The sequence below is a fragment of the Hirundo rustica genome, chromosome 6 (assembly GCF_015227805.2).
Source record: "Hirundo rustica isolate bHirRus1 chromosome 6, bHirRus1.pri.v3, whole genome shotgun sequence".
Taxonomy (NCBI): Eukaryota; Metazoa; Chordata; class Aves; order Passeriformes; family Hirundinidae; genus Hirundo; species Hirundo rustica.
The window spans coordinates 4,376,181-4,515,175 of NC_053455.1; the positions used below are offsets into that span (position 1 = coordinate 4,376,181).

The following is a 138,995-nucleotide window of genomic DNA, read 5'->3' on the forward strand; positions in this document are numbered from 1 at the left end:
AAAAGAGAAAAGTCTGTTTGCCAATCAGGTGCCTTCAAAAGAAGACAGTCTTGAGGGGTAAATTCCAGGACTGCTGTAAACCAGCAAAAATCACACAGCAACAGGCTTAGGGAAGGGACTGGGAGGTTGGTTAGTTTGATTTGGCTTTTGAAAACTCGTCCACAGTAGAATTTAAGAAAAATATTCATTTGTGCAAACACTCTAGAAAAGAGGAAATGGCATTTCCCAGGGACAGTAGCAATCCAGGGTATTCCATCCCTCCAGAGAGTTCCGTAGCTCAGCAGGAAGAGCAACTTTTCTTGGAGAAAATGAGGTAAACAAAGCTATTTATTCTGTTTAGTCGTCACGTTTAAAACAAATTGAAAGAAACCTAGAAATCAGAGAACAAAGTCTCTCACAAACGCTCTGGAAAGGAGATAGGATCAAAAACAGTGCAATTGAAAAAAAATGAGAAAATGTGGAAATGGAGTGATTACAAACAAATGGACTGAGATTAAATGAGGGCCAGTAAAAAGGACCAAAACTTGCCAGAATGACTCCAATTCAAATCCTGAAATCAGGGCAGAAATGGAAAGGAAAAGACAGGAAAAGTATTTGGAGAAATGAATTCTTAAAAAATCAGAAGGGAATAATTCCGAAAACACATGAAATCTGTAAAAGTGAATGGGATGACAAGAAATGCAGGGAAATGGACTCAAGCTTGTCCAATTAATCCTCATTGAAATCTGGAAATCAGAGAACAAAGTCTAACAAAGGCTCCAGAAAGGCGACAGGATCAAAAACAGTGCAATTGAAAAAAAAAAAAGATAAAATTTGGAAATGGAGTGATTACAAACAAATGGACTAAGATGAAATGAGGGGCAGTGAAAAGGACCAAAACTTGCCCGAATTACTCCAATTTAAATCCTGAAATCAGAGAAGAAATGGAAAGAAAAAGACAGGAAAAGTTCTTGTGTAAATGAAACTTATAATAAAAGAAAGGAAAGATACCAAAACCAAGTGAAATCTGTAAAAGTGAATTGTATGACAAGAAATGCAGGGAAATGGACCGAAGCTTGTCCAATTAATCCTCATTGAAATCGCAAGATTTCATTCCCCTTTTCTGAAAGGAATTTCATCCAAATTCCTGCACCTCTTCTAGAAATGTGGTGTTGGAAGGAGGCACAGCTCAGTGTGGTTTGGGAGGAGAGGCCTCATGCTCTCCACATCATGGAATATATATAATATAATATATATTTTTTATATATATATACTCTGATAATAATTGGGAACATCAATGCGAACATCAATGCCTTTCAGAAATTAATTCTCCAAAATGCCAGGAGAGGTTTGAAATGCTCTTCCCAACATTTGGAAATGCCGCCTCACTGAATGGGCACTTCATTTGAAGTAAATCAAGATGTTAAATTTTGAGATTTTGCTGGAAATGTCCAAGATTTGCCTCCTCCAAAAAGGCTCTACTTCTGCCAGTAAAGAGAGAGAAATAATGCAAACTTGATCCACACTTTGAACTCACCAGCTCAGAAAGACGCAAGCCTAAACCTTAGTTTATTACAAAAGATTTTATTGTAGTTATTTACACCCGTTCCTTGTTAAGTGTATAAATGTAAACATTTATTATAGATGTATTTCTCTTATCTTGCAGTTCATCCCCTGCTCAGGTTAGATGACGTTTTTTGAAGCATACAGGTGGTGAGGAAAGTTAAGCTATATTCACAGAATATACATCTGCGTGCAGGGAGAGTCCTCCAGCCCTACGCCAGCGGGATGGACACTGTCCCGTTGGCTCTGCTCCTGCTCCTCGTGTGGACGCTGGATTCCGTGATGTCCTCGGAGTGATCCTCGCTCTTCTTCTCCTTCAGGCTGTTGATGAACCTCAGGGTGATCTCGTCCCACTCCTCGGGCAGCAGCATGAGCAGGAAGCCGACGCAGATGATGATGGTGGCCCCCAGGCGCACCACGCTGAAGATCATCTTGTGCTTCAACAGGTCCACGGCTGGGAGGAGAGGGAACAACAACGGCATCACAACAGCGGCAGGGATGGATGGAGGCACCGAGAGCAGCCTGGCACAACCCTGTGACCCTCTGTGCTGCGCTCTGGGCGTGGCACTGGCCGTGGGGCTCTCAAATCTCCCTGAGCTTGGATCTGACAATGCAGTACTGGAGGTGCCACGGCTCCTCTGTCCCTCACTGCCCTGTGCAGGATCTGGGGCTCAGTCTTGGATTAAACCTCAAGATGTCCACGGTGAAGGGTCTGTGAGGGAGCTGGAGTGGCTGAGCCTGGAGAAATGCAATTTTAGGGGAGACTTTCTTGCTCTCTGCAAGAAGAGGGTGCAGCCAGGTGGGGCTCAGGCTCTGCTCCCAGGGAACAAGGGACAGGACAAAGGGAAAAGACCTCAAGCTGGGACAGATTGGATATTAGAAAAAAATTCTTCGCTGAAAGACTGGTAAGACACAGGCACAAGCTGCCCAGGGTGGAGTCACCATCCCTCAAAGTGTCCAAAAAATGAGTGGACATGGCACTTCACTTCATGGTTCAGTGAGCATGGGGATATTTGGTTGAAGGTTGGAGTCGATCACCTTGGAAGTCTCTTCCAACCTTACTGAACCTGTGATTCTGTGACTCCTGAGATGCAAGGCGCTTTATGGTAACTCTTTATCCACAAGAGGCTGCACCAGCAGTGTTCCCTCAGGCTGTAGGAACCAGGGATGGGGAGAGAGCAGCACGTGGGCCAGAGAGCTCCAGGTGCCTCCAGGCCCAGCCTCCCAGCTCCACCAGCAGCACCCACAGCACACCTGAGCCCTCAGGCATTGCTTCACAGCTGCAATCCCCTGAAACCAGGCATTTTCTGGTGCTCAAACCCCCAAGAGTGATGAGACTGAGGTGCAGAGACAGAGGCTGTTCAAGACAGGACTCTGGAGTAAATTTCCACCCAACAAATTATTTAAGCAATAAAACTGCTTTCTGAGCTCCCATGGGCTCATTTTGCCAGCAGCAGCTGTGGCACTGGTACCTGCATTTCCAGGGACACTGAGCACGGTGCCGATGGAGATCAGGATGGGGTAGGTCAGCACCACGCCAACGTTAACCAGGATATTGAAAGCTGGGGAAAAACAGAGAAAATAATACATGAAAATGGGGGAGAACACCAGAGTGAGACATTTCTCCCCCACCTTGACCCTCCAGGTACAAAACGTGATATTAACATGTGATATTAAGTATCCACAATGAGGGAGTTGTCACAAAGTGATTGATTTTTGGTTTTTATCGATATGAGCGTGAAATTAGGGGAAATTTTTCACAGGGGAAAGGGGAGGGGCTGGGTGGCCTTTCACAAACTATAATACTGAGGTTATCACATTCATGGCTTTGCACAGGCTTCCATCAGGTACAAAAGAATCTCATATTTTGTTGGTTTTGGGTTTTTTTTGTTACATGACAGCATTCCCAGAGAGCTCCAATTTCCTTGAAATATTTAAAAAACCCTTGAGGTTTGCTTAAGTTTCTTTAACCTTTCCTTGAAAGATTTAAAGCGAACTTAAGTTTTTGATCACCCAGCACCCAGTCCTGCTGCCGAGTCCCCTGCACAAGGTTGGGTTTATACACTTGGGTGACAAATTACCCCTAATTTTGGTCCCCTAGGAGCTCACAGGGCAGCTGCAGTTGTGGTTAGAGCAGCTCAAGGTGCTCACAGCAGCTCAGCTGCCAGCCTGGCCACATCTCAGGACGGGATGGGCAATGACATTCTCTCTGCTTTCATTTAATAAACATGTAGTGAGACAAAAACCTCTTCAATTATGGAATAAAAGAGACTTTACCAAAGGAAAGGATGTTGCTACACGTGGAAATTAAAATGCCTCTGGGCAGAATCCAACAGATATTTTTCTGGCAATTCTGGCTCAGAAAGAGGGAGCCTTATGTGAGCTCTGCCCAGAGCCTGCAGCACCACCAGAAATGTTCCCCAGCCCCAGGGCTGCCCTGTCAGCACACAAACATCCCCCAGGAGCTCTGACCGGGAACATGCAGCCCTTTGAAATGGGATTGACAGCAGTCAAGCTGTGCCAGATACAGGGGCATTGGTGTGGAACTACAGCAGGGATGAAAAAACGGGCAATTAGTAGAGCTGCTTCATGTTTACTCCCCGCTATTACCGTTAATTATTAATTAATGTTAATTATAATGATGCTTACATATCAATTATTAATTGTATATCAATTAATAGTAATGCTTCATGAAGTGTAATGAAAAATATGAATCATTTCTAAGGAGCACCAGGACCAGAATTAATCCGTGAGAGAGCTCTGCTGCTTAAGGAGACAGGGGGAAATTGTTTGTGCCCGAGGCTAATTTTATACAGAGTTGGAGGGCTAAAGACCTGGAAAAATAAACAAATTATTTCACACTTACCTAACCAGAGGCCAGCCACTCCACACAGGTAACCCCACGGCACAGCAGAGAAGGGGTACCAGTACTCCACTTTGGTGAAGTAGAGGATGATGGGGGTGATAGAGATGAAGATGAAGTTGAAGAAGCCCAGGGTGGACACGAAATGAGCCGCTTCCCCGAAGTTTGCACTCCCAAGAAACATTTTGAACAAAACCTGGAGAGGAGAGGAGAGGAGAGAGGAGGGGTTTAGACTCCATGCCTGTAATGGAAGCACTCCATTCCCTTGGGGAGAGCAGAGCAAAGGACAACATGCCACAGCCCAGCCTTTTTCCTACACAGGAGTCTTGCAAGGGGATCTTTGGTGGGATTTCTGCCATTTCCTGTGTTTTAGCACCATGTCTTTACCATGGGGATGGCTGAGTCTGTTTAACAAAGCTTTCCACAAAATGCCATGTGGAGCAAGTGTAGAAGAACCCAGGAAAAACCCAAAACACACCAAGAACCCAAGAACACACCATTCCTGTAATGAATGTAGAGGATTTGGGCTGAGTGTGGCAACGCTGGGATTTGGGAGGAGACTCCAGTGACTTCCACAGCATGGCCCTGCTGTGAGAGGAAAACCAGCCTGGAAGGGCTCACTCTGTGAGAACTTGTCTTCTGTGAGCCTAAATTCATGAAGTCCGAGTGACTTGTGAAGGGCCACAACACATTTATGAGTGAGACGAGCAAAGTGTAAAGCTGCAAGGGCAGCTTCTGACCCCGCCACAACTCGCTCCAAACTTCACACACGCAGCTGAAAACAAACCCAGCCACGTTCAGCCCAACCTGCTCCTGAGACACGGAATCCCTGCCTTTCCCATCCCTCACCTTCCATGGCAGCCATTTCCTCCAAGCAGAAGTGTCTCTACTGAATTGCCCATGCCAGGCTCCCACCAGGGCTCTGAGCCCAGCAGGTGCCAGGGAACTGCAGCACAGACCTGGGATGAGCTGGCCACCTTGGCTCTCCTCCCTGCTGCACATGGAAAGCCCCTTTGAAAAGTGCCGATAAGCTCTGTTGTCGTGATTAAAAAAATGATCTTAGACTCCTCGTGGCGTGGCAGTGGAGGTTTCGTTAAAGGCTCATCAAGAAAGGCCGATCTGGGTAATTGGCAGATGACAGCTAATTACCCTCACGGTAGACTTCCTGACATTGTCACAATACGAGTGACGCAGGAGTGATGAGCAGAAGAAAACATTTATTTTACAGCGACTCTCTTTGTATTTGTGTCTCTTCGACAGCCAGTGCTGATGAATTTAGGAGTGCCAACAAGCAGTTGTGACCTACCTTATACAGTGCAGATGTGGAGGCTGATCCCACGGCGTAGGCCACCCCGATAATTGAATCACCCTGGAAACCATCTGCATATGCCATCATTACAATTCCTGTGATTGCCATTATTGCTGCCACTATCTGCACAGACAAAGCAAAGCAGTGTAAAGCTGAGATCATCGCTGGGAGGGGCCTCTCACGAGCGTCATTACCCACTTGCTCTGACCCAGAGCTTTCTTGTTTTCCCTTAAATAGGAAAGATCGTGGGAGAGATGTAAAGAATAATGGAAGTGTGTGCACTGGCAGGGATGTGGATCTACAGCACTGCAAATTCTGCTGGGGCCCAGTGACAGAACATCCACCATTACATATTTTGTCAGCTAAACGTCCACTTTGGAGAGGCGACTGCAAGATCAAGGAATTTTAAGGCACCACGCTCTACTGTACAGCAAGAGAAATATTTAGCAATGCCACCAATTTGACTTGAAATGCAAACATTAGATGGCCAAACATCCTGGAAATTTAGTCCAGGGGAATAAGCCCTGTATTTTGGAATACCAGGGTACCACAGGCAGCTCTTCCAGCTGTTTTGGCTGTGCCCTAACACCTTTTTTTGGACAGACATGACCAAATTCCTTCATGAAGCCTTTACCTTTGTGCTTAGGTTTTTGGCCTCATTTGAAAATCCCAGAGAGAGCATCTAAGGAGCTACAAAGATAAAGAACAGGAATCAATAACTACACCATATCTGAAATCCTGGGTCTTGACTCCAAGAACCTTAAGGAAATGGTAGGGACCCCAAAGTGTTTTATCCTTTAAAAAACTCCCTCTCTCCACCTAATTGTCCTCAGCAGGTAAATGTGGAGTGGGAGTTTCAAAGACACTGAATACCCGACTTCCATGAAGCGTTTCCCAAGCCAGTGCACAATTCCTGAGCCAACACCAACATGACATGGGCACTTTGCCTCTTGAAAACATCGCTGAACTTCATTTAAGAAATATTTAGTTCTGGATTAACATAGGCTTCAGCCCACAGACTTCAAAGACTTCATCTTGACCCAAACATGTGCCCTCCTGTAAGACAGCCTTTCAGAAATCACAGTTTTACCAGGAGTCCCAGAAAACCACTGACACTCATCCCAAGCAGATATGAGCCAGACTGAGGCAATGAGCACAAAAAATCCCACAAAAATAATTTCAGCAGAGCCAGTCAGTAGAGCAAAACGTGGGACACACAGGACAGGGACACATGACTGACTCGGGTGAAGGTGTTCCCTCCCACACAGGGGACAATGGGGAATCCAGAATCACCTCCCAGGGCAGGGCCAATCTGTGAGACTCCAGGTAAAAATGTCAGTGCTCCTAAATCCCATGGGCATCCAGGCCAACATCTTCCCAGGAAAACTCATCTCCTGGGTGCAGCTTTCAGTCCTTGCCCTATTTCACCAGTCCTTGAGGCCCACAGGTGTCCCCTCACAAGGCAGTGGCTGTGCCAGAGCCACAAATCCCACTGCAAGTCATCATCCCGCCTCACTCACACGTAAAACACCCCAACTCCAAGGTACAAGGGCTGAAGGTATCACTGACACCTCCAAATTCACCAGGAAACGGCAGCTGAAACCCAGGATCCAAAGCCGTGCGCTGGAGTCCCCTGTGGAACCGCAGTCTCTCAGTGGTGTGATAAGATCTGGGAGGGTTTTAGCAAGAGAGGGACAGGAGGTTTCCCCCTTTTTCCTTCCCAGGATAACACATTCCAGCAGCTGGGCGATACTGGGAGACACCGCAGAAGTCCCAGCCTGGAAGCAATGCCAATTGACAGCCAGGACCCCTCAGATATCCACGGCCTCTCCTCTGAGTGCCCAGAACCTCCCCTGCCCTGCCACACTGGGTTCACCTCAGGGTGCACTTCACATCCTGCCCTGTACAGAAATTCAGGATTTCAGCTGTCTGCTGGAATATTTCCAGCAATGTGTCTGTCTCAGAAGGCAAAACAGAAGAGCCCAGTGTAGTAATGCCCTCCTTCCAAGGGCAAGGATGGAGATTTAACTCTTGGTGCCCTCACTGCTCAGTCTTTCCCTGTGTCAGTGAAAATGAGTACATCCATCATCCTCTTTCTTCTTGTCGTGAAAAACTCACTCCTAGTCTGTCTAAACCAAATTTAGAGAGGCAGATTCCTAATTTAATCAAATATTTACAAGGCCAAGCACTTTCTTCCCCCCCTGAAACAACTAAAATGATGGACACGTGTGGAGCATCAACACCTCCTGAGATGTAAATAAGACCTGAGACTGAAAACAGCAAAAACATGTTTAAATTTCATGCTCAAAGCTCCTCCTGCATGCTACAGACCAGGGCACCAGCACAGCTGACCTGTGCCTGCCTCAGATGTTGGCTTTAGAAACCTGAGCTCACATCTGCAGGCTGCTCTGCAAGGTCACAGGGAAGCAAACGTGGCTGTCAGCTCATTAAATGAGGCTTTTAATTAGTGGAAGAGCGTAGTAACTTTGGAGCCTCCTAGGTATTGAATGAAATTAGCTTCTCTTTTTTTTTCTTTTTTCTTTGTTCTCTGAAAGAGAGCAAGGCCAACCTACAGTTTATCAGAAACATTTTTTTTTTCCTATATGGAGCACGGCAGAAAAATGAGATGTAAAGAATGGTTTGGGTTGGAAGGGAACTTCAAGCCCATCCAGTTCCACCCCCCTGCCATGGGCAGGGACACCTTCCACTATCCCAGGGTGCTCCAAGCTTCTTCCAGCCTGGCACTGAACACCTTCAAGGACTGAGAAGAAACTCTCTCCAGGCTAAAGTCAACATTTTCAGGGGAGAAAAATGTCCCCAAACTACTCTGTACCTACCTAAAAAACATTGATTAAACTACACACATGAAGCCCAACCAAGGGCTTAAATATGCACACATTAAAGCAGCATGTCTAAATCTAAGGAGCACAAGGCAGCAGAACTACTCAAATATGTAAAATCTTTTAAATATCTGTGTTTCCTTTGAGCCAAACCTGTCTGGACTTCCCAAAGTGTAACACAGAGATGTTATTAATGTGAGAGAGATGTTCAGAAGTGCCCAAGCAAAGGTTGGGGTGCAGGCAGGGGTGATTCTGTGTGTCCTTGCCCAGGGCAGGAGGTACTTCAAGGTGCCTGAGCTCCACCTGCACTACTTTTACAGGTAAATAGAACCAGAGAACTGTTAGGGTTGGAGAAGAACTCAGTGAGTCCAACCCTTCACCCTCCACCACTAAACTGTGTCCCCAAGCACCACATCTAACAGTTTTCTGAACACTTCCAGGAATGGTGACTCCACCATTTCCCTGGGCAGCCTGTTCCAGTACCCTACCACCCTTTCTGCAAAGAAATCTTTCCTAATATCCAACCTCCTATAAACCTCCTCTGGTGTTTTTCTCTCTCAGGTGGGTGCTGCAGCCTCACCACCGATGCCACGTGGCTCTCCCTGCAGAGCACACACTCTGGGTGCCTCAAACACAGCCACAGCAGCTGAAACTTTGTGTGCAGCCCTTCTGCAGTCATTCAGTGCTCCCAGGGGTGGGATTGTGCCATTCCACAGGGCGGCCAGCCAGCCAGGCTTGCCTTTAGACGTGCTGTGTAAAAATGCAGCCCTGCAGCCTGGCTGGCAGCTGCTTTCAGGTGTGCAGGAAGGGTGCCAGCGCATCAGAGGGATGTCACGCAGCTCCCACATGCCCATGGGCATCCATGGGCAGTTTGGGGACTGCTGCAGTCACACTGGGCAGACAGGGAGCTGGGAATGTGCTGCAGAGACACTGCTGTCCCAGGCACTGGAGTGTCCCCACCTTGATGTAACTCGGATGTGCCCGATGGCCCCGGAGCTCTGGAAGAGCTGCTGGGAACTGAGCTCCTTGGAAAAGCTGTCTGAGTTCCTGGCTGCAGAGTTTTTCCACAAAAGCATGGCTCAGGGTATAGGATTAAACCTTTATTTCTTTTCATGTCCTCGCTGCCCAAATAACCCAATTCCTGCTGCTCTCCGAGGGGCTGTGGGAGAGGGCAGCTGAGGCTTTGAGAGCACAAAAAGCTGGGTCTGTGCTGCTCTGTCGTATTTTAGCTCTCAAACACTCTCCTGCGTGGTTATTAACATCATTAAGTGTTATTCTTGTCAGGAGAGCAGCTGGAAAACGCTGTGAATTACCTCTCCAGCAATGGGCAGCCAGGCTCTGCCAGTGAGCAGCGAAATCCAGGTTATATGCAGGGTTTGCTGCTCACTTTTCTCTCCAGCTTTCTCCTGTGTGAGCCTCATGGTGTTTACAGCATTCCTACTAATGCATATTTATAGCAACCTCTTTTTTAGTCAGTGAAAAATAAATAATAACTGTAAATAGCTTTTATTTCTAGGTTTCTTTAACAGAGCAGGCTAGGAGAACACAAGAGCTATGCTTGCTCTTCCAGATAGATGTTGCTTTGAGATGAAAATTAGCTTAAAGGGTACAAAATGTTCAATTTCTTCAGATGATCAAGGGCCAGAGGGGGGTAGTTACTGCTCCTGTTATTTCTGGAGAGAACTCAGGGTTTTCCACCTGAAATATTAACTATATTATTAACATTATTATTAATAATAGAATATAATAGCAAAATTGTTATTATTGTTGTTATTATTATTATTATTATTATTATTATTAAAAAAGCTGCTGTGCCCATTTTCAAAAAACAAACTGACTTGGATGAGTGTCCTGATCCATCACACTTTCCATGGAACTTAAGTCCAGCTGCTGCTGGTCCCTCCTGGTCACAGCCACCACACCTGGCCCCAACCAGAACCTAATGAAGTTCAAGGTTTTCAATAAGTCAGTCAGGATTGTGCCCAACATGACCTTGAGCCATTTCAGAGGGGAATCTGCATCAATGAATTAGCAGAAATCCTCACTGCTCCTCATCCAAGGCGTGAAGCCAACAATTTAAATTGCATGTTTAAATTTAAATTACTGCATGTTGGGAGATGTGTGTATGGAAAATTGCATTAAAATTTGCTTTCCCCATATCCAGGGGCACATCGGTTTGTTCGAGTTCTATTTCAAATTTTTGCAGGGTCCATTTTATAGCCAGTGAGTCCTGTAATACTTCAGTGCAAAATGAGAGAGCTGTGTTAATTTTAAAGCAATTTTGGCACATGCACATGTAAATGTGTGTGTGAGAAGTGATATGGCAGCGCAAGAAAAATACATCACACATCCGAAAACATCTGTCTATCCAAACAAGGAATAAATCTGCTTTGGTTAGAACCTAAGCATTCATCACTAAGTTTAAAATAAAATTAACTGAACTGCAGCACAAGAAGCCAAGACAGAATAGGTTTACATGAAACTGCAAGTTCTCCTATTGTAATTCATCAAGTTACACTTGGCTGTAATAGCTCCTTGAAATTCCCACACTGAAGTTCTGAGGTCTCTAACTGATCCTGAGGCAGGCTGCGTCATAAAACTAAATGAGAAAGGTTTCCATGGTGTGTCCACGCCCCAGTGCAGCAGCGCTGTGGCAGCACCATGGCTGATGGCTTTGAGTGCAATTATGAAAACATGAGAGAGTGGAAAAGGAGGCACGTTCATTACCCTTGCTCCCATGAACCTGTCTTTGAGCACAATCCAAGAAAGCAAGAAGACAAAAGCTTTGTTACAACAGAACAGGGCAGAGACGTCTGTGGCTGTGAGCTTCTTTAAAGCCAGTAAATACAGGTAGTTAGTCAAAGTCCACAGAATAGAAAAGGGAGCAGTCCTTTTAAGAAAGAGTTTCAGCGTCAGACCGTCTTCACCAAAAATCCGACTGCATTCCCTACGGAAAGAAAAGAGTTTCAGTCTCAGCCAGGGTTTTCCTTAGCATTCACTCCAGCACAACAAACATTCATTAGGCTTTTAGTGTGCTTTTCCTAACTACTCCACACGCCCAAGAGAATCCATTTTTTAATTCACACAGGGAAAACAACCCACAATCTTCTTATAACAGCAATTTCGCAAGAAGAAAAGACGTAACTTACCTGAAATAATCACACTCTGTGCAACAATAATCCCAGGGACCCACACACAGGAATGAAGGTTATCTGTAATGTTCCGACAGCTCCCAGACTCTGCCTTCAAGGCCATGAGCACAGGGAATTAGAATCACCATTTTTTCTCTGCATCTTGCCAATTTTCTTTTTTTTTTTTTTTGCATTGCTCCAAGCCTCCTTTTCATTCTTACTGAAATATAATATATTTTTATGTGTGGCCAAGGAAGCTTTAAGATATGCCTAAAGATGCTCACAAAGATTGCCAGACACATCAGCGTGGTGGGGATGAGAGCCACCAGGCAGCGGGAGTGAGCCGGGCAAACAGGAGTGTGAGAGAAGGAAGGGAAAGGGAGGAAAAGGTATTTAACAGTTTCATTTTATGGTACAGTGAAAACCTGTGTTTTCTAGGAGACGTTTCCTCGAGGATCAAATGGCAAACAAACCCCCCCAGCTTCCCAAACACTGCGTCACACACAACTCAAGTGAGCTGTTCGCTTCTGAGGATTTCAGGAATCTCTGCCTTTCCCAGACTGGGAAGGATGTTTTTTAGTAATTCCACTGTCTGCACTCTTGGTTGAAGGTATTCATGAAGATGTTCCCTGTGTGCTTCACTCCTCGGCATGGCAGGCACCCTGACACTGCTTAAAAAAGGGGAGGTCCCACAGGTGACCCCAAAAAGCAGGGGAGTGAACCAAAGCACACCCAACCTGCAGCACATCCATACTTTTCCTAAGGAAAGGGACATGGAGGGAATAATCCAAATGCCCTGAGGCTCTGGGGCTCCACAGTGCTCACAGCCAACCATGGCTGTGTTTGGAAGATTGCTGAAACACTCATTATGTGGAACTAATTAGCAACTTCAAAGATCACACTGCAATGTGATGTCAAAAATGTTTGTTATTTGGGGGTGGTGGGGGTGGTCTGATAATTATCCTGATTTGGAAGACGAAATTGTGTACAAGGCCCCTTAACCATTTTTTACCAATTCCTGGGAATTCTGCTGTTAAAGACATTGCAGGTTTTTTTTTACTCTTAAGATTCGAAACCATCACTCTCATTTTGAGGAAAGTAGAAAAACAACATCTATCTAGTAACTGAGATCAACTACATCTTAACCTGACTGGTTTTATGGTTCTGCTTAATAACCACTCGTTTCCTGAGGCCACTAAGACAATCTGTACAAACCAGCCATTTCTGGTAATAATAATTCCATTCCCAAACACTGTGTAACAAGTTAACACTCGGGCTGCTAATTATCTCCTTCACTCTAGTTGACCTCAATGCTCTAAGGAGTCCTGTTCACCAAAGATCAGGATAAAAAGGCTTAAAATATAAAAAAGAATGGCCACTGGTGTGCGTTATTTAGCTGAGATGCAAAGCAAACACTTGGTGAAGTGAATAAATTAATGCCAAACTTTGATTGCAGGCTTTTGTAACTCTGATTTCAACAGGAGTTAGAGGTGAGAAGGGACTCACTGGCAGCACTTCAGTGCTCCTTGACATGCAGATATAAAAGAATGCCTCCCCTTGAGAGTCAGGTGGGTGCAGAGGGTGATTCTGGGCTCAAACTCCGTCTCACCTCAAGACAGGTGGGTGCAGTGTGGCTGTGTCACCATTCCATGACACCACAGCCAGGGCGCTCCATGTCCTGGCAGGAACAGACCTGCACTGTGAACTCCACACCGGTGTGCTGGGAATTCTGCCATCACTGCTGGGGCACGACTGGATCTCTGTAAATTCAGCCAGCCTCAGGAGCTGTTGGGATCTTAGAGGAAAGGAGCCTGTGCTGTGTTAAAACCAGGCAGAAAGGTGCCTGGGCTGCCTCCAGAAATGCAGGGCACAGCTGGACTCAGATGCCGGAACGGGACAGGTTTTGTTGTCCTGCAGATCTCCGGGATGTCTGCACACAGACAAACCCAGAGCACAGTCAGGAGGATGGATCCAAGTGCCCTGACAGGGTGAATCCTCAGAGGAGGAAGGCTCAGTGGTTATTACATTATTCTGGGTCTGTGAGTTGGGAGAGGCAGTTGTGGCTGCCCCAGCAATGTCACTTATCTCTGAGTTCCCAGGAGCAGTGGGAGGGATGAGCAGAGATGCACAGCCAGGAAAAGAATCTGGAAATGCTTCACAGGCCCCAGGCAATGTGCTGCTTGAGCAGGTGGGAGGGTCTCCACCACACACAGCAGTGGCCAGACAAAACAGGGGCTGGTGGCTCCTCAACTCTCAGTGAAGAAAAAACAGCAAAGTCTCTGACAGGGTCGTGCTGAGTGAGGCAGAGACTTGATGAATTCAGCCCTGTGCTTAGGAGAGCTCCATGAATAATGCTCAGTCAATGAGGAAATAGGGAGAGTACTTTATTTTCCCAGTCAGATTGCCTGAGGCTTAGTGAGGGCTGGTGGCTCAGTGGTTAACTCAGCCTCTTTGACATGCAACTAAAATTAAACTTCCAGGAGTCATCAGACATGACAGTGATTAAAACCTCGGGCTCAGGAGAGAGGGCTCCCTGGAACCCTCCCCACACAAATAAAGCTGCAGGCTGCTGACTTAGAGGCACAGACACATCTAAGGGCAGCTGACCCTGAAACCACCATGACACAAACTGTTTCCAAATGCACAAGAGGTCTATTTAAAACCTGCCCTCTAACACAAATACCTCTTTTTACTTGCAGGTAGCCCTCAACCATCAGCTCTGGGCAGCGTGCCAGGCTCTCAGGAATTACAGCACCTCAGGCAGCTGTGCAGCTTTGCCTTTGACACCCACTAAATAGCTCGTGTGCCCTCTCAGTTATTCTGATGCCAGGCCCTGCACAGGAATGGGTTTGTTCCCTCCTGACACACAGCTGTCTCCGGAGTGAAATCCAGCAGCTGGTTTTAAGCAGCTCACAGCAAACAGGCAGAGACCTGGGGTACAGGAACAGAGAGAATGCAGTGACATCACCTGGATTAGAACTTGGCAAGGCCACAGTGACATTCGGGCAGCAAATAACACAGCAGCACCTCCTGTGGGCAGAGATTCAGGGCTTCTGCCTAAATGATGGCAGCTGCAGCAATAAAATACCTCCCAGCTCCTCCTGCTGAGTTGTGTTCCCAGCACTGGCTGAATCCAAACTGGCAGAAAGGGCCTGACCAGCTCTCCTTGTCTGGTGGAGAGCTGCAGCAAAAGGAAAGGGAATTCTGCATGAAGCTCTCACGTGAGCAGTGCCTGGCTCGGGGGGCAGCACCAAGGAATGCTGTGTCCAGCAGGAATGGTCCATGGGGAGCCCAGCTTTGTGCTGATGGTGTTCCTCATGCTTCCCATGAAAAGCCCTCTGCAGAGCAGGGCTGGATTTGCAGTGCCATTCCACAGGGGGCTGAGGGAGCTGGACTCAGCTGCTGCTGCTGCAGGGAGAGGTTTGTGGGTGAGAAACCTGCAGTGACAGGTTTCATACACAAATACCAGCTACTTATGGCTCAGCCTGCGCTTCAAGCGATGCTCACTTCTCGTGATCTAAGAAATCCAACTCTTCCCAGTGTGTTTTGTTTCATTAAACCTGCACCTACCAATGCTTTCCCTGGCCAGTGCCCCAAGGCTGGGAAGAGCCTGCAGCACCAATCTCAGCTCTTACACCTGGCAGGAAGCTGCTCAGTGCCACAGTGTTTGTCCTTGAGAAGCCAAGGCTCCAGATGGGGAGGCAAAATGTACTGACATTGGAAATTTCACCTGCCTATTCCACTCCACAACTGCATCAGGCTACTAAGTCAAGTCTGTGCAGTGTCTTCTGCTGTGGTAAACGCTCGGCAGGGTTAGATTTCCTATTTCTGAGCTTCCTGGAGTTCAGCTCATGTCATCCAGTACTAATGGAAGGAGTTTCAAGCTCTTTATGAGGGACACAGCTTTTATTTACAATACTGAGGGGATACCGAGGGCTGTCTTCTGCCTCAAGACAACTGAGACACTTCACCTAAATGCAGCAGTGAGTCCACAACTATGAGTTATTTTCTCAGACCACAAGATTGGATCTCTAAGGTGAAGTGTGAAAGGTAAGAAACACAAAATTTATAATTTCAAATATGATAACAATAGAATGCTAGAGTGGTTTGAGTTGGAAGAGACCTTAAAGCCCATCCAATTTCAACCCCCTGCCATGGGTAGGGACATCTTCCACTATCCCAAGTTGCTCCAAGCCTTGTCCAGCCTGGCCTTGGACACTTGCAGGGATGCAGGGGCAACAACAGCTTCTCTGGGCAACCTGTGCCAGGGCCTCAACCCCCTCACAGTCAGGAATTTATTTTCAATATTTAATCTAAACCTGCCCTATCTCAGTCTGAAGCCATTCCCCTTCCATGTCCTTGTCGAGAATCCGTCTCTCTAGCAGCTCCTTTAGCTACTGAGCAGCCTAAACTTTCCAGAAAGCCAATCTGAAGTTGGGGATTGAGACTCCTGTCCTTCCAAGTGGGATTCATTAACGGAGCAGTGGCTCTCTGCAGCTTTGCCAGCCTGGGGCAGCACTCTGCAAGTCACTCCCAGGATCACTGATCTCTGCCAAGATGTGACAGACATTGTTTGTTCAGATCCACTGGGAATTTCTGCTGGACAAAATGTCTGATGTCTTTAAAGCTCCTGGAGAGTAACTACATCCTCCAGAAACATAAAGATAAATCACCTCTGGTCTCTGAGGAAAGCCTGGAACTGCTGCCAATGGGTTTACTGACAAGAATTAGCTACCGCACAAGAATAAAACAGGCAAATGAAGCAGCAAGAAGTCTTACAAAATGCAATAAAAAGCCTTGTAACAGGAACAATATTAAGAATGCACATCAAGAAATTACACAAACAATCAGCGCAGGTTTGAAAACATCCCTGCTCTGGGAAGGAGGCTGGGTGAAATGACCTCCAAGATCCTGCCCAAATGAAACCTGTCTACAAGCTGAAACTACAAATTTTCAATCCCTCAAGTCACCAAAAAATTGAGAGCACATCCTGAGGAGATGCCCATCCCATATCCAAACTGTAAGAGTTTGGATAGTCAAGTTGTAGCACAGACCAAATATCTGCTCCCCCTGATGAAATCATTATTTACCAGCAGTTACTTCCTCCTTGGGATGTGAGTTCCTGACATATCTGGAATAAGAAATACTCTGGGAAGATTCCCATCAGCTCTAACATTGGGTCTACACATTCACTGCCCCACTGCAGAAATTCCTGTGGCATTTGAGACAGTGTCCTCAACTTCAAAAGCTGAATTCTTAACAGCTGGGGAAATATATCAACTATTTAAGCACAGGCATCTTTTTTATGCATTGCCCCAAAATTTTGCTCTGACAGAGATATAATCAATGAACCAACCGCAGGGGATTTATCTGCAGGGATATTTCTTCTCACCTGCTTCCTGATCTGCTGTGCAATTGTTATTACTTCGCCCCACGAGCAGAAGCCAAGCTGACACTGTGAACGTTCTCACAAACACTCCAGCAGAAATCTGAATGAAGCGTCATTAACAAAGCACCAGGGTTTGCAGAGAAGCACTTAATTAAGTGCAACTGCTCAATTTCAGTCACGCTGATTTGACAGCAATGATAATTTAGGGCCAAATTACATCCCAGATCCTGGCAAAAAGCAGCTGAGGGAAGAGTTTGGCCCTGCTGCATCCCAGCCTGACAATCACAAATGGGATTCCCTGGGTAATTCCTGGTGGAACAGACAATTCTGCTGGAGTCAGGCACGTTGTTTTCCAAACAAGCCTGCACTGGAACAACAGAATTGTGCCCCGGCTCAAAAGGACCCTGTGAATCTCCTCTCTCCCTGGGCAAGGTGGGGTATCTCCTGGCGAGCTGAGTTTTGTCCTGTCCTTTAAAGCAGCTCCCAGGTCACTGTCAGATCAGAGGAATAATAAAGGTGGAGGAGGAACTGTGAAATCAGTTGTCACAGAATGTGAGGTACTTCCAAGCCCTGGAGACAGATTAGATGTGCTTTTCTTCAGAACTGGCTAAGGTGAAGCTAAGCTGCAGCACCGGTGGTTGGACTGGATGATTTTTTTGGGCTTCCCCTTGACCTTGTATTTCTCTGATTTCTCAGGGGCTGCTGAAAAGGGATTTATAAAAAATTCCAGCAGGAGGAAAGGGCAGTTTGCATCCTGCTGTACTTGCAAAGCACAGACAGCAAGCCATGGTCTTCCACGTGGAAACCACCTCCTCAGCTCTGAGTATCTTTCCTCTCAGCAAGGACTTGGTTTGGTTGTACCCAACGCTGCTATTCGATCATAAAAGGACCAGGACAGGTTAATCAATGGCCTGATCCAGGCAAGAACACAAAATATAGAGATATTAGACAGCCTAACAGCAAGATTATGAGCAGATTATTGGCCTTTTCAACTCATTAAAAAAGCCCTTTAACAATCAAGTATCCATTTATGCAGCAGACATCACTCATCTGTCAGCCTCCTGCGAGCTATTTATGAATGAGGTTTTCTGCAGCGTGACCTTTACTCTGCCTCCTGACACCACTGGTGGAACTGAGCACAGCAGTGATCTCAGCCCTCAGGAATTAGATTTTTTTAAAGGGATACTGCCACAGTAAAGCCTACCTGAATTTTTTGATTGGAGATTGCTTTTCCTGCGCAGTTGCAAGGTGCCCGGAATAATAAATGGGAAAAATCATAATGTTCCAGTTTGTTGAGAACCAAGTCATGAAAAAGGGACAGTCAAAGGTCTCAAAAGTGATTTTGACAAACTGTGTGGTCCCAACCCAGGAGGAAGAGACTGACAAAATGATCAGGAATCTCCAGATTAGCTTGAGAAATGTGGATGTGCAAGACTGGCATCGTGTCTGTCCTTCAGCTTCTTGGCTGCTGCTCTCTGTGTGCGTTTGTGTTCCTTCTTCTCCTGAAAAAGAAAAAAATAAAGGAAGAACAGATAAAGAGTTGTACATGTAATGAATGCATACAAAATAATTCTTGGCAAAACCTCCCCTTCTGCTCCAAGTCACAAATCATCTTCTCCCTATAACTCCTCTATGTTCCATAAACACTGAAATCCTGCACAGAAGTGTTTTAATAATACCATCTCGGTCACTTCAAGGAGGCAGAACCAAACACAAACATGACACTGAGGGCTGGGGTAACAGCATTGCAAATAAACTGTTGCCACTCCTTGCTTTATCAGCCCTTCATTCCCTCTGCCAGTAAACCTCCAGAATAAAAACACATCCCTTGGAACCAACAACATTAGAGAGGCAATTACTGTGCATGTGTGCAACAGAAGAGCTCTCTGAGCCTGTAGGTCTGGAGACAGGAACAAGTTCTTATTCCTCACCACTGTAATTCCAGAATTGCTCCTTTTATTTGCAAGTTGGGGTGGGGAAGAAAGAAACAGTTTGGTTTTATGTACCCAAGCAGAGAAAGGTTTTTTGCAGTCAGGTTGGTGTACTTATATTTTTTGAAGTTAACAAAGGAAACTGGACAAAAGTGAAGCTTGGCCTGCCTGGAAATAAACCTCTGCACATAAACAAGGAGCAACCGGAGAGTTGGCATTTCCCATTTTAGCACAGGGGTTTTCAGACCTAAGTGCACATTTCTTAACACAAGTGAGGAGAATTTAACCTCACTGACTGGTGACTTGCTCTCCGGACAGATCTCCCAGAGATGCAACCCATGATCCCTGTTTTGGTTCCCTAGATCCCAGCTGAAAACAAGGAGCACTAACACTGCTATCCCAGGAGCTCACGGCACAGCACTAAGCTCCAACCATTTACCTTGTTTGACCACATCACACCAGTTTGGTAGGAGAAATGGGAAAACCTTCTAAAAATCACGGCCTGAAGCTATTCTTAACTACTCTCATCAATTATCAGCCACATTGCTACATGATGTGATGTACAGAAGAAACAATATGATTTTGAGAGAAGTTATAGATGCACTGAGTGAGAGCATATGTTGTCCTATATTCAGCTTTTATATGACAGAGGCATCCTTTCATACTCAGGTTCAGTCTCCTTTTATGTTACTACTTTTGCTACATTAGCCATAAAGAAATGTCAAACTGGGGTTCCAAGCTATTACTGTAAACCAACATTACACATAAAAAGAGATTTATCATAGCAGGGAGTGCATTTGGAATCAAGAATTTTCCTAACTAGGACATGGAGCTTTTTTTGTAGTTGTAACTGTGTGATGTGTTCCTAAAAATAATCTGTATTCAGTGGCTCCATTGTTTAGTGGTGAATCAAGAATTTAAATAAAATTACAGGTTTATTAAAAACATGCAGAGGATAATCAGCCATGGGTCTGAAAAGACAAGCATCCTTTTAGCATTTGCCTTGGCTGCTGAGAGAAAGTAGATATTTTTATGTTACTAATAGTGACTGACATCTATTGAAAGGTAAATTACAGTTTATTTGCAAGTTAGAATGGCTTCAAAAGAATATATTATAGTAGCATCAACTTGCAGGTCTTCCTGCTGAGTAAAACTACCATGCAATTAGTCCTTTTTCAGCTACCACTTAAAATAATCACACAATGATAGAAGAATAAAGCCCTTTTAGCCATGTTTTCTACTTTTCAATTACAAAATAATGATGCAATTGGTGTCACTATGCATGACACTACCATCTGCACTGGATTTGGATGTTACAGTCCCAGGTCTGAATGTCAGGGAAAGGCACAGAAACACACACTTTTTGCAAGACCTACCTTGGATTTAAAGATCTGTGCAAGTTTTAGCTCGAATAAATGCACAGTGGGGAGCTGCTGTAAGTGTTTAACCAGAGGGATTCATCCTGTGTGATGTAGTTAGCAAATAATTGTGTATTCAGGATAAATATGTTGTCTGGGGCCCCTTTATATTTAATGATAATGGAAAGGCATGGTGAGAGGGGAGTTTATTCCATCCTCTTATATCTACATCTATCTACATCTCAGCTCACTGGAGGCACTTAACTCTAGACTAGATATTTGCAATTAACTTAAGGGAAATTGTGACTGATCCCGGTGACAGAGTGGCTTGACAGCTGCTTTCAAAATCCATGGGATGTACCCACCTAATTCCTGGCCAAAGAATCATAAGGACAAGATAAGAAATATCTTCTAAAATAATGACAGGGTTTGAACTCGAAGCCACAGGGTGAGCAGGCACACGGTTCCTATTAAAGATGTTTAGGGATTTCCAAGTCATGAAGCTGGGGCTGGAGCAAGCACTTGTGCTTAGACACCAAATGATAATGAGGAGAAAGCAAATTGACCAGCCAAAGTGGCTGGGAGACAGCATTTTACAACTGGTAAGGTAGCAGAAATCCTTGGGGTCTGCATTTAGATGGGACTGGAACAAACCAAGATTCATATCCTGGGAAGAGCACAGAAGCAAGACTGAAAGGACAGGTGAGAATGCAGGTCACACTGCAGGTGACACAGGGAGATGGGACTGGCCAATGGCAAACTGTGTGGAAGGCAATGAGCAGAAACACCCCTGCATGGTCCTTTGGTCCACAGTGCAATTCTTACTGACAAGACGGTCACAGAAGAGCCTTTTGCTTGCGGTGTTCAGAAGAGTGAGATAAGGAAAACCAAAACCTACAGCTTTTCATTGGAACTCTTTCGGGTATTTGGCAAGTAGACCCCAGAAAATTTAATTCTTTGTGTTTGTTTACCTATTGGGTCAGTCCTAGTTAGGCTTCTCTTCATGAGGATGGGAACATCAGGATCAAAAGAGAAATTAATAAACGCAAAGTAAGTGTTTAGAAGAGTATGATGTCCAGACACTAACCAAGTGGCCCTAGAGCCCTTTCTTGGAGATGATGGATTCTGATTTTGGATGTACCTCAGTGCCACCACGCACTGTTATTTCAGCCTGATACCTGGAAAAATGAGAATTGGTTTTCTGGTATCTTTGCTATGATCTTAACTGTAAGATGCTGCATCAACCCCTTGCAGCAATGATCACCTCCAATACTCTTCTGAAGCTTTCCATGAAGAGAGTACTCCTGGAGCACGAGATGCCTCTGTTTTCCAACACAAGGAGGAAATGAGTGACCCTTGTTGCCATCAGCAGTCAAGTGACAAGAGGACGGTTCAGTTCCCCCAGGTCCAGTGAGCAAGGGAGATCCAACCTGTTCTTCCTCCCCTTTTTGCTCACAGTATCTACACAGGCAGTCTTCCAAGGAACTTGGGCAATTAAATCACTTCCTTCCAAAAAGCTTGGACGGTTAAATGAATTCACTCATTTAAAGTCTCTCCTCTTCAACAGTGTGGTTTAGCGGACTCACAGGCCCAGGGCTGCACATTGCAACTGCTCCCATCCCATCCCTGCAGCAGCTGGACGGACACCATGGTGAAAGAGGTCAGTGTTCACCACACCTACAGGTTCATTTGAGCTAAACTTCTGCAGTGAGGCGGGCGATGGAAGCCCTGACGTGCAGCTGACCGATGATCTGAGCTGCGATGGTCTTCCCTAGAAATCCTTCCACCTGCTGCTCCTTCTCTTCCTCTTCGTCAGACCATCTGTGGCGCAAGCTGAGATCATCACTGTCTCTGAGAAGGAACTCCTAAGGGCCCTGGTGTGTGGCCAGGCTGAAGCTGAGGAGACACAACCGCTCTGTGAAATCGAACCGCGTGCTAGGGTTAACCAGCTCTGAGGATCTTCCGTGCCTCACGCCGTGCCGGGTACCTAACGCACGTCATGTACCTGCGGATCCCGGGCTTCTCCTCCCGTCCGTGCCACCTTCCCGCCTCACCCCCGGGCTCGGGAAGGACCTGCACGCGGCAAACCAAACTTCAGCATGCTCGAGCCCTGCCCCATCTCTGCGGAGACAGAGGGGAGAGGCCTCCGGCAGGCACGCGGCAGCGCCGGGAGTGCGGCTGTGGTTCCTACCTGATCTGCTCTGCCTCTCGACTCTGCTGTGCCGACAGATTCCCGAGGGACTTCGATTCTGCAGCTCAAGAATGGGAGCAGCAGAATCTTCAGCAACAGATAGAGGGGAGAGCTGCCTAGTCATGCCTCTGTGTCTGCTGGGGCAGTTGCCTCCTGGCTTGCATTGGATGACAGATGATCGTGAGGCACCTGAGAAGAAAGAGTTTGCATCAGTTTTGTCTGGAAAGTCCCTGGAGGAACGCGGGGCTTTCAAACAGGCTGGCAGTGAAATGCATACAAAAGGAAGTGCACGGCAAAAATGCAGGTTTCAGCTCTGCTCTGGATAAAGCAAATAAGTGAGTAAATAGATATTTAACTCTCTCCCCCCTTACAGATAAAAAGGTGCTGCATGGAAACCAGTCTTCCCCCTGAAGAAATGAGAGCCCCATGCTGCAGTGTATTCTCGGCCCCACGGCTCCATCCACAGGGCCTGCACAGTCAAAGGAATTTGTACTCACGTGGGCCCCTTCCTGAGCACTGACACTGAATCAGGCCAGAGGAGAGGTCACCATTCCCTCCCAGGGTGGGAAGGAGCGCTGAGGAACCCTGCTTCCCTCAGTGCTGGGAGCCTCTATAGAGGAGAGCGTCCTTTTTCCACCCTCCAGAATGGTCCTGGAGACTCTTGTATGGAATGAAGCCACAGTCACTCACAGGTCTTTTGGATGAAGATTTCTGCTATGGGATTGAAGATGCCAATTTTAGGCGTTTGCAAACACCAAATCAGAATCTCCACATCTTCAGAGAAGTTGCTTTCTCTTCCTCTGCTACATGAAGGCAACTCCAAGATGAGACATTTCACATGGAGGCTGGACAGAGGCATGAGGTGGCAGAGAACACACAGGTCCCAGAAATACCAGTGGCACCAGATGAAAAATTTTCCATTGAGTAGGACACCATATTTAATGAGTAAGAGTGTGAAGGGCTGGACTAAGAATCAGGAATCAACAGCAAGGAGAGGAGTGCTGGAATCCATCAGTGTGACTGGCTATTGATTGCACGTGGACTTCCGAATTTACTGAAGGTGTCTCTGTAAGAGGTCAACACATGAGCAGCACAAGAGAGTCTTCTCCTCCAGCAGACAGTCAGGATGACAGGCCATTCTGGCAGATATGTTCATGGCCAGCTGAGATCACCCACTGCTTGTCTTGAAGCTGCTACTTCAACTGGTGACCATCTCACCTAAACACGTGGAAGATACCCGTACCCAGAGCAGCCACTGACCTTGCGGTGACTTGGAAGGATTTAATATGATAATCCCAACTACTTCATACAGAAAAGAATACAAAAACAGACACAAACCCCATGCATGAGGTGCAAAATGTGCAGCAACTGTGGCAGAAATCCCAGAGGGGAACATTCTTTGTTGCAACATGAGCCATTCCAGTGCACTTTGAGCAAAACCAACTAACACTTGAAAGTATATTCGAAAGCAAGGGCTGTATCCAAGACTCAGGAATTGAGATTGAGACTCTTGCCAGTGGGTTCATGCAATCTTCCATGGATTTAAACGTCTGTTGGGTTCACTAAGTCTAACAAAGATGTATAAAATACGGAATTATACAAAAACAACGATAAAAAATCATCCCTCAGCCTATTTAGAGCCTGCAAGGTTAATTTTTACCTACCAAGTAGACAAGTGACTGAACCAGCAGCTGACCCCCTCCAGAGGATCTTTCTCAAGATGCTCTTCCCTTTCTTCTCTGTCCATTATGTGGGAACTCTGACTCAAGGGGAGCACCCAAGCTTAGATTCCAACTGATGATAAAGTCCTACAAACCCAATCGATGCAGTAAACAACCCACACTCTATGACAGCAGACCCACAAACCCACTTTGAAAAATTAAGACCTACATGATGAGAAGTAAGCTAAGCACTGTGTTGCTTCTCCTCAATTTTTGATGAGTGTTACTTTCTAAAGAGCTTTCTAGAGCCTACCGGATGTTTTCAGGCCTTCAAAAAGCTGTTCATCTTCACAAATTCACTTTTTAATGGAGAAAATAATGATCTAGCAGCCACACAACTCCCTGCATGACTTTGTTCCACTAATTTCAAAACTCCAAGAGCGATCTCTCTCACTGGTCAAACAAGACTAACATCACGTACTTTGTAAGACTTAGTAAACATCTTGCAAGTTACTCTTGCAAGTTACACCTTCATTTGTCATCCAAAAATTAGTCCCAGGCTCCATGAGGTAAAGCCAATCACTACTTTTGGGGCAAAAGTTCAAAAAGGCATTTTTGATTTTTCAGGTCCACATCTTAAAAAGGTTTTATTTTCAAGAGGTGTTTGCCGGCTGCCTGTCCTTGGAGAAGAAGCCACCAAGGTGGCTGACTCCAAATCACTCATCATTTTGATATTCATCATTTAAAGAGATTTCATTATGCTGAAAGACACATGTCTCAATTCAGATTCATTTCAGAACAAGAGTCATACAATACTCAGCAGAAGTCTGGCAGGTGACATGCAACCAAAATTTGATGGAAGCCTATTTTTCTTCATGTGCAAAAAGAGCTCTGGGTTATTTGTATCTGTACAAGAGATAAGCATGAATCTTTTCCTGTGCACTGACAAACCTGGCAGGTGAGACCAAAACTGTAATTCAAGAGATTGCATTAAATCGAAAGTCACTGCTTGATTTACTGAACTCTTCTTCTCTTATACCTGAAGCAATCAGACAGTGCAGCCATTTATCAATATTTCATTGTTACAGCTAGAAAGCCTGGGACACCTAATGCTGTTCAATCTGAACATATTTTAAGGATAGCTGTTGATAGGAGAGGTGAGGAGATAAATGCTGGGCTCACTTTCCAAACTTGGAGCCAGCAGCAGGGATGACAAATCACCATTTGCACAGCTGAGCAGTGAAACCTCCCAGGTGAGCAGTGTTGTCCCATGGGAGAAGGAAGGGAAGGCAGAAGGCAGAGCTCATGGAACTCACTCTACAACTCTCAACTATCGAGCAAGTATCTGCTAAGACCCTCCAAACTTGGAGGGATCACGAGCAGAATTTTCCACTGAACTTCCAAACACTGAATAATAGAATCGTAGAGTGGTCTGGGTTAGAAAGGAACTTAAGATCATCCAGTTCCAACCCCCTGCCATGGACAGGGGCATCTTCCACCTGACCAGGGTGCTCAGAGCCTCGTCCAAGCCGGCCCAGAACAACCTACCTTGGATTTAAAGACCTGTGTAAGTTTTAGCCCCAGTAAATGCACCCTGAGCAGAGATGTCAACATGGGGTGGGACTTCTTACACAGTTTGTGACTTTAGCAGGGATGAATCACAGGCTGGGAATGAAACTACATTCTGGGCATCATTTGCTGTCTTAAGAGAATACTACTGGAAGGGACTGGGAAAAACAAATAAGAAAAACCTTGCCAGAATCTCCAATCTTGCTGCTAGAAGTGTTCCTTGGAGGCTGTAACTGAGTGTCAAAGCATGACTCTGCCAATGGGATTGACCAAAAAGGAAAGAAAGATACGGGAATTACCTCACATTATTGTATCCAGCACATCTTAATGCGCCAAATCCACCTGGATTATTTTTCATTATTGGATAAAATCAAATCCATGCTCTTTCCCATTTTTTTATGATTACTTTTAGTTGCTCAATCTGTTTCAGCAGATCTGTTTCCTCACCCTGCAAATGTAGATGCTTTATAGCTTAAGAAGTAAGGCCATTTCTCTGCACATGGAGACCAAAGGGGAACCAGCCAGGGGAACACATGGCTTTCCACATGACTCTAACAAAGTCTGTCCCCATCTTGCATTAATTATTATATACATATCCCAGTGTACTTTGATTTAGCAAGGTAATCACGCTTGTGACTAACCTAAATCACACGATTAATATCACTCAAGTCCAGCCTTTCCATGTTCTTTAACACCACTGTGAGTCCCATCTGGGGGAGGAGGAGACTCCCATCTGCTGCTGCCATCGTGTCCACTCCAGCCAGGAAGAAGAAGCTGGTCCTCAGAAGCATTTTCACCAACCACCTGTAAACAATGCACAGCTCCCTTGCCTCTCTGAAAGATGCAATACATGACTTGTGGCTTTGGGCTCATGTACAGGTTTCCAGATGCAGCTCACACAGTGAGAAAATGCACCATTTTTTTAGCTAGAAAAATCCCTTTGCTATATTGTGGGGGGCTTGGGGAGAAGGATTATGCTCTGAGGTTCCAAATCAACTCTCTTCCAATCATCTTCAAGTATATGGCATCTTTAGCATGTGACAGGCAGAGCTTGGAATACAAAGAACCAACCCATGCAATTTCATTTGGACAATGTTTCTGGTCTCACAGTTGCTACTAAAAGCAGATCTTGGAATATCCTGAGTTGGAAGGGACCTGCAATGATCATGGAGTCCAAGTCCTGGCCTTGCACAGGACAGCCCCAGGAATCACACCACGTGCTTGAGAGCACTGTCCCAATGCTCCTTGAGCTCTGTCAGGCTTGGTGCTGTAACCACTTCCCAACCACTCTCCGCGTGAAGAACCTTTTCCAAATATCCAACCTGAACCTCCCCTGACACAGCTTGACACAGTTCCCTCTGGTCCTGGATCAAATGGATTGCCAGTTAAATAATCAATGCAACACAAAAATGCAGTCCTGGAACTAAATTCTATGATCAGATCACCTTAGGATTGATTGTGTCCTTTTCTTCTCTTTTTTATCCAACTTCCCTAATGGAATTTTAAAACCTCTCAAACAGGTAACTCAATTCCCTTCCAAAAGCCATCTGTGCATTCACGACACTGCATTACTGACACAAAGTGCTGGCTCATTTAGAGACAGCAACATCTGGCTTGATGGGATGCGCCAAAATACATTATCTTTATTTGATTACACAATGAAATCGATGGTTAAATAGGCGATGGAAATGAGCTGAACAATTCCTGCGTGTTATATTCCCAAAGCCCTGCAGAGAACTGGTCACCTCCGGCTACCACCATAGTCAGGAGAGAGAGCAGCTCTGCCAAAAGGCTACTCAAGGCACCTACAATCTGCCTTCTACTCATTCAGTATTAAAATAGACTTATTTTACTGTGTCCTCAAAATACAAGCTTCTGATCTATCACTGTTTCTGCACTGACAACAGGATGCCTCCATTGCACTGCCACAGAAACAATCGCTGGGCTTTGACAGATGGATGGAGGTAAGAGAGGGTCTGGTGTGGTGTGGAAAATACGTCAGTCGAATGTTTCTGCTAAATTGGGTCCCAAAGAAAGAATTGCCAACGTTCCTTCTTGTGGAGGCTGTTAAGCCATAAAGTAATGCAAGCACTCTCTGCTGGAGAGAAAGCAACCCTTAGGCTCGAGCTTGCTGCAATTCCCCTAAGGAAGAAACCTTGGCAGACAGCTCCCATTGTCATGGTGAGCAAACACGTTACACCCCGACAGGCTTTGTGGCAATTATGTAAATCTTTTGTACCCCATTGGCCTTTCCCTTTTGCTCCTCCCCTGAACCTTCAGTTGATTGGCCCTGAAGTTTTATCCCACCCCCTGCCTTTCTTATATAAACCCCTGTTTCCTCAGGCTCCCCAAGTTCTTTGTCCCTGGACCCCTCTGAGGACGAAGCCGAATAAAGGCTCCTAAGGAAATTCCAAGCAAAGCCTCCATCCCCTTCTTCTGCATTTCCCCAAAAAGATTGCTGCTCACAACTGAGCTGAAATCACTCAGCAGCAGTGGACGTGCCTGTGCCACCAGGATGTCCTTTTCAGGAGGCTTCCCAGGAAGGCCCGGCACTCCAGCCATCCTTTTACCCTGCAGTGGTACCTGCAGGAGCAAGCACCCACCCTGGTCACAGACTCGCTCACGCCCCACGAGCCCAGTGCTCCCACAGCCTGTCCACAAGCTCCCCTGGAGCAGCCACGACCCCATTGGGAGGGCTAGAAGCTCTCACGGTGAAATTCTGCTCTTACTGATGCACAGCAAGGAGAAGGTGATGCGAGTTTTGCGGCCAGGAAAATATTGGATGCACACAGAAGGGGGGTTGAGTGGTGCTGCTGTTGGGAGGGGTGAAGAGAGCCACTTCCGTCCATTTTACAACAAAACCTCATTAGGTTGGATTAGCCACGGCTTTAATTGGATTGTTTGCTACTGTTAGCACACAGCTGGGAGCAGAATATGCAACACCATCAATCCTCAGTGACTTAGGTCCATAGCTTATTTTAATCAGCCACTGTCTGTAAAATCAAATTCTGCCCTTCACTGCATTGGTGCAAACCCACTGCACGCCAGTACAACCAGCCCAGCGGTCTGGGCACACACACATTGACAAACTCCTCAACTTTTAATGTGTTCAGAAGCAGCAATTTGACCAGGGATGTGAAGTCATGATTACATTTTACTAAAGCCAAGTAAAATCAAGAAAACAAGCACACACACTTTGCTGGCAGCATGCTACACAAGTTTGAGAAATAAGCATCTGTCGTTCAGTGAAGAAAGTTCCTTTCAGCGTGTCTCAAGCATTTGGAGATAATGTTCTCCATTTAAACACTGCAATGGTCTCTGTATATTAGTAATGCACAGATGTCTGCTCAGAGTGATGCCTTGTTAACTTATTATTTGCTTGTTCTGGAAGTTTTTATGCTTGAAGGGGATGAGAAGGTTACAATTTTTTTTTTTTTTTTTTTTTTTTTTTTTTTTTTTTTTGTCCTAGGGAAAAGATTTGCAGATTATAATGAAAAACAAATGACTCACTGGTGGCGTACAACACTTCTCTTGTACTATGATTAACTACTGTCAAGAGCAGAAAGCAGAAAAAGTAGTTATTTTTGTTGTGGTTTACTAGTGACATCCATCAGCAATTTCTGCCAATTATCTCTTCAGTGTCTGTACACAGCCCTCACTCCAGATCAGCAGACAGCAACTTTGCTTACAACCAGGAATCTCAACAACTTCCACGTGTTCTCCCATCCTTGCAATAAAATTAGCAAAGAGAACTTAAATTTTATGTCCTGTAGTTCACTTAGTGCCTGTTCAAGGGATGTGCCACTCTACATCCTAGAACCTAATAACCCTCGCATAGGAGCAGTTCCAGCCTATTTGTAAGGGAAGAGAATTCAAGTTAGACAGTAAAAAAAACTCCCAAAACCCAGACCTGTATCTCCTTGGGTTTTTTAAGTGGGAAATAGTTGCTAAGTAAGTTGCACAAAGGCATCTCCTCACACATCCCCAGACCCCCACAGTTGACGGCTTGTCTCTGAGATGGGGCTTCCCTTACTAATTCCTCCAAGTTTGATGCCTCTGCATGCAACCCTGATAAATGCAAGCCTCCAAATGCATCTTTCTGCACATCAGCCACACGCTCTTGTGCTGAAGAACCTGCTCTGAGATGGAAGCCCTTGTGCCAACCAGCAAATGTGCTGTGCATGGTCTGCACCCAGAGCTCTGTCCTAAAGCCTCTGACCAAGGACAGCAGCACAACGTGGATTCAGGCTGCAAGAACCCTGGTGCGCAGTACCTGCAGCTATTCAAAAACAATAAAAAGAAAAAAGACCTTAGCAGGAAGGATGTGAACATGCTTCTGGGTGTAGGCAAGCTGTGGACTGCCTTTTCCAGAGCTCTGAGTGTAAACCCACTCCAGAGGACTTCTCAAGTTCTAATTTTCTGAAGTAAGTGGCTCCTGTTTGTATTGCTCTGGATCAAGGCCTTTCCTCAAAATATAAAAAACCCCAATTACTAGAAAAAACCCAAATTCCTGTTCAAATCTTTGTTCCATCTACATTTTATTGAAAGTATAGTTTAAAACGCAGAAGTATTTTTTTCCCATTTCAGCATAACTCAAACAAGCGTCTCACTGCCTTTTTTTAAGCATGGACAAGGAATTTCATTGTTTTGATACCAAAAATAACGCACCAGCACCAGTGTGGGAGTACCAGAACATATCTTGGGAAAGAGGCTTATTTGGGAACACCTGTAGTAGAACTGGCAGCTGGAATATGCATTTTGAAACACAGTGGCTACTCATATTTGAAAGCTACTGAGCCTGACAGCATACTTAGAGTTTGAAGGAATGTAGAAGGGAGTGCTGCAAATGAAGGATGATTTTTTTATGTTGAAATCCAAACTTCTACAACACAAAATGAACTACCAAAAAAGAATTTAGAATATCCACTTGGAGCAGAATGTTTTGGACTGAATTCTGCTGTCAGAAAACATTGATGGCCCCTCCATCGAAAAACAAATGCTGTGTTGAAATCTCAGAATTAACCATGACAGCTCTGGAGTGAGAACATACTGACCTCCCATGGGGAGGGGATGGACATCTCCTCCTTCAGCACAGAACTTTTCCCAGGTAAAGAGGGGAACCACATCAGAACTTAAGACCCTTTGTCTCCTTCCAGGACTTTATTTTAAGCTTTTGCTTACATAAACACCCTTCTGAGGCCACCTCAGTGACAACCTCTGAGTGAGACCTTTGGGACTCACACATTCAAGGGGTATCTTCTGCTGCATCAGACTACAGGACTTTTTTCCCCCAGATATACCTGATCCAACACCAATTCAAGCCAATCTCAGGTTCAGACCATCTTCTCACCACTCTGGCACCGACTGAGCAAGATAGACACAAATCATTTGATTCAAAGCTGCACACCATCCCATTAAAAAAAACCCTCTGCCACAAACTTTGTCATGAACTATATCAGATGTGCTTCCGATTGTTTTGTAATTTATACGCTCTACTCTAAACCAAAAGGGTAACAATCTATAAAAAATATCCTCTGAAAATTAATCATGTCATTGCTAGAATTTGGTGACATTTCCAAAAAGAAACAGAGATTCCCAGTTAAACTCTCACTTTTACTCTCACCGCTGTAACTCAAGAGTAGCTTCAAGGAAAGCCATGAGGCTGCTTTGACATGAAGTTGTGAAAGGAATTTACACCCAGGAGAGTCCAGATATCACTCATATGTATTTCATTAATAAATAATTACAATATAGCTTCTACTTTCAAGAATCACTGCAATAAATCCAGGCTGGCTCATGAATCTCTCAAGATCCAAAACAGCAGGAGACACACTGACAGACGGCTCAGCAACACTTTGGATTTGTATTTGTATTTATTTCCTACACAAACTATTGCCTCTCCTGGCTGATGGGTGCCTCCAGGGAGTGATTCATTCCAGCTCTCTCAGATACCCATCTTGGGAGGTGAATCACCTGCTGGAGGTGCCCAGCTCTCCCAGACTTCTCAGTACTTACCAAGGCTTATATTTAGATGGATGTGGATGAGTCCAAGCCTGGCTGCCTCAGACTCAGGCCATGGCAGCGCTGCAGAGCACTGAGAACATGCTACAATTTCCTTGCCTGACTTAGAGCCTAATTAAGCACATTTGAGGAAGGGTGGGTTAAAGGAACATTTTCCAGGTAAGCAGCTGGGGCAACAGCAGGGATTTATCACTGTAATGCTATGTTTTGCAATCCCAGGAGGTTATTTCCACCTGTTTTCTCCGTGGCCCTTGAGGTAATAGCTCCAACAGGTCTCATCCCTGCCTTTCCACGATGGCATTTTTGGGATAGGTTTCCTCCATGCAGTGTCCATGCCACACACCTGGCCGATGTTGGGGAGTGAGGGATGGCCAGGCTGAGGTGAAGACACGTTCTCGAAAGGATTTGGTGGCTGTGGCGCCAGCCTGGCTCACACCTCACATCCTCCCACTCATCCACGTGCCAGCCCTTCTGGGCAGCTGTCTCTGCCCCATGTCCTTCCACATGAGCAGCACTTTTGACCATTTATCTCCGAGCCCTGGGTGAAACCTCCCTACCAAAGGAGTCCTCTTGCCTAGATTTCACTCCACTCTCCAGGAGTCAGCAGCTCCTGTGGTTTTATCCAGAGGTATCTAGGAAGCCACAAACCTCAACTGTGGGAAACCTGCCCACACAGAGCACACTGCTCCCCTGCTCTCCTCCCAGCACACAGGCCCACAGCTTAAGTTGTTCTGGAATCTCTTCCAAGTGCCCTCCCATGCTTGGGAAAGAACGGGGGGACAGATGCAGTGCTTTTGGGAAGCTGGCTGCCCCAACCCATTAGGATTCTTTGGGAATTCATGCTAAAATCTTTGCTGATCTGTAAAAACCAGCTGCACGCACATTTAATGTATGGGTCCAGCATTAATTCAGCTTGGCCAGGTCCATCCCGAGCAAGAACCTTTTCATTTGCAGCCTGTTGGATATGACAAGTGCTGTCATGTACTCACTTCCAGTCTACTGCCCTTCCTTCCTGTGAAGACTGGATTTTCCCTCCCTCAGGAACCCAGGCAGTGCAGTTTTGACACTGCTGCTGCAGCCCAGCATGGGCAGAATGTTAAGACAGGTCTAACAGAGACACCTGGCAGCAGCTGGACAAGTGAGGCTGAAGGCAACCACAGCTCATCTTAGACCCCTGTGAGGCAGGGACAATCTTTAATCCTCTGCATTCCCCACCAGGCGTGACACGAGCCTGGTCTGAGCCCTCAGGAAATAAAAAGCAGCAAATCACCCCATTTTACCAGCACAGCCAGCTCACCTGGCCGTAACGCCGCTCCTAAAAAAGCAGGTGATGGCATGAATTACAATATCACACATCCTAAAGCCTGGTGCTGTGCACCACCAATAAAGCAGTCAGCTCCTCCAACTTTCCTTAAGGCGTTTTCCCCGCAAGGAAGAAACACCAGGTAGCTACAAAGCCTTGCAGAATTCTAAATATCACGCACACAATTCTGAAAAAAACAACACAAACTACCGCCTGGTCGATCAAACCCCAGCCCTGTTTGTAATTGAAGGCAGCCTGAGCCAGGTAGATCGAAGAACTGGAAGTCACGCTCTGCTGACCAGCGCTGGACCGTGGCTCTTGCTTTGTTTTGCTCCTGGATGAATTCAAACTCACAAAAAGGAATTACATTTTCATCGCTGGTTGGCTGAAGCAGAGACAGCGCACACACCTTGCAGTGTTACAGCTCCAGTGCCCTCACCACACACACCTGGTGGGAAAACAGCTCATTTCTGGCACAACAAGCAACTTTGGGAAGCTCTTAAAAACATCTGACGCTGAGGATTGTAAACTCAAACGGTGCAGTTAAAGCCTGAGATTTCTACAGACATTTAAGTCAACAACTCAAATCTGAGTATCAGGAGTATTTTTAAGAAAGCTTTCTCTTTTGACCTCTGATTTATACAGCATGCACACCTCTTGTAAATTTTCAGCAGACTTTTATTTGTTTCACAATCAGGGCAGTCAAATCTCCTGCTGGACAACATCATCACATTCCCAGTGACTCTAAAGCATGACGTGAAGTTGATGGGCACTCTTAAAGGAACAAGGCTCTCATGTCTGATAAAGAGCAAACAAAGAAGTCCTAATTTCTATCTTGTGGTTTTTCTGCATTAAAAAATTACTTAAGACTTGACACTTCTGAAAATGAGGGGCAAAAAAGAAGTTTAAAGGGACAACTGCTATACTGAGCTGATAGACAGCAAGCACAAAAAAGAGTTGGTGCTTCTGTCTGTCAGCAAAAACAAAAAATCTAGAGCAACACAGTAAAATACTCCAGAAAAGCCAATAACATTACATGGATCTAATTTCACACAATTTTAAAAGTCAGAATAGAAGTACAACTTTAGCCGTTGTTCACCTTTCAACATCAGCTTCTTCACCAGGAATCATTCACACAGCAGTTGAACACAGGCAACAGAAATTTAACTGCCACTTATCCCAGATGATATTAAAGTGCTAAAAATACCATCTGAGCATTACTTTAAAAATACAGACACACACATGCACACAACATTCCTGTTACTCTGCACGGAACAGAACAAAAGGAGCACGCAGAGTGAACTCCTGCCTAGGACGAGATATACAGGGGGAAAAAAAAGCATTTACCGGCTGGCACAGGCGAATTTAATTCTGAAACACTGTAAGATGGTAGCGGTGCCACTCTTGCCGAATGTTTCTTCATCCTCTGGAATTGCTCTCCTACTCAGGCACTCACTCTGGCTTTAGTCTGCATCGCCCCTGGTCCCGAGTACTACAGCAAACACGGGGCTATGGCTGGTGGCTGGATGTTGTTCTGGAGATGCTGCAGGAGCCTACGAGTACTGATTTGCTGTTTCCCTGGGAAACCATTTGCAACACGTTCAAGCAAAGCTTGACCTCTGCCAACACTTCTCTTTCATTCAATTGTTGAGCGCGGCAGATAAAATATAAATATATCAGCGGCGGCGGCGCCTTGCGAACTCGAAACGGTGGCAGCCCCTTTGCAGGAAATTGGGATTTCACATCAAATCTCTGCGCTGTGCTGGCAACGCAGACGGGAGATTTCTCAGACAACTGCAAGGACATTATGCAGTGCAATTTTCTGGTTCCTTACACTGTGACAATATACGGATGATTATAGTAATTATTTTAAGTAAACTTTGAATAATGGGACTCCTATAGAGCTGCTAAATCAGGAATGCCTTGGGCAAAAGAACAGGTGACATCCAGGTCTGTGTCTGATAATAAGGCAGTGGTATTGCAGGAGGCTCTTCTAACATCCTACAAAAATTGTCACAACCCAGATAGATATAGAAACACACACACACACGTATATATGTATATATATATATATTCTATGGCTCGTCTACATTTGTTCCTCATTTCCCTTGAGACAGCCAGGACATCTTTTGTCCCTCTTTCCCTGACATCTTCTCTCTCCTCTACTTCCTTATTATTACTCGTACTATTTTTGCAAGTTGTTCACTTGGAGCAACGGAGAGGTTTCACTGAACAAACAGGTGTCAACCCACACAACTTCTGGAACTCTTACAAGATCCCATCCCCTTGTGAAACCAGCACTGTGCTGGGAGCTTCCTTTGCCAGGAAGTGTTTACTGACACCTCTGAAGAGCCCTGGCTCCTGAGCTCTTCACCAAGAGATCAACTATCGAGTCTTATCCAAGAATTTGTAGGGAGGAATCTTTACCATTTACAGTCAAGGTGTTTGCTACAGAGACAATGGGAAATAAAAAGGGAATGACCAGAAAGGCAGCTTAGATCTACCAGAATCTGCTGGCAAAGTTGCAGAATTCTTAAGGGCACTAGTATAGACCTTTTATCTATAGTCTTTGTGCCTTTGACAGCAGCTGAGAGTGGAGATTCTTGGCCCAGGGCTTGGTCCTTCTTTCCCCACTACTCCACCAAAGAGGGAAAAGCCACTGGCTGTAGGGAAGGCCAAAGTGGTTTGAAAAAGATGAAGAATCACTGGGATAGAATTTTCCATCTTGGGCTTCCTCAGGCACAGTGCTGGAATCTCACAGATTTTACACAGTAACGTGTTGTGCTTGGGGTACCTGTGCAAGGACTGATCCCCTCCCTAACCCTCAAGGAGGAGAGGAGAGGAAGCAGAGTTCCATCTGGATCATCCTCTGGATGCAGCCATAGGAGAGGCCGGCACATGGGGAGAACTGTCCTGTGGTATCCTCACAGAAGAGGCAGCCTGTGACTCCACTGTACCCAGAGGGGAAGGGAGTGATTCTTGGGTCCTTGGAGCAACCAAGCAGGACACGATCACTTGATCTTGCCCTGCACATTCCTCTAAACTGCTCTCTTGTCCCTCTCTGGGGGACTGAGTGGCCTCACTTTTCTGTTGGGACACAGTGTCACAGTAGGGAAGAGACAGCAATTAACCCTTTGGAAAGGAAGGACAAAGTACCTCATCCCACTCCCACAGCCATCCCTCCTAGTGGGACACATCATGGAAGGGGTACAGGGAGGAGAAATGATTACAGCTGCCTGGTTTTCCACCCACCACATCCCCCCCTGAAAGGCTTGGATATCTCCTTTAGCATCTTCCTTCTATCCCTGGTGACTCACAAGGCTCTCCACCATGACAGTCTATTCCAAAGCATCAACTGCATTGCCTAGAGATAACTGGCTTTTACTGCTTATCTGCATTCTGAGGATTTCCAGCACTGTGTAACAACCACTATTCCAAAGGAAATTATCTTCCCAATTTGCAGAAGGAATTTTATTCTCCTGTCCAAAGTGCTGAGAGTCAGCAGAGTTTGTGATAGAGTAATCACCAAGTCAAGTAATTGCTGGCTCCACAGTCACTAGGCTCCCTATTAATACATGTCTAGTCCTTGAGCGTTTATGTAATATAAACAACATAATAATATAACACAGAGATTGCTTTTAGAAAACCATTTCTGCAAATAGGGGTTTATAATGGAATCATTAACGAACCTTAACAATGGTGAGGATGAAACGCATGAGACAATGTCAGGCAATTCCAGACATTTCTTTCAGACAATTTCAACACTAACAACAGAACGTGACTGAATCTAAGAGTTGCTTCCTTTTTTTTTTTTTTTTTATTCAAAGGAGAATCAGCCATTGTTTCAACACTAAGTCAGAAGCCAAATTCAACTCCTCAAAGCCATCCTTCAGATCTTTTCCCCCAGCCATCCATGATTCCTAAAACAGTTCCACAAGAAACAAAGAAAATACAAAACTGTTTAAAACTATGTGGAATTGGTACTTAGAACTTCCATCAAGGATTGCAGTTTGAAAAGAACCATCTTCTCTGGGTACACAAGAAAGAGCTTTGGCCATCTGTTTCTCCTCCTGCATTTCAGATCCCTCCTCTGTGCTCTCTATCTCTGCTCTACGTGTGCCAAAGAAAACAGTAAAGTAATAAGGAGTAAGGAGTAGAAGAGAGAGAAGGAAGCTCCATCCCTCTCTCCAGTCCATCCACAAGTGTAATCTGATGACTGACTTACCAGGATGGCAAAACAGTTACTCCAAGTAACTACTGCAAGACTACAAGTCAACGTAAAACCCGCAGGCCTGTGCCACCTTACTCACTTCGTGTTCATGCAAGGCACCAGAGAGGGAATATGGGGGGGAATATGGGGGTTTCCCTCCAAAATTCAAGACTAAACTAAGTTTCCAGGTAACTTTAAAACAGTTCTTCATATGTTGTTGCTTGCTTCAAATTCTGTGCTTTCAGGCCGGAACATGTTTTAAGTTTTCTTATTCTCAGGGTGATGCTCCTCATAATAAACAATAAATAATAACAGGCTCTGGTGCACAAGTCTGATGGGAAGCAGCTGAGGGAGCTGGGAGGGATCAGTCTGGAGAAAAGGAGGCTCAGGGGGGATCTTCTGGCCCTGAACAATTCCCTGACAGGAGGGAACAGCCATGGGGGGATCGGGCTCTGCTCCCAGGGAAGAGAAGGAGAGGAGATGACCTCCAGCCAGGGGAAGTTTAGATTGGATACTAGGGAAGATTTCTTCATGGGAAGACTTGTCAAACTTTCCATTTCTTCATGGAAAGGCTGCCCAGGACAATGATTGAGTCCCCGTCCCAGAAGGGATTTAAAAGATGTGTGGATCTGATGCCTGGGGACATGGGTTAGTGATGAGCTTGGCAGTACTGGAGGAATGGTTGGACTCGATGATCTTAGAAGTGTTTTCCAATCTAAATGATTCTATCATCAATGTACATATCAAATTATTTTCCTTTAGGAGTCCCTGTTTGTCAAGGAAGCCTGCAGTGTGAATAACAGCAGTGTACTACACTGTGTAAACGATAACCTAGGCTGCAGGCTTACACCCTCCACACCCACTACCAGTTAAGGCAAAAACTGATGGGGACTCACCAAAGCTCTGGAGACAGACCAGCACCAGCATTATTATAAAAGGAAATCACTGAACAAAGCGTGTCTCAGGACAGATTCCTCATGCCAGCCAAGAATCCCCGTGGCTGGAGGCCTCTTTGCTGCATCCCATTTGCTTCTCACCATCATCCCTGCAGCACTCCCTGTCCCTGGGCTCAGTAAATATTCATCCAGCTGAGGGCAGGGTGAAGCTGCAAGCTTGCTGACTCACTAACCAGACAGAAAATCAGCCCTGGCAGTGGAGTCAGGACTGGCGAGTGCTGAATCACATCCACTAACAAGCCTTGCATGCTCCCAACACAGAGGGGCTGATGTTGTCAAAACACGCTCTGCTCCTTGGCTTACCCCAGCTCTGCTGGCACTAGTTAGTCATACATATTTCAGGGACCTACTGCACAAGTTAAAGTTATTTACTCTTCTCATCAAAGCTGCAATCACAGTTGGAGCTGAATGCCAGGCAGTCACAGGTTTTTCTGATCCAGAGAGGTTGACAGGTGTGGTAGCGCACACCCGAGGAGGGCAAATCATCCCTGCTAAAGGAAAACAGCTGCACAAGTACATGGAACAAAGAATTTCCACGTTGATGATGGGATCCCGCTCACTGGACTTTGGTTGCCAAAGTTTGAACCAGCCATACCGACATCTTTATAAAGTGAGTGGTGATAAACTGGTAGCATTAGAAGAAAACTCATGACCTCTTCTCTTACACCTGATATCAGTAACCCTGAAGGCACCCTCTTCTTCCCCCTGGCTGTGATGACAGTAACGTGACTTGCTCCCACACGGTCATATGGCTTTTAGGTACCCTGGGTAGGGCAGATGCTCCCAATGGGAGGCACAGTGTGTGAACGCCTGATAAAGACCTGAAAGTGTTTCTTTGACTTTAACTGATTTTAGAACAGTGCTCAGATCCAAAACTGTGTTGTTGGCTAGTTTTGAACATCACAAGCTACAAGATCCATCTAAAATCCACTTCACCTATGTCCCTGCAGCCAGCAGGTCAGTCCATTCCTAATCACTAGACTGTAAGACTCTCATAAACATGACTTTTATTGGCTCTTCCAGGCTGAGCACATGTTTTAAGATGACAAGCTAAAAGGCCATTATCAAATTCATTTTATCCCACTGGAATACAAATTAGATGCAAGGTGCAGAAGAGACAAACAGTCAAACTGATATCAAATCAGATGTATCCTACAAAGGAATTTTTATGTACAGCGAAGTTAAGACTTCAGTTTGAACTTGTACTTGCTTCTAGCAAAATCAGAAGCATGCAGCAAATGCTACTTGATTTGAACAACTCAATCCAAAACAACTTCCAAAGCTCGCGGAGAAAAGAATCCTTCGCCTCATTGCTGTGCCCAGTCAGGTTATATGGATTTTAAAAAATCAGATTCTGAAGTCCTTACTCTGTCTGAAGTCTCACTGGCCTAAAAACTGTGGGATATCCCTGCTCAGCAATTAAGAATATCAGCAAAGCATTTGATTGCCAGGCAGGGGAGGGTTCTCCAGCCCCTCCAGTGTGTGCCACAATCACGTGGGGTGGGCAGGACTGCTCACACCTTGTCCCTCAGTGCTGCCCTCAAACCCACTGTCCATGTCACCCAGGACGCTAAAACAGATCCAAAACATAAGTAGGGATGATTTAATTGAGAATGTTCACATTGAAGGCACTCTACAGCCCCACTGTTTTGTTCACTGAGGCAAAACAACTTCAAACAGAATTTCCTATATTTTGCAAATGCCAAGAAGTAGAGTAACTCTGTAAAATCTCACGTAATGACTGCAAGAAATACTTACTAAACCCGAAGCACTTTTAATACCCTTGGGGGTTGCATGTTTGTACACTGATCTCTAGATCCCATTAACACATGTTGCTATTTTCAGTAAATCAGCCCAAGAACTCACTCTTTAATACTCACCCTGATTTTGTAACATAAAAACACAGTGTGCTCTATTTTTAGCCTTCCCTAGCAGGCAAGTCCTGGAAATAAGATAAACAGCACCAGCTAAAGATCCGCTCCAGGGTGGCAATGTGAAGACTGTGCAGCGGTGCTGCAGGACAGCAGCTCCCGCACCACTGAAACCAGCACAAAACCCTCAGACCAGCCACAGCCAGCGGTCTCTTGGCTACTGATGCCTTGGAGTGGCTACCTAGAGCAGAGGCTACACAAGATTAAGAGAATAAGTGTTGGTATTAATTAAAGGCCTTCACTAGGTACACCTTGGGCAGTCAAAGCCTCCGAGAGGGCTATACCCAAGCTGGACGATGGTCACGAGTTTTTCAGACAAATATAAGTTTGATCCATTTCAATATCAGGGGTTAATCCTCCAATTGCAGCTTCAGGTAATGAAGTCAAACACCCTCAGTTTGCTCCCCCTTTAACTCACTTTTGTTTATACTTTTCGGGGCCTGAGGCAGTAGGGTGTTCTTGGATTTCAGGCCTAGAGGGAATGCTTTGTCTGACCAAAGTGTGAAGACAGGCAACTGACACTCAATATGGAGTTTGGAGTTATGCACTAATGCAGTACAGGATTTGAAAAATATAAAAGCTAAAATCCCAAGGCATCATTATCAGTGGCCGGGTGCTCTGTCACAGAATGGTTTCGGTTAGGAGGGACCTTTAAATCTCATTTAGTTCCACGCCCTGCAACAAGCAGAGACATCTTCAACAGCATCAACCACATCACATGTTGGTGTCTCAGCCTAATGGAAGTCCTCCCTTGACCCTGCTTTGTCCAGCTCCTTCCCCTCTGCCTCTGGGCTTAAGAGCTTGCACCTGAAAGCATGAACGTGCACCTGAAACCCAAAAATATCTGATGGTTCCCCAACCCCCTCCCTCCACAAGCACTCAACTGACTTGGAAATAGCAACATCTTCTGCTACAGTGCTTTCGGGGAGATTTTTATTTACTACATGATTTTATGGACCTGACAACCAGAGAGTCCCTGGGAAGCACAAGGATTAAATTTTCAATTAAAATAAACCTCAGATTTTCCTTAATCACGCAAATTTTGAAACATAAACCACCCACCCACAAGGACCGGGAGGTACACGCTGATGTCTCCAGAGCTGGAAAAGCAGCTTCTTAGGCTTTTTATTCTACTGGAATATGGAAATATCACACAGCAAGAAATATTAAACTTTTAATGCAATTAAACATGGAAGGAAAAAAAATATTAATTTTGGGCATGGAGAGAGATTCTTCAATTTTAATAAAACTCATCCAGTATTTCATGGAAACAGCAAATGTATCAACTTTGATGCATCTTCAATATTTTGCTGTTGTTAAAAAAAAATATGGATGGACCCCAATGTGATTGTGGAAGGTGTCCCTGCCCATGGCAGGGCGATGGAATGAGATGAGCTTTAATGTCCCTTCCAAACCAAACCATTCTGTGATTCAATAATTTCAGGTTGACAAGAATATTTTAAAAGTTATCTCCAGCATTAGAAACTCATTAGTATTTACAGAAGAATCAGAAGGAAAGGAAAATTGCTCAATGAAAAACCAAAAAGGAAATTTTTCCTTCAAGAAGAACTTTACTTCATGCACACAGTGTTACTGGCCTCAGGGCCTCTGCCAGGCTGGATGGATCCTTCTGTCCTAATCCAGAAACACCAAGAAAAAATGTATTTAGTACCCCACCATACATTTCAGCTTAGGGGTTTTACCCACAGCCAGGCGTGGTGAAGAGCAAGAAACTCATGGGGAACACACAGAAATCTCTCCTGCAGCATGCACAGACCTCATTTGAGAAAGAAAAGCTCACAAGACTCCTACAACCCCCTCCTCCTGCTGGAGGTGGAAGGATTTCGTTGACCTTGAAGGTCCCTTCAGTCTAATCCGTTCTCTGGTTCTGTGATCTGATCGTTTGAGAAGCAGTGCTGGCAAAACGGCAAGACCACGAGCTTCTGAAAACCTCAAAATCTGGGCATTCCTCAACCTGCATTTCAAACTCTTTCCATGCTTGAGAGTTTAGGAGAAAGGTTCCAACTTCACCTTGGCCACTCTGAAACTCCCTGGCAGTAAAACACAGCCCAAGTAGACAACCAGCGCACAGTCTGCTCAATAACAGAGCATAAATCGAGTATCCATTCCAAATATCCAATACAGCCTTTCCAGACAGGATAATAAAATCAGTTGCCCAACACTTCTACTCTTTTTTTTTTTTTTTTTTTTCCCAAGGAAAACAGCTTAGATGTAACTGCACATGAGGTAATTATTTGCCTTCCCAATGTTTTATTAACAAAGCTGCCAGGAGAGAAATAAGCTGTCTCCATTTTCTGGTTCTGCAATTATGAAGTGCCTCTTCCTTACCACAAGAGAGCATTTGAGTTGAGAAAACTTCCATTTTATGCTTGTCATCGTGACTGTAGAGCATGTCAGAGTGACAGTAAATCACTCCTCACATTTGCTGTGTTTTGGGTAGCCAGCAGTTAATTAGATGGCTTAGGGCTTCTTTCAATAGCATAAATCAGAATTGCATAGCAGGCTAGAAATCCAGGGCTGGCCAGTCCCAAAATTTAGCCACCAGCATGTTCCTGTCTAGGCAGGTTCTGTGGTAGGGGTAGGAACTTACATCATCCAACACCACAACCCCCACCACTCCAGATGGCATCAGAAAGTTCCTTGGATGAAGAAATATAAATAATTTTTAGGGAAAATAACGACATAAAATGAAGTGTGTTGCCCTGTTAGTGGTACTGCATTACATTTCCCAGCCCTTCTGATTTTAAAGGCTGGGTGCAGAATTCCCAGAGCTTTTGAAGCAGGACCTGAAGCTTCAGCAGAGATATGAAAATGGATGAGAGCAATCAGAAGTCTTAAAAAAACCCAAACCCACATCTGTGGGGGGGGGTCAAACAACTTCAACAAGACAGAGGGGAGACAGAAAATCAGAGAATGGTTTGGGTTGAAAGGGACCTTAAAGATCACCTGGTTCCAGTCATCTTCATGTGTATTTTCCTGCCCAAAAGAAAGGATTCATTAGGCATATTCATGTAGACAAAGCCAGGACCAAGAGGCTTTAACTGCATTAATGGGAAGTTCAGTGGGACAGCAGGTCAACTGCTCCACAAGGAGCTCAGTGAACAACTAAATGAGATGATGTCAGGCAGAAAATTCCCACTGCTGGAAGACTTTCAGACCAGGCTGCCTGGGATGGATGGAGTTAAACAGCTCAGAGCATGGGGACAGAGCAGGTCCATTTTCCAAAGGGTGGTCAGCCATGGCAACAGGCTGCTCAGGGAACTGGTGGAATCACCATCCCTGGAGGGATTTAAAAGCAGTGTGGACATGGCACTTGGGGACATGGGTTAGGGGTGGGTTGGCAGTGCCGGGGAAACAGCTGGACTGGAGGATCTTGGAGGTATTTTCCAACCTAAATCACTCAGTGACTCCGTGACTCACTCAACCTCTATTCACGGAGCTAATAACAAAGAGGTGCTAATAATAAACACCAGCTATTATTAGCTGGGCTGACAAGAAAATCTGGGGTGAAGAGAGCCTGCTGAGCACTCAGAATGGGTGTCAGAAGTAGCATGTTCTGTAGAATTCCCAGAGAAGCATCCCACCACTGCATTCAAATCACTGCAGGCGGTGTTTTCCAACCCCTGTAGAATGGAGAATGCAAGACCACTGTTAAAGACAGGCAGGAAATGCTAGAAAAGCTGTCAGCAAGTACCATTTCTTATTCATTATTTCTATGTTTTCTTTGGAAGGAATGGGTACCTGAAAGCCAAATCAGGCTCACACCCACCAGCACCAGACACTCGATTACAGAAGATTCCTGAGGCAAATGTGAAGTCTTGGGAAAGGCTGTTATGGCAGAGGATTCATCAGGGATTCACAAGCATTGTGTCCCAGCCTGACACTGAACACTCAGAGCTGTAGCTGTACAAGGAAAACAGTGACCAAATCCTGATTCAGTGCTTGGTTCTTTTTAAGGCTCTACAGTAAGATTAATTTCCAGTAGCTCTTGAGAGTTAAACGTAAAATCTACCTCCCCTTGCTATTTTAGTTTGAAGTATTTAAATTTTCCACCTTAAGTGCTGATCTAATTGAAAGGTGCCTTTGCTCCTGCAAAATTCCAGCTACATCAATTTACTGATGGTAAAATAATAGCCCAAAATCTCAGCTGCAAAACATCAGCCCTCCTCCTTCACAACCAGGCCTTAGAGTTAGAGGTTAAATCATTGTGGTTATAAAGGCTCAGCACAAAACATCTTCCAGCACCCACAGAGCCCTCTGAAATCTGTGATCTGTGTGCCTGGTCCAGCAGAGAGAGATCCCATGTGAGTTTAATTCCCCCTCTTTTTTTGACCCTCATAATTAGGGTCCACTTTTTGGAAAAAAAAACCAAAAAACCCAAAACAAAACCACAACAAAACCAGATGACAAATATAGCTATTAAAAGCCTGAACATAACCAGTGCTGCAATTCAAGAGAATTCTTTTCAACAGTAGCTACTTTTTGAATATTCTAGGAGAAATTCTCTATGAATTATTTGAAAAAAAAACCAGTAAAATCCTTGCACCATCGAAATTAAAAATCTGGGTACCCAGAAATCTCCAACCTGTTGTGAATGTTTCTTGTCTAATCTTCACATAATCCTCCCTAATACCTTTCAGTGTAAATCTCTGCTAGTGCAACATCTTATTAGCAAGACAATAAAGATAACACAAGAGAAGTCACTGAGCAGCATTAGGGGATTAAGGCAGGATTAAACAGTCGTGACACAAAGAAAATGTCGAAGCTGAGTATTCACCATAATTAGTCTGGTTCCTCTGACTGTCCCTGGGTCAATTACTCAAGTCTCTGGATTGTCCTGTTGGGCTGTGCTTGGTGTGATGAGAGCAGACAGCACTCAGACGTTGTCTCATCACTGGTGATGGTTTTGAGGTGTGAGAGAGGGACATGGACTCTGTTCTAACATACACGACAAGCTGAGTGGGGAGGGGAGACTTAGACTGGATTTTAAGAAGAAATTCTTCTCTGTCAGGATGGAGAAGCCCTGGCACAGGGTACCCAGAGAAGCTGTGGCTGCCCCTGGATCCCTGGAAATGTCCAAGGCCAGGCTGGATGGGGCTTGGAGCAACCTGGGATAGTGGAAGGTGTCACTGCCCACGGCAGGGGGTGGAACTGGATGGTCTTAAAAAGTTAACTCCAACCCAAACCACTCCGTGATATATATCAGAAAATGGGTAGTAAAAGTGAAACAGGCTTTTCCTGGAGAGATCCTGCCTTCCTTGAGGATGATTATACCTCTTAGTAATGTGGTTTTATGGGTACCTGAAACATCGCTTTCCCAGAGAGGAACTGGCAGCCCCACGCACAGCAAAACCCTTCCAGGGGTTCTTGGACAGCTCATCCTCCCCACAGACATCCCCACCCTGGGCTGGGGAAGCGGACACACCTCCACAGCCACGCTGGAGGCCCAGTCAGACCAGCTTTACCTGGTGGATTGGGAAGTATTTTTATGAAAAGTCTCCTCCGATCCTCAGGCCACTCACAGAACTGAGCGGTGCTTCCAAACTTGGTGGCTCCAAACAAGGTGGTTCTAATTGAAACTGCTCCCATTAAGGAGATCTCTGCTGCCTCCCAGGTCCCAGGGGAGTGATGTACCCCTGCTTTCACTGGCTCCCACAAGCAAGTACCTTTGCAGGAGTTGAGATCTGCACCAGCCACATCCAGCGGCCATCCACAGCCTTGAAAGGCCAGAGCGCTCTACCCTTTTAAAAATCCACCTTAACCTGAAATAAATTCTTACTCAATACCTAAAATCAAGCCTATTTACTGCCACAGAGCACAGTATTGATCTGGCCCTGGTTTAACTTGTCAGAGGTAAATCTGAGTGTGTGGCAGGATCCTGTGAAGTTATTGAAAAGCCCATCTCTTGTTAAGGAACGAGCTGTGCTATCAGGACTCAGTCCCCAGCAATTAATGTGGCACCCAAGCGTTTCCTTACATCCCCTGCTAACCATTGGCACCTTCCAGCCCAAAATGACCCTCTGCTCACAGTACCTGATAGTCATGGATTATCAGAGATTATTTGGCCAGAGCAGGCCAAATACACATTCCCTGAGAGATTCAGCAAGGGAAAAAACAGCTTCCCACAGCCTGTGGGACAGAGTTGCTCACTCAGCTCTTACTTCTAAATACCTAAGGAGGGGTTGTCCCTTTTTTTCCAAAATCTTTCAGCACCTGGAATCCATGTCAATGAAAAGAGAGGGGGTTTAAAGACCTTTTTTCTTCCCCCTTATAACTGCTTGGCAATGTTTTGCCCCAGCCTTGCAATACATTAGAGCACAACAGCTGATTTCCAGCATTTCTGAATAAATTCCTGCTCTCTGCACCAGTGCACAAAAGGGCTCCTCCCAGTAAGTGATGTTTGGGGCACAGAGGGACCGTGATTAATCACAGAATAACAATCATAAAGTCACTAAGGTTAGAAAAGAACTCTCATAGAGCCCAACCATTAATCCAGAATTACTGTGTTCACCACTAAACTCTGTCCACAGGTGCCACATCCACACATATTCTGAATATTTTTCAGGGATGGTGATTCCACTGCTGCCCTGGGCAGCTTGTTCCAAATCCTGACCACCCCTTCAGGGAAGAATTTTTTCCTAATACCCAATCTAAACATCCCTTGGGACAACTTGAGGCCATTTCCTCTGGTCCTGCCACTTTTTAGGTGGGAGAATGAACCAATCCCCACCTGGCTGCACCCTCCTGTCAGGAAGCAGCACTCCAGGGATAATGGGAATGCAGCAATATGGTGCAGAGGCCCTGCAAGAGCACACAGACTCTTCTGCTTCCTACAGATGTGTCTTGACAGAGAGAAAACCTTGCATTAGTTTCTCATGCACGTAAAATGCCTGTAGCCCTCTCTCTGCAGGGATTTGGTACAGCTGCAGATTCCTGGCAGGCTCGGTCAAACTGAACACACTTTTTACTCTCTCCACCAAAACTTCAAGAGCGTGAAGAAGGAAAGAAAAAAAAGAAAAAAAAAAAGGAAAAAACAGATCTCCATGTTTTTTGCTCACCTGAGCCTCCCTGGCTGGCAGGCTTGCATCGCTGCAGCTCAGCCAGCAACTCAGGTCTGCATTCAGTGGGCATAAAAACTGTTCTAATGACACAGAGTACCCAGGGAACTTACCCTGAGGACCTCCAAGTCACCCTGCTCTGCTCAAGCTCTGTTACAAGTGGAGCTGGCTGACCTCCCTCACACCATGCTCTCATCTAACAGCAGCTTTTCCCTCCAGCATTGTCCCACCAGTATTTTGAACTGGTTTTATTCCATGATATGCCACCCAGCAAGGTTTTTCCTGCTCTCAGGAATTCTATTCCAGAAGAGCTTCTCCAGCTCGCCTCTCCTGGGGTTTGAAGCAACTCAGCATTAACTTATATAATTACTGCAAAATGAGAGAGGGTTTCCTTCCACTTGTTCTTTCATCAATCCTTTCTCTTTTACATGTATTCCCCTGTCCCCTGCCCTTTCCATGGTGCGATTTGAGGTGTTTAACATGACTCTCCTGGAGGACAAAAGCAATATATAAAAGTATAGAACTATCCGGGGATTGCTCCGAGCCAGGTGCAGCATCTTGCACTTGTCTTGTTAAACTGTGTGAGATTTCCCTGCCAGGATCAGGTAACCCCAGAACTAAGGAGTGGTGCTGAGCTGGGCTCTGATATGGGCAAAATGAAAGTTGTTTTGAAATCAATCCCCAAACGACCTTGAGATGGTTTTGTTGGGGTGAGAGGGGAGCTGAAAAACAGCACAAGAACAAATGGCTGAGTATGCACATCCCAGCCCTTTGGCATCATGGGCCAATTTTGGAAACTGATCATGAAACATAGCGCTCATTCCTTCCAGAAAAGCACAAGCTCCTGAATCCCAGACTCAGGAACTCCTGGTCCTCACCAGACCAGATCCACCCTGAAGGATCCCAGAAGGAGCAGCAGGAGGGGGCTGGGAACAGAGAAAACATTCAGAAATCCCATAAGCCAAATTCAGCTTTAACCTCCTCGTTCTGTAATCCCTGCTTGCTTGAAGTAGCTATGTAAACACTCTTCCCAAGGAGGGAAAAGCTGTGTTAGGAGAGGGCTTGGGAAACGTAGACTGGAGCAGCGGCTCTTCCTCCAGCAGAGCTCGGAGCAGTGGAACAGGATGCCAAGTACTTATCTTGGCATATGAGCAGGCAAGAGGCTGGAGGCTGGGAAGGAGAAATTGGAGGCTCTTGAGCTAACAAAGAAAACCTGTTTTGGATACTCTTTCTGCTTGATACTCTGCGTATGTTCAGGTTTTGTTAAGCACAGCCCTGGGTTACACAGCTATAAATGGAGAAATCCAGCAACTCCATCCTCTGAGGCTTTTAATCATCCTCTACCTGTGCCTTCCTAACCAGGGGCACAATTTAATTACAAAAGCACAGCTGCCAAAAACACAGTCAGAAGCCCAGAACTATTTTTTGTGGTGGCACGTAAAGCAGGTATTTCTCTTTGCAGTGTCAACAAGCATCTATCAAACTGGTCCCTCTCCTGCCATCCTTTTCCTTCCAGCTCCAGCTGCAGCACCCTCTTATTCTGCTCCCAGGCAATCCTCACGTGAGTTTTTTTCCTAAAGCACAAAGCAAATTGAAAGACAAAAGTGATGTCAGCACTCTGGTGAGATTTGGCCATTTGCTTCCACTTGCAGAGCCCTTTTTCCCAACTTATCCCAGAGCAAGATGAACCCATAAGGAGACTCCAGCAGAACAAATCCATCACCTCCCTGGATGATGCTCTGTTGCATGGGCTGCATGGGTAAAATTGCCACAGAGGCCACTCTTTGATGATCTTCCTACTGTGCTTCTAGAAATTCCTGAACTAGAGAAGATGAATTGTTTCCTGGCCCATTTCCCAACACCTGCCTGGCTCGACAGCCTTGGAAGCAGGACGGTGAGGGCAGGCTGCAGAGCTGCTGAGCAATCCATCCTTTGGTGCTCATCAGTGGTTTTTAGGTGGCATTCGTGAATTCCTCCACCCCAGGAAGGAAAATAACAGAGCTGCTGTTTTCCCTGACATTACCAGCTGTATTTTGGCTGCTTTGCAGCACAGGAGCAGCTCCCTGGTACAGGAAGTAATCCATATGAAAATCTAAAGTATTTCCCTTTGCACTGGTGCAGTGCTGGCTGGAAATTGTGATTTCAATCAGCTTAATCACTGGTGTAATGCCCAGGTGTTGCACACTCTTAAAACACAAACAGCAGCACCTCCCAGCTGAGTCCATTTTCAGGAGCACTACCAAGATATCTGTGTTCTGATTTGCATCAGTTCATTGCTTGTCAAAAATCAAAGACCAGGAATTTTCTCTGTGGGCGTTTCTAGTTGTGCTCATTAGTGTGGTAACTCAGTGCTACACACTCAGCGGGACAATTTGACTTGAGCTGAAGACTAACCCAGGAGCCACCACAATATACCCACAGCTGTATTCTTCCATTTGCCTAAATTCCAGATTCTTTCTAAAAAAATTCTCACTTAGGCTTCTGACAGAATCTTTGTTGTACATCCATGGACAGCAACACTTTCAATGACTGCAAGAGAATGGAGCTGGCACCACTTCAGGACCATCACAGGGAGAAAAAGTTCTGTGGTTTCCTCCAGCCATAACTCACCAGGAACGTTCCTGCAGCAGATCTGCAGACGATGCCCTTTCAGCAATGTTCAGATCAGGGTAACAACTCCAGCCTGTGACCACATTTCCAAGTGGAACGATGGAATTTGTGATTTGTGGATTCAAGAACTTGCAATTTGTCACCACAGGGACATAAGTGAGTCCACAGTCACCCATTGAGAATCTCACATTACCCTTTATAGGCAGGAACCTCCCTCCCCAAACCCCCACTTCACCCTGATGCTTGGTAAGGCACTGACCTGCAACAAGCTTCCGATCTGCCCATGCCTTAATCTCTTCACTGACAACACACTTGTGGAGATCAGCCTCTTCCATCCATGCCCAGGACCCAAATATAAAAGTGACCTGATTTCCAGGAGTCCTGAGCACCACCAATCCCCACTGAAATCAAGGATAACAACAGGATTCAGCACCTCGGGAAACGAGGACAGGCACACTCTGAGGTGTCTGAGCACAGATTTAGAAGCGTGGTTGAAAATCTGGCCTGCTAATTTTACTTTCCAACAAACTGCTTATTTATAGCTCAGACTGTATCAAGTATAGCACGTAGTATCCACCCAGGAACTGGGGTGAAAGGCAAGAATGAGGACAAAAATGCAAGAGGTGTTTAAAAGAGCCTTAAGGAAGAGAGGGGGAGGGAAAGCAGCAATTTTGTTCAAGTGAAAATACACTGGATATTTGAGAAGAAGCACAGTCAAACACACAGAGCAGGGAATGGACCAATGGTTAAGGGATGCAGAGCTTCAGACCACCTGATAATGGGAGCAATGCTATTATCCAGAAAATGAGGTTGAGACAGGGAATATACAAACTGGGTATCTGCAGAGCTCCGAGCACTGGTGATAGCCCTGGACTCGCCCAGCAGCTGATCTGAAGCCTCCAAGACGTTCTGCTGATGGAGCTGATGCTTACAGAGCTTCACACAGTGCAAAATTTTAAAGGACTGCCTATTTATGACATGGAATTACAGCCAGGTGTAATTCAAAATAAACAGGAAGGAATAAGCAGTGAAGCTCAACACTAGAACAGGAGGTGTAATTCTACACATCTAACTCACATCTCCACAATGGCATCAAATTCAGGAACAATCACAGAACCATTTAGCTTGGGGAAAAACCTCTAAATCATCGAGTCCAGGTGTTAACCATCTATTATTTTTAATCTGTATTCCCTGGGGAAGATGTTTTCTGCACCAGCTCCCTCTCCAGATCCCTTAGGGTTTATCAGCAGCAAAGCCACCCTGGAAGTGCAAGCACAGCAGATGCCTGGTCTGCCTTTCCATAGGCTCCTGTGCTCCCCAGGTTCCTTCTCCTGCCCATTCACACGTGTTTCCATGCCTGGAGGAGCCCTGCAGCATCTCAGGAGAGTGCACAGCTCCCTCTTGTGTCACTGAGGCTGGCACTTGTACCTGTGTGCTCTCCGGCCACCCTGAGCACCTGGACACCTCACCTCCGAGCACAAACTCCCTGGAAATCTGCAAGACCTCCAACTCAAGCTGCACTCTCCTGTTTTTCTTTCCTCCTGCTCACACAAGGTGCTTTTCCAGGCTGCAAGGTCATGGATGAGCACCTCCAGGCAGTGCCAAACAGAGCCGGGATGAAGTCAGCTTTCCACAGCGTGCTCTGGGGCAGACACTGGGTGTATCTGTATCTGGATATACTTGCAGGAAGACAGGAAGAGTCTGCAGTGACATCTTGCTGTTAATTCAGCACCTGATGAAGCGGCTGGGTTCGGGTTTGCAAAGTACATTTGAAACCAGTCTGGGAGAAGAGCGTTTCTTACATGTTATGAGCCTAAATTATTCATTATTCCAAAGAAAAGAGCAATTAAAAACAATATTTTATGAGCTAGGAACAAATTTGGAGAGAGAGAGAAATCAAAGATGCCCCAAACACCCTTATTTGAAGGAAAAAGGGCTAATTATCCTGCTTTTTGCAGCACGGAGCTGTCAGATTGCCTGACCACAGCTACACAACAACAGCGTATTTTCACTGGCTCTCCTTCAGTGAGACTTTTCACACACACACACTCTACCCCTTTCTAATATTCCTCTTCAGATCCAGCTGAATCATTGCCAAGACGCATTTGTATCCATTTTGGCCCAGTTTAGTGCACCAACCAAGTGTTACCAGAAGGTATTAAATGCAATTACGTCGCCGTTGAAAGGCAGCAACAGAAAGAAAAGGGATTTATAGGCTGAGCTGTTCTTCTCTGAGCAGACTGACTCTGATGGATATTAACCAGATCTGAGTCACCATCAAATGAAACTCTGAATCACCTGGCCGCACAGGTAAGAAGCCCTGCAGCAGGAACTCCTTTGGAGCATCCTGGTCTAGTGGAAGGTGTCCCTGCCCATGGATGGTCTTTAAGATCCCCCTGAACACAAACTATTCTGTGACTCCATGAAAAAAACCTGACTTCACTAACAAGGCCAGCCTTTAAACTGATATAAATTGACTTTATTTTGTTGCATCCTCCAGAATCTCTCCTCAAACAGGGATTGTCCTTGCCAACTCTTTATTACCACAACCTGTTTGTTATAGCTCAGGAGCATTTGGAAATTTCATCCTATTCCCAGGGCTGTATCACCTTCCAAAACTGCTCCTTTTAAAGCGAATATTTCTCACACTGGCATTTAGCCTGCAAGTGAATTTCTTTAGAGAGCTGAAGTAAATCTGTTCAGTATTCCCTTTATGATCATCAGCATGCACAGCAGTACAATCTCCCGGTGACGTACTTAATGCAGAACTGTGCTTTTTGTTCTGCTTTAAAAGGGACTCGAGCACAGAAGACAAGTAGGAGTTCTGGTGAGAGTGAAATCAAGACCCTGAATCATGCAAAATCAAGAGGCAAAGATGGAAAGCTGCAGCACCAGCTCCAACTCTCTCCCTTCCAATGTATCTATTTCATCCCTATGGCACAACAGAAGCAACTGATGCATGCTCAGAAAAATATTAGAATGGGACAACACTCCTCTTCCAGGAAAACTGGATAGGACTTTCAGCTTTTAAAACAAATTTTACCTTGAAACCGTGATTTTACTTTTAAACCAGAATTTTTTAGGCACACATGCAACATTGTTGGGCCTTTAAAATGTATAATCACGAAGGGACACGAGGAGCACAACCAGGGGCACATGGCCACAGTTTTTTTCTGGGAATTGTAACTGAACTCCATGATTTTGTGGCAATTAAAATATTAAGTTATTGACAGAGTAATTTCAATAGAAGTTTCTGACTTCACCAGAGTCTCAGGAGATTAAGTAGTTATTTACCTTTCTTTTTCCCTTTAGGAAGTTGTAAAGGGCATTTTTATTTTACTTCCTTTGAATAGTGCTTAGTCTTAGCTAGAAAGCTGCTTTAAACTGCTGGTGTTAATTATTCATACATCATGTTGAAATTCCCTCGAGTATTCAGCTGACATTGAAAATTAAAGTAGAAGTTTAATTATTTCCAGATTTAAGGTTTTTCACTGGTCACTCAGACACAAAAAATACTGCATGGAAGCTGTCTGGCTCTGAGGCTGATCACACAGACTGTGTGAGCCAGAACTGGTAAGAAACATCAGATTTTCACATGAAAAGTGGAACAACAAAACTACAACTCACCTAGACCAGGCTGAAGCCTGAGAGCCAGCCCTGGGGAAGTATTTATTGGGATGACTTGAGCAAAACTATGTGCCAGTTAAATTCAGACCACTGAGAGTGGATGTGTGGCCAAAACCCTAAAGCGAACGAGCATTTTACAGATAAAAAATTTTTCAGTGGTGATTATATCAGTGTAACAGACTTTGCTTCAAGAGGCGATCTCAGATCCTACAAACCACCATAAAAGTGAGGTGAGACACATCTCACCTCACCTCTGCTGCCTGCCAGCCCTCTGAGACATCCCTGGTAGTGGCCACCAATGCTCATACACTGAACCACCTTTGTAATTCTCTCCTCTGATCCACCCCTGCTGCAGTCCACAACCAGACTGAGCCTTTAAGGTGTCTTGAGGGCAATGCCTGCACTATAATTTCATGTAATCAGGCGCCCACCCCCTAAAAAAATCGTTATTCTTCAAAGCTACAGCTTTGAATGGTGAAACAGGGCTAACAAGAAACCTCCAGAGGACACTCAGTCCATTTCTCTGGTGCAGCAGAGGATCCACTCAGCCTTGCAAGAGGAAGACGTGAGCTTGACCTGCTATTTAAACCCCCCTGAAGCGCCTTCACAAATCTGTTTGAGAGAGTCACTGCCCTGCAGAGATAACCTAAGTCTGCCTTGACTGCAGCTTAAGCCTTTTGCTTCCTGTCCTGCTCCCAGTGGCCACCACAACCTGTGCAAATTGACCTCCAAAGTCTGCCACCAAGCAGGATTTCCGAGCTTTACTGACTGCTGCAGCGTCCCTCTGCGCTCCAAGCTACACTCCAGGTGTGCTTGATGAGATTAGAGCTAATTCTCTCACACATGGCCACAGGCAGGATGTAGCTGCTCCCAACAGCAGCAAGGCAGGGATTTCCAGCTCTGCTGCCAGCAGCACTGAAATGGATGTGTGCAGTGATCACACCGTGGATTTTGGGGGCAAAATCCAGGTGGGAAACTGGCACCCTTATGTGAGTAAATAGGCTGGGTAAAGTTTGACAAATGTAGCTCAGCTGATCCCAAAAGGTGTTTCCATGTAAATTAATTGGTGAGGGAGGGACACACACGGAGCAATATTTACACACCATGAAGAGAGAATTTCCTGCACGTGGGACATCCCTGCAAGCAGTGCTCATTCTGCTCTGGCAGCAAGACTCTCTTCCCAGTGATCCTCCTTGCCACTGCGCTATGCCCATCCAAACTTCTCTGGACAGAGAGTGCCTGTGGAAAGGGTCACACAGGACAGCTCACACTGTCTTGCTGAGGCTGATCTGGAACAGACTCTTGACAGAGATAAAGGAATAAAGTATTTATTTAAAAGCCTTCAAAGGATACACCTTGGGCAGTACAAGAGCCCAGCCTGGGCTCTGCCCAAGATGGAAGCAAGATGGATGGCGCGTCACGAGTTTTCACACTTTTATAAGTTTTGATCTATTTACATGTTGGGGTTAATTGTCCAATTTCAGCTTCAGGTTATGAAGTCCCATCCTCTCAGGTTGCTCTCTGCAATTCGCTGTTTTTGCTTTCTGAGCCTGAAGCTGTAATGGTCATCCTTGGTTCTCAAGCTGGAAAAGGATTGTTTTGTCCAACTGCCCTGTGAAGAGAACTTGCTAACACTTTATATGAAGTTCAAAGTCATACATCAAGGCAGTACCGAATCCAAAAATATGAAAGCTAAAACTTAAGGCACCAGGTGAGGCACCCTCAGCCTTTGGGCCATGGAGGGAGCTTTGCTCCTCTAGAGAGCCCCTTTGGGATCAGGTCTGGAAGGGAATCCTGCCCTCACTCATTTTTATGCATCTCATTAACAGCACAGAGACTCCCCTTCCATGCACAGCCTTCTCCCAGAGACATCGTATTTCCTGGCCACTGTGGTTTCCACAAAGCCATTAGATTATTTCAATAGTCCCCAACAGGGAATCACAGAATATCCTGGGCTGGAAGAGACACTGAGGATCACAGATTCCAAATCCAGGCACAGACACCCCAACAATCCCACTTTGTCTCCACCCTGAGAGCGTTGTCCAAACACTCCTGGAGCTCTGGCAGCCTCAGGGCTGTGCCCATTCCCTGGGGAGCCGGGGCAGTGCCCAGCCCCCTCTGGGGGAAGAACTTTTTCCTGATATCCAGCCTAAACCTCCCCCTCTCCCCATGCCCATGATATGTGTGTGCTTAGCAAATATATCCCAGGAGTCGACACAACTTCCCATTTGATTTCTTCAAGGAAAACATCAAAGTGCAGCGCTCTGCTTGTTACCAGAGGCTGGTGCTTCACTCTGCCTTTCATCATTAAGGTTTGGAGGAGCCTTGTGGTGCTGCAGCACTGACAGGGATGTCTCATTATGGAAAGACTCTCTGTCCTCACTGAAAACCAGATCTCTGGGTAGGACATGGTGCAAACCATTCATTGTCCTGTGCACAGACCCTCTGACAGCCACATTACTGGGACAGCTCAGCTGGCCGAGGGACACATGGCATTTATCTGCCTCACAGGGGCCTAGAAAAAAAATCACACAATTGATCCCTGAGAACTGCTCTGAGATCTACCAGTGGACAAAACCAAAACCAGTCTAACACCGTCACAGCTCAACCCCTTGGGAAGGAACTGAACATCAGCAGACTCGTGGAGATCGAGGTACCAGTAAAGTTATAAAGCATCACAGAGACGCTGTCCTTTGAAAATACGGCTCCTGAGCGATGTTAACTCCCTACACCAATGCACTAATGTGCATGCTGACCCTCTATTTATCACTGCTCTAAGCAATCTAAAGTAGAGTGAGCAGTTTCTTGCTGACTTTTCTGGCATTTGGGAAACTAAAGTTAATTGTTTTCCTTCCAGTTGTCCGGAGTAAGCAGCTCTGGTGCCTACAAGCCCTCTAAAAGCCACCATCTCTGGCAGTCCTGACCTGCTCTGCTCCAGGGGCCTGGCTCAAAAGCCTTTCAGCTTCTGGATTCATTTGCTTCACTGATCTCTAAGCAAGGCAAGCATCAGGAGTGCATGAAACACTGCCAGCTTAGGAAACTGTGATGCTTCACATGTTTTTTAAACAGGCATCAGAAATAGCAGTTAACAGAGAATGGAAAATGAGACCCCGGTCTGGGATACTTTCAATTATTTAGGTTTTCTTCCTGTGGTGGGGGAAAAAAAAAAAAAAGAAATCAATGGCCATTCTAATATTCACCTTGCTGGATTTAGAACTTGGCCCCAAATATCTGGGTTTAATGCCAGCCAATGTACCACAGCAGGCAACCAGAACTGAACTGAGGACTCAGCTGCTGCCCAGTGACACCCCCCAAAACTATTCTAATCAGTCCCAAAAGACACTTGCAGTTTAAAGGTCAGTGTGAAACTTCAAACTGTCAGAACAGAAGACAGTGACAGCAACACCCAAGTGAACCCTGTGAAGGCTTGAAAAAATCCCATCCCGACCCTCAGCTCTGCTCTCCAGCATCTCATGACAGGCAAGAGAGATAAACTGCCTCTCCCCTTGGCCATACACCCTTTATTTAAGCAAGAGGGAGTACACCCCGCTAGAAGACTCCAGAAACTCTACTCACAACTTCCAATTCCAAAGAAAATCCAAATACAAACACCCTGTATGTGAAATGATAAGATAAAATCCTCTGTACTGGAGGCGTCATTGAAATAATGTGATTGCAGTAATTAGGAGCACATCAGTAGGTAGCTTTGCAAGCAAGAATCTTTCACAGATGCCTCAAGGGACATTTCCTAAGCCAGGCTTTGTTTAAAAAAAAAAAGAACAGCTGATCTGGGAGCTGTGCATTGTGAAAGCTGAAATGCGGGTGATAGTCAGAATATAATGGAACTTCAACTCTGAAAAAGGAACGGTCTTTAAAGTGCAACACTGCAAAATCACCAGGCAATTCAAAAACTTGTCCATGCCCAGTCCTCTGCTCCCTGTAAAGCCATCATGAGGATGTTCCACTCCTGTGGCCACGGGAAAATAAGACCCATCTGTGCCCCAGCCCCCACATTCCAACTGCAGAGCACTCAGGCCACCACTCATCCATCCCTTCCAGAGACTGTGGGCACCACAGCCAGGGCAGGGGAGACAGCATGGACCTCTGAGCTACTCCCTGCTCCACTCCAGGCCAGATGCCTGCAGCCACAACTGGATGCGATTTTAAATCAACTCCCACAGCGCCCGACTCAAAACTTTATGGATCGGCGCTTCCACGAGAACTGCAGCTGGGAGGAGTGTCTGCTCAAACCCTCCTGTTTATTAATGTCAGTGCTTGACTGAAAGTGTTGACTGAAGGATGAGAGCACCTCCCCACACACCATTCCCACGGGTTTTGGCTCCCCGTGCCAGGGTGGATGGGAAACAGAAGCCGTGTTTGGCTATCTGCAGATATTTCGAGCTGACATGAACAACAACCGACAGGGAAGTGCAGGAGGATTTAAGGTTTCAAGAGCTTGGAGGGAGGAGGGGTAGGGAGAGGAGCATCACCCGGCTGGAAGCGTTTGGGGAAGGAAGGGATGGAGCAGGCAGGTCAGAGGGAGGTGACTGGCAGGAGCAGTCCCAGGAAAGCCACGCTGCAGAGTCACAGCTCATCTCCCCGTCTTCCTTCTCTCTTTTCCTCCTCCCCTTCATTTGACAGTTTCCTCCTTGGCAGAATTTGATGCCAATGTTTTCAAAATCTTCACAGCTTTGAGCTCTGTTCTTCCAGCACTGGCCAGAGCCCCTCACAGCAGGAAAATACCAACAGACTCTGAGTGCTTTGCCTTCAGCACCTATTTACCAGTCCTGGAGACTCAAATGAGGTATCTGAGCTGAACAAATGTGAAATATTTCCAGTTGTTTTGGTGCTTTTCTCCCTGCTTCTCTATCTATGGAAGCACAGCTAAGCACATGCAAAGCAGACTGACAAACCCCAGCACCTCTCCCTGCTGGTGGATCTAACACAATATTCACTCTAGCAGGTAAAAGAAGGAAGATTTTAGGTGTTTTATCCTGGAAACAAGGGCCAGCCTGCTCAGGATATTGTACGCGGCGGTGATCCAGCTGAGAGATGTGTGAGTTTGCATTTGGCAAGGCTTAGACCTGTCTTAGCTCCACATGGGCGTTCCTGTGCTGTACAGGCCTTGTCCTTGTGCATCCTGGCAAAAAAACCCCACAGCTTCAGTTTGAAAAAGGAAAAGACTCTTTAGTGTGGGTTTTTTGTTTTGTTTTTTTTTCATTATGGCCATGAGTTCCATTCAGATCTGTATCTGACACTACAACTGACCAAACCCACCAGGCCACTGCTTCGACGCCTTTCATGTACAGCAAAGTCAAGAGCATCCCAGGACAGGACTTTTGTGCTGCTCCAGATGAATTCCAGACTCCAAAGCAAACGGACTGTGTGATCACATATCACATGTCTGACAAGCCAGCACCCCACTGTGATAGCCACGGTCAAAAACACTCCAACTGGAAACACTTCCTCTTCCTGATTCAAAGTGTTTTGCATCAAAGAAGAAGGAATATTTCATAGCAAAGCTCCCCCAGGGTGCCTGATGAAAAGCAGGAGTTTCAGGTCACTTCTGATGAAATAGAGTGAAAATAGAGAGAGTGAAAACATTCAGGAAAACTCAGGGTTTTTTTAAACATTGCTGCTTGCTGTGGAAGTCACCCAGCCGAGCACTTCTGTTCCCACAGACAGCAAGAACAGAGACACAAAGCAGAGCATCAGCCCTGAGAAACCATCTCCAGAGTTTGTCTTTGGGCATTAAGGCTTGGTGCGGAGGTTTGGAGGCTCAACAGGAGATGAGGTTTTTAAGCAGAGATCTGAGAAATGAGCAGAAAGGATGTGGCTGCTCAGAGGATGCCTCCCTCATGCAAGGAGCAGTGGAGGTGACAGTGTGAGGGTCCTTTGTGACAAGTTCTCTTAAGCAGGCAGTGAAGAGCAGAGACAGCCAAGGGGTCCCATGGAGAGGTCAGCAGAGCCCTTAAAAAGACAGGCATGCTGAGGCAGAGGGGGGAAAAAAGGAGCTAAAAAGAACAAAAATACAGCACCTGCACCATGCCAGGGCACCGAGCCTTGCTGCTGCAATGGGATTTTCTTACCCATACAGTGTCAGGGTCCCTCTATCTCTCTCTGTCCTCTTGCAGAGCTGTAACACTGACAGATCTTTAGGCACATCATTGCTGACCAAGGTTAACCACGTTCTCTACTACAATTTTTTGCTTCCCCAGTGCTGCTCACATTGGCAGACCACGACCTTTGTGCACCACAGTCCTACACTCCTCCCTGTGTATCCCCCAGCTTGTTTGTTCACGATGCACGGAACACTAACCTATCTGATGAGCTTCCAAACGTTTTTCCCTGACAAATCTGAAGCTGAAGGCAGCTGAAGACAAACCTCAGGGCTGATGCAGTGTGCCTCTTGTCTGCACAGAGGTTAAAGCTTGTTCTGCTCTCTGACTGCGACTCTGAGGAGAAAATAGTGACAACTCTGACAGCGCCGAGCAGAGCCCCTGTGCAGGCTGTGCCCCTGGCTCTGGCTGCCTGGTGCATCTCTGCTGTCACACAGCAGCCACAGAGTGGCAGACGAGGTACCCGGAGAGCTCATCACAACACCCTCCCACAGCCAAGAGTCTCCTGCAGCACAACCCTCCCTGCCCTCAGCACGGGCAGGCAGCGTGTCCCAGCCCCGCTGTGCTGCCCAGGGACAAAAAGGAGCATTAGCAGGCCTAGGACAGCTCTGGGTTTTGTAAAAAGCACCTATTTGATGGGCCAGCTTTGTACAATCCAGCCCTGGAGATGATGGCATTCGCCCAGCCTGCACATAACGCTGTAAAGCCAAGGCAGAACAGCTCCACTGTAATTAAACAGCGGTGAATTAGCACAGGGAGGCCAGAGCTGTTGGCAGCAAACCCCGAAACTCCATTTAGCTGAGATCCAGCAACCGTGTTCTTCAGAGAGCAAAAGACAAGGTGACCTCCATATCATACAAGCATAAATTCATGGAATGGCTTGGTTGGAAGGGACTTTAAAGACCATCCAGTTCCAAACCCCCTGCCAAGGGCAGGGACACCTTCACCAAAACCAAGCTGCTCCAAGCTCCATCTAACCTGGAGCATTTCCAGGGATGGGGCAGCCACAGCTTCTCTGGGCAACCTGTGCCAGGGCCTCCCCACCCTCACAGTCAGGAATTTCTTCCTTACATCTCATCTAAACCTCTCCTCTTATAGTTTAAAACCATTCCCTGATCAGCCTTGCAGAGAGCCCAGGGAAAAGGTTCTTCCCCCAGAGGGTTCTGGCACTGCCCAGGCTCCCAAGGGAATGGACACGGCCCTGAGGATGCCAGAGCTCCAGGAGTGTTTGGACAATGCTCCCAGGCACCGGGTGGGATTGTTGGGGTGTCTGTGCAGAGCCAGGAGCTGGATTTGCTGATCCTTATGGGTCCCTTTCAGTTCAGGCTATTCTGTGGACTGAGCCCCTTTTCCCTATCACCCTGAACGGGATGTGCACATATAGGCCATAACCCAAATACCCTGCCTTTCCACCTGCAGTCAGCAGAAAGAGCTGGCTTCAAATAAAAGCCACATCATCTTCTGGGAAATATCTGTGCTATAATATGCATGAGCCAGAAATAGACACTTCAGGAGAAAAGAAACTGCCTCCAGTACCAGGCAGCCACTGTCAGTCCCCTGCTCCATCTTCTCTGCACTTCCTTCTCTGCTTACCCACCAGTGCTTCCCTCCTCGGCTGTCCCGTGGCAATAGGAACGGGCTGGAAGGTGTTTCTCACTCAACAAACCTGATTATATGCCTTAAATCACTGAACAATAAATATTAGGAAATATACACAAAACCTTAGCCAGCTCACACTTCAGCGCTTGTCTCTCAATGGGAATTTAATAGATGCCTGAAGTTCTCTTTTCCAGTCACGTAAGGAGGAGGGAATGCAGGCTGCTCGTTTCCACACAAGCACCACGAAAACACCAGGGAAGAGCCAGATTGCGAATGTCAAAACAAGAGATTGGTTTTGAAATATGGAGAGAAGTTCGTTCTAATGATCCTAGCAGCTTCCGTACTTATGTAATGTGAAAAAAAAAAAAAATAAGAAAGCAACAAAAACCTTCTCCAAGTTTCCCTTGGTTTGGTGGGGCGGTGGCAGACATGGTTTGCCTACAAAACACATCCCTGACAGCCCAGTCCGAGGAGCTGGCAGCCTGCTCGCAGCACAGACCACGGCTGCAGCCAAAGGGAGCTCGTGAGGGTTTTGTTTAGTGTCTGCCTCTGCTCTCAGGACTTTGTCCTAAATATATTCACTTCCCTGCAACTTCCTTGTCTGCTGGAATCGAATGCTCTTGGGACAGGAGCTGTGTCTAAAATTCAAGCACAAGGAACGGCGCTCCAGCACAACACACCCCACATTTCAGAGACGCCTCCCAGGTGCTACCACAACAGACAGGAGAGAAAATATTTGCTGTAATTCTTTGGCACCTGGGATTTGAGCCTGTCAGATACTGATGCAAAAGCAAGTAAAAAAAAAACACCAAAAAACCTGGAAGCCCCACAGGCTGTTTAGCTGATGGGCTCCCAGATTTGATCTCCTGTCCCTGTGGGAAGCCACTGAGCTGGCACTTCCAAAAGGCACTCAAAGCTAGAGATGGCCCAGGCAGCTGGAAACAGCTCTGGCAGCAGGGATGGGCCAAGCAGGAGGAGCCAGGGCTGGGTTTGGTTCAGGAGCTGAGTGTGAGCTCTGGGGAGCTAAACTGGGAGCTGACCAGTGCTTCCAGTGAGGAGGATCTGGCACCTGCTGAAGGATCACACCATGCTGCTGCCACAGGACTGGTCGGGAAAATCAGCCCTGAAAAGCAGCCTGTCCCTGTTCAGTCACGTGCCAAGGAATAAAAAACTACCCCCAGAGCCAGGGAGAGGAGAGGGACTCTAGGATAACACAGATCCAGGGATTTGAGAAGAAGTGACTTAGTGACTGCTGACAACAAGTTCACTCATCTACCTGGGACCAGAAAACGACCACATGGCCAAGGCCACTCTTTGCACAGCTCATTTGGGGCTGGGGTCTCACCCAGGATAGGTTGAGGGCCTTGAAATCAAAGCCAAGAAGGCCAAGAAGCTTTTTGAACCCAAGCTAAGGATGGGGAAAGCTGAAAAACTGATGCCTTGACTACACTGGGGCAGTAAAGAGAGTCCTCAGTCACAAACCACGAAGAGCCACAAGACAGAAGGGGAGAGATCACAGGTTGTGAACAGGACCTGCCTTACTGGGTAAAATTCCAGCCCATTCTCATTGTTTCCTGTAAGCCCAGTAGCTCCTCAAATTAGGAACTGACTTGGGCTCACAGAATCTGTAGAAAGAACTATTTTTCAAAATTATTTAAACTGTAGAGAGTAATTTATTTCTCTGTTTAAATATTTTTATGTCATTTCTTCACTTTCCACCTAAGCAGTACCTTCCTTTTTAAAACAAGACTTCAAAATATATTTAATTCAGTGATTAATAACGAAGTAAATTAGTCGTTACTTAGTTTTTGCTTAATGGCCTAGCAAAGGCCTCAGAATTTGGCTTAATAACAGTACTGCAAGGTCCTTCAGCTGATGAATTATAGCATAATAATTAACATCCTTGCAGTTGTCAGGCACAAAGCCTAGTGCTGTACAAAGCCTCTGCACACACAGCATATCAATGATGCCAGCAGCCCACAGTCTGATATGCTTATTGCTGTCATATCATAGCTGATATTCAGCATATTTAAAGTACCCAGAGACTTTTTTTTTTTTTTACTTATAGAAACATATTTAAGCTCCAGAACATCAACAACAGATTTAATACAAACTGTTAGGAAATGAACCCTCACACAGACGGTTCTGTCTCAGAAATCCATTAAAAATATAAATTCAAATTTTGCTTCCACAAGAAATCTTCTTAACATACATCAGAGAGCTGTTCTCACCTCCACAGCTCTCTAGTCGTAGTTGATCTCAGGCTGACCTCAGCCAGAGCAATTAACAGCAGTTAAATGGCTGCTCTGATTTATGTGACCTGGTGTGGTTCTTCATGGAGCACCCACCAGCCCAGCAGAGACATCCAGTCCCTGCAGGTCCTACCCAAGCAACCCAGAGTGTTTCACCTCCTCCAGCTTTTAACCAAGCCTGTAATAGCGTGGAAAACTCGATTTTCAGAAAGAAAGAATGGTTCCATCTAGAAAGAGAGAAATACAAGACACTTGGACAAATCCACCTGAAAACGCAGCCTGGAATCTAATTCCCTACACATGGCACAAGCAAACTGTGGAAGCAGAAGGCAAGCTGCTGATCTCCCTCAGCATCAGTAAATAACAGGAGATTCCAGTGACTCCCAGTGCTCCAGCTCTTTCCAGGGAATACTCTTGGGAGCTGTGGGCAGCTGCTGATGTCCAGAGCTATAACTCACCTGGCAAAGGAAAGGACTTCCCTGACCAGCTTCTCCATTCCAGTTTTGACAAGGATTGCAGGAAAATCCACCGGGACCAGAAGCTCCTCAGCTGCCCCAGCAAAGATGCACCTGGGTGTTTCTATCCCTCCACTGAACAGCACAAGTAAAGCCAAATGTGGCCCAAGTTCCACCTAAATTGCTAAAAGACCACAAAGACCTTTTCAGTCAGTAAGAAAAACTATCACAACAATGCAGCCTAAGTTGGCAGGATATCTGGATACAGCCACAAATATTAGAGCAGAAACTTCTTCAGCTTCAAGCATGCACCTTCCACTCAGATGCCAAACACCAATCAAGTCTGTTTGAAAATCTGCCCTTAAACACCAGATGAATGTATATATTCATTAAAGAGCAGCTCATAAAGCCCTGGAAATGTTCCCTGGCTGGGTGGCCTCATCAGCTGTGTGCCTCTGAGACCCCTGAGCACTGCTCTGAGGAGGAGGCAAGGGCCAAGGGGCTTTTGCAGGGCCTCTGACAACTGTCTGAGGTCTTCTGATCACTCATCTACTTCCCCTGAGCAAAGGAACCCGTGAAAGTGTCTGTGGAAGGGGGAATCTAGAGCAAATCCTTTACCACAGAGACATTGAAATCCATCTGTTTTACCAAAAGCAGCAAAAAATGAGGAAGGCAATAACACACTTCCTAGGAACTGGTTCTGTTGGAGTGTTAAGATACCAATCAAAGCTTCAAGACAGGGCTAAAAGAAGTGAAGGCTTGGGCTGTGACTATAAAACATATTTTTCTGGCCAGGTTTTCAATCACCAGGTAAATGGAGTTCTCCATGGCACTGGTGTAAGTGTCCACCTCGGGCTCAGTAGAGCAGAACCCATTCCCAGGAGCAGCAGTGCCTGCAGCCACCTTCTCCTGAAGAGAGGTTTCAATTTGAGAGAGCAATTTCTGGAAAAACAATTAAGCAGGAGCTCTGCAGCAGCTCGAGCTGCTGGGGAGGCTGTCAGCCCTCATGACACCCAAGCACAAGAGATCTCTCTGGCTGCCAGGCTGTATGGCCAACGTGGAAACAGCAGCCCAGTTCTTGCCTCGCCTACAAATTGGGCTCCTTGGGGTCAGCAGGAATCACAAACTTTCAAGGGCAGAGCGTATATCTGCTGCGCAGGCTCCACCAGGTACCTGATGCCCCTCTGGTTTAGCTGCTACTAAATTTATGCAACACTGGAAGGCAAACGGAGGATTTGTGAAAAGGTTCAAATTTGGAAAAAATCCATATGGTTTTGAATGCTCAAAACCAGAATGGCTTGGGTTGAAAGAAACTTCAAGTATCATCCAGTTCCAAACCCCTGCCATGGGCAGGGACACTTTCCACTATCCCAGGTTGGTCCAAGCCCCATCCAACCTGGCCTGGAACACTGACAGGGATCCAGGGACAGGCACAGCTTCTCTGGGCAACCTGTGCCAGGGCTTCACCCCTCTCACAGGGAAGAATGTCATCCTAATATCTAATCTAAAACTACTCTCAGTTTGAAGCCATTCTCCTTTGTGCTATCACCCCAGGCCCTTGTCACAAGTCTCCCTCCATCTTTCTTGTCAGCTCCCTTCAGGTGCTGCAAGGCCACAGTTAGGTCACCCCAAAGCCTTCTCTCCTCCACAGGCGCTCTGATTTCTTAACAGAAATCTCAGGCAGGAAAAAGAAAAAAGCCTTTCCTTCACTGAGCCCACTTTAGCAGAACATTTAATCAATTCATTTAATGCCAAGTGATGGTTTTTCCGCACATGCAAAATTGAAAGGGCTTTGGTTTTAGGCTGGAGTGGCAGAACCTCAACCTGACAATGAGAAGCATCACAGTGATTTAATGACCACATCATTTTGGCCAACACAGCAGCCTGCCTACAGTCTGTCTGTAAAAACAGAGCAGATGGCCCTAAGCTTTCTTGCAATGATTTTTAAAAGTTTTAAGTGTACCACATGGCAGACTTCAGGCCCAGGAATGGCTTTAAGGAAAAGACAGCTTTACAAAGCCTGCCTCAGTGACTGTGGATGTAGTCAGGGAGTGATTGCAAAAACCAGCACAAAGAACTCAAAGTACCTGGGGAGGAAGGGAGAAGATACCAAGAGTCTAAAAGGAGGAAAAGGCAGAAATACCACAAGAAGTCACTCACAGGCAGGTGAGAAACAGGGGAAACTGGCATGGAAGAAGAATACACAATAAAAGAGGGAAACTGGAAAGAAGCAAAAATGCCAGAAGAGTGGTCAGGCACTGGAACAGGCTGCCCAGAGAAAAAGTGGAGCCACCATGCCCAGAAGTGCTCAAAAGCCATATGGATGTGACACCTGGGGACAAGGGTCAGTGGTGGCCTTGGCAGCACTGAGGTCTAGCTGGACTCGAATTTAGAACACTTTTCCAACCTAAACCATTCTGTGATTCTGTTACTCCAAGAGAAGGGCAGGACAGAAAGATGAATGATAACGAACAGGGACCCCCTTGCTGCCAGGATGGAGGGCCAAGACACAAATCCACAGAGGAAAATCTTTGCATTCTCTAATGAGGCCTCAGAGGAGATGATCTGTGACTGTCTTTTGGGAAATGCACAAGATTATTCTGCAGGTACAGAAAAGCCACAGTTTGAAGGCTTTTAGAAGCTCTAAGCCCTTGAGAGGTTTTCAAGTAAGGGGCTCAGTGTCTTTGAAGGGCATTATTTTGTCAGGATGCTTTTTAAGAAGGGACAAATTGAGGACCCAAAAGAAGGTCCTAAAAAACTGACAGGCGATCAGAGACCTCACAGCTCTATCAGGTGCTCTGCAAGAAGTCCATGGAGAATGCTGTGGCCATAAAGTTCCTGTAAACCTCTTAGCAACAGCTCTGGCTCAGGTGTATGTTGGGTTCAAAGTGGAAGCAATCACCAAGCAGCAGACAGGGGATAGTTAAAACTCCCCAGAGAGAAAAACGCAAAATGTTTTCATGCTGCAGCACAACAAATGACAGGAGTCGTTTTTCAAGAAGAAAATGCTACTCTGCAGACAACAGGCTTATCATGTGCTATTAAGTGTAAAAATTAGTGTAAGATAGGCTGCTAACATCATCACTCAAATCCTTCCTTGGAGATATGCTGCAGCATAATAGAATTTCTCAAACTCCAGATAGGAAGAGCAGGCAGTCTCCTCTGCATGAAGATTAGCTAAAACCATGGCTTAATCTTTCATTTTGGACTGCTTAAATCTATGCTTGTCTTCAAGAATCCAGCAGGCAAAGTTAAATGTAGATAAGGTCACTGTCAGCACAGGCAGGACCTGGGAAGAAAAGCCACAAACCCTTGAAAGCGTCTCTATTAATGATAAATCACTGAAAAGTGTTCAGCCAGTTAAGGTGGTTCAGACTACAGCTGGCACAGAGAAACAGCAGAGACCTTTCCTGGCTGCCAGCAGAGCTGAGTTTATATAGAAAAGTTACAGAAAGAGACAAGCAGGGACACCTTGGCCATGAGCAGAGTCACAAAAGGGCTTTCCCAGTTTAACCTGTGGGAATAAACAGTGGCAAGCTCATAGAGCAGCTTCAGTCACTGAAGGATGAGACAGCAGCCTCCAAACAGAACTGAGAGGGATCCAAGCCCACCAGGAACCAAAGGAGACAGACTCAGCTGAACATGGTCATCAACCGAGCTGCCAGCCCACAATCACTCCCTGTCTAGAGGAGGGAGGAGAAATGTTGCCTAACATTTGCAGAAAGCTTAAGAAGAAAGCTTAAGATTCCCAAGCTCACATGAGGAGCTTGTGGAACAGCAGAGAACTGAAACTAAACCTCAGACCCATTTTCAGCCTTAACCCCCAAATCATCCCTTGTCTCCTCTGCAAAAGCTTGGCTGGATGGACTCAAGATCATTCTCAACTCTAAATAGAGTACAGAGAATGGAAAATAACTTCCAGCACTGACAATATTGTCCCTATTTAGCTAACAAGTATTGATTTCTTCCTCAGCCACTCCAATGCAGATGAAAGCAGCACAGATTTGGTTCTTTTGTTTAATTCCCTGAATCCAATCAGTTTTACTGATGTTATCAACAGACTCTGAGGAATGATTACCCATGTGCTATTTAAAGTCAGAGAGGTGCTTATATCTCATTTTATCTGGGACCAGTGGGAACTGTAAGTTATGCAAGAAGTTTTAACTTTTCTTCCCTTTTTTTTTTTGTTTGTTGTTGACAAAGCTCTCCCCTGTGAAGGGACAGATCTCTGTAAAAACAGACTGTTCTCAGAGCAAGAGGACAGATGATGCCTTGTTCTTCTACAGATTTATCCCTTTTCTACAAAAGTGCAGAAACACAGCTTCCACTTCTGCCACAGTTCCATCTCTCCAGGGAAGAGAGATCTGGAGGGCTGGGCACTGCCCAGGCTCCCCAGGAAATGGGTACAGCTCCAAGGCTGCCAGAGCTCCAGGAATGTTTGGACAATGCTCTCTGGCACAGCACGGGATTGTTGGGGTGTCTGGTGCAGGGCCAGGAGTTGGACTCAGTAGTCCCTTCCAACTAAGGATATTCTGGGATTCTGTGGTTCCTCTTGCAAAGCTCTTGCCCTGTCATTTCAAGCTAAAGGAGCTCAAGTGGTCATACACGAGCTGCAACTGAAGTTTTCCAGCTGTGGCTGAGAATAACAGAAAGCAGTGGGGTAACAATTAATCCACGTATCATTTATTCCTTCTCCATAGGAATAAGGAACTCCATAGATCTTTTCTCAATTCAGATGCAATGAGCATGGAGCATCTGCCTGCAATCTCACCAGTTGTCCACATCTGTTGTGAAGATGAGCTGTCCCAATTGAGATGACAAGAAAAAGATGACAATTTATGAACTACCAATATTTCTTCCAGGTTTGTATTAAACAAAAAACCCCAGGGCCTGCAGGCAGGAGGGTCACAAGGCATCGCTCCAAGCCTTACAGCTGAAGGGCAGAAAAACTTGTGAGACTTTTGACAGTGTTTACAATCCTCTGCATCTAAAGCCATTCCAATGGAAAATCCACTCTGCAGAGCAGATTTTCACACAAAGCAGAATCCAATTCAGGACCTTCTGGTTTAGTCCAGCTTTGGTTTTGTGTTGCCAAAACACACAATATCATATCATATCATGATATGATGATATCATGAATGCAAGTGATACAGAGCTGCAAATCAGGCAGGAATGTCTGTGTGACTGCAACATCTAGACCCACCAGGTCCTGTACAGCCTCATCCACCAGCCACATTCATTGTCTCTCTACAAAAACCTTCCCCCAAAATCTCTTCAAATTACTGCTAGCCCATTCCTCACTTCCAGTCAAGGGTACTAACACAGCCAGGGTCACTCTGGAAGTAAATGCACAGAGCCCCCAGGCAGAGCTGTCACTGCTGCTGCAGCACCTCTGCAATTTCCACAGCATCCTTAAGGAACAGGGATCTGAACCACAGCACAGCAAAAGCCATCAAAATTCCATGCCCATCGCCACACTTCTTTCCAGCAATTGTAAATCTATTATCAAATACACTCTCAGACACAATCTGGGACACGTGTCTGGCACACACGGCGCCAGGCTATAAATAGTCAGATACAGACAATCATACCAGATATAACAAAGATTATTTGATTAAGCTGAGGCTCTGCCCTGCTGAACAGCCTGTGATCAGTAGAGACACCTTGTAGGAGCCGGCTTGGAGCAGCACAGCCACGTCCCAGGAGCAGGAGGATGCTGCAGGGCTGCAGTTACACCCCATGCCTTTGCAGTCTCATGTTCTTTTAGCCCACATGCCCAGGGTATTTCTAGGGTTTCAGTAAAGCCTATGTGAATTTTCAGTGCTTGGGTTTTTTTTGTTTTTTTTTTTTTTTTTACTGGTCCCTACTAATTTTATTTGGGGAATCAGGAGTAAGTCACTGCTCACTGCTACACTCAAAAAATACTTGGCTGGCAAGCACCAGTAGGGAGCATTTGAGCATTTGTAGCTGGACTTCCTAGAAGGAAGGCAGTATAAGGTCAAACCACTCTAAATGCACATTATTTTCACTTTAGCCAGTCTCTCTGCACAAACCACAAATGTTTAGCACTGGGGGAGCTGCATTACTCTTTTAGAGCTGCCACAGCTCATACACTGGGCATGAAATTGGAGCACATTCCCACAGCAAGAAGGCAGCAGGTCCTGCATTGCTGAGGTGACATGCAAAGCGCTTCAGACCGCAGCAGCCCCAGGCTCAGCAGGGCAGCAGACACTGTTTGAATGCAGATACTTCTAACCACATGTGCTGAACCCACTCTTTATATCACACCTGTGTGCCCACCTTCACAGAAACACCGTCAGACAGCAAGCTCAACCCTCCAGGGCTTTGGATTTGCCATGGCCACCCACACCCTCACAAATCCACGTTTGCACTTCTCTTCCAAATTAGATTCTCCACACTTCAACCCGGCTTTGGTCAGGTGGGGCAAGTTTTGTGAGCCACAAGTAGCAATCACACCCAAAGGTTCATGAAACTGGTTTGGATTCTGTGCAGAAGAGGAGCACTTGGAGCCTCTGGACCCTGTGTGGGGAGTCCAGAGTGGAAGTCCCACCACCGAGCTGTTCCCTGCTGCAGCTGACAGGGCAGCAAGCTCCCTGCCTGAGAACAAAATAAATTTTATAGAAACCAAAGCACCTGCTGGGAACATCTGAGAACTGCTGTTCTGTGGTGCTGCTTTTTCCTCTGAACCCATTTCTAAGGTACTGAGTGATGTTCACAAGATACAGGTATTGTCTACTATCCAGTCATGACAGAACTTCCACCTCTTGGTTCCCAGCTGGGAGGAGACCTGTTTTGAGTGCCTGGACCCTCAGCAATCCCAGTGGCTCTGCAACACAAAACTCCTGAGGTCCAGCCCTCAGCAGCTGTTCTCCAGCTCACAAACAGCTCTTGCAAAGCTACCTGATCCAAATAACCACATGCAACTTTGAAAGTATAAAACATAGCTGAAGAGGCAAAAAAAAAAAAAAAAAATTTGAAAGAATGCTTGGTCTACACATGCATTTTATGGGTTTACGGGGAGAGGAAAGCAGGATATGACCCATCTGCTTTTCTATATTTCCTCAATGTACATGCATACAACCCACAACAAGATTAAGCAAAGGACTGACAGGGAAATAGCTGTGACAAAATCAAACAAACAGTTTGGGAAAACCAGAGATGATTCCATTTGAAATCCTGGTTTCTTCAGTGTCGTCTCCTGCAATGACTTAGCTTTGGTATCCAAGACAATGCAAACTCAGACTTTAGAATTTCAGTGGTGGATAAGGATCTTCATCTTCTGTCTAGTAAGGGTTGAGCTCATACTACAGACTTCCTCAGAGTTTCTGAGGAATTATTTCCTTGCTGCATGGCCAGAACCAGCAAAAAGACTACCTTTCAATTTTAATTCAAATGAGATTGCAAGAGGTTGGATGTCTTTAACCTTCTGGATGGTCCATGAAGTTCAAAACTCAGAAGAGGATGAGATGAACATCCCACACACAAAAATACCTTACTGACTGCCTGGTATCCTGAGAAGATGAGTTCAAAAGGAGGATTACAGGAACTTGTGTCTGACATCTGTGAACGAACAGCCAGCAATGTAAAGAACGAGACAGAAGGGTTAAAGGCCAAACCAGCACTTACTAACAACAAAATGGACTTGTATTGAGCTTGTCAGAAATTAACAACAAAATGCATCACCGCCAACTAGATTCCACCACCTGTAATCCCTGCAGGAAGGTGTCAGAATTGACCTCCACCTTCTTATCCAGCAGCAGTGAAATAAGAGAAGGGAAAGGGACCGACACAACTGATGCCACATCACTGATCCTGTAGTAAAAACATCCATCATTCTCCGGAGAGAAGCTGAAGCTGGCAAGTGAAATGGGATTTTCTGTCCCCTGGAGAATCCCAAAGCAGCCAACGACATCACACTCATTGCTCAACATTCCTCACTGGAGATAAATTCATTTTGTAAGAAGCTGCAAAAGCTTGCTTTTAGGGAGAGCTACTGGCTTTCATTAGCCAAACTGATATATCATCATTAAATCTGACACTTGAACAATTCCAGCTATGAAGGGTCAGGGTTATTTTTAAAATGTAGTATTAATCCAGAAGGAGAAGTTTCTCCAGCAAACCACAAACATCTTCAGGTAGTGGCTCAATTGCAAAGACCAAATACAGCTGGAGAAGTTTCTGTGTTTCAGAGTAGGAGTCTTCCTTAGTGATTAATTAGTTTATTGAAGGCTTAATGAAATTTTAGGGGTTTTTTTAAATTGTATGCAAAGAATTATCTGGCTTTATTGTGTTCATAATATGTTTGTGCAGCTCAACAAAGCCTATGTCCTGTTCCCTAAAATAATAGGTTGTGTGCCTTCTTTCTAAGGACAACAAATTGAATTATACTGTCTGGGGAGCTGAATTCTCCAGAGAATTTTCATTGGGGATTTGATTGGAAATATCATTTTTTTTGCAAGTAGCTCTCAATACTTTTGTTAGAAATTGAGGAGAGAAGCAACATTCTGGAGACAGGAATCCATCTGCAGTCAGTCACTGGCTAATTTGAGTACAATTCTGAAAACCAAGCTTTTAAAGAGCATTTTAGGAAAAAAGGTCTGGTGACAATATTTGGTAGAGAAGCCCCCCTAAGCTGAGCCACTGTGTGGTCTGGGTGACATCAGTCACTACATCAGTAGCTGATGCCTACTTCAGTTTAAAATTTTCAGGACAGATCATGAGGAGCAGCTGAGGGAGTTGGGGAGGCTCAGCCTGAAGAAAAAAGAGGTTCAGGGTGATGCCTTAAGTTTTAGCTTTCATATTTTTTAGATTCTGTACTGCCTTGATGTGTGACTCTGAACTTCATATAAAGTGTTAGCACGTTCTCTTCACAGGGCAGTTGGACAAAACAATCCTTTTCCAGCTTGAGAACCAAGGATGACCATTACAGCTTCAGACCCAAAAAGCAAAAACCAACAGCAAATTGAAGAGAGCAAACTGAGAGGATGGGACTTCATAACCTGAAGCTGAAATTGGACAATTAGCCCCAATATGTAAATAGATCAAAGCTTATAAAAGTGTGAAAACTCGTGACACGCCGTCCATTTTGCTTCCATCTTGGGTCCATCTTGGGCAGGTTGATTCACACTAGATATTAAGAAGAAATTTTTTGAATGAGGCCAGCGAGGCACTGGCACAGGTTGCCGAAAAAAACTGTGGCTGCCACATCCCTGGAATGTTCAAGGATGGGTTGGACAGGACTTGGAGCAACCTGGGATAGTGGAAGGTGTCCCTGCTCAAGGGAGGAGGTTGGACTGGATGGTCTGGTCTTTAAGGGCCTTTCCAGCCCAAAACAGTCTGTGATTCTGTGAATGACAGCACAAAGGACCATTTCTTCCACCAGACACTTGAGGCCCTGTGCCAGTCCCTGCCCTTGAAAACTCAGCACAACTGAAAACCAAGTAAAAGCTTAAAATTTCAGTCTAATACAAGCTAAAAGATAAACCCCGACCTCCAGCCCCCACAGTAGCAGTCCTTACACAAATCCAGTCTTGTGCAACCACCACAGACATTCCACTGCAATGGATTCACTGTCTTCTCCTAATCCAGAACTGGCCTCTTTAGCAGCTGGCAGTAAAAAGAAAGTGCCAAGTCATCCATTTCCACATTTGGGGATGATGAAAAGCCCTCGAAAATGCTCAGCACTTCTTGCAATAATTATAACAAGCACAGTACTTGTTTTGGGAAAGTATAATGTATTCTGGGGAGCAGAATCACATCAAAGAGGAAGCTTTCAGACACTTCAAGGAGCAGAATATGAAGACATATATAGAGAGATATAATTATCACCACGGTCACAAGTCCCTCTTAGGCAAGGATCACAGGAAGGAGAAGCAGATAAGTGAAGCATTGTGGACACAGAGCTAAGGCTGTAAGCTGATGTAACATCAGTGCTCTCTGCCTGGATATGGTACAAGCTGGGCTGCAGCAGCGCATTTGCAAGATTTTCCACGATTTGCAAGATTTTCCTACCTAAGGATGAGCTGTGACTATTCAAAAGCGCCACTCATTCTCTTGGAACAGCGCCCCACAGGGCCCAGAGCTGGTCAGCAGCACCAACACAACTAATCACAGCCTTTTCAAAGGTGAAAATCCCTGCTCCCTACTGCCCAACCTTCCTGCTACACCTGGATACCTGTCTGGGTGTCTGTGTATGTCTGTCTGAAAGATGCCTCCACCCCAGCACCTGATGGGTGTCAGGGCATGTGATATAAAAATTCATGTCTGCAATTTTGGCTGTAGCCCCACTGCAAAGGAAAGTTTGGCCAAGTCTTTGTCGTTTAGCTGTCAACCAAACTTGGGACTTGGTTTGCTCAGCATCAACAACTGCTCAGAAATCTCATGCAGCAAGTCACAGATGCAACCCGGAGTTGCATGAAAAACTACTTTTCTTTCACTTTTGGCAGAATCTAAGAAATAGGTAAATATGGCCTCATTTGAATTTAAGAGGAAGAAAAAGCCAGGGCCACCTGCAAAAAAAAAAAAAAAAAAGGTGACACAAAACAAAAATCCACTTGAAAACCTTCCTTGGTGTTTTGTTGTTTTTTGGGGGGTTTTTTGTTTTGTTTTAATGTGGGGTTTTGGGGGTGTTTTTTTGTTGTTGTTTGTTTGTTTTGGAGTTTTTTGTGTGTGTGTGGTTTTATGTTGTTTTTGTTTGTTTGTTTGGGTGGGGGGTTTTTTTTGTCTTTTGACTTCCAGTCCCTGCTGAGCATGCTGGAGTCCCCCTTGGCTCTGTCTCATATGGAAATAAGCAAATCCAGAACACCAGAGCCAGCAAAGCCTGGCTCTTCAGGATTCCCCATTCCACATTGGCCTCTTGTATCAGTTCTCTGAATTTCACTACTAAATAATAGAATTAGTTAGCATTGACATGAAGAGTAGTCAGTATTGTAATGGAATGTATAGGATCTTAATACTAATAATCAACTGTTACTCCAATTTGAATATTTTGTGAATTCAAATAACCCCAAGATTTGTATAATTTACTTCAAATGGAGCAATGGGGTTCAAAAGTTACTGAGAAAAAACAGACCCTCACCAACACAATATCAACTGCCTCCCAAAAAATCATGATAAATTTTAGGAAGGAGAGAAATTCTTACATTTTTCATGCACCTGACGCCAGGATCTATTGAGAACATAATTCAGTTTCTCAGATGCATTTTCTCTGTAACATTTCCTACAGTAACCTGGTATCTTCAGGAAAGAAGATTAAGAACTGAGGTCATTTGCTGAACACTGAGGCTGGCAGCTTTGTCTTGTTAGTCAGGCGCAGAAATCCTTTGCCTGGCAGGGTGAAAGCGCGAGTGCCAAAAATGTACAGCAAAGATGGGGCAGTGTGATCTTACGAGAACCAGAGGAAGGGGAAAGTGAGCACAGAGCAGGCACATTTCCATAACCAAAGAGCTCAACCCACTCCAGCCCCTTCTCCCAGATGCTCAATGGGCTCCTTTAGGATTTTAACTGAAGGAATTTTTTTTTTTTTTTTTTTTTTTTTTTTTTTTTTTTTTTTTTTTGCCAAGAGATCTTGCCTATAGAGAGGTTGAGATGATGATGGCACCATCCCATGCTGAGTGCAGCAGACACCTCCTGCCTGACCAGCAGCTAGCTCTGTTGTTTCCAAAGAATTTATGGTGACCAGCTCCAGGATGAATCCCACCTCTCACCCTCACCCTCAGGGCAGGAAGGTAAATCCTGTTCCCCACACTGCTGCCAGCACTCTCATTAAAACTTTGAAACTTTCATGTTTCTGGAAGGCTGAGATTCTGCTCCAAGGTGCTCCTGAGACCCCATTGGCTTGCACAGTTAGAGGTGAATTTTGCACTGTGCCTATTACTGGGAAAGGTCTCTCCATGCCCCACTACCTGCTCCTGCTCTTACTTCACAGCAATCCTGATTTTACCTCCAGTCACCCAATCTCACCTCCCCGCACAGCTCACAGTGTTTAAAACTGCAAGTTTGGAAAGATGAAAGAAATGAAGAGAATATTTGTGGTGCCTTCCCCCCAGCCCCTCTTCCTGTGTTTGTTTTCTGCCGTTTGGGGGTGTTAAATCAGAACAACGCACCCAGAGCCTGTGCGGAGTGAAGTGGGAGCACGAAGCTCAGCTCCTGCAGCCTGACTCGCAGTGTTTCAGTGCCACAGGCTGATAACGCTGCAAAAGCCATCTCAGGATTTTTAATTTTGGGGTTTTTTTTCCACAAGAACCTTCTTACGATACGAACTAATCCTTTAAGCCCAGCTGTTGAGTTCAGGGTCTCTCTGAGCACCCTGAGTACCAAATCCACTAAAATTCACCTGGGGACAGCGCTGCCCATTTCATCCTCTGCCATTCAGGAGCTCCTCAGTGCTCCATCATCAAACATGGGCAGTGCAGAGCCTGGCCTGGCTGGTATCACATGCACCATGGCATTCCCTTCCCTCTCTGCCTTCCCCTAAAGCAGGATCCATACCGTTCACACAGCCACCAGCACTGGGTACTGCACAGTCTCCTCCTCAGTCAGTCCCACTGCTAAACATGTTTCTCCCTACCAAGTCATGGGAAAGTATAAAAGCCAAACTCCCTTTCGCCAGCTTGAGGCAAAATACCTCTTGCCCTACCCAAAACAGTCCCAGAGAACAATTTGTCCTGTCTTTCTTTCGCACGTTTGAAAGCTCATGTGTACCTCGGTGCTGACTCACCAGGACTTAAAAACCCTGAACTCCTGAACCCCTTGAATACTCCTGGACACTGATGCCAAAAAAAGGAGCCTGATGCTTCCCTCCACAGCATTCTCACAACAGGGCTGACAAGGGGTACTCAAGAAAATGTTGTGCTGCACAGATTTGCCCAATTAACCTAATGGGGAGTGCCTGTAAGGGGGAGACATGGAAAAGGAAGAAGAGAAGTTTAGTGCAGCTCCTCATCTGTAATGTCAGAAAGACAGAACTTGCTCCATGGCACGTCCTCAGAACATTCCAGAAGGAAAAGGAAGGAGCATCACTGAAGGAGCAGAGGCCAGCTTTGATAGATGGCACGCCCATAGCACTGAAACAGTCACAATGATAAGCAGTGCCATCACATTCCTAAGATAAACAAGGACCTAATCAGAGGAGACGAGAAATGACCACTGTGATAGCAAGCCAACTCTTCCAGGAGGAAAAATACATCAAGATTTTTCACTTCCTCACCTAAGTCACCTATCAATAAATAAGTCTTCTAATTAGGAAGCAGCAGAAGCAACTGCCTTTGACCTGATGCCATAAATGGGCTTTCAAATCAACCAAGCAACAATATTCCCTTCCAAAGCAGAAAATTCCTCAGCGTTTCTCTGCCGCATACTTTGTAATAGCTTAGTCATCAAATCAGACAGGGCCTGGGTAAAGCCAGGTGCTTCATGAGCATCTCAGCCACAGCTGGGCACTGACATAAGGAGCTGCTCACTGGCAGTGCCACTTTGGGGCCTGTCACCAGTAGAGACACCGTCCCTCTGTGGAACCACCAGCATCCCCCCAACCTTCCCCCCACTCCCTCCCCCCAGTGCCTGTGAGACCCAAGGAGCACATTCCTCATCAAGACACAGATCTGGAACCAGTCCAGCCCAGCTGGAGCATCTGCTCTGTATTTGCATCACTTCACAGGATCCTTCCACTGGTTTCTGCGTTACAGAGATGAGAGCAATTAAAAAACCTCAAGCTCATGTCTGCTGTTCTCCCTGTCTTATCTCGGTTCTCTGATTGCCATTGAAATAACCACAACAAAAACTGGAACAGAGACTCAAACTCTGCTCTCAGTGAAATCATCTGCAGGCTCAGAATAAACTATGGGCTTAAGAGCTCTGCTGTACCAAGCTCTAAATAATGGAAGTGGGAAGGGAACAGAGTCCACAGCTCCTACAGCGCTGGGAGAAACTAAGGGAGACTTTGCATGAACAGAGAAAAGACAGAGAATCCAAAAGTAACCAACCACCTTGACCACATTCTTAATCAAATCATAAAAAACACCGCAGAGCAAGATAAAGCTGGAGCAAAGCAGGCAAGAACATGGGATCAGGAGCGCTGGGAGCACAGCACACCAGCCCTGCCAGGGGGATTCACCTCAGCATCAGTATCGTAAAAGCACCCTGCACAAGACCCTCCCTCTGCCTGTGGAGAAGCAAGGACAGCACAAGTGAAAGAAGCCAGATGTTTTCTAGTCTCAGGTCACAGTCCTTGCTGATGTGTTCATCAATGGCGGAGGGGAAAAAAGAGAACAAGTTGCTCATTTTAGTCTCTCTTTCTGACCATATCCTGGATGACAAAGTCACAAGTTAAAAAAAAAACGAGGACACCTACATCCTAGCTCTCAAAGAAAGGCAGAACTGAAGCATTGCTTTTCCTGCCTTCATCTTTCAAGAACTTGCAAGGTATTTTCACCCCACACAAGTCCTGCTTCCTATCCACAACTGACCAGCAGCTGCTTCACTCCTTTGATGGAAAGCACATCATCCCTGAGAGTCCTCAGGCTCTTCAGATTTGAGGACTGGTCATCCACATCCCACATTCCTGAGGTGAAGGAATCAGTCAGATGTGACTGACTCCAAGATGCAAAGCAGAGGAGGATTTACACAGATTAAACTACAAGAAGTCCTTTGGGCAGGCAGGTTGTAACTATCTAGCAAGGAATATTATACAGGACAAGGACTTCAGAGATGACTTTGGAATCCATTAAGACAAAGCCACACAGGGAAACCATGAGATGGGAAAGCAAATCTTCTGGAGCATCAGCAGCTGTGAGGGACATCTCTACCAGACCCTGTGGGGTGATTTTGCTCTGGAACCAGAAGTCAGGTGGTGGTTTCAGGCTACAGTTCTTCCAAACATGAACACTTGCTGCAGGGTTTTCAAGGCAGCACTGGGCCGGAATTTCAATAGGGATTCACAGCCAGCCATCCCGAGCAGGAATTTGCCAGGCTCCAACATCAAAAGAACAGTGAAGACAGGTGGCTTCTGTCTCCAAGGACACCTCACTGAGCCAACTCTGACATCACCTGGGCCAGGCTGCTGTGGAGAAATTATCACAGCGTTTATAACAAAGACACCTTAGGGAACAGGCACAGGGCTCAGTTTGTCCGAACACATGAGAATAAGGAAAAATAGAAATAAATTTAAAAGGAGGACATACCATACCCTTAAAAAAACCCCCAAATCCTCTGAAATTTCCTCCCAATCTGTCCAAAATACTTTAACAACAGTTCCTCAGTGTGGCTCTTACAGCCATAAATCCAACAGACACAATCCCCTGAGCAGAGAGGCTACAGGAACGAGGATGCACAACAGATGCAATGCCATCCAGACTGCATTGTGTGGAAGTAAATGGAAGTCAGCTTTATCTCCAGGTTCAGAGAGGGTTACAGTATTATTTTTCCTTTTCCTTAGCAATGTGGGATGCGTGTAAAAGGGGCTCCTGTTCTGGTGTGAGCCGTGCACGTTGCAGGGGACGCCAGCACAAAGGCCAGAGGCCAAGTGACAGCTTTGGAGTCAAGAGATGACAGGGATGACTTCAGCCCTTCCCGTGTCTACAAGCTGGAGCTAATTAACTGAGGATGGAGTGTGGGCCAGGGCACAAAATTGGCCAAGCTGCCCTTGGGCTCTCTTGCTGGCTGGCCTGCGTAGGGGAGGCAGATCCTTTTCTTGTCCTCGTGCCTCTCTGCCCCTTGCCATGTGGGATGGAGGCTGAGGAGCTCCCTTGCTTTTCCTGAAGCCATGTCCCCAGCCTCTGTAACAGCAAAGAAATAATTAATAAAGATAATAAAGCATCAAGGCCTAAATATAGGGAAAGCCTCACCTGGAAAGCACCTTCTCCAGCCCCATCATTTAAACACCCACAGCAGCAAAGAGTGGTTATGAAGCACTTAAAAGACCAAACACCCTGGTGGGCTGAGATCAGGATGAGAAACCTCATCTCCACAGGTAATTTTTCACTAAGTTATAAAGCAGGCAGAACTGCGACTTTGAATGAAAGAGCCAACTCAGCTTCCACTGGAGCTCCAGTGCTGCTGTGCCAGCATAAATTTTAATAAAATACCAATATAAATTTAGTCCTTTTACCCCTTGAAATGTTGCTCTATATAGAATGAGACTCACGGGCCTTTAAATAACAGCCTATTCAGGCATTACAATGAGCTATTTTACCCACGTAAGTAGATACTTTATTCCAGCAACTTGACAACGATTCAGAGAGCTGCCTTGCCTTGCCCTGCTCTGAGCCACAGAGCCACTCCACATCTCCACAAACTGATCTGTCAGGTCTGCTACTACTACAATTTCTCCTCTGGCCTGTTAGTCTGTGCCCTTTTCACCACACTACTCACAAAATCAAAGAGCACATTTTTATTCTAAAGGAACCTCTCTGACACAGCACAGATTTCAACTGACACCAGCCTGAGAGATGTGTATATTTCTTCACATTCAAGGTGTGTGCCCAGTGAACTCCGCTCCAGAGCAGAGCCAAAGGCTCCACAAAGACCCTTCACTGCTTGCTGCAGCTGCAAGCAAGGCCTGTGCTACAGAGATGCATCTTTATAAGCCTATTTAATTTTAATACCTTTAAATTATGGCACTGATTTTACAGCTGAGGTAGGAACTGACATTACTGTTTGTAAGACATTTATTTCTAACCTGCTCCAAAAGGCTGCTTTGCCCATGAATTTCCACTGCATGCCTTTAAAACCCACGTAGAACTTGGCTTGCAAAATCAACCATAAATCAGTCACAGCAAAGCAGAGGTGAGATACTCTTTTACATGAACACATCACCCTCTGAGTGCTTCACCTCAAAGAGGCAGAGCCTTGAAAACCCAGAGCTGTCTTATTTACAGCTCCTAGGAGAGGGACATAATTTCAGAATTCAAAGTCTTGGTGGTTAAAGGAAAGAAATAGCAGTTTCCAAACAAAAGTATCAGCTGGTTTTGCTTCCTGCTGACATTAATTCATCTGTGGGGTTTGCACGTTGTGTGAGGCAGTGAAATGGTGCTGAACGACACAAGACAAGCTGGCATCACCCCCATGGGGAATGTGCTGAAAATGCAGAGTAAAGTAAAACGGGAGAGAGCATCGCTGGGCAGAACATGTATAACCTCTCCCCTTCAGATCACGCACACCAGTGATCTCCTCTCAGAATGGGAAAGAGGGATATGTTACATAAAAGAGCAGGTTTTTTATATCCTGTCTCGTTTTTCTCAGCATCCCCTGGGCTCCCCACATTACCAGCATCGGCTGTAAGGGAAGCAGGGAAAAAGCTTCTCCTGACTTTACCCCAGACGTGGCAGGGAGGGGAAATGACGTAAAGGCAAACAACACTGTAGGCAAAAAAATACTATAGAGGAAAGTCCTGAGACGGAAAACCAAAACTATTCAAGCAATGCTACAAGCAGGGCCCAGGTAGGAAAAGGGACAGGGCCTCCTGGTCAGAAGGGCCACCGGGATCAACCACTGCTCAGGGCAGACAAAGAACAGCTGTCCTGAACACCCCTGTGAGAGAAGGCAGCTCTGGCACCTCCTCTTGCTGAGAAGCAGCAGATTGTTTCCAGGACAGAGGTGGCTTTTGTGCCGACATCACAAATCCACTTCAGAGACCTGAAGTGGAACAGCTTGTTCTCCTGTCCGTGGATTTTCACAACTGTGCAGCCTCAGGAGCTGCCAGGCTGTGCTGTGATGGATGGCCCAGTGTCCAGCACGGCCTTTCTGGAGGACAGCAGGAGCTGCAAACCTGGAGAAGGGGTGATGCAAGAAGGAGTGGCTGTGCCTACTGCCCACCTCCACCTTGTGCCTCATGCCATAAAGGCAGGAGCACTCAGACAGGAGTCTGAGACATCCATAAATCCATCTCAGACATCCCTTCTGAGCCTTTATGACTCTGAAATAAAGAGTCCTCTAAGCAAGTGAACTGGCTCCACCGATTTCAGGGAACATTAGTGATGTGTGGTAGCAGTATGGGAATCACTGCTGTCAATGTATTCTGCTCCCACACAGTGTGAAATAACCAAAACAGGCACAGAAAAGTGGATGGTGTCAGTTTACCCTCTCTTGGTGTCCCATACTTGGCTCAGCCACAAAGGGCATCTTCAATCTCCTCTCAACAAAAGGCACTGGAGTGACCTTGAGAGAACACAGAAACTGATATTCAGTCTAAGTGACTGGCCCAAACTGTTTAAATTTTACTGTTTAAATTTGCAGCAGCTGGGATGTGATTCTCACCTGCTGAACCAGAAACAGACTGCAGCATTTGCTGAAGACAAGCCTTGCCCAAAGGCTGCCAAGCTGGGAGGGACAGTCCATCTCCTCCAGGTCACCGTGCTTTCCCACAACAAAACAGTTCTTGGAAAGATTTCTTGCAATTTCAGGCCCAGCGTGAACATCAAATTTATTCCTTTTAACTCACAGAACGTCTCAGAGCATCACAGCTTTATGATGAGGCTCCTGCCTTCCCCTCCAGGCCCTCCAAGCTGTCCAGGTCATGGCTGTGTGGCAATGACAGAGTAACTGATGCTGGAGAGGACCTCCACGTGCTTGTCCAACCTCTTCAGGCCAGGGCCCCACATCACGGCTAGGTCAGGTTGCCCAGGACCTCACCCAGATGAGTTCTTAATGTCTCCGAAGATGGAGTCTCCTCAACTCCAATGATCCTTATTTCAGCACTTACCTGCTCTTGTGGTGGATTCCACCCACCCTGATACCCTAAATTCCTAAAAATGGCAAGTCTTGAGCTCAAGCAGCACAGCCCTAGCACCATGGTACTGGTTATTCCCTTTGGTCAGAATTTCTTCTTTGACCTGAAAGATGTTCCTTATTTGTCAGTTCAGATGGAGCGATCCCACAGGAATGCCATCCCTCCTAAAAACTGCCAACTCCTGGCCATCTGTCAGCTGGAAAATTCCCAGCTGTGTTTTATGTGATAAATCCACTGCTCCCATCAGAGATCTGCCCTGCCTCAGCTGGCTGCCCTTCACACTGCACTGCCTGCTGCCCAGGACATTTTGATAAAAATGCATGTCTGATACAGGCTGGAAAAGGAAGGAAAGTTGTAGCACTCAGGCAACAACATGGACACCTTCCAGCAGCAAACCAATGCCTTCAAACAGTGATGGATCACAAGCAAGTAGAGCCAGCTTCTGATTGCTTTTGTACTAAGGAAACAGTACCAATAAAAATACAAAGAAAAATAAAGGTAATAATTTGAACTTGGCCTAGGCCATGTGTCTTATATGGACATGCAGGCAAAAAAAAGGAAAACGCATCCAGGTAAATTGAGATAGCACATCTGTAAATTAAGGCTGAAAGAAGAGGTCAAGTTGTAACATTTTTGCCACCTAAAAGCAGGGTGCGACCACTGTAAGCACCTCATACAAAACATGTTCCTGAGTTTCACAGCAAAATTCACCGTATCCTCACATTCACTATGGGGTCAGGCACAAAGCAAACAGAGGGACTCTGAGTCAAGATTGCCAACCTAAACAACAACAGGAGCTGTAATCCTGTGTCTGCTGAGTTTTCCAAACACAACCATACCCAAAAGCTGAAACTGAAATATTTAATTCTCAAGATCAGCTGAAGAACTATGAAGCATTGAAGTGGTGTGGGAAGAAGAAGCCTACCAAGAGCACAAACATTTCTAAATCCCCTTGGGCTGACTCCAAGTACTCAGATAAATAGGAAGCATGGATAGATGCCAAACCCCTCCCAGAGGCAGAATTCTGCTGTTTGGGCAAAACTATCCCACAACATCCAGAACTGTCAGAGGTGAAGGATGCACTGGTTTGCTGGCAGGGAACTTTCAAAGAGAATCATTAAGCTCCATTTCATTCATCCCTGGAAGGGGATGGCCCATCCCTAGAAGTGTCCAAGGCCAGGCTGGATGAGGTTTTGAGCAATCTGGGATAGTAGAAGGTGTTCCTGCTATGACAGGGGGGTGGAATGAGATGGGTTTTAAGGCCCCTTCCAGACCAAACCATTCCATGATGGTTCTGTGGATTTCACTCTGCGGAGTTGGACACTGCACTGCCCTACTCAAAGAGGGTGAATGTGACTCAACAGGGGCCAAGATGGGGTGCAAGAGCATTCATCAGTCTGCACCTTTAGCTACTCCTCCTGCCTGGAGGGCAGACACATCTGATACTTCTTTCTCCTTCAATTATGCAAGGTGCTGGCCCCCGTGCTCCTTCCTCCTCAATGCAGAGGCTGGGAAGAGCTAAAAAGTTTGTGTTGGCCTCAAGTTGAGATGCTCTGATTTTCTCTAGAAAAACCTCAAGAGCAGACCTGGACTTGAGTAGCCACTGCAGGAAATTTTATCAGACTGAGCTGGTCCAGAAAAGCATCAGGTCTGCAGGACACAAGAATGACTCCTGAAGATGGGAAGGTCTCAAAGTCACCTCGGACATTCTGGAGTGCACCAGAGCCCTCCGAGTCCATTGAAACCAGCAGATCTCACTCTCCACAGGCAGCAGTGTTCGGCTCTTCGTCATAAAACAAAATGGATCCCAAGCAAAACAGGACATGCATCTGGTTTACTATCAATTCAAAACAGGGAGCTGCAAATCACACTTAGAGTGGCAGGAGCAGAGCAAAGCCTGCTGAATGCATCCCTGGGAAACACTGGTACCCTCTGCAAAATTAGCCACACTTCAGCAACACATTTAGTGGAATTATCTGAGGATCAAAATTACTAAATGTTCCGTGAAGACCCTGGGTTACTGTGCTGTGGTGTTGTGTCAACGAGACAGAGAAATAAAGTATGAGAAAAAATACCCTTATTAGAGTAAAAGGAGGATTGTGCTCTCACCTGCCCCATTACTACAGCTCCAAGTAATCAAACATGGATATAATTTTGCTGTTCCTTAAAATTAAATAGTTCAGCACAGAATAATGGCCTCTGCTCCAACCCAATGTGACAAATCCGGGGATGTACACACCAGGCAATCTACTTCGTTACAGTTTCAATAAAAATGATTTCATGCGTTCTTTTTTTCTTCCTCCCCTGAGACACCAGCATATTGGTGATTACTTAGGATTATCGCAGTGCTCATTCCATTAAGCAATCCAATTCACCAGGCATTGCTGATTTAGACATGCAGTTCCACAAAAGGCTTGGTACTGCTTTGTGTTTCCTAGGAAATGTGAGGCCCGAAGAATGGGATGCAGAGACTGGGAAGCTCCCGTCAACTGGAATGCCTACACAGCCTGAGGACTGAGATCCTGGGAGCAATTCTCTGCTGGCACTGATAGGAAAAACCTGCCAAAGTCCATGGAACGGAGTAAGTGGAAATTGTTTTCAACCTGTGCTATTGCCATCCAACAGAACAGCACAGCAGGTCCAAGAAAAGCGGTCAGAAAGTGGTCCCTGAAATAAATGCCAGGACATTGAAGGCGTGTTTGTCACCACTGTTCACTGCTGCTCGGATCTTCTTCCCATTTTTCAAATGTTCAACACCAAATGAAACTTGATGGAAGAAGTCATCTTGGATCAACGTATGTTATTGCACGTCCAAGTCATCTCCTTCTGAAGAGAATGACAAAGTTCCCGCTAAAAAGTCAAGCACAGCAATGCTTTTATACCACATTTTACTTCATTTAATCTCAAGACAAGAACAGCTTCTCCAAATGTGCTTTTTCTAGAAAATGTGCCTGTGTTTTTTTTTTTACCAGCATAGCTGGGCAAATCACAGCACTTTGTGCTGACCTCGGTATCTCTTCTACAGCCTACAGGAGATTATCTGCTCCAGCAGTTAAAGAATCTTCCTAAAGACAGAAAAACCTCGTCTTTGATAAACAAACACTCTGTTAGCATTCCAGCCAAAGAATAAGAAGTTCACTGCAGAAGCTGGATTGATTATGTAAGGCATTGATTCCTGCCTCACACATTCTTTTGCTCTATAATAAAGGTGTTTTGAGAGCCAGAAATTCAGCGGCTGCAGTAATAGATGGAAGAGAACCTACTATAACTAGCAGACAATCTGATCCGAAATCTGAATTTTTCTTTCTTTCAAAAGCATAATTAAATACTAGGACCTGAAATAAATCTACTTAATAGACCTTGAATCATTTTACGCTGGTATAAAGCAGAATTCAAGGGCCTGAGGAGAGATCAAAACAGAACCTTTGCCTGCATCAACCAAATTTGACAGCCACACTATTAAGAAAAGCACCACAGTAAAGCAAAACAATAGTCTTAATTTACTGCTGAATCTTTCGGTTCTGTTCCCTTCCCTTGCCTCCTTGGAAAGTACATGTTTTATTTATGATTAGAGGAACTTATCCCTGAAGGGCATGTGTCACCAAGCTGATCTTTTAGGGGACAAAGTAAATTTAAGATTAACTTGGTCTGCTTCAAATTGTCAGAATGTTATTCGAGCCCATGAATTTCTATCAGGTTCTCTCAGTCAGTTGCTGTGTCTGGGTTATCAAGGAAGGAGCAGGCTCTGCTGCTGGGATTAGGAATGGTTTACTTTCACTCAATACTTCCTTTCACCATCAAAGACTCCTTGCAAACATAATAACAAACTCCAGAGAGAGACAGGAAAAGCTCTCTTTACTGATAAACTAAGCCAAAGCTCGGCAAAAAAAGCTGAGCAAAGAGTTAAAAATCCATCCACTTGTCTTTGTCCCATTTCATCCTACACAGAGTTTCAAGGGACAGATCACTATCAAAGGTACCAAACACACTTCAGAACAACAAACAAAAAACAACACACCACCACACACGCCTCTAACTCCAGCACTCCTCGTTCCTTACTCAGCTGACCTAAAACCTTTTCTAGGTTATCCTAGACTCCTTGGAACTGGACAGCTTAGGAATGTCAGCCTTAAATTTCCACCCACACACAGCACATCCCTGTTCCACCCCTGGAGATCAAACAGGATCCTTCTCCTCACCCCAGCTTGCACGTTTCCAATGGGAGCAACAGACACTCTCTCTTGAGCAAGCTCAGGCTTATATTTAGCTCCAAAGAACAGATTTGACAAGTGTTTATATTTAGATAGAGTCAATAAGCTCCACTGGAGGCTGGACATTCAATTTAATTGGCACAGTTTGCACCTACTGTAGCAGGATTCTTCATCAGCAAGGGCCAGACCTAAACAAATGTTAGGAGGTTTTAACTTTTGTTCCACACCAAAGAGATGGATATGGAAGGAAGGATGACAGTGTATTGCTCAGTACATTAGTTTGTCTTCTGCCTCCAGCAGATGAAAGGAATAATTCCTACCCTTGCCTGATGACTAAGTAGTTCAAGGGAGAGGGAAAAAAAAAAAAAAGGCACCAAGGATTAGTCCTATGAAACTGCCCTTTCTGGAGCTAATCAAATCTCACTTGCACTAATTTGATCCTTATTAGACTTTTCAAGGAAGATTTTCCCCAGGCCATCTAAAAAAAGTTCTTTCTTCATTCTCATATTGTTTGGAGGATGAGAACACATTTACATACAAAAAGCAAATGATCCCCAGATTTTGCAGCAACCCTGAGATGCTGTTTGCACAGAAAATCCTCTGAAAGCAAGGAGACCAGGACTGAGAACCTGCTGTTGCCCTAACTGCAAATTTTTGTTTAGCTCTTCCTTAGAGTGTTTGTTCATCCCATTAGAGAACTCTTACCACTTGGGAAAAATTAAAGTTCCTGCCAGGACAATGCTGAGTCAAGTGCTTCACTATACAAGGCAATTCTCTAAGTACCCTTCCAGATACTTGCTGGAAGACTTTACCTCCAGCTTTATCACACCAGGTTTAAGTTCCACCAGCTCTATCAGAAGTTAAGTTAACACTGAGTGTCACAAAACAGCCTGGAATGAAAAAACGGAAATGCCCATCAAAAGCTACAAGAAGTCTGCCTTGGTTTGTTATGAGAACCCAAATTTCCCCACATTACACAGCTCTAAGAGGTCTGATCTGTGAAGCTGAAAGATGACAGCTCATCATAGCTGAAACTTGTCATCTCAGGACAGGGCACAAATACTTGTGGAACAAGGAATAACACAACTAAAGAAAATATTCCAAGCATGAACAATCAACTCAAGCTCAGCTCTCTGAATCTGAAGGACAAATAGAGGGGAAAAGCTTCAGATCCTGCTATTCTACAGGCAAGCATGTGCTCACACAAAGTCAGGTCCAAAGCTAAACCTCCAGAATATATTCTGGATGAAGCAACATCTCTCCTGCCCTGCTGCCCAACTCCCTGTGTGGAGAGAAGCAGGTGAAAATTAGAAAAGAAAAAACATCACAACACAATAACACTGTGTCTCAATAGCAGAGATATTGTTGGAAACCCACAGAGTGCCGGGCATTAATTAAACACTGCTCGTTAATCAGGCATGGATAAAAAGCAGCTGTCCTGCAATACGGGCATAGAAATGTTGGAGACATTTCCTCTCTTCCCACCAGCCTCTAACTCAAAGTGGTACCAAGGCCAGCAGCAGATCAGCTCAGCCATGGCTTTACCCAGCTGAACCCTGAAAGCCGTGGATGGAGTTTCTGCTGTTCCCAGGGCCAGCCTGCTTCAACAGAAAATACCGAAAACTCCCCAAACAAACGTCCCAAGCAGCAACTTGAAGGACAAGGGCACTGACCTTTTCACCCTTTTAAATCAGCTGCAGGGGTGTGCTGTTATTTTCACCTCCAGCTGAGGGACAACTTCAGAGGCTCTCAGGAGATGTAATTGCAGCTTGTAGCGACTGCAAAGGTTAATGCCCATGCAACAAACAGAGCAAGCCCACAGAGCACTGAGTTTCTTCAGGTTCCTCAGCTCTGAGTGAGTGCTGAGAGACAGAGGAGAAGCTTGAAAGCTCTCAGTAGTGTTTCGTATCACGCACAGGAGGACAATTCAGAGATTTACAGGCAATTTACAGAGATTTCAACAGACAGAATTCAAGCATCCCAGTAGCATTGGCTTGCACACATGCACAGTGAATGGTGGAGCCAGATCAGCCCAAAACAGGCCAAAGCAAACACCTGGATGGCCCCAGAGAGACTCTAAAACACCCTCTCTAAAATGAAAAGTCACCATTCAGGGTAGACTCAGTGCAATTCTTGTAGCTCTCTCTTAACCATCACATCTGGGGCAGGGAGACATCATTTAGTTAATAAAGATGTGAGGCTTGGCAGCATGGACAAAGGAAAACATGAGAGCTGCTCCTATTCCTATCTCTGCTGAAGGCAGGTTTGGGAGCATGCCCCATCCTTCTTGCTACTCTCACCCTCTCATGCCCCAATAGAGGGGGCATTTCCTGTATCCAGACATTGCCTTCTACTCTCCAACTGGAATCTCCAGGCATTTCCATAAAACAACTCACAGCTCACTATTGCAACAACAAAACATCCCCAAGACTCCATGAAAAGCACCAGATATTTTTCCTTCAAGACCTTGCTGGTATCGCACAAAGTGCAAACTTCTATTTCTTTTTTTTTCCCCCCTCTCCTAAAACGAACATTTCTTAGGCTTTGAAGCATGAAATAAGCAAGCCCCATAGAGAATGGTATTTTTAGCTTCCAGGATCACATGATGTGCCAATGGATTCTGTCAGGATCATCAGTCTTGCAAATTTAAATTGATTGAAGTAATAAGAGTGCTTGGCAAACATACCAAGCTGAAATATATAAAAGGCCAAAACTTCTAATCAGACAGCATGAAGTAAATGCAGTTCTCTTTATAACACTTCTAAACAATTCATATTTGCTGGAGAAAAAAAAGCTTGCTGTGTTGCAAAATTATAAAGCATTTTTGTCTTGTTTTTTTTTTTTTTCAATTCTTTCATAACCAGTTAATTTTTTTTGTCATCCCTCTGTCCTTTCTTTCCAAGTGTTTATATAAATCAGTCTGATCCGCATTAAGAACTAATTAATTCAATATCAAAGAATAATTCCTACTACAAACAAACAGCTGGATCCTTGCAGTTATCCTCGCATTATTCTTATCCCGGATGGATGTGCAATGCAGTATGTAAAACAGACAGAAATGTATGCTGAAATACTCTGACAAGGCTGGATTTAGACTGATCAAAGGCAGAACAGCCAAAGAAAAACTTCAAAACTTCTCACCTTTGGTGTGGTTTTATTGTTTTTGTTTTTTTTTTTAATTCACTGTGAGCAGACTTTAGTATAAACCCCAATGGACAGAGATTTTCCATTCCCATGGCCAGATATCCATCACCATTCCAACTTTAGCTGAAGGCCCACACCTCCTGAATATCCACAAGCAACTCCCCTACAAACACTGGAGAGGAGAGGATTAAGGGCAAGAAAAGCTGAAGTAAACAAGGATAACAGAAAAACTGGTATTGGCCAAGGTCAATGAAATTAAAAATGAAAATGAGCCAACCTGCATTGTCTTCTAGGATTTTAAGTTTCTGATTTAATGATTTTGTGCTCTGACATGAGATGCACTGACTGAAATACAAGATGTGTTTAGGAAAAAACAGGCAAAACACGGGCCAGGTTCTCACAATTGCACCCAGACAAATCCCCAAGAATTCCATTAAAATTTGTGGGTTTTCGCTGGGTAAAACCAAGGGCAAGATCTCCAATGATTGCCATTGTTATTCACAAATTACAGTGAAAAGATAACCAGAATTTCTCACAAAGGCTTTCTATACTTAGAATATGAAATCAAAATTTCATTCCGAGTCTGTCAACTAAATCCCATAACTATGGTCAAAAGTAAGTGCTAAAAGAAGCTGAGTTATGGGCAAGCTCTGCCTGACTTCAGGAACTCACCAAGGATGAGGTGCTAGAACAAGCCTGGACACTATGGAAGAGTTTGCATTTAATCACATAACTAAAAATAATTGTCATCCCTTTCCCATCAATTACTATCTGTAAATATTCACTTTGAGCTTGCAATGACTTTCCCCAGAGCAGGAACTGACCAATTTTTGTCCAAGCATGGGAGGCTGGGAGCTAAGCATGGTGTCCAAGTTCACAGCAAGCTTCAGGCATAAAATTTCATGTTCCCTTGCTAAGATCCAGAGACTGAGTCCAACTATACCCAGAGATTCTCCAGGGATTTCTCACAGCTTCAAGAAAAATTGACTGCTGTACTGTGGTTCTAATACAGTTACATTAAAATAATATTACAATGTATGTCTTTGGTTTATATAGCAGATGTTAGACTATATAATAATGAGTATTTGTATATAAGGTAATACAAAAATAGAGGAGGTCAGGTTAACCTTAATTGTCCCTTCTGGCCTTAAAAGCATCTATCAGTCACAAGGCTTTAGGAACACTCACACAGACTCAGCTGATCCAGCTGCTAGACAAACCCACTTAAGGAATCCTGATCAGATAAGAGCTCCCTGCATCAAACATCACTGGAATCCAAGAATGGCACTGGTGGCAGCAGAACCCAGCAGCTCTGCAGGTTCTTCACAGCCGGCTAGGGAAATTCCAGTCCAGGTAGGATTCTTTTTCACTGGTGCAGGTGAGCACCAAAAGTGGTAAAGGCTGAGCAGAGCTTACACCAAAGGCATTTTAAACTTTTACTTTCCTGTTTCATCTAGGCAGATCAAAAATCTCTGATATGAAGGAGACCTCTGGAGTCAAACTACCAGAGAAGATAATTACTTGGGAAGTGGTTCCAAGGTAGAGCTGTCCTCATGAAAATTCCCAAAGACCTCAGAGGTTCAGTGATAGCTAGGAGGCTCATTTCAGGAGTTATCAAAACTTCTTTTCCCACATGCTTTCCAAGGAGACGTGTTTGGAAATTTGGATGCATTAGACCTGCATGAATTAGATCTGAATAGACAAGCAGGGAAATCCCATAGAGGAGGAAATGTAGAGCTTGCTTTTATTTAGACATTTATCATGTTTTCTTTAATGTGTGTTAGATTAATGAGGAATAAAATCATTAACAGATGATTCCACAGAGCTGGAATAATGCAGAATACATTTCATTTCACCTACTAGCCACCCCAGGAGATTCATCTGCAAGTCCTCAAGAATTCACAGAATCAGTAAATGGTTTGGGTTGGAAGGAACTTCAAAGATCTTGCTCCAGTCCCCCTGCCATGGGCAGGGACACCTTCTGCTGTCCCAGGTTGCTCCAAGCCCCATCCAATCTGGCCTTGGACACTTCCAGGGATCCAGGGGCAGCCACAGCTTCTCTAGGCAACCTGTGCCAGGGCCTCAGCACTCTGAGTAAAGAATTTCTTCCTCAATTCTAATCCCATTCTTTCCTATCTTAGTTTAAAACCATTCCCCCTTGTCCTGCGCAGATAGCAAGTGGTATTTTTGTTTAAAGCCAATTTAAATTCCAAGTAACCCCAAACCACTCTAAAAGTGATCTCTGTTTCTGAAGTGTTTGTGTATCCCAAGGCTCTGATCCCAGTTACATCAGCGTGAACCTGAAATAAATTCCCATGCTGTGAAGGAGTTATTCAGAAGCAGCTACTTCAAACTGATCCCGAGCTCACAAATGGCCACATTTCCCAGCCTGCAGGAGAAGGTGACAGCTTAACAAGGCAGTATTAAAAAAAAAAAACTTTCAACTTGAGCAAACTCTGTGTATTCTGCATCTAAAAACTAACCCAACTGTCCACAGGAGCTTATGTGTCAGATGCTCAAAATCTGTGCTATAAATAGGCACCAGCAGTCTTCTGAAAATCAGCACCGAGACATGAGAATCGTCAAACACAGACAGAGCACCTAGATATTCAGTGATCTAATTTTGATCTCACTCACAGAAGGTATACACTGGTGTTACACTATTTTTTTAAATGGAGAGAGGATACATCTAGACACAAGATTACTAACCTATATTTATTTCTATTTTTAATCCTTGTGGTTAATTATTTATGTTACATGGCATGTTTAAGATAAGAACATATTGCTGCTCTAGAAAAAACTAACAGAATAGGCTTTCCTGCTTTCTCAGATAAAAGAAAATAACAAAGATACAATCCTCTCTAATTTCCCATAACAGTCCTGTCCTCCTGTGATCACTAAATTAACAGTGCTGCAATCACTTTGAAATAGTATATAACATTTAAAGTTATTAGTCAACTGTTTGCTTTTCTACAAAGAACTCAAATAACACATTCCATAAAGCAGCAGACAAAACCTGAGCATGCCCAAGTGATCTGCTCTCCCAACTTGAGTCTTTCTAGTCTGCAAGTCATTATCTGCAGAAAAGGCCATTGAGCAGGGCAGAAGGAAAAAACACAGGCTGATAGGCAAGTACCTGCAAATAACTACAGGCCAACATCAAAATTAACTCACTTTATGCACCGCTAAGTGCAGTCAATTTGCAAGCAGATTCAAACAAGACAAAATGCAGCAGAGGGGAAAAAATAGACCAAGGGCTACTTCTGCAGCCCTGTCACCAGGCAACGTTCCCATTCCTTTCAGTGGAATTGCCTGAGTCAGGAATCCAGCTCTAGAACCCGACTAACAGCTCAATATCCAACTCCCAGACAACTCGGCCAGAATCAGAGCCTCTCGCTAAACCATGTGGCAGACAGCAAGACTGTTTTTCAACAGCTTCTTCTCCATCTCCCAAGACACCAAAGTCACAAAGGGTTTGTCACCAACATGCAAAACTCGAGCTTTGGGACTCAATGAAAGAAAATAGATGGTTCTAGAGAAGACAGAAGCCAGCAGGCAGCTTATTTGAGGCAGCTCCTCCACACCATGCAAAATGAGACTGGGACACAGAGTCATGATTTTGAGCTGTGCAAGGATTTTGAAGCTTAAACCAAAGTTAGGCCACCAAGAATGCAGCACTTCACTTAAAAAGAACTAGTGGGGGGAAAAAAACTTAGAATACTAGTGAGTCACACTAACAAGAGACACAATGATGATTATGAGCTTAAAAACTTATCCAGGTGAATTTCAGAAAGGAATGTGATGATGACCTATGCAGCTGGTGCTTGGAATGTGGCAAAGGATGAAGAGTTCAGCTTGTTGGGTCCCGTCCCTGGGTGGCCACGGGGAGACACTTCCTCCTAGATGCCGTTTCTAGGTAAATCTGCCATCAGCCTGATCTAACCTAACCTCAGGAGTCACTGCTCCCTGTTCTTGTCCTTTACAGCCTCATCACTGATCATTCAGAATTTTAAGCCATGGGCTAGGTGTTGGTTTTGAATTCCATCCCCTTCGCCGTTCAGACCTCCCATGGATACAGCTGCAACTCTCGGCGCAGCTCAGCCGCATTTTCACATGGTGATGAAGTGGGAGATGTTTGGTTGGTGGGCCAATCTGCTGTCTAATGGATATCCTTGAATTCCCAAGGCTACAGGCCAAAAGGGAGTAGGCAAAACGGCCTGGATTAGATAATCTCAAACAATCTCCTGAACACTCACAATACTACCCAGTACTTCTTTATTAGGACCACCATTAAATGCATTTCTTCTGGTATTTAAACAGTTCCTCCTTCCCGATTCCTTTTGTCTCCTGTAATTTGTTGCGTAGGTGAATTTCTCAACCTGTGCAAATGTCGGAGTAGTGTTTACAACGCACTTAAACCTAACTCCAAACAGCACCTGAGCCTTTGCTTGCCATATACCACATCTAACAATGTCACCATCTGTGAGCAATATGCTGACATGACTTCACTTCCCAAGCGCTGGCAAAATGCTGTAGAGAAAGATAACAAAAATTGCAAAGATCATTTCAAAGTCACTGACAACTTTGCCAAAAAATTTGCCTCGTTATCTGCCCAGCTTTTGCCTTGATCTCCTTATAAAGATAAGGGAAAAGCACAACCTTATTTAAAACATATATGTTTTAAATTCTTAATGGAGCAATGAAATATTGTATCTTTAATGTGGCTCTGCAGTCACTGTTCTGTGAAGCAGTAAATCCTGAGGAGTAACGAGGTGGCACCAAACCAAGGCCTGTCTGGAGCTCTGGGATGCATTTCACATCAACAGTTTGGTCTGGTATAAAATGCACCGATCTCAGTTTTGGGAAATCAATGGAATTTTTAAACTCAGCTTAAAAATGTTACAGGGAGCTTCACAAAAACAAAGGGGTTTGGAAGAGACCTTAGAGACCGTAATGCTCCAGCCCCCTGCCACAGGCAGGGACACCTTCCACTACAGCAGGTTGCCAAAACATCTCTGACTGTGCTAGGTTGGAGAAATAAATTGGAAAAGAGTGGAAAAATACAAACTTGAACAGAAAATAAATAGGGGCAGTCAGATGCAGCCAGCAGCCCATGTCCCCTGTTCCCATCAAAACACCAGACCAAATAATCAAACAGGATACATAAAAAGGAAACCAGGAAAATGCCATAGCTTCCTTGAGACTAAATCCCATCAGAGTAATGTAATTTCTTTCCATGACAGAATAACAGGTTGGTGAATAGTGAAGGACATGAGACATTACAGGTCCTGACGCCAGGACAACTCCTGACACTGCCCAGCAGGACGTGACAGGGAAACAATTTAACCAGGATGAAAAGCGCTCAAGAGCCAACCCTGGCCTTGCCATCAATGGGTCCTGTCAGGCAAAAGGATTTTAAGTGAGGGTCCTTTTAGCATTTGTTATTTCCATAACAGGGAGCTTAATCGTTGTGCCTAAAGTTATATTAAACAAGAAGGCTCCAAGTACATTGAAGAAAGAACTGGAATGATTTTAACAACATGGAGAAATCACCTGGATAAAGAACTCTTTACAAAAGTGAAAGGTTATTCCCACCTAAGTGGAGAATCAGCTGTACAGACACAGTTCAGGGAACAACTGCAGTTTTCTAGAGGACTGGGAGTTTAGAGGAAACCTCAAGCTGAAGCTGCGTCACTTTTTATACAGTTGCCAAAAATTCAGATACAGAAGTGAGATGAACAGTCCGTTGTACATCGAGGATATGAAGCAACTCTACTCTGCAAGGCTACATGGGTGACACCTCAACTGAAGACCTGGGACCAATTTGAGGAACAAAATTTTAAGTGAGGTGATGGCTACTGCATAGACTTCAGAAGATAAAGACAAAAAGCAAGTTTCCAGAAAGACTACACAGAATGAGTGGAAGAATTCGTCTTTTTTAGTAAAACTGAAGGAAAACGAGAAAAAAAGTTTCTGACATCTGTAAGGTATTTCTGAAGAGAAGGAGACCAGTCACTAGGACAAGAACTGGGTCTGACCTAGACCAAGAAAGATCTAGTCATGAAAAAACCACAGTAAATGAAGCACTGGAACAGAATGCCTGGAAAGTGGACAATCCCCACCAGAGATGTTTTCAAAATGGATTAGACTTGTATCCACTGAGAATGATCCAGCTGATTCTGCCCACTAAGAAACAAGTATTTTCTCCACACCTCTGCCAGCTCTGCAATCTGCTTACCAGACAATCACTGCCCATGGAGCTCACCAATGACAATTTTTGTAAAAGTGGCCAAATCCCAAACACTGTAGACAGCCAAATCTCCCAGCTCTGGAATCTGCATTGGTGGCAAAAATATCAAAGAACCTTGTCAGGTTCTGCCACTTTTCACCATGTAACTTCATTGGAGGGACAAATCATTATCCATCCTGGGTCACATCCCACTTGAGAAGATCAGGACAGACTGACACAATTTGCATGCCTGTCCATGATTTTGCCAAGTTTCAGGACAGCCTTTGTGGCTTCACACTTGAATCCTATCTCCACAATTACTTTAAAATGTTCTGCTGTAATAGAATAATCAGAGGCAATTATGGAAGGTCAGGGAACAAGCAGGCATAAATATTCTGTTAGCTCCTCCTTATAACTTCCTGATGGGGAGCTTTATTAATGTGTCTGGGACACACCCCCCAGCCTACTTCAGAAATGCCAAGGCACCCTGGAGGATGGCACTGAAAGGATTCACAGCTTTCCAATGTCTCTTCAAAAAGATAAAGATGATGACTGTCCAAGATGTCAAAGGGAAATAGAAAGCTTTCCTCCAAAATCAAATGGGGGCACACATAGCATTAAATAGGTGCTGGGGCAGTAGGATTAGGGCATCCTTTCACCAGCCTTGAGGTAACATTCAGACTTGGTTCAGATTTGCACCAAAGGCTGCATTCCAAATTATTCCAGCTCTGAGCAGATCCTTGCTTACACAGCTCCAAGCTGCTGGATATGACACTAGCCACTCCATGTACTACTCCTTGAGTTATGGGCTCTGCTGTGCTTTTAACTTCACTCATCCAGTGCGGATAAAGTTCAAATAAAATGTCACCGTGGCCAAAATCCCCAAAATTGAAGAGGAAAATTTCAGGACTTTCTCTGCTCGTCTCACAAGTCCACGCCAGGCAAATGCAAGTTCAAATTCATGGGCTGGTTGCCCTTTTCCTCTGATCCACTTCATGCACGTGACATTTTACTTCCCCTGTTGCTTCCACTTTTATGTTCTGATGGAGCAGATGCCTTCACATCTCCACCCCTGAAAAATCTTTCACAGAGCAAAGGGATAAGAAGCTTCTGGTACTTTATCTGGTACTTCTCATTATCAGCATATTTATAAAGAATATACAGAGTGTGAATAAATTGCCAGTTTTATCTGTAACCATCAAATTCAAAAGATCATCCAATAATTTATTAAAATCTATAAAGTCATCTAATGATACACTCTCCATCACCTGTTTATATTTCTGTGTTTATAATAAGATTAATCAACCTGACTAATTATTGCTTTCCCCAGAAATGGAGGGAAGAAATATTTCTCTCTTGGACAATTAATTCCCCTGTTTTTGACACCCTTCTCTGCCACATTACAACTGGTAAGTTACATTTGATCACAATTAACATCCAACCTTTAACACTTTAACATCATCTCAGTATCAGTTACTTCTTGGCACCTATGCTCATGAAAGCAAAACTGAATTTTGTATTTCATCTCCAGAGCAGAGCCATCCCATCCAGCAGCATTACATAAATGAGCTCCACACCAGTGGGAAGAGCCTAATAGATATTGTAGGTCAGTGCTTCTGGCAGATGTTTCTCTAAAGACTCCTTGGAGTTCAAGGGAAAAAGACTTTCAACTAGATTTTCAAAGGCACAGTCCAGTAAAAGTTAATAAGACTGGGGAAAACACAGGAAAGGGAAAGACCTGGATCGATTTGAAAATGTTTTGAAAATTCAGGGCACGCGAGGACAAAATAAAAAATATTCCACAGAGAACAACTCAAAAATAAAAATAGCAGCAGTGGCTAAGAACAGCTCTTCAAAGGGATGTCAGACTTTACAATACTTTGTGCAGCAGCGGCGACTTGAAAAGTCTTCGCGTTGTCGCCACACGGTGATATTAAAAACCTGCATTCATTTTGGGGGAAAATAAATAAAAAACAAAAACACATACAGCAGAATACTAAAATGCAATCATGGAATGGGTGCTTTAAATCCTATTTATAAACCCCTGGGGCATATTTCCTTGCTCAGTGCAGTCACCACAATGTCAAATTCTAATTTGCAACACAGGTCACAAATGTCACAACTGGCGACACAATGGATGGCATGAGTGATAAAAATAATTTTATAAGGACTTAGCCTTTAAAATAAACAGAAGTGGTATCAATTCTTTATTGTCTGTTTTAAACTTCATAGTTACACTGAACATTAAATTCATCAACAGACAAATTTTTTATGCCTTATATGAGTCCTCTTGAGCACAATGTTTTCTTTCCCTGAGCTCTGAAATGTCTGCAGAAGCCTCTCCCTAACCTGCAGGAGAAAGAGGGAGAAGCTTACTTTTCCTTCTCTGGGCACATGATATGCTTGTGAGCCTAATAACGTCCTTGCAAAGTAGATAAAATATTAAATATTATCATTACATTACACCAGCGAAGAAATAAGGGGCCAGCACTCAGGCACCAGTTTTCTACAAGTACAAAATTAACCTTGGATTTATTATTTCAAATAAGAGGAGATGATCATCATGAATATTTGATAACATTTTCTGTAGCCGTAATAAAACAACTCCATTCTCTCCATTTTTTAAAACTGCAAGGTGTTCACAAACCATTGCCTGCATCGCTCTACAGATCTTTACCAATAGCTGTGGTTCTGCAAAGTAATCTTTTATTCATTGAATTTCAGGCCAAAACCTGAAACTGTCCTGTGGAATAATTTTATGTTTTTTCACTGCATCATCTCAAAGTCCCAAACAAAGGCAGGTGTACCCTGTGAGGCTCCTGGCATCCCACTACAGCCTGAGGAAGCAGCCGAACAGTCCAAAGCCAATTTCTCTCCTCACAGGATAGTATCTTTTCTCTGTGCTGGAAGGAATTACGAAATAAAACATGTGTTAGCTCCACGGGATGTTTATTCACACTGTTATTATTAACAGGCCAACATTTTGCTCTCTTTCTCCTCCCCTCTCTCCACAAAATCAGGGGGTGGGAAGGACTGCCTACAAGACCTCATGGGAGTTGCCCTCATTCCTCAGCAGAAGAGCCACACCCAAAAAGCCAGCAGCAACAGAGAAAAATCCTACAACAGCAAAATGGACAAAGTCACATCCCTATAAACTCATGGAAGAAACAGCCATTAAAAGCTACTACAACAGACAAACACCAAGAACTTCCCAAAGCACAGATCAATCGTGGATGGAAACGCGCCAAGAGCCTCCACTATTCTCTTCCCTGCACATCTCCTGTTGGTCACTGTCTCAAGCTGGATGTTAACTAGATGCGTCTTTGACAAGATCCCCAAAAAGCGTATGCAGCACATCTCATCTCCAGGAATGAGGTAATCCTACAGCTTTTCCGCGGTTTGAGAACCAAGAGCTATTTCTAGGTGTGGTTTATAGGGTCCATCAGGGCTTCACACCTTTTATGCCCTCTCATTCCTGGTAATTTTACTTGGATTTGACCAACAGATTCAAAAGCTACACGGGGAGGGAGTAGGGGGAGAGAGATGGTGTTCACATAAGCCTTGTTTCCTTAAGAAACCAGGTTAAAAAAGCCAACAGCTGACGAGTTACAAGACGTTCTGTAATCTGCTTTTAAAACACCCCGGAACGAGGCGCAAAGTCCTAACGGGGCATATGAGGAAGTGTTTGACAAGGAGCAAGTGCTTACATTAAGGGAAACAACATCATCCTTTAAAAAAATGATTCTGTGATAAAAGAGAGACCCAGTAGCAACTCCAAAGAGAAAGAAAATTTATTCCATGATAAAAGAGACCCAGTAACAACTCCAAAGAGCAGGAACCTGCTTGAAAGACCTACTAGAAGGCACAGGACGATTCTTGCCTTTCTAAATCATCCCCTTCACTCTCTTGCAGACCTTAACAGACTGCTACAAAAATACCATGAATTATAGAGTATGAATGATGTCAAAGCCCGTTCTCAGAGGAAGGCTGGGAACAGCAATCATGTATTCTTCAGTTTGGGAATACACAGACACAATTTTTGTTCATAATCTATAAAGAAAAAACAAAGGCTCTGCACATCAAAGGCACCAGATACATTTCCTTTAAGATCATCCCTTCAACCAGCCCAGTCTACCACCACAGACAGGGAGAGAAGAGAGGCTGATAGGACGAAAAGGAAAGTCAGGACCATGGAGAGTGGCTTAAGTCACCAAAATACATAGGGAAAGCATAAATACAACAGAAGACACAGCGTCCACAGAGTCAGTTCAAACTGCACTGTGCAATTCCAGCTGGCCTTCAGAGACTCCTGAACATGACAGAAGATGGCTGTAACCCTCAAATGAAGTCCCATGAATCTTGTCTTTATGTGCAAGGAGGATATTTGGCAACCCGGGCTGCACTAAACTGCAGTTTCTGTCCGGAGTACCAAGCAGGGAAACAGAAAAACTTGGGGATCATGAACAGAGTTAGATTACTTGCTTTAGGCAGCCCCACACCATCCATCATCCACAGGGACTACGTGGAGGGCAACAGTCATTAAAGCACCAGAGGATTCTCCTGCCCTAAGGTGATTATTTTCCAGGTATCACATTGCTTCAGCATGGAGAGGAAGAAAGAAGGCATTGAAAATATTCAGAACCTTGACGTTGCTCTCCAAAGCTCTGTTCGTCAGAAGACTGTGTTTAAAAGGGCTTAAGTTTTGTCTGCAACCAAAAACACCCTCAGCTGTGAACATCCCATCCCATGCCTGGGAGCAGCCTTGGAACTAAAGTAAATCTTAACCCAGACAACAGTTACTGCTCCTACAACAAATTTGAAATTCCAGCTAAAATAGAGACCAAAGCCAACATGTGGTAATAACGTGCAAAACAACAGTGACAAGTTTCTTCTACCCTCCATTCCCCTACAGAGGGCAAATCTGGGAGCTGCATCACCCACTTTTCCTTTCCTTCTTAAAGCAACAAACTATAATGAATCTCTTATTTCTACAAAGTGCTACAAAACTTCACTAAACTGCATACATATTTTATACCAATAATAACTAAAGTGCACATTTTCGAGGCAGTGCCTCTAAAAGCCAAGCACACAAAATCTGAGAGCAATGCAGCTTCACACTCACTGTCCAGTGGTATTCCCAGGTCTGCCCAAGGATCTTTGGCTCTCAGAGGAGTCACTGCTGTACCTGTGCACAGTGTGAATATCTAAGTTTAAGGAAGTTCTCTCGATTCTGCCCGAACGCAGACACCTTTTCTTCTGGCTGCCTTCTCTAAACCCACATCCAGGGTTGCCTGTCTCCACCAGGATGCTCAAAACAGTCTCTCTGAGTTCACTTCAAAGCAGAAGCGCACAAAACACACTGCACAGACCCCAGCTAGAAATAGAGTTGCCCTAATTTGATCTAATTAACCTCCTTTCCAGCACTGAAACAAACAGGATGCCTTGGAAAACCCAGTTAAGCAGCCTCCACACTGCCACTTTCCCCTACTGTAGAGCATTTATGGGTGGAAGAACAACTCCTGACTCTTTGAACAACCAGTCAGGGCTGCATCCCAGAGCAGATGGACATAGGAATGAATGTTCCTGGACACATAGCTCGGTGAGGAGGTCAGAGGACAGCTGTGCACTCCCCTGCACACCGAGATCAGCCCAGCGCTCCCTGCTTTGTTCAGCACAAGCACACACAAACCCATGCCCGCTGCCACAGGGCCCCCAAGAAGAGGGACAGAAGGCAGGGCTTGTATGGATGAATCAACTCGACACGACACATATGGCTTGGAACACCAACAGCAGCTCAGCTCAGTCTTTCAGCTGAAAAGTGCCTTTTGTTCCTTCCTCCAAGGCCTGTTTTCCAATGCATGTGAAAGGTGGCACTTCTTTAGTTACATTTCAGACCTCGATTCTTTTTCCTCAGCAGAAACGTTCTTGAATTATTTCTTTTTATCTAATTCCTCACTGTTTTTGTTTTCTTTTTCTCCCATCCTATCCCACCCTGGAAAGAAGAGAAAATTGATAGGAAATTGGGAAACTTCATCAAATATGTCCCTGGTAAATATGAAGTTCAATCATTTTCCACCTGGTCTTTGTGTTAGCAGCCCCACTGAGTACTGAGCACTGAACAAAAGCTTTCTCACATGTAAGACCAACCCTCCTCAGGTAGAAATCCAAACTATGGTGCAGAAACACCACGGAAAGTTCACCTTCCTGCTATCCATGTTATTAGCACTGAAGAATTTACTCTGGTGAAGCACTTTGAAGCATCCCACTTGCACACAAGCTGCTACAAATCCTAGCCCCTGTAACGTATCACACAACAGGTTATTTCTGGCACTGCAGAGAAAAACCCCACTCTGCACCCACACAATTCCAGGGCTGCACACTCCACATGCCAAGCTTTGTCTAAGAAAGGATTTTAAAGCTCCAGGAATCAGATATGCAAAAGAAAAGGGTTGCAATGACTGCACTTGTCAACTGCTTTATAACAACTCCGCCATCTCACTTCAAGATGCAGAATATAAATCACACCACGAGGAATAATCTTCTCTCCCTGACAGAGAACATGTGTTCCAGCCTTGTTCCATGCTTATCTTACACAGGCACAGATGATTCCAGTGCTGTTTTCAGAACATTCAGGTGTATGATGCCCATTAAGCTGGAAAGGACCTGAAGAGTTGTGTTCCCACGAATCCTAGCAAAAATCAGTCCCCAGCAGGAAAAGTATTTTTTTCATGAAGTCACCAACTACTCCATTAATAACAGAGGTGTGTCAGTTCTAGAAGTCCCCCAGAAGACTCAGCCTCCACAGAAAGAGGGAGAGCTGTACTGGATATTGCTTCAGCAGAAAATTGCTCAAGCAGTTCAGTGCCATAAGCAGCAAGAAGGAATAAAACTGGAAGAGTTGTCAGGTTGGCCTCAAGCTGCAATGTCTCTCTCACTCTGGATGGAGAGTTCACTGCCAGGACTGAAACTGATGTAAAACTGGATCTGGGAGACCCGTTCTAGTGGAGTTTTACTGACTCATGAGCTGCCACACTGATGCTTGCCTCTCCCTTCATCTCCCCGCCAAAATATAGTTGGAAACAAGAATCAAAACAGGCATGGGAACTCTTCTTGTATCAGACAAAAAAGACTGGACAGCTCTGAGGCAAGGAACAGATTTCAGATCGCCAGAAAGAGCAGGAAACATCATATTCCACCCTGGACCCAAAACCTCCTCCTTTCCCCCAGAACAGGAGCAAATCATCTTCTTCTTCCCTACCTCCACAAAAAGGATGGGAGAGGCACCTTTCTCACGCTCTCCCTCTGCTACCCCTGACCCAGAGCAGCCGAATGCAGGAGAGGGCAAGTCCATTCTACCAAAAGTATTTGCAAGGTAGGTCTAGGAAGAATCAATATGTTTTTAAAGGACTAACAGGAAGGTCTTTGTGTGACAGACAGACCAGAATCCTGTCACTCGAGCACATCCTGCATGCCTTGGAATAAATTCACTGCTGGCACTGGAAGTGCCAGGGTTCCTCTCACTTACAGCTCTGTGAAAGCCATACCCTGGGCATTAGCTCAGCATAACCTTGCAGCTTCTATCTCCCTGCAGTGAAATCTGCCACTCTGCACAGGGCCAGCCCAGACCTTTGGCCACTGGGGAGTCTCACTTCACCTCACCACAAGAAAAAAACAATTTTCAATCTCACTAAGTAGAGCTGGTCCACTTGGTAAATAATTTAACCACTCAGTTAAGCACTTTACATTTTGTTCCCCCCACCCTATTCTCACATTTGCCACAAAGAGACACTGACTTTTTTTTGCAGGTATTTTCATTATTCATCGCTGTGATCATTCAGAACCAGGTTATGTGAAAAAATTCCTGCCACCAATCCTTCCACAAACAGCAAGTTCACTTTCATGGGTGAATTCCCATGCAGGCAGTTGAGCAAAAGCCCATCAATTTCCAAATGTGCAGAAGAAATAACTGCAAACCTTTAAAACCACTATTAAAAACCAGGAATGCAAGCACTGGAGGGATAAAAGTCTGCCAGAACCATCTGTCACTGCAATATCATTTTACCACATTCAACCAGGATCAAATATGCTGCTGCCTGAGTAGATGGGGAAGGCAATGTCAAGGAGACAGTACTGGAAGAACAGTCAAAATGAGGGGTATCCCTTCTGTGCACTCCAGAAGAGCACAGAGGAGCTCATGGCACGTCCAGGTCATGGCCCCATGGGCTCTGTGCAGCAGCCACACTGGTAGGCAAAACAAAAAAAGAAGGAAGTGCAGCTCCCTGCAGCCGTGATGATGTCACACTGGGCAAGGTTAAAGCCACCTCAGGTGAACCAGGTTCCAGTGAGGTGAGGCAGAAGAGGGCCAGGAGCTGTGCCACCATCCCAGCCAACAACCAGAGAGTCAAGCAGCCAGGAAGACTTTCTGTGACAATCACAGAGGTTGGAAAAGACATCTGAGATCAAGTCCAACTTGTGACCAGTCACCACCTTGTCAACCAGACTAGAGCACTGAGCGCCATGTCCAGCTGTTTCTTGAACACATGACCACCACCTCCATGGGCAGTCTTTCCCATTCCTTAACAATCCTTTCCATGAAGAAATCCATCCTGATGTCCAACCTGAACCTCCTCTGGGGTGCAGCTTCCAACCATTTCCTCTCCTCCTGTCCCTTGCTCCCTGGAAGCAGAGTCTGACCCCTCCTCAGCTGCATCCTCCTGTCAGGGAGTTGTGAGAATGAGAAGTTTCCCCCTGAACCTCCTTTTCTCCACACCAAGTCCCCCAAGCTTTCTCAGCCACTCTTTATATGATTTACTCTTTACACCCTTCCCCAGCTCTGTTCCCTTCTCTGGACATGCTCTAGCACATCAAAGTCCTTCTTGTCATGAGAGACCCAGAGCTGGACACAGCACTCAAGGTGTGACCTCACCAGTACCCAGCACAGGGAATGGTCACTGCCCTGGTCCTGCTGGACACACTACTGCTGACCCAGGCCATGGGCCATTGGCCTCTTGTCCACCTGGGCCCACCTGGGTTCATGTCCAGCCGCTGTTGACCAGCACCCCCAGGTCCTTTTCCAGCTTTCCAAACACTCTGCCCTAGCCTCTAGCTCTGCATGGGGTTGTTATGGCCAAAGTGCACAACCTGGCAACTGGTCTTCCTGAAACTCAGCCCATGGATCCAGCCTGTCCAGACCCCTCTGCAGAGCCTTCCTGCCCTCCAGCACATCCACACTCCCACACAACTTGGTGTCATCCATGAACTTACTGAAGGGACACTCGACCCCTCAACCAGATCATCAATACAGTTATTAAACAGGAGTGGGCCCAACACTGAGCCCTGGGATCACCACTGGTGACCTGAGAATGAGCACAGAAGGGCAGAGGAACTCAAAAGCAGGCAAAGAGCACATGTAGAAAGCTACCAAGTTATAGAGAGCACCTCCTCCACCTTTAGCACTGGGCTAGTGACAGCACCAGACTTGCTGTGCAGTCACCAGCGGAGGCAGAGATCGCTCCATCAAACTTATGGCTTGTTCTGAACAACCTCTGGCAAATTAGTATCACTCCCCCCCATCTTACTGCCTCAATTTTCCCTGCCAAATAGGGGTAATTTTTCTCAAAATCTTGGCAGGCGTCTTTATGAGGCATCTTTAAAGCTTGGGAAATAATTCTTATTTAAATACATAAGACCACGCAAGATTTTTGGCCATTACTCTCAGCCTTCTGCTAATTTCCAGTCTTAATTTATTCATGGCCTGTTCCTACCCATTTGCCTGTGTGCCAACATGCGATTTCAGTTTAAATAACTCTTCTTTCCTTGTTCATCCTCCCACAATGTGTTTGGAGCAGCAGCCCTGTTCCCACCCTGGCCTAGGCAGGCCCAGCTCTATCAGACCCCTCTTGCAAGGATATGCTCTTCACTGCCCTGCTCACCATGGTGTCCTTCCCAATCTGCATTCATCCCTCCTGCCCACAGATGTCCAGAACTGTATCCATGCCCAGTACCACAGTTCTACAGCTGAGCTCCTCACAGATTTGACCCCAAGGGGATGAATCAGCCCCTGAGGGAAAGCCAAGGACTGAACAGTTTCCTCTCCACCCCGCTGAAGAGACCCCTCAACTTCCAGAAGAATTTATGTCCCCAGGTGAGGGGAGGGTCCCATATTCCAGCTACCAGCACAAGGCTGCCAGCACAAACAGAAATCCACACAAACCCTGGCCCTATTCCAGTAAAGAAAACAAACCTGGTCTTGCCAGTATTAGTCAGCAAAGGAGTATTTATAAAATCTGTTTTGCTGAAAGAAATTACTTCATAAGTTACTGCTACCAGTGCTGACATACAGCCATACTTTTTTTTCTTTTCCACCTAAACAGAGAGACAAGTCTGTGAGAAAAAAGAACTGTGCCATGACATCCACTTGTGCCCCAGAGCTGGGGCGGGGGGGGAAATTGTTAAACTGGCAGTTTGCAATCCAGTCCTCACTGCAGCACACTCTCCCAGGGCACAGACCTCCTATGGAAAACCCCTGTCCAGTGGCAAAAGGGAAGGCTTTGAAATAGAGCTCATTCCAGACTAGCCTTGCATCTGGAGTCCCTGCAACCCCAAATGCTACCAGGTGGCACAGGGACAGCTGCCACGAACGGTACAAGCCAACACAGCCCAGAGACTTCAACTCACACGGAGATTCAGACACTGCCCAAACCCCTCAAACACAGCTCGACAAAAACAGCCTCATCCACCACAAATTTCAAAGCACCTTTCCTCGAGTGCCCCTTTCCCAGCCTCCCATTGTTCCTGCTCTGCATGGGCTCTGGGAACTGCAGGAGGAGCAGCTGGATGCCCCCAGCAGACGGAGACTTTGCTCCTCTTGCTGGAAGTGACAAGCCACCAGGAGGGCAGGGTGCTCAGTAAGCACAGAGATGATCTGGGTTTGCCATGTGATTTGTACTGCAGCAGAGCTGCTGGCACAGCTGCTGTGATAACCAGGAGAAAATTCTCCCCAGTGTTTCAGGGGTAGCTTTTCCCTCCACAGCCTTTTCCTCCGCACAGGGAGCAAGAGCCGAATTGTCAAGCCACTGATGCTGGCTCAGCATGCCTAAATCCCAGTCTTATTAAGGCAAAGCAATTAAGCACAGACTTAACTCCGAAGGCATTCTCAAAGCCTGGTGGCTTAGAGCAAGCTCAGACTTAAATAGGTGCTTAAGTTCAGATTGCTGACTTGAGGCTGAACTTGCCAAATTAAACCACAGACCTTTGCTAGAGCTGCTCTGCAGGGGAGTAGGAAAACACACAGCTTGCTCCTGACAGCCACGGTGCCCATGGCAAGGACAGGTTCAGCACTTCCCCAAGCACTGCTAAGGTCACACGCTGCTGCAAGGGCTCCCCAGCTCCCTGGCAGACACCACCGGAGGCACGGTCACCCAGTGTCCCACTGTGAGCCCAATGTCACCGTCCCGCTGCTGCACAGACACGTGACAGCACCTTCTGCTTCCAGGAGCTTACACAACTCCATGGTTTCAGGTCAGGCCTGAAGGAGAGGAAAAGGGGCGGTCAAATCGGCGTGGAATAATGTCCAAAAGAACTCATTTTCATGTCTAGCAAGGGCCCCACAGAGATGGGTGTTCACAGCCTGCAGGGGTGGGAATCAAACTCTCCAGCCACAAGTGCAAGTTAAGAGAAGCTCTCCAAGCATAATGAAAAGGAGAAGGTGATGGCCCATGTGAGGAACTGCTGCATTTTCAGTAAAGTTGTGCTGCGCTCGTCCAGGCCTGAGAAAACAGCATTACAGAAATGCAGATCTGAGAGGCTGAGAGCATCCTGCAAGACATAAGGCTTTGTGGATAGTGAGAAGGGCTCCATCAGAAAGACAACACAGGCAGAACCTTGATTTGGTGAAGCTGACGAAGATCAGAGATGAGAAACTTTGACTGGAGCAGTTTTAATTCAGCAGAAGGCACAGAAGAGGTGTTAGGACAGACTTGAAGGAGAGGAACTTTGTAATGTGGAAGTTAAAAAGGTTTCAGCACTGAGATGAAAGGCAGATGGGGTGGTAGCAGTTGGAAAGAATGGGGGAAAAAGAAAAAAAACCAACAACAAAAAAATCAAAACCCACAAAAAACCAAACCCCATATGTACTCTTGACCCTGGAGACACTAAACGTGATTGTGTTGCCAGCAGAAAAGTCAGAGAAGGTCGAGAAGTTACAGCAAAGGTCAGGAGAGGGAACAGAGTGTCCCACTGTTTGTGTAGATGAAAAAGTTGCAACAGACCAAATGAAATTGCACACATGGAAACAGGGAGACAAGGGGAGCTTATATGGGAGCAACCGTGTGCAGCCCCAGGTCAGAGCATGGAGCATCTGATCTACAACAGCACCATGCCCTGGAAATTATGAATACCAAAGAAATTGGCTGCGAGAAAGACACAGGTCCCCTCCCTTCCCACAAAAGCCAGATACTTCATACATAGTCGGCAGATTTAAAATGCAAGAAGTGAGGGCTCAAGCCATGCATCCCAAGGTCAAGTTAACTGGGATCAGGAAGAGCCCTTTCCATCTCAGCACAAAGTGGAGCAGGGGGAAAAAATGTATATTTTTCTTATTAGGCAGGATATAGGGTTTTTGCAATAGGCATGGATGTAAATACCAGACCAAAATACACTTTTCTGCTCATTCAGATGATTTACAGAGAAATAAAACAGGCATTTTCCTTCTCTAGCAACTTTTTAAAGAATGAATAAAATGATAAAATGCCTGACTTAAAATTAATAAAAGAATCATCACATGCACACCCCAAGTCTGAACTAGGTTAATGCATACAAATATGGACGATGAGGCACAAGTCACTAGAAAATACTGCAGTTCTTTGTGATAATAGCTCTTGAACACCACAGTGCTTTAACATCAGATTTCATGGCTGTTTGTGAGCAGTCCCCAGCCTTCCCACACAGAAACCATGACCTCCTGTTAGATCATGGAATACAAGCCAACCCACTGAAGGAGGGATGCAAACCACCAGCACATTTCACAAAGCCTTGAGCTTTCCCTGGCATCTTCCAGGTACCCCCCGAGAGTGAGTGGAACAGCAGCCACACAATGCTGCCCTCAACTTCCCCCAATGAATCTTTCTGTCCCTAGCTAGGCACTGGAGGCTGGGGACAAAGAGGAGCCTCAAGGAAGGTTGTGACCATCAGCAGGCTGTCACCACCCAAATCATGTCCCCCACAGCTGGTGCCTGGCCACAAAGCCATCCTGGGGACAACAGCTCATCCTCAGGCACTCTCCGGAGCCAGGCAGGAGCAAGGTGACAGCACAAGCAGATGACTGCACGTGCCACAGGCTTGGGCATGTGACAGGGAAAGGGCTCCCCTGGCACTGGGGAGGGTATGGACACAACCTGCCTGGAATTCTGAGCACACTACGTGCCACCAGCACTGTCCACTCGAACTAAAACTGAGTTTGGATGGTGGTGACAAAAATCGTGCCCTCACTGAAATAAACTGAGATATCAAATCCATTAATAATGAGGGCTACAAACTCCCCACCTTGCATGGTTCCAGTGCTACATCTGTGTGAACACTTAGCCACGACAAGAACTGTCAGTCAACAGAACTTCGAAGCAGCACCACTCAAAGGCAATACTTTGGCCAAGACACAGGAACAGAGTAAAAACTCCAAGCCAGGATCTCCAAGAGTGACTCTTCCTGAGTTCCAAGGGGATGTATGCTCATGATGCCTGAAGGATGCCTGGTTTTACCTCGGGTAAGGCCAAAACATCTCTGTAGAAGCATTCAAGTACTTCATAAACCCAAGCCACACAGACATGAGGATAAAGAAGTCCTCTGCCAACTGCAAGCACTCCAAAAATTATGATTAAGGTTCCAAAACTTAGGAGACTGCTTTAAAAAGCATTCACAGCTTAGAAGGGGTTCATGTCTTTCATTTACCCAAAGGCATTTAAGTATTGGAATACCTCTGATTCACACACTTGTAGTTTTCCTCTTTAAACGTGATAACCACAAAATTTGCTTATTTTCTTCAAACAGCAAAACCTGAGCTACTGATCATTTTGTTTTGCCTCAGCACCCAGCCAGAAAGGCACAAAAGGCCAGGAGACTTGCAGTAAAATCCCAAGAGTCAGCACTTCTGAAAGCCTTGGCCTCTCCTGGCATGCTTTTTTTTTTTTTTTTTTTTTTAATTTTTAAGCAGATGCAGTTTGTAGCATCTGCAGAACCTGGTCTAAGAGAGCTTTTCTCTGTCCAGGCAGTGCTCTCCTGGCATTCCCACTGCACCACACGGAGCACTTGGATTGACAACACTGGATTCAGATCTATAACTTGATACAGAGTGGGAGTGTTGCTGCAGACTGAAAAATCGCATGCTGCCACCGAAGCAAACTTGCAACAAACTATTAAGCCAGAATCCTCACCCTTCTCTGGTAAATCACACTGTAGAGGTGCTCTGGAGCCACTACAGAATTTGGGACACGAGTCCCACCTGGCTCAGACTTAACTAGTCCCTGGACTGACATATAGCCACACTTCCAGATTGTTCAGGGCTTCTTCCCAACTCCTCTGACTGCAGAAAAACCAACTGACCTCACCAAATAAATGCTGTTAGCATGCCACAAATAACAGCTGGATAAAACCACCGGGCTTGACTTGGATTTTTCAGCTAACTGTTACACAGAGGAATTCCTATTTATTAAGTGGCTTCAATGCATGGTTTTCCTCCATCATAAAAAGCCCACGGATACGTTTTTCTGATATTGGCAGTTTATTAATTGTGTTTTGGTTTATTATTGCATTGGAGCTGGCGAGTACAGCACAGGCTGTTTTGGAAAGCAGAATATTCCAAGGGGAATATGCAGAAGAAAGTCTGCTCCTTAGTGCTCACCTCACCCAAGTGGGCTCCTTGCCTTTCCTTTATTTTGCCCCTCACTTTGCCTCAATTTCTCTTCTGCTCATTAAACTATGGCATGTCATAGTTTTGCCAACTGCAAAGCAATTACTAATACAATATAAACCTGATTTCCTTGGTGGTAAAAAAGAATCATTTCTTTCATTAGTCAAACTTTCCCCATCAAACAGAGTGCTGGGACCGCCAGAATTCCAGAGAAACCCACTAAAGCTCTCCCAGCTGCTAGAAACCCGCTGCTTCTAATTAAAAACTTCAAAAGAAAAAACAAACAAAAAAATAGGGACTTTCTGCAATGATCACCTGTTTTATTTTCTGCGTCTTCGTTGAAGGGAAATAAATAAAGAGAACGCGCAACAAAAAAAGGAAAGACCCCGAACAAACACCAACCCCCTAAACCACAAGTGTATGGTATTAAAGAGGCACGAAGGAAACCCTCCCCATCGTCGGTAACTCCCCACTTTTCTGGGAAAAAATCTCATTAGTTTCGAGAGGGAAATGAATAATTCAGGAGCTGGGACACCCGCCCGGGGGGACCGAAACTTTCCCGGTGCAGCGGGCGCGGGGCAGGCGGAGAGCGAACTCCCCCCCACCCCGCCCGGGCGGGGATGGGGGTGGGAAGGCTGGAAATGATAAATAAACCCCAAAACGCCAGCCCTGAGAGGCTCGGAGCCGCGAAGTTCCGCGGCCAAGCGCCGCCACCCCCGTCTCCAGCCGCAGAGCCGCCGCGTCCCCTCGGGGGACAGCGGGCACCCCGCGCCCTGTGCACCCACACTCACCCCGAGGGACGGGGCAGCACCTGGGGGGCGGCACGGGCACCCTCAGGGCTCTGCCCACACACACACACACACCCCCCGAAGGGCCGGGAGAGGCGGGAGGGAGCCTTACTTTTCTGGCTGGAGTATCCCGGGTAATATCCATAGTAGCCGGTGATGCGCAGGATCCTGTCCTCGATGGTGGCCACGCCGTTGGGTGCTGCCTTCCCATCCATAGAGGGAAGGAGCCGCGCGGGGCGGCCGGGCGGGACGGCGAGCGCAGCCGGGAGGGCAGGAGCAGCGGCAGGAGCAGGAGGAGGGGGAAGGAAGGAGAGGAGGAGAGCAGCAGCAGCAGCAGGAGGAGGAGGAAGAGGAGGAGGAGGGGGAGGAGGAGCGCGGCCGCCGCAGCTCGCGGTGCCGGCGGGGCGCTCGCTCTGCCTCCGCCGCCTGGCGCAGGACGGGCTCCGCAGCGCGGCCCCCGCCCTCAGGGGACGGCCGGGAAGGCAGCGAGCGGCTCCGCCGGGCCTCAGGTGGGGCGGGGTGAGGGGGCGGAGGGCCGGGTCCTGCCCCCGGCACGCTCGGGGGTCTCTTGTCCCTCGGTTCGGTCGCTGTGCCTGTGAGAAGGAGCGCCGCTGTCACCCCGGCTGCCTCAGACCCTCCGTGGGCTTAGCCCGGCACTGGGAGCTGCGCTTTGGGCTGGGACGGGAGGATGAACTGGTCCTGCGGGTTCAGGCCCTCAGATCTGACCCCCCCGGAGCTGCGCGCAGGTGTCAGAGGAAGGAGAGAGTCCTTTAATTGGGACTCTGAGGGGACAAGGTTTCACCTCTCCGTGCTGTGCATGTCATAGAGTGGTTTGGGTTGGGAATGACCTCCAAGCTCATCCAGTTCCACCCCCTGCCATGGGCAGGGACACTTTTCACTATTCCAGGTTGCTCCAAGCCCCGTCCCACCTGGCCTGGAACGCTGCCAGGGATCCAGGGGCAGCCACAGCTTCTCTGTGCCAGGGCCTGACACCCTCACAGGGAACAATTCCTTCCATATATCCCATCTAGCCCAGCCCTCTCCCAGTTTGAAGCCATTCCCCCTTGTCCATGCCCTTGTCCAAAGTCCCTGCCGAGCTCTCTTGGAATGCCTTTCGGCCCGGGAAGGGGCTCTAAGGTCTTTGCAGAGGCTTCTCTTCCCCAGGCTGGACAGCCCTTGCCCTCCCAGCCTGTCCCCTTGTCAGAGGAGCCCTCTGATCTGACACTTCCATCACATCCCTCCAGAGGAGCCCCTGTCCCTCTCTGTGTCACTTGGAAATGCTGCCTCAGTGGTGGCAGCTCTGCCATCCCACACTGTGCCAGAGTTCAGGGAGAAAAGGGATATCTGTCCTCAGCTCCCCAGACAGGCTGTACACCTGCTTTAACATCTCTCCATACAATGCCCACAAAATCCTTGCCTGCATTTGGGAAAAAAAAAAAAAAAAAAAAAAAAAAAAAAAAAAAAAAAAAAAAAAAAAGAGGTGACAAATTCACCATTTGGCTTTGTTACTCATTCCAGAAACTAATTCTGTCTCTGGCAACAATTAGGCTTTGAATTACCTGATTTTTCGTGTCGCTCGTCCTTGCCACGCTTCTCTCTGCTGGACTGAAAGGACCATAAGCAACCAGCCTTTTTTTCCTTGAAAATCTATTTGTATCCAATAAACAAGTAACTTTTTTGTGTGTGTTTGTTTATTTTTGTTTATTTAGGGTTTTTTTGTTTGTTTTTGGGTTTGGGGTTTCGGGGGGGTTGTTTGTTTTTGTTTTATATTGGGGTTTTTTTGTTTTTGTTTTGGGGTTAGTTTTTTTCTTGGGTTTTTGTTTTGTTTTGGGGTTTTTTCTGTTTTTTGGTTGGTTGGTTGGTTGGGGGTTTTTTTGTGGCTGTGTCATACTTCCTTTCACTTACTCCTTTTCCATCCAGTCATTTTCATTAACTGGTACATGGGGAGCACAGTCAAGACATTCCATGTCCTTTGCTTCTTCCTCTGCTCACATTCGTTTTTCTCTGTTCTGTGCTTGGCTAAATAAGCTGATGGCACAAAACTGCCTTTCATGAGCACAAACAAATAATAGATGTATTAAAAATAGCCATTGCTGTGGCTTTGCTCAGGGAGTCATTAGCTGGTTAGTGTTTGCACAGTGCTTTGAAGATCAAGGTTTTCGGGTGTGTGGAGGCAGATATGAAAATGCACTTGCAATATGAAATACCCTTTTGATCTGGATTTCTTGTCTCTTCCCCTAGTGCTGGGTAATACTAAGGGTAGTTACAAATCAGCAATAAATCAACCACCAACCACCAAAATAACTCAAAATTTAAGGCACAGCTCGTTTCACCGTTTCCCCAACCCCTTTTAAGCTAGGTGCAGAACAAGACCGGTGACTTTTCATGCTTTTCAATGTAGAGATTATTTTGTATTTGTCCAACAGAAGCACAGACCCCTTCATGGCAAATTCACACCAGCTGACATAAGACATTTGCTTTATTTCTAATCTGTGGAGTGCCATAAGCAGCCCTCACCCCTCCAGAATTTCCCAGACCTGGGACAGAGCAGCTGAGACCCAGACCAGATATTAGCTGGCTTTGAGGGGTGCTGGGTCAGTAGACGCCGGTGAGGCTCTAAGCTCTTCTGCAGGATTGAAATTCCCTGTCCTACTTAGGGAAGCACAGTTGATGCAAAAATCACTTTGCCTGGTGTGTTGTGTGGAATCTCTGAACAAACCACAAGTCCCCCCCTTCCCAATTTCACCTCCAGTGGGAGTTGGTGTTATGAGAACTTTACCAGCATTGATCTCAGCTTCAAAGTCAAATTTTGGGACCTAAAAGCATTACTTTGAAGAGAAAGGAAGAAATGGCTGGTTCATTTGAAGGTTAAACTGACGTGCCCAGAAACAACTCTGCACTTCAAGCTTTCCAAACACCTTAGTTCAGGCTTAATTTTTCATCTCCTCTCCTTCTCTTATCCCTAGGCTTTCAAGGACATGCTGTGCATGTTTAAACATCGCTAGACGATAATACAAGCAAAGCCATTCTTGAAATTACTCCTGCCTGTGGTTCCCTTCCAACATCACTCTGTGCAATGGAGGCACAGTGATACCTTCTGTCTCGTTGAAAGCTTGTAATGAATTGCAGCTCTGTATTGTTTCTGAATTCTTACTATGCTGACTATTTTTCTTTCCAGAAAGATCAAGCAAATTGCTTTCTCTGCAATTGGGCTTTTTGCAAGTTACAGTTAAAGGTGTGCAGAGGAAACGTCGCTGAGCAAGATGTATTAACTACATTTATTACCAAGAAAAAGACACACGGTGAGGGGCACATGGGGATTTGTTTCCTCTCTTCAAGTTAACAGGGCCATCAAAGTCACTATTTGCATAAATATGCTGAAGTGATTTTGCAGAGGGATTTGTGTATTTACCATTCCGTGACTAAAATGTGAGGGCTGATCCAGAAAGGAGCTTTAAAAGCATCAATTTAACCTGTAGCTTATTGTACAGGATGAATTTTCCCCAGATTCCACAAATAGGCATCTTTCTCTGAAAGGAAAAAAGAGCCTCACACCATTACTGGCCACAGAATTTGGCCACAATGTTTAAAAAAAAAAAACAACACACTTAACTCCAGGCCATATGTTTGCAAAAATAACTTCTCAAGTGAGAGAACAATGTAAATGTCTCCTGATCATCTTGCTGATTCTGCAGACAGTCCCAGTGTCTTTTTTTGCTGCTCACAGCTTTCCCAGACAGCCTCAAATAGAAAGGAACAAGAGTTTGGGTGTACTTCACAGCTGCTTTTCAAATCCCACTGGATGGGGCTGTCATGAAACCGGGAGTATCCTCACGTGAGCAGAGCCTGAAGAGGCAGACCTTTCCTCATCTGCCTCTTTTCTGGCCACATCACCTCTAGTTTGTTCTCTGTGTGGCAAGAGGTGTCATTTCCACCTTTGCAGTTCCTTATTTGTGTTGCAAGATACCCTAAAGATACCCAGTGGTGATAGCTCAGAGCTCCCCGTGTTGGACAAACAGCCCAAAGGGTCATGGACAGCGGAGAATCAGTGAATGCTTTGGGTTGAGAAAGACTTAAAAATCATCTTGTTCCACCCCCTGCCATGGGCAGGGACACCTTCCAGTATCCCAGGTTGCTCCAAGCCCCATCCAAACTGGCCTGGGACACTTCCAGGGATGGGGCAGCCACAGCTTCTCTGGGTAACCTGTGCCAAGACCTCCCCACCCTCACAGGCAAGAATTTCTCCATAAAATCTAACCTAACCCTGCCCTCTGGCAGTGTGAAGCCATTCCTCCTGTCCTGTCGCTCCATGCCCTTATCCAAAGTCTCTCTCCAGTTCTCCTGGAGCCCCTTTACATACTGAAAGCCTCAATAAGGTCAGCCCAGAGCCTGAGGACTTTAGGATTTAGGGCAAGAGTGGTGGCAAAAAATGCATAGAGTTGAAGTGTTTGCCTGAGATCCCTTAGCAGATCAACCACAGGCTTTGAGGAACACAACCCAGTTCTCCTCTTTCCCCTGCCAATTCCATGTCCTTCTCCTCTACTCCATCATCCTCCATGTGCCTCCCCAGTCCACCAGAGGTGTGAGAAAGGGGAGATTTTTCACCCCGAGCTGAGGTTGCTGCCAATCCTGTAATCTCCTCTCTTTGAGGAGGTTCTGCCCTGTGTTGTTATGAGGATTGAGAGATAAAAGAAAAAATGACAGGCAGCTTTGGTCTGTCATGCATCTTACCTGTGAGCCTGTGAATGTGTGAAAGAGAGAAAAAAGGGCTCACACAGAGAGGATTGTTTAATGCTAAGTGAGAGTTTCAAGTGAAAAAATAATTACAAGTTGATCATTCTCAATTAGCTGTTTTCATCCTTCCAATACACTGGGTTTTTGAAACAAGAATGTGTCATTTTGGCTTGGATCATACCTTAACAAGAACCTTTAAAAAGTCATGGCCAAGAGGACTTACCTCCTGTCATTTGGAGAAAATTATTTTGTGTGTGTCATGGCTCCAGTTCTCCTTCCAGACAAGTCCCACTGGTGTAAAACTGGCATAAACGTGAAGAAGCTGGACCCATAGATAGGGAAAAGAAAATCTGTAGTGTTTCAAGTTCTTTTAATTGTCCTCTGAAGTGGCACCATGAAAGTCACTGGAGCAAAGCCAGTTTTTGCTTAATCTGCCTCATGCACACCAGGAATGAAGGATGGGCTCAAGGTCGAAAGGACTCATTGACAATATGGAATTATTTAGTGTAAAGATGCCTCAAGTTGGCAGCTCAGTTTTAAGAGCTTTTCTCCCCCCTCTGTTTGAACACTGGGGAGATTCCAGCTTGGACCAAAATTTGAAACCCAGTTCCAACATATTTCAGAGCATCACCAGATATTAAAAGGATTCGATCTGGCAATGAGCAAGGCAGCTTTCTTAATGCCAGTTGATTTCATTGATGGGAGGCAGGACAAGAAACAATCAATCCTTTCCGGAACCATGACACAAAGAAGGCATTAAGGAAGGAGGAGAAAGCTGCCAGAGCAGTCTGCATGTTCCAAAGCAGTTTGTATGGATGTATCCATGCTCTGATCCACCTGGGACACCAGGAATCGGGGGCAAATAACAATTGCCCCTATGTTGTATAAAAATGAAAGTCCCCACCTCAGTGCATTCATTCTGACTAAAGGCAGCAAGAAAGGAGCTTTCAGGGCACTCATCATTTTTGTTTGCAAATAACAAGGGGACATAGTTATTCCTCTGAGCCCACACTCAAACATTTCCTGGAAACATTTATTTAGCAGCAGCACTGTCAATGTATTGATGCCTGTTTCAAAGGGAGGGAAGCAGAGAAGAGACTCAGTTGAATTGCAGCTGGTTGCTGCAGGTATTTGCTCCCTCAGGATCATCCAAGACTGCTCACTCTCAATGACAAAATAAGACTAACAGTTACAGAACTCCATATAAATGCAAATAGCACATGGCCACTGTGTTCTGCATCACTTAAGATGGGCTGAGGCCTGTTTTTACAAAGCGCTGATCACGTTTTTGTCTTTCCGTCTAGCAGCTGGAGATACACAGCAATATCCATGGCTTTACTTTTTCAACTCCCACTTCTTCAGCAGGGTTCTGAGAATGGTAAACCACCACAACTAAATTCTTCTGCTCTTTTCAGTAGAGCTGTGGCCACATGTACCAGCAAATCTTTCTTAGGAGCAGTGAGAATTCAGACTGACAAAGTCTGCTGGACTTCCAGATTGCAGTGTGACTGCAGTGGTAGGGATAAGAAAATGAAATCATTATTTGTACATTTATAATAAATCTCTGTTGGTATTTCCAAGGAACCGCTTTCCTGCCCTTCCCATTCAAACCAGGAGTTAATCCCCAAACAGCCTTTGGAACTGGAGTTCTACGCTGTGGCTCAGCACTCAGCTGGGATGAGACCCACACCAGTTTCTTGAACACCTGGTAAGATTTTGTGTATTTATCCCCATCCCTGGAGGCTGGAATTGACCTGGCAGAGGCACTGACATGGCAGTGTCTGGATGACTGGTGGTCAGGTCAGTACTGAGCTCATGACGTGGTGTCAAAAACCTCTTCTGAGATTGTCTGTGACACTTTTTCAATGGCTTTTGACATCAGCAGGACCCACAATGTAGCGCACACAAGAAATCTGCACTATTGGGCACTTTTACAAGGCAGCTTTCTTGCAAATGATGAACTGCCTCTTTCGAGTTGTCTGCACCTATAAAGTTTCCCAGATGGTGTTTTGAGGAGATAAAGAGTTCAGGAAAGTTAGCATGAAAAGCTCAAAAATCTCTACCACCTCCTGGTGGCAGAGATTTCCTGTCTTTGTGCACAGGAGAGATGCTGATGGGCTGAGGCCTGATCATCTCACATCGCTGCAAAGGTTTTGGTGTCTTCAGATTCTGTTCTGTTCTACAGTTCCTCAAATTTCCCAGTGATACTTTAGGTATTATCTTCAGCTTTTCCTTCCCACACTTTTCCTTGTCTACATCAGATCAATTCCTTGAGGCTTCTCCACAGTCTGGACAGTAAAGCCAAGATGAAAGATCTCCTCTTCCGCCTCCTTCCTTTTGTTGTGTCTTGTGCTCTTGGAGAAAGCGATCTCTCCACACCCACTCTCAAAACACGGAGATTGAAACAAGTGATGTGACTTGGCCTCAGCAATAAAGTGAGTCCTGTCCCCTGCCCTTCACAGGTCCTGCAGATCATCCTGTAGAAGGATGGAGGTTCAGCTCCTTCCGATGTCTGAGACTGAATCAGAGCACATCCAAAATTGCTCTGAGGTTTTGTGTGAATGAAGTTATCAGTGTCACCACTAAACACCTGTGTGATTTGGCTTGGGAAAAAAAAAATCATCCTGGTGCTTCTGAAGGCGGGGATGTCTCATCCTGAGTCACTTCCAGGAGGCTCAAGAGCAGGCTGTTGCTGTATCCCAAGGCTGGATTTGGTGATTGCCTGTTCTGAATTATCCAAATTGTACCTGGAATGGGATAGGGCAGCACAGTCAACAGAGGCCAGGGGCAAGCACTCAGATTAGCCCGTGTATGTGTGCGTATCTCCTTTCAAAACATGCTGGTAAAGGAAGGTAAACATGGAGAGAGGCTCCCAGGCTGGGGATGGTACCTTTAGCTGTGCTCTGCTTTCCCTGTCAGCCTCAGGAGGATGGTACATCACCCTTTGGAGCAGTACAGCTGCAAGCTGAGCCTTTTTGCTCTTGGGAATGAGGTTTTTATGGCGTGAACTGTCTGTGGAGGTGAGGTTGGTTTTTATCCTTCACTTTCCATCTGTTTGCCGTGCTGGGCTAAGTCAAGCAGATCGCAATCAGCTCTCTCTGCCCGGCCCCAGCCTGCTGGCTCTGTCACATTGCCAAGCAGCTCTGACATCCCTGACCCCTCTGCAGAAGGACCTCATGAATTCAGATTGCCTGGACGTGTTTGGGTCGGGTTTGTCACGTTTTTGCACCTTTGCCATGTGACAGATCTGGCTGGAGCCCTGCACACCACGTGCCAGGTTTGCTGTCAGATCTCTTCTGCCTCACAAATGGATGTGTAATGGACTTGTGACCTGCTGCTGCTGCTCCATATGAAGCCCCAGCAGCAGCACTGCATCACTCCCAAAGTCCCTTCCAAAAGAGTCCAGTTCCCTTCCCCCAAAGAACCCCAGGAACTCGACCCAGTCTCCTTATCTAGGTCTCATCAAATGCTGCAGCCCCATTGCCCAGAGTATTCACTCCTGAATCTCATCTGCCTCAAATCTGAGATGTTTTATGACAGGACATTAAAAACAAAACTGGAAGGATCTGACCAGTACCCTAAAAAAAATTTCATCAGCTTTCTCCTCATTTCCTTTGCAAATATGCAAAGCATATTTGGAGACTTTATTCTTCTGCCTCTGCAGCTACTTCGTAGCCATGGGAGAAAACCTACATCAACTGACCCTTTCTCTAAAGGATCAGTGGGTAAAGATTGCAGTTTAGAATCTGGTTTCTCTCTGGAAATTCCTTGGATTAGGCACTTGTGTAGGAAAAGAAATTTGGTGTCCCGCTCCCTCTGCTGGTACAACTTTTCAGCCATTACCTTGTACCAAAACCAAAGCTGTTCCCGTGCTGTTTTCCAGCGCCTGACCTGGCCCTGCTCTTTGGAGATCTATCCCTGTGTCCAAGGAGAAAGCTTGGGAGGGGCAACAGATCTATTTTGAAAACTGTTTTCTAATAAATCCAGCTTTTTTTTTCCCAGCATATTTTATGGCTGTCTCTGAAATTTCTGCGTGAGCTCTTCTATTTGGAGATATATTTCTGTGTCCACAGAGATGCCTGCTGCTACCCAAACTTTTCTGATGGGATTTGTTCCTGCTTCCATAAGCATTTAGAAACTTCTTCCTTCAAGATCTCCTAGTCTGCTGCTTGCTGCTTTTCTGTGCTTCAGCCCTCAGAGGTAGGATCCCAGCGTAGATATCTCATTTTATCCTTCTTACTGATATTTTATAGAGAGAGCTTTCCAGACCACCAACAAGCCCTGGGCAACCTTTCCATCTGATATTCTTATTTGTAACAAATCACACGTTTGCCAAATGCCACACTTGTTTTTTTTCTTTTAAAATTGAAATTACCAATTTCAATATGGTCCTTCCTTTAGTGATCACACACATTACATTGAAGTCCTTTAAATGGGGTCTTTGGTTCACAGTGATCAGAGTTTGGCTTGTGTTTCTAACGGGGCTTGTCAAATACCAGCACAGACCAACCTATTCTGCAGGCAGAGTGAGCTGTCATGTTGAAATATCCAGAAAACATCCAAACTGATTGCTATTCATCACATAAATTATGAAACCTTTCATCAAGAACAGAGCCAGCTGTTACTGGTTTTAAATGAATATATTACTTTTAAATTGTAGCACTTCTTGCTGTTTTCCAGAGTAATGCAACTTACCATGAACAATGTTTTCAGTGTCTGGAGGTGATTCATTTTCTGCTGCTCCCTCTTGCCATGTGCAAATCTTTATCTTTACGAAATAAAAAAAAAAATCTGGAATTTTTCTTTACTCAAGAAGAAAAAAATGTTCAATTCATACCCAACACTGCTGGCAGCATCATTTTTCAATGACAAAAATGGTATTTGGGGTGGCACTGAGATCTACGCAAAAGGGTACCACAAAGCACTGGCTCTATAGAAGGGTTTTTAATTTTTTTTTTTTTTTTTTTTTTTTTTAATATGATGCTTGGCAGAAGTCATGCTCTAGGGCAGGAAACCTCCTGTGACAGCCAGGACAGACATTTCTAATGTAAAATGGAGGTGACACATCTGCTTGTATAAACTCCAAGAGAAATGTATTCACTAAACTCAGGGCTGTGACTATTATACTCTTGAAATTTGGAGAAGTTTCTTATCATAACTGGTTTCCAGTCATTTTCCTTTGTTTTTAATAAATTATCTCCCTGTAAGTGATTCAATTGTAGTATAAATCAAATGCTTCTCTTTCAAGGAGATGTCATGAGTATCTGAAACTTCTGTCGATGCTCTCAATTTATTACATCAAGAACAGGGACTACTAAGGTTAAAGTTGCAAGGCCAAGCACTAAAAGGGTCAGAAGCACCAGACTTTAGGTTGTCTGTGCCATCAGGACTGTGCTGGGTGGGCTTTTACCACCTGGAGCTGCTGACACAGTGGGGACAGTGGGGTCATTATTTTTCCACGTGTGAGACCTGAGCCTGTTTCCTACACAGCACCAGAGTGCTGCACTGAACTGAACGTGAATTATTCCCTGAGGGACTTTTCTGGGATGCTCATCACAGGAGAAACTGGGAGTTTTGCGAGCAAAATCAGTTTTCAGACTTCACAACATGCCACTAGCATGGAAAGCCCTCGTTTTACACAGAGGGAAGTAGGTGCAGAGACAAAAGTACCAATTTTCCAGATATTTAAGTGTGGTTTAGCACTTTCTGTGTTCAAGGCACAGCTCTCAGTGTCTTCAGGGTAGCTTGGAGAGCTCAAGACATCCCCAAATCAAGGTCTGAGTGGACTTCACAGAACAAATCAGTGATAATCACTGACCACAGAGGGTAAGAAACTTGCTTATCATCCCTCCTCCTGCTTTGGTTGTTTTGCCTGGCAATGAAACACTAACAAAGGCTTTGCTTTCTTGGAACAAAAATCAATCTCCTTAACGGAACCTGAGAGACCAAAACCTCTGGGACAGCACCACTCAGTGAGATACAGGAGGGAAACCACACCAAAATTATGTGGTGCACAGACACATCGTGCCTGTGTTAAAAAACAAAACAACAAAACTAAAGAGAAATCCAAGCAACCACTTTGAAAAACAGCCTCAAAATGCTACTTAAGAGATTAGAAGAACATCAAACCAAACACAGAGGAATCTGTAATTCGAAGAATTGCAATGGAAGCTGAGGGAACACTCGTGGCTTTCAAACACTTGTAATTCCTTTTCATTGTCAGCGACGATCGATGCCAGTCGTGTACCAAAGGGCTGGGCTGTCCCTCCTCCTGTGCCATCTCCATTCTGAACCCCTCCACCTTCCCCTGCTCCCTTCTGGATCGGCTTCTTGTCTTTCCAGGACACCGGCTGCTGTCCCTGCGCTTTTCCAACACTGAGCCAGGGAATCCTGCTGACTTGATCACAAGCTGGGCTCCCTCACCTTGTACCTGAAAGGATTTGTCTTCCTGCAAGCCTTGTGCAAGTCAGTTCCAAGGAGAACTTGTCAGGAAGGGTGAGAAGAGTTATCACACCTTCCTTTAGCTGTTCCAAACATCCCAGTTAAGTCTAAACTGAACCTTTGCATCCCTGCTGCAATTAGTGGAGAAAGATAACCAGTTCCTTAGGGTGCTTCATCCCATCCTAATTCAAATGCCTCTGACAGGTGGCAAGATGTTTTTCTGTGATTACTTAGCTGCATCTGAAAGGACTTTTCTTCCCTGATTTTTCTGAATGTCTGTGGGTATTTCTATAAACACAGTCTTACAACAAGAAGTTCCTCACGTTGAAATTCCTATTGTGAAAGAGAATTTATTTTGCTGCTTTAAAAACCTCCCACTTAACCACTTGATAGTGCCCCTTTGTCTCTTCATTCTGAGAAACAGTGTTGAACTGCTCTTAAATCTTCTCCATGCTCCTGCTGCTTTCCCGTGACTCCATCATATTCTCTCCCTTTTAACCTTACTTACTTCTCTTTTCACCTTACTTACTTCCCTTTTCCTCCTACAGAAATTGTTTAATATCTTTGGCCATCTCTGATGTCCTTCACTGTGCCTTTCTGCAGTTTGTTTTATCTGAGATGTCCTTTCTGAGCTGGGGGAGCAGCACTGCACACAGCCTGATGCAGGCACGCTGTGGATGTGCAGAAAAAGCCAAGAGATGGTTTCTGATTTCTTATCTGCTCTTGCTAATAATCCTCCCATGGTGTTTTTGTTTTTGAGCACCTCTGGAAGTTTTGCCACAGCTTTTAAGATTTCTTTTCTGGATTGTAGCAGCCAACTTACAGCTTCTCTTTATAAATGCTTTGTAAGAATATATTCCTCTGTATGTACTACCTTTGAATGCCATCTTGCATTTTACCATTTCATTAGTATCTAAAGATCCTTTACTTACCATTTCCTCTGCATTTTTAACCACCCTGAGGGAAGGATCCTTGATGACACCCTGAGCAGATGCCTGTCATTCAGCACCATGTCCTAACTGGTACTTCAAGGAAGATTAAACAACAACAAAAAAAAATTCAAAAGTCTTAGAAAGCATCACAATAATTCCCATGATTTGTGACTCATGGGAAACATCTGGCTGCCAGTGTGGCTTTAGGCCAAATTTCAATTCCTCTTGCCTCAGGCTTCCTCAGCTGTGGAACAAAAGATGCATTTATAGTGCATGGCAGAGGCCAGAGAACTTTGTCCAGCTGTCTCCAAGTTCAGCCTCCCTGGCTGCCAGAGCTCGTGCGTGTCCTCAGTGTGATCTCCTGTGTCCCTGAGACTGAGGATATCAAAGTGACTCTCCCAAAGGGACAGTTACTGTCACCATGGAAAAATAAAGAATTCAACCTTGTGTTCTCCTACTGAATGCAAAGCAGAGCCAGGGACTCGGAAGAAATTATCCCAGCCAAAACCAGGACATAAACCTAAGTTTATAGACTCCCTTAAAGGTCTATTCTCCTTTGTTAGGAGCTTGTAGGTCTGCAGAGGATGATTTATATCCATTATAGGTTTTCATTTCAGATCTAATCACCCACTCCAGCAGCCTGGGCAGCAAAGGGTGAGGTTACCTGGACAGGGGATGTGAAGGAAGGATAAACTACTGGATCTCCAGGCCAGATCCAGCAAGGATCCTGGTCAAAATCCCTCTTCACTTCTCCCACAGTCCCTTTAAGTACTGAAAGGCTGTTTTTCCTTGGATATTTCCCTAATATTTCCAAGCTACGCTGCACAGTTTGACAAAACCAGTCTTTCTAAGCCTTTGTTTCAAGATTCACTTGCACTAAGGGAGATTTGGGAGCAATTAGAGTGGCTTTTACAAACCAGTCATTTTTCTATTTGCAGTTCAGATCCTGATAGTAAATATGACAAAGGGGCACTAAACCTTTAAGTAGCTCAAAGTATTGCTGTGCTCAGAGCAAGGCAAACTGCAAGAGAAGCCAGAAGAATACTTATGCAGACCACGGTAGCAGAAACATTTAAGGAGACTGCAGTTATAAAGAAAAATTCTTACAGTCAGTTATTAGCCAGTAAGTGGAGCAGTTCATTGGCAAAGACACAGAAATACACAGCAGGCTACTGGAGCTCTTAGGGAAAATACAATTAACTTGGTAACAAAATTAAATATAGTAGATCCATAATAAGTGTGAGCAGCTTATAGTAAACTCAAAGGGAGTATTAAGAATTCAACCCATCAATCATCACAGCGTGTAACCACCCCTGGACAACATTTCTAAGAACCTGTTTGCAATTTCATGCCTGTTCCAGTTACTATATGAATAAAGCTTGATCCTTGATTGATTTTTGCTGCTATGACTCCTTGAATTTCAGTCCTTCACACTAGTGATTTAATTTCACATCTGGATATTCTTGGTTTTTGCACACATTTGAACCGTTGCAGTGTTTTTGCAAGCCCATTGAGCTGTTCCCACCCCTTCCAAATAAACTTTGAGAAGGTTTTCACCAAAATGCGACACACTTTTTCCAACTGAAAAATCTGGGTAATGGTTTGCTTCTGATTCTAAACAACTGGAGAGCTAAGGCTGCTCAGTGGAAATGTGTTGGTAGTGCTGCAGCCACGTCTCCTTTTGCCTCACCTGAAGTAATCATGAGTAATGCCACAAACTTGGTGAAGTTCTTATGGTAAAATCCCAGCAGGAGAGAAGATGCATCTCCAGTCATTCTAAAGAAAAAATATATCCATAAGATTGCAGCTTACAGAAATCAATCCTGCGTGGGGGAAAAAAAAAAAAAAAATAAATACTCTGTTTTACCATGCTAATCCAGTTTGGGCTCCACTCTGGTGATTTGAAATCGTAACACGTTCACTCAGCAGCTTTTTGTTCTCCACAGATTCCCTTTGCCATCCCAGGACAGAGAAACTCACCCTGTCTCAGCCCTGTAAGGAGGTCCCACACCTCCAGCCATGGGAGGTGATCTTGAAATGCAGCTTTATTCTGCTTTATCTGCCCTCACAACCACGGGTCAATTCCTTTCTCTCACCATGGCTGAAGCTCAGCACTGACAGAGCTCTGACCTGAGTCCTCTGCTGTTCCTGCCAGCTCAACCCCTCACAATCCCAGCTGAACTGATTTTTTCCATATGTCCCCCTGGAAAAGACAATGCTCTATTCCTTCTCTTCAAGACCACTTTATCCCAGGGACTCAGAAGTGTCTGTAAGTGGAAATCTCAACTTCCAAAAGACCCTGAGGCTCTGTGGCCATTCCTAGCTTCTCCTTGTACTTCCAGAGCCCTCCAGGGATGTGCAGCCCCAACCTGTGCTGGCTCTTTTGCCCCAAAGAAAGATGGAGAAACTGCAGTTCCTAGGAATTCACACAAGGATGAGGAGATTTGTAACAACCCAGGGTCTGGAAAGCTGCAGAAGCACCTGAGAGGTCAAGTATTGGCCAAGGCCAACTCTGCCTTTTTTCTCCCTGGCAGTTTCCTAGTTCTTCATCTTCCCAGTTCCTCATCTTCCCAGCTCCTCCTCACACTGGCCAGGGGCTGGAAAGGGTCTGATGCTGCCCAGGGTCTGATGAAAATGGTCTTGGAGAGGAGGTTTGGGCTTCTTTTCATGTCCATCTCCATTCATAAATCAGGGAAAGTGCTACAGTGAAATTCCCACAGTTGGAAGCATTTTAAACTTCATTCTCCAGCCAAGGCAATTCCAGAGAGGAGCTGGAATTGGTCACCCAGCAGGCTGGGTAACCTGGGAGAGCTATGGGCTGAGGATCTGAGGAGCAGGAGTGAAAGATTTTGCTGGAGATGTTTTGATCTCAGCACTGTGTTTCCTTTGGATCAAAAGCTCCCCTCTCACAGTTTCCTCTCTAGGTCTGCTCAGCAATCACCCAGAAAGGGAAAAAAAAAAAAAAAAGAGAATGAAAATTACCCCAGCCCTCTAACCATTGGTTTTCCAAGGCATTATTCAGGGGGAAAACCTGCACCAGTTGCTCTCTAGGATGGATTAAAAAAAAAAAAAAAAGTTTCCATTCCCATGGCATTTGGAAAACACATATATTGACTGAGCTCTCAGAGAGCAAGAGCTGTTTGTGCCCCAAACCCAGAGCCCACAGGGACCCTCCAAAAAGCCCTCCCAGCACCAGGAGTGTGGCACAGACCAGTGGTGAGAGCAGTAGAGAGAGGCAGACCTTGAATAAGAAATATATTCTACAATCCACAGGACACAGCACCAGCTCAGGTAATGCAGAGCATCCTCCAGGACAGCCCAGAGTAGCCCTTATTAATCTGAATTGTCCTGTTCAGTCACTCCAAGGACTTGAGCAGACCCTTTTCTCTCCCCATTTACACTGCTCAGGCTGGCGTGAGCTTGCTTCCTTTAGCAGAACCAAACCCCATCTTTCTCTTTTTTTTTTCCCGCTTTTCCCCCTGCCTTCACCACCAACACTCCATCCAAGGGCTGGCAGTAGGTCAAGGGAAGAATCTACAAGTTCTTTAGGGGGAAACCAAATCCTGGAAGCCGTGCAAGTGATATGAGGGGTGGCAAAGATGCTCCCAGAATGGATCCTCTTCTCTGCAAAGATCTTCCATAAATACAGCTAAATAAAGTCATGAAACATCACTGCTTAATCTCTTTGGAGGAAGGCTGTGCTGCTGCTCAGAGGTGGTGATGACTCCCCTGGCACTTGGCAGGTTTTTAAGAGCAGCAAAAAAAATCCAGTTGCCTTCTGAACGGGCACAGCCGTATCTATTTTAACAAATGTAATGTGCACGCTCTCAGGGAAATGCTCAGCTGCCAGAGCAGAGCAGGTCACAGCAGCATTTGATCTATGGACTCCAGAGCTACTGGTGGATATCATGTCCTTTATGGGCAGCTGGGTGCCTCTTCTCGTCTGTATCCAGCAAATTATTCCATTTGCAGCCATTACTATTTTTGAAAGGACTCTGTGCTTTGAAATAGACCATTGAAACAATGGTTCAGTCCCCAGCCTCACCAGGAGCCACCACAAATGGACAGATGGGCTGCAAGGACAGTGTGACCAGGCTCTGTGGCCATGAGGGCATTTGGTGACATCCCGCCGCAACGTCCCCAAATGAGGGATCAGAGAGATTTGGCTTTCTCCTCTTCAGGAGAGCAACAGAGCATCTCTGATTGAGACAAGCTGCTCCTCAGCAGCACCTCCTGATCTGTGCTCAGATCCAGGGTGTTTTCTGTGCCCTGAAACACAAACAGCACTCACTGCCTCAGTGACACCAAAGCTCTCCAGGCCCATGGCTGAAGCTCTCCTCTGGTAGAGGAGCAAAACCCATGCTGGACCAACATCCTTATTTTTTCCTGGGGCCATTCCCCTCTCTTACATCTGGTCCTACAGATCATCTCAGGCATCTCTAAAGCAGAAACCATGATTTTCTTGCCCAGAAAAGTTGTGGCTGACCCACCCCTGGAAGTGTTCCAGGACAGCTTGGATGAGCCTTGACACAACATGGTGCAGCGGAAGGTGTTCCTGGCCATGGCAGGGGGTGGAACTGGGTGGTCTTTAAGGTCCCTTCCAACCCCAACCATTCTGTGATTTGTGACTTTATGACACCACGTCACCACCCAAAGCTGTTTGATGAAGGGAACCCCCCAGCCCACACCTCCCCTCTGCCTCGACACCGCCGTGGATCCCAAATCGGCTGAGTCTGCAGTGGAGTGAGGGATGCTGGATGAGCCGGGAGGAGAAGCGAGAGGCACATCAGCTCTCCCTGCTCTGCGTGTGAGACCTGGCAAGTCTGTGGCTGCTGAAAGAAAAGGGCCTGATTTGCCTTGAAGCGGTGGGAGTTCGGGTTGTGCACAGCCTCTCTCTTTGCCTGGAAAAGCATCTGTTAATAGAGAGGAGTTGGAGGGGAGCAGCAGACAAAGAGACATCCCAGGCACGATCCTCCCCGTCAGTGGCACTGCCGCTTGCCTGGAGGGTTTCTCATGCAGCCCACGCCTGTGATGTGCTATTATATTCCATGAAAAGAAGGGAAAATGTCATGTTTAGAACATCTTGGCTATTTCCAGAGGTGTAATGCTATTATGGCACTGAGATGACACGCAGTAGAGGCTGCTGCCTGTTCCCGAGAAGCAATTCAGGACCCAGCTCTTGAGGAATCACCTGAGTAAAAATAAAACCAATCCCAGAAAAAGGCAGAAGCTCCCCATTTAGCCGCTTTTATCCATCAGGGCTGCCCAGATCTCATCCTGAAGAGCCAGTTGTTGACCAGAGCACACAGGGAGGGGATGGTGAAGGGTTCTGACCTCGTGTGACATTTCCCACACTCGGGCATCCCAAAGGCCATATGTCCCAGGGCAGCCATCAAATTTGTCCTGCCTATAACTCATTTTCCTGTTGCATCTGCAGAAACGGGAGAAGCTCGAGCCTCATTTCCTGCATTCCAGGTCACCCCTCAACAAATGAATCACTATCCCCCTCCAAAGGAGCCTAAAAAAGATCCACCAGACCATTTGCTCTGTGGTCCTTCATGAGATGCTCCAAGTAACCACTTCAGCATCCAATTTCCCAGGACACCAGCCCGGCAACAACTCCCTTCTTACTGGGGATGTTTATTTTAAAGGACAGAATAATCGAACGTCGCACACAGGTTTTCCTTCAGCGCTGGCAAAGAAAATCCCTTTAATCTGAAATACGACACATCCTGATCAGGTGCAGGGGCGGGGAGAAAAAAAGAACCAGATCAGAGAGATTTTGCTTTCATGTGGCTACAAGACAAATCACCATCCAGGGCAAGTAATGGGTAGTAATTGTAACTCCTCTCTTCTTTTACAGCACATCAGAGACCTGCGAGGGCTGAGATGGCTCGATAGCTCCTGAGCCTCTCAGGCTCCAATTACCCCTCTCCCTGCTCTCAGTATCAAAGGCAAAAAATTGCATTCTTCATGCTAAATTATCTGCAGGGTGGAGGCAAATGGGCAAAAGGACTTGGAGAAACAATCGTGGGCTCTGCTGTGCCCAGGTCTCAGCTGTTTGTTCAGCTCCCTCCAGGGGAGGAAGCACAATAAGAAAGTGTGGGGCTGGAGATGCTGCACCTCACTCACCCTGTGATGAGCTGGCTATTTGCTTTAGGAAAAAATAAAATTAATCTGTGCTCAATTTGTGTCAGAAAATCCCTTTATTCTGACCCAGAGATGGGGCAACTGAGAGGCGTTTTAAAAAACTTTTATTCCATTTTCAGTCTCACGTGAAGGGTGAGACAGTACAGATGTCATAATTCATGCCATCAAAATCAGAAAGCCAAACTATTTATTAATTACAATACATTACAAGCGTTTCTTGGCCTATCAGCTTTTGCCACACAATGCTGTTAATGTCTTAAAGCCAACAATCTAAAATGACCCGTCGTGGGTCCTACTACAGTGCACCTTTCATAGTTCTGTTTCTCCAAAATATCTAGTCTATACTATCAAGGTCATCATTTGAAACTTGTTTCCAGTTCCATTTCTCTCTCAACCATGTCTGTCCTATTCCATGGCCTTTCTAAGTCAGCACACTTTATCTCAGGGTTAGCATACAGAGACCCAAGGCTATGTGAGCCTTCTGTCAGGCTTTGAGAAATCTCTACAAAGTTATTTCCCACACCTTCCCCTCTTTCTTGAAAGGAGAAAACTTCTTTGATGGCCTTATTCATCGTTTGCTGTACACAGTGAAGTACACAAGTACACTTTGGTCTTTGGACACTCCGATATACCAGAGAGGAAGAAACAAGCTGCAGAAAAAAACCCATTTTTGTCTTCCAACACTGCACTTCCATTTAGGAAAAACACCCTGCAGCACTGCCTGTCGTGGGCAGATGGACGTGAGCATGTCAGGGGAGCCATTTGCCCTCTTAGAAAAGGAAAAACCAAGGCTGATGCAGTTAATTTGGCAGTGGATCACCCAGTGGTCTTGTGGCATGGGACGTTCAGTCTCTACATCCCAGCCAGGGCTTGGCTCCTCATGCCCTGCTGCTCTCCTGAGACAAGTTTCCCTCCTCCCAAATAGCACAAGACCTGCCAGGATGCTCAGCCATGACCAAATCTCTGTCAGGTGCTTTTACCTATCCAGGGCATGCCCTCCCCAGCTCTTAAATCAACTCAAAATGAATTTGTGGAAGGTGTCCCTGCCCAGACACCTCACACTTGCCGTGCCTCTTGTAGTCACATGGCCATGAAAACGTTTCCACCGCTGCCTGAAATGTGGCAGGTCCAGCCAGCTCCATGGCAATATCCCTGGGTTTGCTGGATGCAGATTTTAATTAATCTGCAGATTTTCCAGTGCTCAGGTTCACTTGCTAAATCCAGGCTGCTCACTGCACCGCCTCCCTTCTCCACTGTATCAATTTTTGATGTCTTATACACTCATTTGCTGCTGACTAGACCCAAAATTACAAATATTGCTCCAATTTTGTTTTACAAGCAGCGGCCATGGGTTTATAACCTCCAGAACAGTCAGGTAAGCAAGAGCCTTTCCTTCACTTCACCATTCTTCAGATTCAATGCTCAGCCCATAAAACCACACTAACATTTTATTTCCACAGTTTTTCAGCTGAGATCCCTCTTCCACAGAAAATTCCCAAACTGGTTTTCTTATGAGCACCAGTGTCAGGGCTCGGGGTTTGCCACGGCAGTGAAGCTCACAGGCAATCCACCCTGACATTTTAGCTCCAGGTTTCTGCCAGGCTGGGGGATCCAGAAGAGTCTTGTGCAGATTCTAATAGTGTGGGTGCTATTCAGCACCACGAGCCCTGGGGTGGCTCACAGTGCTTTGCTTTGTTCTAAGGTAAATGTGAAATTATGTTTCTCTCGTTTCCTGTCTCCTCAAAGTCTGTACTCTGCTATCCAAAAAACAAAACAACAACAACAAAAATATATATATAAATCCATATAAATCCCCCCATGTATCTTCTGTTCTGCCTCAGTATTTCCATAGCCTCCTCTTCTTTCCACACTCGGATGTTTCAGGGTAATAGTTGCATATTTTTAAGCCCGGCACGCTGACAACGAAAAAAAAAATCCAATTAAATAGTTATTTTTAATAGATGCCGTACAGCTTGCAAGCAGCCAAATCCCTTGATTAGCCTTTTGTTTTTCATGCTATTAAGCAACATTCTTCACTTTCAGTTCTAGAGGAAAGGCTTCCCTGGGTTGTGCATCCCCTCCTGCAGCCCCCTGGCAGTGACCTCCTGCCCAGCAGGCAGATCCCGTGAGCCATGGTGGCTTTGGAAGCTTTTTCTGTCACTTCCAGCAAGGACAAAGCACCCAATAAATCCCTGCCACCATTTCTCATGCAATCCATGGTCCAGAGGAGCCACAGACCTGGCACCCTCCTGCCCATCAATAAATTCCACATGCCCAGCGCCGAGGCACAGCTCAGCTTTCCCTCATTCCAGCCTGGATTCAGTGATGCATTTTACAACCTCCCTCCTTTCCATTTTAAACCCAAGACCAGAGTATTTTTTTATGCAGGTCTCCTTGGCCATGGCTGTGTCTTGAATATAATATCAAATTTTTTTCCAGTTAACTCTTCACTCCTGCTCCTGCTGAAGTGGGGGCAGCTCCAAACTCCTCTGGGAAGCAGGGCTGACATCGCTGGTTTTTTTATTTAATCTCACAAACTACAGCTCCCCCTCAGCAACCCCCTCAGCTCCTTGTGCCCAAATTACCTTGTTTGCCACCACAAACCCATCCTGAATGTTCACGCAACAGTGCAGCTCCCATTCTGCAGCCCTGCTGCTGCTCCTGTAACAAAAGTCCAATTTCTGGGTATTTCAGTCAAATTTCAACCTGTATCCAAGTGAGATTTAACCAGGCAGGAGTGTAATGCAGTAAGTCAGTGGAATGGAAGACTGTTACTTGCTATTTTCTTTTTTTAAATATTAAAAATGCAAGTATAAATAATCTGGGTGGGGAAAAAATTAGATCAGAAACCCTGAAATTGCTTCCATAATTGCAGATTAAGTTATGGAAAGAATCTGAAATTGCTTCCATAATTGCAGATTAAGTTATGGAAGGAATAAAGCATAACTCCATGGGCAGATGTTTTCCAGAGGCAAATCAATAACTTTTAAAGGGAATATTGACCAGCAAGAATGAACCTTGGGAAAAGAGCTAAAATTGGGGGAAAAAAAAAAAAAAAATCTAGTTGACAAATTATTTAAAATAAGCATTTTTCAGCTTCTTGATCTAAAGTACAGTTAAATCCAGTGATGTAAACATTTTGACTGCAAATCCCAGGTCAGGTTACAGCCTGATCCTGGCAAATGTTTTCATTATTGAGACTTTGCTTGTGTAAGAGATGTTTTAAATTTACATCAGACACTCTTGATTTAATTCCGAATTTCCTTTTATATGAGTACAATCGCGCTTTTTTTTTTTTTTTTTTTTTTTTTTTTTTTTTTTTTGGCAGAGATTTGATTTTTTTTAAACACACTACACATTTTCCCTCCATTAAAGAAAACAAAACAAACAAAAAAAAACTCTGTTAACATCAGCCTCTTTTATTGCCCAGTTCCATTTCCTCTGCCTCTGATGAAATGAAATCCTTACTGAAGAGCCTTGTTGACTGTAGTTTATCCTTCCAGTCGCTTTGCATTAAAGATTTGGAAAATTAGTAAAAGCACGGCTCAGCTCCTGAATGCTGGCCCAACACAGAGGTTAACATTCCTCTGCATGCACAACGTGGGAGACCCAGGAGTTTTCTGGGGATCTTTTTGGAAAGGGACAGTCAACAGCTGCCGTTAATCCCCATTTATGTCCCTCCACAGCCCAGCACTGCCAGGAGCTGCTCGGGTCTTTGGCAGCTTCTAATGTCAGAGAACCACAGAATCACTGAGGTTGGGAAAGACCTCTGTGAGTGAAGATTCCCCCAGCGCTGCCACCTCAAACCCTCGTCCCCAAGTGCCACATCCACACGGCTTTAAAATCCCTCCATGTTACCCTGGTTTTTCTGAGTTTTTTAAAGCCTTTTGAATTTTCATAAAATAGAGTCAGATCTTTTAGCTATGGTACAATATTAGAAGCAGTTCTACCTTTTCCCCACATATGTAACATAAACAAATACTTTGTTTTTCATTCTCTGTCCTTTGTTTGCATATTTCTAACCTGAAAACAATTGTAACTGACAATTGGTCTGGCCACTGAGGCTAAAGGGTAGAAACCCCAAAAAAGCCAATCTTTGGCCAGACCCACATATGTATAAAAAGTAAGAAATAAACAAGGAGGCTCCGCCTGGACTCAGCTTTGAGCTGGAATGGAGGAACCTCTGCCCTGCGAAACCTCTCTCTCCATGTGACTGCTTTGTGCGTCTCAGTAACACCTCCAGGGATGGGGACTCCACCACTGTCCTGGGCAGCCCATTCCAGTGCTCAACAACTCTTTTTGTGAAGGAATTTTTCCTAATATCCGATCTAAACCTTCCCTGGTGCAACGTGAAGTCATTTCCCCTTGTCCCATGGCTTGTTACTTGGGAGAAGAGAACAACTCCCCCTCACCCATGAATATTCCTGCCTGGACATCAAGACCATGGTCTTTCAGCTTCTTTCAGAAGCTTTTTCTGGACAGAAGGAGAACGTGGCACATTTCCACCGCTCTGGGAAGAGATTTTTTTACCAGGAAATCAGACTAAGACCTAAGCCAAAAAGACTTCAAGCAAATCAGGAAAACTTGGGTTGCAAATACCACGTGGAGCACTGGGTGCCCAGCACTTGTCGTTAGGAAGGGAAACATTTCTGCTGGGAACATCTCTGCTGACACCCCGCTGCTGGCTGAGACCCAAACCTTTCCCTTGGGATGGCATCACCAATAGGGGAAAAAAAAAAAGGGGGAAACCTCTGTAAGCCTAAAGGAAGCTGAGAGCACGCTGAAATTCTGCCCATGAGGTCCAGCCTTTGTGACCCCCACACGTGCAGGGGGTTTCACAGGAGGGAGGATGAGGTTTCCTTCAAAGTAAAAGAGTTTCTTTGTGCCTGGCCCTGAGCACAGATCCCGGCGTGTGCCTTTAGCACCAGAACCTGCAGGGAATGCCTTTGGTTTGTCCTTCCCAAACACACTGATGAAAACAACCCCAAGCTGGGCTGTGTGTGCTGCTCTGCTCGAGACTGAAACAGGCTGAGCCCTGTGCCAGACTCGTCCTTGCGCTTTGCTCAGCCCCAAGGAGCCCACACAGGGCAGGGACCCCAAGGGCTCCCAGGACATCCAGCTCGTCCTCTCCATCAAGCCACACGTAAATGCTGAAAATGCAGGAGTTCTGCAGCTCACAACAGCTCCACGCACATTTTACTTGTTTGTTTTTTATTATTATTGTAGTCTCTTCTCTCCCCCAGTTTCACAAACCCCTGGCTTGGTTGGCAGTCAGGGACATTAGAAGGAGACCAGCTGATGGACAGAAGCTCAGAGTGAGGCAGCAAGATCACAGAGAGTCATTTCCTAAGGAAATAGACCTAGGGGAAAAAAACCCCAACATTGTCATTGTTTATCTTCTTCCAGCAGGTCTTGTTTTTTTCATTGGGAAAAGCCAGCAGTGCAGCAAACAGCTTCATGAATATACAGATTGGTTTTGGCAACTACCAATTAGCAAAGAATGTGTTCATGCAATCCCCAAGCAGCTATTTCCCTGGGAAATTCTTGTTTTGAACAAGCCATTTTCCATTAGAGAAAACACACACGGTGACAAATAGTTCTTGTTAGGGGAGGGAGATGGGAGAAGGGCAGGCAAACACCCTGTTACTGGGGTATTGGAAGATCTGGGCACAGACAAATCAGAAACAGGACAAAACAGAAAGAAAAAAATGTCCTGGTGTGCAGAGAGATGTCACTGTGGGGCTCACTGCTGCCACTGCAAACCAAGGGACTTTGGGGTGCTACTCATCACAGCCTATGGCAAACACCTACTACCAGGTAAATCCTACCCAAAACCTGCCAGGCTGGGGTTCTCCTATGGCCCCTGCAAGCCCAGCCTGGGTCCTGGCACTGACCACACAGCCTGGAGAAAGAAAATCAACGCTCAACTCTTCCAAGCATCACTTCCCAGCTTTGCCCGAGACGCCGAACGCAGCACAGATCAGGGACGACGAGGCGCTCCAAGTCAGCTATGATGGACAGCTTTTTTATTTCCCAATGCTTTCCTTTAACAAAGGGCTACATTCCACGGTTACAGGATGAGGAGTTGCTCCTGTCCAGGACAGAAAACCACAAGGAAGCACGAGGGCTGCTCACCCAGCTCTGTGGAAGCAGTGCAGTCCCGAGAAGCCTGGCCAGGGTGAACATCTGGCCTCAGAGACACCTCTAGGAACCAGCAGCTGCGTGGTGGAGGTGCATGCAGGCATCTCCTGCCAGAAATGGGGCTGGAGATGCCAACACTGCTGTTGAGTGCCTGCAATGAAATTCTGGCTTGTGCTATCAGGAAAATGCAAAAGGGAGGTGAGTGGCTCGTCCTTGTGTGGAGTCCAGGGGTTGCTATTGCTGCAGTGACATTGCCGTGCCAATGTCACCACCCTCAGCACTCAGGGGCTTGCAGCTGCCCTTCTTGGCTGCTTTCCTTGCCCTGCCTCTTCCAAAAGAACCCTGGTTTGGCGAGGCAGAGGTGAAGATTAAATCAGCAGCGTTAGGATGCTGGAGCTTCAGCTCCCACCTGAAGCCCCCATCCCCTCCCTGCTGCCATCTGATCCCTTCAAGGGAATGAATCAAACTCCAGGAGCTGGGCAGAGAATGTTTTTAAGAGCCCAAGCCGAAGTCTGTTGGCCTCGAATGAGGAGGGAAAGGGCTGAGTGGTGCCTGTGCTGTAAGGACCTGCAGGCACTGCACTCAAGCCGAGGGCATTGCAGGAAACTCTGAGCTTCCCTCGAGCCAAGGCTGGCTCTGACTGCCCACCTTGCTTCCAGGTTCAGCTGAAGACATGGGCACGCTCCAGGGCTGACCCAAACCAGCTATTCCACAGAAATCTGCACTCCAAATGGCATCAGTTGGCATCTCTGCCCTGCTGGGCAGCTCAAGGAGCTGGCCAGGTCCCATCCTGATGGGTGATGGATTTCAGAGCCAGTCAGGCCTGGCTGTGCAGACAGAGCACAAGAAAAACCTTTGGGAAATCCACCTAACTCCTAAGCCTGTCTCCAGCAGAGACCAGAGAGCCCACACTGCACTGTGCATGCAACTGGACCTCCCTTCCTTGTCCACTTCCAGCATCCAAGCCACCCCTGCCACATCCTCTCTGAGGGGACTCTGGTTCTGAGGGCGCCAGGGCCCCCCATGGATGCAGTAAAACCCTAATTTCATCACTCTGATTGGCAGTGTTGCCTTGAATTCCTCAAGTTCATTATGCTGGAGAGGGAGAAGAGAGACAGGGAAACTGATTGCCCCTGCAGAAAGGCCGTGTTTCCCAAACTGGGGATTTATTAGCACAACAAAAGGCCACAGCACCTCCCCACCCGCCTTCCCAATCCATCAACCCCCTTCCCAATCCATCAAACCCACAGCCCATCCATAAGGATCCTCCTGAGCTGCCAGAGCTGGGGTACTTAAGCCAGCAGCCTTCCTCAGCCATCCTTCCTCCTCCTCCTCCTCCAGCTGACCCAGCAGCTCTGTGTTTTAGCAGATACTTTATCATTTTGCAATCCCCACCCTGCCTTACCAGGAATAAATCACCAAAGAGCCCAAGGGACAATATTTCCAGATTCCCAACGCTGCAAGACAGCCAGGAATGATCACCTGGACTCTTAAAACCTCCCAAGCACCTCCAAGCTCCAGCAGACTTAGGAATGAGAAGGAAATAGGGAGAGATCAGTCTGGAAGGAAAACTTCATCTCAGCTTGTGAGAAAGAAACCTCAGTTTTGGAATTCATGGTGTATTGCCAGTCAGCGCCTGGTTAAGATGTGGGGCTGCTTTTTTTTTTTTTTTTTTTGCAAGGCAAAATCCTCCCAGCTGAAGTTTCAGGAAAAAAAAAAGGAAAAAGGAGAGATGCACTGTGGAGCCCTGTCTGGGGAAGCCTCTTCTGGAGGGATTAGGGTATGGAGAACCATCTCCCCCCACCAAAATGTTGCGTCCCCAGCCTGCTCCCCGTGCAGCCAGCAGGGTGAATGACTGAGGCTCCACACACAGCTCCTGGATTGGAAGACTGAGCATTAGAGCAGCATTTTGAAAGCAGGTTGTCCCACCTGTGCTTGTCCAGGTGACCCACTGGGTGTCACAGGCTCTCAGGAGATGGGCTCTGATGAGCAGGGCTTGCTCAGAGCTGACCATCACCTCTGATTACTTAATGTCCAGAGGAGGCCCTGACCCTCTCAAGAGAGAGCTCACCTCAGGAGGGTCTTCTGAATGTCCTCTCTGCCTTGCAGTCCTACTGACACTTCCACATTTGCTCAGCATCTGCCTTTCACCGTCGGACAGGGTTTTCCACCTGCGCAGGGAATGAATCCTGCTCCTGCCCCTCCTCAACCTCTCCTCCCTCCCACTTCTCCAAAGGTTCAGTGGGATTTAATCTCAGCACGTCTCTGGTCTGCCCTTACTTTCCTGATCAGCTCTCCTCTGGCAAGAGCCACTGCTCCTCGCAGGAAGGATGATTCCCCACAGAACAGCGATTCCCACCTCCGAAACACGGATGTTCTGCATGTCAGACAGAAGTCATTCCACAGTGGGAAGCAGAGATGGATAGTGCAGCCCTTCTCCTGGCTATTTTGACAGCGTTTCTGGGCAAAGCTACATTATTCTCCCTGCTCAATGCCTGTGTCACCTCAAGCACTGTCTCCCTCAGTACTCAGGACTAACAGGGCACCTCCATAACCCCCTGCATCCATCTCTGCTATGAATCCACCTTTCTTCCTACAGCCAAGGGTTCCCAGAGTGGTCACCTCACCCCCA

At 45.7% G+C, this 138,995-nt stretch overlaps 1 protein-coding gene across 7 annotated transcripts; it reads right to left on the reverse strand.

Moving 5' to 3' along the window:
• Window positions 1-1,568: 1,568 nt before the first annotated feature.
• Window positions 1,569-112,355, reverse strand: SLC35F4 (solute carrier family 35 member F4). Of its 7 annotated transcripts, none has more exons than XM_040068672.2 (8): window positions 112,078-112,355; window positions 22,555-22,743; window positions 18,279-18,576; window positions 11,282-11,501; window positions 5,712-5,837; window positions 4,409-4,601; window positions 3,015-3,104; window positions 1,569-1,996 (listed from the first exon to the last, which is right to left on the reverse strand). In XM_040068672.2, exons 1-8 carry the CDS (start codon window positions 112,178-112,180, stop codon window positions 1,755-1,757), a joined length of 1,461 nt encoding a protein of 486 aa, XP_039924606.1. In that variant the 5' UTR covers window positions 112,181-112,355; the 3' UTR covers window positions 1,569-1,754. The 7 variants fall into 7 exon arrangements, with proteins under 7 accessions (XP_039924606.1, XP_039924607.1, XP_039924608.1 ...); XM_040068673.2 differs by lacking the exon at window positions 112,078-112,355 and adding an exon at window positions 34,456-34,581; XM_040068674.2 differs by lacking the exon at window positions 22,555-22,743.
• Window positions 112,356-138,995: the final 26,640 nt, after the last annotated feature.

Coding starts and splice junctions, on each gene's coding strand:
- SLC35F4 (XM_040068672.2), bottom strand. CDS start 112,180: ATGGATGGGAAGGCAGCACCCAACGGCGTGGCCACCATCGAGGACAGG. Junction 22,744..112,077: donor GGGATACTCCAGCCAGAAAA/GTAAGGCTCCCT, acceptor CTTTCTTCTCAG/GTGCCTCACGATCATCTGTC. Junction 18,577..22,554: donor CGAGAGGCAGAGCAGATCAG/GTAGGAACCACA, acceptor TTTCTTTTTCAG/GAGAAGAAGGAACACAAACG.